The sequence below is a fragment of the Ptychodera flava genome, chromosome 7 (genome assembly GCF_041260155.1).
Source record: "Ptychodera flava strain L36383 chromosome 7, AS_Pfla_20210202, whole genome shotgun sequence".
NCBI classification, from domain to species: Eukaryota; Metazoa; Hemichordata; class Enteropneusta; family Ptychoderidae; genus Ptychodera; species Ptychodera flava.
The window spans coordinates 3,720,859-3,865,037 of record NC_091934.1 but is presented as its reverse complement, the minus strand read 5'-3'; the positions used below and the strand labels follow the sequence as shown (position 1 = coordinate 3,865,037).

The window sequence follows — 144,179 nt, the reverse complement described above, 5'->3', positions numbered from 1 at the left end:
AAGGTAGCTCGCTTGGGAAATAGGTCATCCCTACCCCTGTCCGCTTCGACCACAGTAATTCACACTGGTTTTGGTCACCTCGTACCAAGTCACTTCGACCCCGTCACACTTTTCACGTCATGTGGCATTTTACTGAATATTTAACGCAACTTTGCTAGAGAGAATTGATGGTGTTTCTGTGATAGAACTGTTTGCTTTGAATCAATAATTTGGCTGAATACGTTTGCACCATGGCCTAGTGCCTTCACGTCCATGGAGACGATTCAACATGTTCCACGACAAAGCCAAGACAAAAATTGAAAATAATCAATAAAATGGCTTCACAAACGATCACAACGATCATTTCTCCCTCTGCAGAGTTTCTGTATCCCAATCAAAACGCTGTACCTCGATCACAATAGTGACGCTATATAGCTTTGCAGTATTGATAACATAAAATGGCCACCACACGAATTGTCGATCGTATGAATACAAAAGCCTATCCAAGAATTTGTTTCACAAACAATCTCGCCTTTTAATCTGACACAGTAAGAACTAAAAAAATGCTTATAAAGGAGAACAAACATACTTTTATGGACAACGGCGACCACATTTCTTGCCCAAGCAAAATAAAAACACAGTAGAAGTACATGAAGTACGTCACGGTCTTGGACTCTGTGCACGAACTTGATTGGACACTTCAATACCTTTGACCCAATATTGATAAGCACTTCCTTATTTAGTGTTGGGTGAGTGATAATGCCATGAGGCTAGTAGTATATGGTGGAGAACGTACATAGTCATTTCTGGCGATCGAGCAGCAAGAGAAACGATCAATCACCATATTTTCTCTTGAATAGTGAGTTGAATGAGTCATAGCTCATTTTACAGCGCCCTCAAACAGTCGATCTCGTCAATAGATTATTTACATTTGTCATACGCGGCATTAGCGAAAGCTCTCTCATAGACAACCATGAAACAGAAAAATTAAAACTTTCATAACTTCATTAATGTCCAAGCCACGCCCACCAAAACCTTTTCAATTCTTGCCATTTAGTTTCTGAAGCTGTGAACAAAATTTGGTTGACATCCCTTCAGCAGTTCTTGATATATCAAGTATACAGACAGACACACATACACACACACAGACATCGGTAAACTATATGCTCACGTGTGTGAACACGTGAGCAAAAAAAATTAAAATCTTTTTCATTTCTGGCAAGGGGGTACTTGGAATTTACAAGAGGGTGCCACGCCCCTGTTACCTTATTCAGAAAGAACACTGACATTGAATCAGCATTTTTGGTGGAATCTAAAAATCAAATTTCTTGTACACAGATGTATTTTACCCTGCGATGTATTTTAACCTCCAAATTCCAAGTAACACCAGATGTGAACTGAATGTGTTCATGGGTTTTACAACAGTTTCATTAGTAGTAGTACACTTCATACACAGTGTTCGCGCTAGCGCTCGCCACACTCGCAAAATGTGAAAAAAACTCATTTGGCGAAAGTTTTTTGAAAGTCATTAGCCACGCTTGCGAATTGAATTTTTCGCCCAAAAAATTGTTTGGACACATCGTCGGATCAATCATTCAACTACGATCGCCTCTGCACTATTACTTCCGGGTGCTGGAATACTCTGTTCACCAGAATATTTTATAGGGGTGAGCAAATCACTACCCCGAACTCACGGGCTAGCAGTTTTTACCGCCGAGCAAGTAATTTTTGGTGCCTCTATTAGCCCGATGGACGAGCTTAATGTAGGAGACAGCTGAGGACAGTAGCAAAGTCGATCGGGAGCAAACGACATGTAGAAACGCATTGCCTGCAGCAAAATGAACAAAGAGATGGACATTTCCGAGCCTTTGTAACTGACATAAAATTCCTCACCCAAGTTCGATTTCAAAGAATGTATGCAATTCTGGCATAAGGAAGTGGAATTTCTAAGAAATTGCCAATTGAATTTAATCTCGGAACAAAGACAAACAATCCATATGATTAGACGTCAAGCTAATACGTAAGAATTCAACTGATGTGGGTCTCGTACATGTATGCGCTGTGATTCAAGGCCGTACGTTGCAGCACGCAAAAACACAGACCTTTCAACAATAAAAATAAACATTAAAGCAATGAAATTTGTTGTAGTCATGAGTAAAATTCTTCAAAAAAAAGGATCATTCATTTGGATTGTGCTGTGACAAATAAAATCTCTCTTGTCAAGAAAGAAAATAAACCTCCATCACGACGTTGAGATAACCGGACTGGCATAGCAGCTATGGCGGATATGACATCAAAAAAGGACTCTTCTATTAGGGAAGAGGGACCGAGGATTAAAAATACCGCAAATAAGTTTGGTTTTACTTGCAGTTTGTCACTTTAATTTCCACTCTCCATTACTTTGTTATCCTCTTATGCTTTCTTTCATCAGTAAAGTAATCTTATCAAATGTAATAGCTTTGTAAACGTTCATGATATTTGCTCATCCCTTTCAACAAATAGTCGGCTCATCATTACCATCCATGCTTTTTAATACAACACATTGTATCGGACACTGCGATCGCATGACATGCTATTTTGTGCGGGTTTTGTCGTTGTTGCTGTTGTTGTAATTTCATTTATTTCCGCAATTATTACATGGGTATCAAGTAGCAGAATGCTTCCAATGCATAGGGTTATTGTGTTCACAGAGAAATTCACATGGAGCTCCCGAGGTTGTAGGAAAGCACAAAAGTATAGTATAGTGATATCATGTATAAACGGTCATGCTCTACGCTAATAAAATAATTGTTCGTATCTTCAAAGACAAGGAGAAAAAAGTCTGTGGTATTTTGCTATAGTTTTTGGTACACAAGTTTCGTAAATTTAGGTAAAAAATCTTCATGTCAGACGCAATTTTTCCCTCACATTTTTCAGCTGGAGAGCAGGCAGTGAAACCACAAGTCACAGGCAGGCCAGTTGAAACAGGCTGTATGGGCAATTATTTTGTCTTCTAGCCCAGGGACTAGTGAGTTAGTGACTCAAAAATGATTTGCTCACTGTGTTTAGAAATAATCCAGTGACATTCAACATTGTTTACTTTGAATAACAGAGTCACATCAGTTGCACATCAATGTCTTTTGAGTAAAATATTTGTGTGGCTAATCAATTTTTGCTGTGGCTAATGTTTTTTTGCATGAATTAGCCACACCAGCAGACTGTGGCTAATTTGAAAAAAATCCCAGCACGAACACTGCATACAACAATAAAATATCTGTTATATCACTATATGTAGCAGGTTTATTCAACTTTTGCACAGTACTCTCAGAGTTAAATCACTGATTACAAAAAAATTATTTAACCCTTTGCACCCTGACCCCCTGGTACTCTATGATGTCATCGGACATTTATGTCCGAGCTGGGTTCAAAGGGTTATTATGCAAATATGCTGTTTATTAATGAGACACTGCTTAATGCTTCATGGGACAATTAGATATTTGTAGCATGTTTTGTAACATTCAATGCTGTAATTTTAGAGTAATATCATTAATTACAAAGTTTACTGTATATGCAAATGAACCCTTAATTAACTTGACACTGTTCAATGTGTCATAGCACAATTAGATATTTATAAGATCAATATCTGTAATAGGTATCACCAATTTGGTGTCGTAATTTCAGAGTTATATACCTAATTTTACAAAGTTCAATAAATATGTAAATGAACCCTTAAATAATGTCACACTACTAAATGCTTTACAAGAAAGTCTGATATCTGTTGCATCAGTATAGGCAGCAGATTTTATCAAATTTGGTGCAGTTGTTTCAGAGTTATATGACTAATTACAAACTTCATCAAATATGCAAATGAACCCTTATTAACTTCACACTCCTGAATGCTTAACATAACCCTTAGATATCTGTCAGATCAGTATCTGCAATAAATTTCATGAAATTTGGTGCAGTTATTTCGGATTTATATGACTAATTACGAAACTTCATAAAATATGCAAATGACCTATATGTTACCTTGACATTGCCCAATGCTTCTCAGTACAATGATATATATATATATATATATATATATATATATATATATATATATATATATATATATATATATATATATATATATATATATATATATATATATATATATATATATATATCAGATCAACATTTTTTGGATGTATCATCAAATTTGGCGCAGGCATTTCAGAATTATTTCACTAAATACTGAAGTTCATTAAATATGCAAATGAGCAGATAATCATAATGTTCTGAGATTGTCATCTGTGAAAAGTTTCATGAAATTGTGTGCAGTACATGTATTTCTTGATATATGTCGACACCTTCATTACTGGCTCCATGGGGACACCATTATATGAAATAAAGTAGCGTCAAAGTGACACTCTGCTCATATTTAGTTACACGTGGCAAGCCAGAGTGAGTGTATACACAATATTTAATAGCTTTTATGGACCTTGAGCTTGTGATATACATAGTCAAGTGCATTTGAAAAAGTTTTGATACACTGTCCATTGAAGTATGAAAAGGTTGGCAACTATTGCAACTATATTGATCACACACACTTGGTAATACCATACAACCTAGTATATCATAATTATTGATACAATCTGCCATACAAAAGTAAAGGTGTCCTCTTATAATACTGTATTGCATAAAATTAAAGGTCCTATGCATCACTTCCAAAGTTTTTATGTTTTCCCATCAAAATCTCAGCTGGGGGACCTGTCTATGGATTGCATATTGTGTCAGTTCGGAAAGATGTGCGTGAATGGCAAAATTTGACTCCGTTTACATGCCCTGTGATCAGGGGGCCACTTTGCACCTGAGCCAGACAGCAGTATTTGTATGAGTCATTCCACAGTAAAGTGCAACCACTTTGTGACAATAAGGTCAAAAATGAAATTTATTAATCTGAATCTAAAAGTTGATTGGGTGGACAGTACTACAGGTGTGTCATCTAAAAATATTTTTTTTAAGATAAATAATTTCTTTGTTTAAGAAGGAGGGCAAATTGTCGCGGCAACAGTAACGCGTGTAATATGGACAGACATGACATTGTATTGTATTTGATCACATGTACGCCATTATGATCCCTGTGCCAAGTTTGAAAGAAACCCATTAGTCTACAAGAACTAGAAACACACTTCAGAAGATATTTTAATCTTAAATATTATCAGAAGAGGAGGATATCTGATGCAATGTTATGGCAACTGGCAACGTATGTAACATGGACAGACACTGGATTGGCTTTATACACTATTTGTGTGTGTTCCAATCTGAATAAATGTATTTGATTGATTTATATTATGTATATGTCATGACGAAGTTAAATACCTCAGAATTATGAAGTGAATTGTTATAAATTGGCTCTGTGGATAACCATATAGACAACAGAGGGAAGACCCCTGTATTGTCTATGGGATAACGTATGTAACATTGGACAGACATCATCAGTTCTGTCCAATTTGTTCATAAACGATATGGGCATCTGAGGTGCATCAATAGTTGTAAAGAAAGCTTTCAGTAACTTTCTGATACAGAGAGAATCGTCACACTAAAAAACAAATTAACATTATTCTATCCAGTATTTAAACTACAATTACTTCCACGCGTGTAACACTGGTAACACGTGTAACAAAGAGGACAGACATCCTGCCATTCAGGTGCTCTCAGTAATGGTGGCCATTGGTTTATATTCAATTGCGCCATAAAACATGAAATTTAGAGCACCCTCAAATGACAACATTTCAGCAATGTATACCACAAGAATTTTTTTTAAATCTTGATTTTGGAAATGAGTTAACACGTGTAACATGTGGACAGACGCCTTCCAGAAATATTTTTAACTGCAAGAGAACCCAAGCTTCAATAAAGACAGAATAAAGAATGTTACATAGTGAAAGATTTCATTGTTAGTCAAATGTATGAGTGGTTTGTTGCAGCTTACAGCCTTCACTATATTTATTGTTCTCATATTATCAATTCACATAGAGTTGGACAGACATAGTTACACGCGTTAGCAATATTTTTGGGCATAATATTTGGCCCTTTCCCAAGTGTTTTTTTTCCAAGAATAAATTTAGTTCGTAATTGCTTATAATACATTACTACTTTGCATTTGAAATCAATTCAAATAGTATCAATATTGTAAATATCCCTTCCTAATGTAACAGGGGTACAAAATGTCACAAAATGGTGAGCAAATAGAGGCCATATTTACAAAGATAAAAATCTATAATTTTTGCTGAGCTGGACATAAAGCTTTAATATTATTTTTTATATATGCTCATATGTAGTACTTACTAAAAATAATATCATTCTGTGTGAATGCTGTTATCATTGAAAAAGCTAGAGCTCCAAAATTGGGAATGTCAAATGTTGCGCTTTACTGTGGAAAGACTCGTATATTTACCAACAGGTACAATTGACGTCATCTGTTCCGCGCAATCGACACAAAAGTGTACCATTGACATGAAAGTGTACTTAGCGGTCCTTGCATAAAGTACACCACAAAGAAAGTCAACTATATAAACAGTTCTCACAGACGCCCAGTGAACACTGGCAAGGAAGCCACACCGGCGGTCCAGCTGCAGGGACGTGTCAAGTTGCTCCAGTGAGGACAGTATTGACCAGAATTCAGAAAGTAATTTCGGGGGCAATTGGCTTGAAGGCGCATAGGTATACCAATTTGAACCCCAAGGCATCCAGGACGAGTGACTCCAAATCAGAGTCAGATTTTAACTCTGAAGGACAAAGTGCAAGTGGCCAAAGCAAAAGACCAGGACAGATTGGAAAGTACGATGAGGCCAAGTTTGAATTCTTTGTATTAAATAAGACAGTATCAGTCTGAATTTGAACTTTTCACGGTTTGTTTTATTTTATAAGAAGTAGAGGGATCCCATGCCTGAGTGTTTTGGTTCAATAAGTAAAACATACATTGCATGTTGTAGCTGCGGTACAGTACACTCAGCTAACTGTAGCTTTGTTGGACGTCGACCTTTGACAGAACTATCATTTTTTGGAGCACGAGACAGATGGTGCAACCGACCCATGTTCCTGTGTTTTTTCAGAGCGAACGAATCCTGCAAAAAGTGATGTGTTAGGGCTAGTGATGTGAAACAGCGTACGTAGTTACTAATGCGTCAGCAAGAGGATACATTTGCCTGCAAACCAGAGCCAATACTTCGGACGATGGAATAAATAAAAAATCCAAAGCTACGTCCATTGAATGGCACGGCCAAGGCGGTGAAGGACGTTGCCTGGCTTGAACTTGCAGAGCTGAAGCCCAGCTTAGTACGTCGGACACCAGTTTGTAATGGTATTTCCGAGTCGTTCATATCCGTTCCATCGGAGGAACAAGTCGAGCCGTCCCGTCAAAAATACGTTCTCATTTTCAGTAACGCACAACTGAATAAGTGACTTTCGTCTCGCACCATCGGCATATCTGCCAAGTCGTTTGCAAGAGGTAGCCTTCTAGATTAGCATTGCCGAGTTGGTCAAGTTCGGCAGCAATCTCTATAGTGCCAGGCAGCCAAGTACGTCCAACTCCGCCAGAAAACGTCACCATGCTATCCTGCCAAGTCCGCTAAAAAGCAGTAAAAAAAAACCAGCCCCCCTCGGGTGTGGGGGACTGGCGGACAGGTTTCTGCACCTTTCCCTGTCTATCGACTCCTTGCGAACCCATTTAGAGGGGAAAAGGCGTTCCTTGTCAGAAAACCTCTCCTCGGATGACCCCTAAACGCACAGGGGATAGCAAAACGTAGTGCCGTCGACTTGGCAGGAAAGGGGGTACCGTAAAACGGGCCCGATTTCCACCAGGTTGGGAGAATAACGGTCACCAGTGCTTAGATTCTGGCTACACCGAATTTCAAGCGGATTTTCACCAACTTGGCAGGAAAAGGGTTAATTAGGTCTGTGATAAACATACATGTACTTTGATACAGATGGCGCTCAATGGCCAAGAATGAGTTCCATGCTGATGAAACATAAAACCAATGTAGGCCACCATCCTAAAGGTCATTAAATGAGCCAACTAGGAATTAATCGACAGGATGTTGCAAAACATTTTTGCCTACAAACCTAACAGTAACAAATTATCACCGGTACCATATTTCATAAAGTTTGATGCAGTATTTACAACACTATGAGATCAACATCTGTATCAAGTTTCATCAAATTTGACGTTGTATTTGTGGACATATCACTCTCATAAGGAAAGTTCATTACATATACAATTACAAATTAATTAAAACAACACTGATAAATGTCTTTTTCACTGTTAAAGCAATGTGAGCTTAAACATCTGTAAAAAGTTTCATGAAATTTGATTCAGTATTTCTTGACAATCAGCCTAATTACGAAACTTCAATAATTGACATGATACTGCTACATGACGTGAAACAAACTGACGAGCATATGTATGAAATAGGTCAATGTCCTTGTACCAACTTTGAATGATAGTGGTGGACATATGTCTGAGTTATGGCTCTGTACATGAAAAAATCATAATAAAATGGCCGCACGGCAGCCATATTGGATTGTATCACAAAACAAATTGACGTGCATATCTATGACATTGATCAATGTCCTTGCACCAACTTTGAATAAAATCGGTTGAAACATGTCTGAGTTATAGCTCTGTACATATGAAAAAATCGTAATAAAATGGCCGCCTGGCAGCCATATTGGATCATATAAAAAATAGCGTCAATGATATGACACTGTGCTCCTCAGTGCATTTAGCGGGAGGGATGCAAGGAGAGGGGTTTGGGGAATGTTGCTGAGAAAGATGCAAAGAAAGGGTTGAAATGTGAAACTGTAATAAAACCTATTGTTTTTTTAGCAGTGAGCATCCAGCTTGGTAAACATGCCATCTTGTACATGAAGGCAAAAAACATAATTTTCACATGTCCACCAAACTTGGAATTTGCATAGATCAACATAGATCATCCAAATTGATTTATCTGCAAGATTTTGTATGTTCCTTGCTACAAAATTCTGACCCAATTGAATTATAACAGGAAAAAAATTCTGACCCAATTGAATTATAACAGGAAAATATAAGCACGCATGATTGGACAGTGTGGACTGTGTATTGCATGCACTACATCTGCCGTGATGGTGGATTGCCAGACGACCACACTGCATCAAAGAACTGTAGTTTAAAACGAAAATATAATTCTAAACAAACTTTCTTCGTGTCATTGATAGCCTTGATTTTCTTTGGATATTGAATGGACACATTTATTAAAGACGTCACTTTAGCTTGTCATTGATGGTGAAATGATTTTTTGCAGAAATTTGATCGGTCCAGCCAAGTACACATGCTTACTCATAACAGCTAGCTGGACTGCGATGATCACAACATTGTTTTGTGATATTCCGATACAAAATTAAAATAATTTTATTAATAGGCATTGACTATAAAGTTACAAATGTTTCCTTGGGTGTTGAAACATGTTAGCATAGTGTGTTACAAAACAACACACCAAACAGCAATGTTCATGTAAGAACAACCAGCTTGATTTCCATGGACTTTCCGGTCCGCCCATCACACTGGTATGTCTGTTTCCCCTCTAGCTACCGAAAATTCGTAGTAAAATTTCAAATTCAGTCTCAAAAGTTTGAGTAAATTTCAAAATTGACTGTATTAATTAAATGTCAGTTATCAACAAATTCCTTTTGTATGCCAATATAGCTCATCTCAGAACCGGACATACTTATATAAACACAAGATTTGGCAACACCCTGACAATTAAAAATAACAGAGTGTCTATTGACAGGCGCCTGTCAATAGACAGAATCCGGCTATTGACAGGCGCCTGTCAATAGACAAAAATTGGCTATTGACACGCGGGACTTTTTTCGCCATATTTCACCACATTTTAGCGAAATAAACTGTTCTTCTTCTATGTAAATGAAGAAGACATTGTTCTGCCATGTAGTAATTACAAAATAAGTTCTAATACGTCGGAAACAGCACTGATTTACATTTACAAATCATTCTATGTGAAGGAATTCTTCAATTGCAGATACTATGATAGAAGAGTTCAGCACTGCCAAGATATGAGTATAGCACACTGAATTTTGAACCAGAGTTATGAAAATGACTGAACTGTGTCACAATAAGTTTCTTTATTAAATCAATCGTTTCATTTTTTCTAAGATTGTAGAGACTAAAGGTTAAGGATATTAGTAACTTTAAACCAGGAAAAAATACCAATAAGTGGAAAGGATCAAAAGAAATCAACTTATTTATTTCTTTACATGTTACAAAACCAGAAAGTAACACATAATTCTTTAAGGCTAGTTTTACAAGCTTACTTGTCAATGTTTGATGATGAAAAGAAACAAAAAACCACGAATAAACCTCAAAAGCAACAAAATTCCAAGCATAGATTACACGATGGTTCAGAATGTTCATTTACAAAGTTCACTCAAAATGTACTTTGAAAACGATAGTATTTTGAGTGTCAAAATTTGACAGCTGAGGGATAGAAATACTGTTTTATTTCTTGTGGCAAAAGTTTGCCACCGGATATAAAATTAGGTGGCAATTATGAAAAATCTGGTGGCAGTTTAACACATCATGTGATCGGTATAATAAAACATTTTTTCATTGCCACATACTCATTCTAATTTATAAATTCTTGAAAATATGGTGAGTACACGTCACAAAAAGTCAACCCATACTGCAGGCCATGAAAAAAATTTTTTCAAACTTATTAACCGTGGGACACGTGAATTTCACTTTTACTTGCCCGAGAGGAAAAATTACTTGCCCTAAATTTCTAATAGCTGTACCAGTAATTTGTAACAGAGAGCAAGAGTTTGGCCATATGAAGTGAATTCAAAGAGGGAAAAAACAGATTCAAACATGAACTACATCTTGTTAAAATGAAGGACCATTACCAAATCTGAAATGTCGCAGAAGAAATGTGAGAATACTTAAGTCTTTTCTGTAGATTTGGTCATCCAGAAAACATCTTTGAATTTGGAATTTTTCCACAACCTAATCCAAATTAAAATCTTTGCATAAGAGTAATAAGATTGTGTGATTTACAATGTGCATGGCTGGCTGCTGCTCTTTATTATCAAGCTGAGATCACAGACAACTGCTCTGCTAGTGTTTATCTGCCAATGCATACACACATGTACTTCTTCAACCCTTTTACCTGTTTACATGTTTGCTCACAGAGCACAACTGTTTTATTTTGATAAATGTATTCGTCAAGAGAGCAGATTCAAGTTTCATTTTCGTTACTCTTCAGTGCAGATTTGTTTTCTGTAAGTGAGAGCCGATCCCTAACAACCAAGGTCACGTAATTTGAAACTGTCTGCATCTCACACACTACGTAGCTACAATATGTGGCCTCCCTGGGCCTGGGCGACTGAGCCCGTTTCGACTACGATGTAAACTTGTACTTTTCAACTGGGTGTTGATTTAATTACGTTGAACAGTAAGCATTGCCGAGATCCATAGCTTCGAATAAGTTTACATCCATTTTAACCAAACACATGGTGCAACAACACTATCCCGTGAAGCTGATCGATTGTCATACGAGTCATACACTTGCACAAGAGAATGGCAACCGCTGTCAAGAGCATACCACTTTACGGCACACATACAAAACAGTGAGTTCACTCCGTGTCGTCGGAGAGAACATGTCGCAAAACTCTATTTTTACGACTTTTTGTGTTTTACAACAGCAAGAACGATTATTTTGCGATGTCGGGCGGATTTTCAAGGGTTTTCAGAAAAAAACTTCTGAGAGTCGAAGGACTTACAATAATTGTAGGCGTGTACAGACCTAATGAAATACGTTTTCAAGCTTGAATTGTCCAGAGCTTAGTTGATTCAACCGCTGGTGCACTTGCCCGTCGGACGGGAAGCATATTGATTTTACTTGCCCGAACGCAAAGTTCACTAGCCACGATCGTCGGGCGATAGGAATTTTTGAGCCCTGTACTGGCTAATGAATTGCAATTATTTATTATTATTTAATGATGGCTGCAGTTTGGCTTTGTTTTAAAAATGTCACAACATGCTTTTATCTTGTGCCGTATGACTGCATATGCGGCTATCACATAGGGCAACAACATGTCAAGTGCAGAAAAGCTGCTGTCATCGATATGGAGATTAGCCAATCACAAGTTTGGATTCACGCTATGTTTTCATTCATGCCAAAATGTCGCAATTAGTTTGGTTTTTTTTTGCTAATGAGTTTTTCCGCCGTCAGACAACGCGTGTTCCTTCAGTGTTCCTTCATTCAAGCCGTAGGGTTGACACATGATGATCCAAAATTTAGTGGCAGAAAAATACCACCAGAAAAAAAATTTGGTGGCAGATTGAAAGTTTTTGGTGGCAAATGCCACCATTGCCACCGATTATTTCGAACACTGCAGCTGTAGGCCTACCGCGGCTACTTACTAAAAGTCTGTTGAAAAAGAGTACTAAATATCGTTGTTTGTCAGGTCAACAAGTGATTGAATCAGAAACATGTGTCATGAAACAGTAAAACAACAACTGATAAATAAGTAACTTTTCTCAAGAGTAACTTGAAACGCCTCGCCTGAAAGAAAATTTCATCCCGTTTCACGAAAACTGACTGCGTATTCGAGCGCCACAGCAATGAACGGTCGGGGAATCCCCGCGAAAAATCACTCACACGTATGTACTCGTCCAAAACATTGATTGTTCACTTTTTAGCTATATGATTCAACCTGCCAAAATATTTTTATTTTGTAGATAAATAATTGAATTTCTTACTTTTTTATTTCGTTTGTTAATGAAAAGTCATTTTAATATTTTAGATGCTTTAAAAATTTCAAAACCGCTAAAAAGCGACTATTTGGCCAAAATTCAAACGAAAAACAGGAAAACCAAGCTCGAATCATGGGCTATTTTTCAATGAATACTCTCAGTCTCTTTAAGCTTACGCATGTTACTCTCATCGATGCACGATTTTTGCATCGAAATTTTTCACTCATTTTCGTTGGTATGACTTTGAAACTCCAGGAAGCGATTGAGAAGAAAAGGTTACCTTGAATTATTGAGTTTTTTGCTGATAATTTGCCAAATTAAATGAGAAAAAACACTACGCAAATTTCCGCACGCCTTTCATGTTCGTGTGGTACAACATGTGATCATGGAGGTAGTAGGACACTGAGGTTTCTTGCACGGTTGCGCCGATGAAATGGGAAGCTGAAATTTTCGCTCGTAATTTTACAAACGAAATCGTAAATCCACTCAAAACTTCGTATTTTTTGACATATTTGAAACCCATGAGGAACGTAATTCATTCTCCCCTGCACAGTAAAAAGGAGATCGAAACGACATGCATGTCAGGACCAAACGCACGCATGATGTCCGTCAACATCCATCAATCTCGTAATTTACACTGACAGAACAAAAACAATATGATCGAGCATGGACGTTCTAACGTAAATGCATCATTGTCTATCGCATTTTCATGTAAGCCAATACACTCACACGTACGCTCTAAGTTCAATTATAATGTCAATTCAACACGATCTGGTATTTTCGCTGATAGTGAGTGTGCAACGTGAATGGTATGCCATATGGAGGTATGCTAATAGTCGTTAAATAACACTGATCACGTGGTGTGACAAAATAGTTTTACGGAAGTTGTTGACGGAAATAACGTCAATTTCGCCTCTCCCAACTCTATAAGCTTCCTCAGTTACGTAACTTCGTCGCTAAAAACAATTGGACGTGCATATGTATAACATAGGTCAATGTTCTTGTACCAACTTTGAATAGAATCGGTTGAAACATGTCTGAGTTATGGCTCTGTACATGAAAAAATCGTAATAAAATGGCCGCCTGGCAGCCATATTGGATCGCATCACAAAAAAAATCAATGTGCATATGTGTGACATATGAAGTAATCCTTGTACCAAGTTTGAATGAAATCGCTCCAGGCATCTCTGAGATATCTGCGTGAATGACGCACGCACGGACGCACGCACGCACACACGCACGGACATGACCAAACCTTTAAGTCCCCCCAGACGGTGTCCGTTGGGACGTTAAATAACACTGATCACGTGTCAATCTCTCCTGTCGTAACGAAGGGCGACAAGTTTGTAGTGTGGTGCAAAAGCTAGGAAAATACAACACAAATTTTATGTTTTCAAGAGTTACATGTGTTCGTCTCATCTTGAGGTAGGAAAACTAGCAATTTACATCCCGTTCGCACAGTGTCGGCGCTAACATGAACTTGACAATCATTTTTCACAAAGAACATGCATAAATTGCTGATCGCGAGACAGGAAGTAGACAACTTGAGTCGAGAACAAGTGAATGCTTGACGCGATCACGCGACAACAGCACACAGGTCTCGATCGGATAGACTTTTTTACACAAGTTTCGACGTCTTCGTCTTGACTGTGAACTCTGGTAACCAGATTGTAACCGTTTAGACAACAGTATACAGTTAATATGCCAGTTAAACATTCCAAAAATGGATTAAATCGCTAATTACCCCTTTGTGTTTGTTGTGTAAATACCACCCACTGCTGGCACTAAGCATTTGACAGTTCAGCGTATAATTTCTTTCTATTTTCACACAATCTGCAATCCTAAACATATTCTAAATTCCCAAAACTTACTCAAAATATTTTTATTTTCACAGTTGTTTGCCCAGTATACCCAGCCGTAAACAGATCACCAAGGAAGATTGGAGATTTGTACTAACACTTTTTTGAATAAAAAAACTAAAAAACGTGGTTTTGAGTAAAACAGCCGTATGCACACTGTTTTGGAAAAACTAACAAATTTTCTGAACTCTTCGGTGACAGAGCAGATAAAAAAAGTACCACATGTCGGGGGTGTGACCACTTTTTCTTTGTGAAAATTAGGATTGAAAATAAGTGACAATGAACCTGAGTCGCTACCTTAAACAAGTATTGCAGTATTACAGACAAAGGGGGAAACTTCCAAGCAAAATCTTATCAAGGAGCCTGTGGCATCACATATGTAATGGTACATCTGTTTTAAAGCCCAGGTCCAACCAAATTTTAAAGCATCAAACCAGGAATTTGTATAGAAGCCATTACTTGACTTACGCCAACAAACAATTCCATAAATACACAATATGACAATGAAAAGAAAAAGAAACCTTTCAAACCAAATTTCCAAGCATTTTTTCATACAAAATTGACATATTTACATCTACAGGTCGATGCTCCTGCTGGTGGACATATCGTCCCTGAGGGCATCATCTACCTGGTACTTGTACATGATAATGAATGACTGTATAAGAGATATATTCATACCGGCTGGGACGTCGCCCAGGTTAACAAGGTCCCGACCAGCTAAACATGACACAGTAGCTCAAAAACCGTGTGTCCCTTGGATTATACTTTGGAATGCTACTAACACCTCATACGTGCAATCAGAGGGCAATTTCTGTCACGGAAATGGAGAAAGCTACAAGACAATTAAACCATGCAAATTTCTACTGATTGACTGTTTAAAGTCATCTCCAGCTTGTGATTATACAGGTTCCATTACAAAGTGTGGTATTAAAAAGTGCAAACTTACAGTATGCTCATCACTACAGAACAGTTCAGTAGTAGTTTGACAGGGAAGACCTATTCTACCAAATGTCTGGAACCTCTGAATTGCACTTCCAAAGTAATCTATGGAATTGAGTGTTCTTTGTGTGGGCTCATTTATGTTGGTGAAACAGGAAACAGCTTACTAACTGGAATGAATCGACTTCGTAGTGGAGTGAATCGATCTTTGGACAATCAACTTTATAAGCATTTTCACCAAGACGATCACTGCACTTCGTCTATGCGTGTCCGTATTCTTGAAAACAAGTTATTGACAATGACATAGTCCCCACTTGTAATAGGAGTATTAGTCTTGATGGGGCAGGGAAATGTGGTCATTAAGAAGTATCACTGGAGTGTATATGTTAAGATCTATGAGCACATAGGTCTATGTAGTTGTTCCAAATAGAAACACACGAGGCATGTCTTAGTTATGGTTCTAAATCGGGAAAAAAGATCAGACATCTAGCTGTATTGGCCAGCCAAGAAATACACATGCGCATAATAAATGAGGTACAAGATGTGACGTCTTAAGGTCTAATATCATATCGAAATTGAAGGGTATAGAACTTGTGGTTACTGAGTTATGTATATATATGTATAATCAAGGTCAAAGGTCATCAAGGTCACGTGACATTTTGAAAAAAAAATTTGCATTGCTTATTAATCCCTATATGCCAAAAAATCAGACCTCTTGCTCTATTCGCCTGCCAAGAATTAGATATGTGCATAATTACTGAGGTAAAGCATGTGTTGTCATAAGGTCTCCCATCCTACTAAATGTAAAGTACATAGCACTTGTGGTTACTTATTTATTGACATAAATGTATATTTTAGGAAAAAAGGTCATCGAGGTCACATGACATTTTGTCAAAAAATTTCTATCCTATAGTTATCCTTACCAAAAATCAGACGTCCAGCTCTATTGGCTTGCTCAGAATTAGATATGCACATAATTAATGAGGTACAGTATGTGGCATCATAAGGTCTCCCATCATACCAAATATGAAGGGTGTAGGCACTTGTGGCTACTGAGTTATGGACAAATATGTAAATTTGAGGTCAAAGGTCATTGAGGTCATGTGACATTTTGTCAAAAAATTGTATTGCTAAGTTATCCCTATATACCAAAAATCAGACCTCTAGCTCTATTGGTTCGTTCAAAATTAGATATGTGCATAATTAATGAGGTACAATATGTGGCGTCATAAGGTGTCCCATCATACCATATATGAAGGGTGTAGGCACTTGTGGCTACTGAGTTATGGACAAATATGTAAATTTGAGGTCAAAGGTCATTGATGTCACATGACATTTTGCCGAAAAATTGTATTGCGAGGTTATCCCTACATACCAAAAATCAGACCTCTAGCTATATTTGCTCACTCAAAATTAGATATGTACATAATTAATGAGGTACAATATGTGGCGTCATAAGGTGTCCCAGAGTTATGGACAAATATGTATACTTGAGGTCAAAGGTCACTGAGGTCACATGACATTTTGTCAAAAAAATTGTATTGCTAAATTATCCCTATATACCAAAAATCAGACCTCTAGCTCTATTGGTTCGTTCAAAATTAGATATGTGCATAATTAATGAGGTACAATATATGGCGTCATAAGATGTCCTATCATACCATATATGAAGGGTGTAGCACTTGTGGTTACTGAGTTATGGACAAATATGTATATTTGAGGTCAAAGGTCACCAAGGTCACATGACATTTTGACAAAATATCTGAGATATCTGCGTGAACAGATGGACTCACGATTGACGAACGGACAGACATGACCCAATCTATAAGCCCCCTGGACTTCATCCGTGGGGACGAAAAACTGTCACTGCATCCTTTTTGCAATATAATATGATGAGAAACTAAATTTTTATTTTTCTTGGCCTTATACATGGGAGTCTATGGAGAACAGACTTATACATTGGAGTCTATGGAGAAATGGGATATGGAGGTGTAAACTAAAAAGTCCTCTAACACAGCCAAATTTGATCGCATTGTGAAACAAATCAACGTGCATCTGTAGGGGGTAGGGTACAGTCCTTGTGCAAAGTTTGAAAGAAATTGACCAGGACATGTCTGAGATATCTGCGTGAACGGACGGATGCACACACGCACCCACGCACGCACCCACGGACATAACCCAATCTATAAGTGCCCCCAAGACTTAATCCTTGGGGACTAAATATACCATCCAACCAACAGCCCCACACTTAGTTCACCATTCCGTAGAAAGAGATACTGGATTAGACAGTTAGGTACCGCAATGTCTTATGATTGCAATGACAACATCAAAGAGATAGGCAATCTCTCAAGTCCTGGTTGTTCAGAAGTTAATGTGATGGGCCTCTTTGAGTCTTCTGTCCACAGAAGACGTAGTCATGAACATAGGCATTACCATCGGCCTAAATTGAATACATCTACCTCCAACTGCCATGACAAATTTCATGAAATGCTTCTTTTATTACAGAAGCATTTAGCTCTCCATCACATTCGTATTTCATTATTTGCTCTTTCCATCAGGGACTTGAGATGGTTGCATGCCTATGCATTGGGAATGTCTTTGACAGATCGGAACAAACAACCGTACAGACTAGTCAGTATTATTGCTGATATTGCACTATACAGACTATACAAGCCTGTTCGTGCTGAACCTATGACTGATGATCATCGTCATTTCATACATCTTCCATTTACTAACAAAGGCATTGATGCCATTAATATCAGAAATATACTTCACAACAAAAAGGTTACATCAACTATACCTGTATACTTTAAAGACGCCCATTGGTTATAAATACCGGATTACATGAAAGGACGTTCATTATGCAAAGAGACGCTGTGCGAGTAGCTTGAACTGAGAGCTCCAGAGATTACGGTTTTTTGCGTGTTTTTTTATGAAAATTTATGAAATGGGAATGCTCTACAGCAGGGTAAATACCTGATCAATACATAACAACTCCATATTTTACAAACCGATAGTTTTCGGGACAATTTTAGTGAGTAATTGTGCTTGGCCAGTGAGAACGTCGACCTAGGGGATGCCGATAGGGATTTGAATACTACTGTCAATCAAACCTTGTGCAAAGTAAGACACGAGTTAGCTGGATGAGTACCTAATGTCGATTAGCATTTGCCTTATCTGCTAATGGTGACTAAAATAAATAAAATATGTGTCAAGATTTCCAGTGTCGAAAGACGTGCGCAGTTGTTTCTTCACAGTTCTACAACTTTTGTACTACCCGCCGCATTGCTGGGGATAAAAAACGATATCAGACGACATTCAAGTCGATTACATCATGGTAACCGTGAACACGGTCCCTCCACAAAACGTGCCGTGAAGAAGAAAATGTATTATCGGGTTCTCTCTTATTGGAAAGTTCGATGGCCCTGAAAAGGGCCGTTTGGTGTTTTGTGGCTTCTACCGCACACCCAACGATGGCAAATGTGCATGGTACGCCAGACAAATTTGGATATGACGATCGGACAACAAAAGTCACGCAAAATGGCATATCAATTTTCTTCTTGTGACGAATACGTCATCGGCATCAGCTGCTGTTTTCGGGCCAAAAAAGCTCATCACACCAAGCGTGTGTCCAACCTGATCAAGAATATCCCAATACTTCTGCCAGAGTATAAGTCGGACAGACGCGCTGTCATTGCCAATGCTAATTATGCTAAGCTCAGAATGACAAATCAAGAAGTGTTCAATTCCCCGGCACAGAGGTGTGAAGCGGTACGGTATCCGTGTATAGTTTCCGATGCGATGGAGTGTCGTTTGTACCTCCATGGACCATGAGTCTACTAATAAACCAGATATTTATTTGACCATGGAGCTAAAAAAGGATGATTTGACTTCCTCTGTTTCGTTCGGTCATTACTTCGAGCTTACGTATCCACGTACAAGTGCCATCGTATCGATAACCGACCCGATGCAGTTCCGCTGTATATCCATCAAAGTTCATTACGTTTGAGAAATTTACGAGTTTTCCTGTCTGAGTTTTCAAAATGCATCTGATTGTGTACTTTTTTGGCTCCATTGCAAACGAAGTCTCGCAAAACAAATTAGCAAATAATGTAATACACGATAATCTAGACTTGTTTTCTGACTTCCGACCACCATCGTTGCTTCATAAAAGTTATACGTTGGCTGACTGAGTACATCAGGATCACGGTTCAATCTTCAGAAAATACTCATTGTATTATTTCGACACCGATGTTTCCAAATTTAATAAAACATTAGTTCAAAGAATTTGAGAGATTCGAAGGAGATCGTGTTTTTTTGCATACCAGTATATTGACTTGTAATTTTGTGGGTCGAGCATAGACAGTAGAGGGGAAGACGGTCGAGGACACTGTCCGCATCCGGCACCAAGCGATACACTGCTGGAATTGGTGAAATCTGTAACTCGAACGCACCAAGTATGGTGAAAACACCTCATGCCAAAAAATTAATGTACGTACTCCGACGTGCTCATCGACGTTCGACATGAATTTATGTTTGTAAATCTACTAATATAGCGGAGTTTGAAGCAAAACAATGAAAACGATACTATGTTGACAGGGTGGAGTACCCACTAATGCGCGAACCTGGGATTGAGAACGGCGGCTTTAAGAACCAGTCTGTACCTATTCTGTCATATTGGTATACCAAGACAATCTCAAATAAAATATTCAATTACAATAAGGCATTGCGGGGTTTTTTTCAATAGTCATTTTAGGCATTATATCCATGTTGTCAATTTATTTCCTTGTCACAATAATAGTATTAATTCAGAAGGTTACAAATGATGCAAAGTAAGATGATGTAGCATGTTTACCCCTTTTCCTGCCAAGTCGGTGCAAATCCGCTTGAAATTCGGTGTAGCCAGAATCTAAGCACTGGTGACCGTTATTCTCCAAACCCGGTGGAAATCGGGCCCTTTTTGGGTACCCCCTTTCCTGCCAAGTCGACGGCACTACGTTTTGCTATCCCCTGTGCGTTTAGGGGTCATCCGAGGAGAGGTTTTCTGACAAGGAACGCCTTTTCCCCTCGAAATGGGTTCACAGGGAGTCGATAGACAGGGAAAGGTGCAGAAACCTGTCCGCCAGTCCCCCACACCCGAGGGGGGCTGGTTTTTTTTTACCGCTTTTTAGCGGACTTGGCAGGATAGCATGGTGACGTTTTCTGGCGGAGTTGGACGTACTTGGCTGCCTGGCACTATAGAGATTGCTGCCGAACTTGACCAACTCGGCAATGCTAATCTAGAAGATTACCTCTTGCAAACGACTTGGCAGATATGCCGATGGTGCGAGACGAAAGTCACTTATTCAGTTGTGCGTGACTGAAAATGAGAACGTATTTTTGACGGGATGGCTCGACTTGTTCCTCCGATGGAACGAATATGAACGACTCGGAAATACCATTACAAACTGGTGTCCGACGTACTAAGCTGGGCTTCAGCTCTGCAAGTTCAAGCCAGGCAACGTCCTTCACCGCCTTGGCCGTGCCATTCAATGGACGTAGCTTTGGATTTTTTATTTATTCCATCGTCCGAAGTATTGGCTCTGGTTTGCAGGCAAACGTATCCTCTTGCCGACGCATTGGTAACTACGTACGCTGTTTGCGTACAGAGAATTCAAAAGGTGACATAAGGTCAATATGCTACATGTACGGGGATACCGCCTGCATTTAGCAGGGACTGCTTTTGTTATGCAAACCAGCTAGCAGTACAATATGGCTGCCAGGCATGTGGACACGTCGATGGCTAGAACAATGGAAGCATATTGCGTTGCACCCGTGCATCGCAAAAGTGAACTGAAGACTTGGGTGTAGTGACTGGTTATCACTGGTTAGCTGCAGCCCAAGCCATGTCGGTACAAACCCGTACCTGACTGAGGACCACTCGATTAAGTCGGTAATGAACGGTAACACTCGTAAGCCAACTCCCAACTGAGCTGGCTAAACTACGTTGAGCTGTGCTTCAATGGCTCAGCCATGTCGTTAATACAATGGCAAAAACGTAGTTTTTGTGCTACACTACCAAGTCGTTTAAGGTACGTATTCAATTGACCCTACCCTGGGGAAACAGGACAGGTTTGACGGTGCTTCTGCACCCCTAGCACGACCCTCAGGGTCTCTGACTAACAGACGAGTGAGGTGATGTTTGTGCCTAGCAGACGTGCGTAATACTGAAGGAGTTTATTTCCGAAAAAATAAACATGAAACGGTAATAAAATGACGCACTCCCAGGGGCAAACAAAGCCGGTGACCTCAATTTTTTTCTGCAGCAACCCTTGAGCTCCTTCCCCTGTCTACGGGCATGTAGAAATTATCGAAGTCTAACACGTATAAGTACGGCTAAAACTACTCTGAAAATGGGCGATTTCTGCCAAAATACCTGGCAGGATAACATGCAGGAGAGCCAATCTTTTGCAGGCACATATTATGGGGCGGTTTTCTACTGACTTGGGAGAATAACGGACAAGGGCGCTCGGCAGGAAAAGGGTTACAGCTGTAACTCTTGAAATTTGTTGACCTAAAAATATCTTCCCATTCTGTCCTGGTTTTCTCTGAAAGCTACCCTCTGAAGGAAATTTAGATATTATTCCCTTTTGGAAAAGTAGTGTCGATGACAGTTTGTTCACATTTGGTTACATGTGGCGAGTAAGAGTGAGCCTATGCATGATATATAATAGCTTCTATGGACATTAGCATTTGATATTCTCAGTCAAGTGCATTTGAACGAATTTTGACGCGCCATCCATTGAAGTACAAAATGATTGGTAACTGTTGGAACTGACACACACACTTACACAACACCATGCAGCCTTGTACATAAGTACTATCTACCCTACCAAAGTAAAGACATTGTCTTGTAATATTTTACTGCATGAAATTAATGCAAACAATATGTAGTCTCTCTACTGTCTATGGTTGCACAATCTGAGACTAAAGTAACATGTAAAAATGGGCATTCTTTTTTTTGGCTGTCACTGTTTATGATGCTGCCACATCTACATGATAATGGTATGTTGCAAACTGCAACCAAGTTAAACAAGCATTATGGTGTCACAGTAAAAATGGAGAAACCCTTGAACACAAACCTACAGACCAAGGAGCCTGCACATGCCATATCAGATACGTATATTATGTGTTTTACAAGTCCTTTTAGATATATTTAAAGAACCAAACTGGGAATTTGTGTAGAAGCAATTGCCACAAATTCCTTCACATAAACACCAATGTTTACTTTTTTCAGTCTTTGACAGTGCTGATAGTGGGCAAAACATTGTTATTTTTTCCAATCAATGGTGCGTAATCATTGATCATGTTGAATGCCTCTTGATTTGGCTTCAAACTTTCAGAAAAGTTAAGCATATCATATTCTATTCATATGAAAATATGTGTCACCACTTTAAGAGGGCAGGGAACAAAGTTTGTGATATCAAAGCACATGAGTCACTACAGTATTTTTTTGATCGGCCCTTTCTTTTGATGGATATCAAAATGTAATCATTTTCAATCAGAATAAAAAAGATATGCATAATATATGTATGAACAATAACACATGGAATGCGGAGTGCATCCTATCATAACACTGACAGATTATTACAGATTGGTACCATATTTCATAAAGTTTGATGCAGTGCTTCTAGGCATTCACCCTAAAAACAGAAATTCATCATGTAAATGCAAATTAGCAATTAATTTAAACGATACTGCCAATTGTCATTGAATTGTATTTACAAGACTGTGAGATCAACATCTGTACCAAGTTTTATCAATTTTGATGCACTATTTGTGAACATATCACTCTAATTAGGAAAGTTCATTATATATATGCAATTACAAATTAATTAACATGACACCGATAAATGTCTTTATTCACTTTTAATTAAAGCAATGTGACCTAAACATCTGTACCAAGTTTCATGAAATTTGATGGAGTATTTCTTGACAAATCAGCCTAATTATGAAATTCAATGATTGACATGAAAATACTACATGTCGTGAAAGAAATTGATGTGCATATGTATGACCTAGGTCAATGTCCTTGTACCAACTTTTAATGATATATGTGGAAATATGTCTGAGTTATGGTTCTGTACATGGAAATAACGTAACAGAATGGCCACCTGGCAGCCATATCCATATTGCATTGGATTGTGAAACCAATTGACATGCATATCTATTGCATAATATGACAATACGTCAATGTCCTTGTACCAACTTTGAAAAAAATCGGTTGATACATGTCTGAATTATGGCTGCGGACAGGAAAAAATTGTAACATAATGGCCACCATGCAGCCATTGAATTTGACCTCACTGTAAAAAACTCGAAGTGCATATGTATGACATAAGTTGTCCTTGTACCATTTTCAATAAAATTGGTTGAAATGTGCCAGAGTTATGGCTCAGGACACAAAAAACAAAACAAATTGACAGCCACGCAGCCATATTGAATTGTATTGTGAAAAAATTCACATACATATGTATGACATAGTTCAATGTCTTTGTACCAACTTTGAAAAAAATCAGGCGAAACGTGCCTAAGTTATGGCTCTTGACATGAAAAAATTGTAACAAAATGGATGCCTGGCAGCCATATTGGCTCATATCATGACACAAATTCACATGCATATGTATGACATAGATCAATGTCCTTGCACTAACTTTGAAAAAAATCAGTTGAGATGTGCCAAAGTTATGGCTCAGGACATGAAAAAATTGTAACAAATTGGCCGCCAGCGGCCATATTGAATTGTATTGTTAAACAAATTGAAGTGCATATGTATGACAAAGATTGATATCCTGGTACCAATTTACAATAAATCGGTTGACATGTGCCTGAGATAGGGCTCCGTACATGAAAAAATCGTAACATATTGAATCCTATCGTTAAAGAAATTGACGTGCATATGTATGACAAAGGTTCATGTCCTTGTACCAACTTACAATAAAATCGGTTGAGATGTGCCTGAGATATGGCTTGGTACATTAAACAAATCATAACAAAATGGCCGCCACGCAGCCATTTTGGATCATATCACAAAACAAATTGATGTGCATATGTATGACACAAGGAGTAATCCTTGTACTAACTTTGAATGAAATAGTTCCAGGCATCTCTGAGATAACTGCATGAACACACACCCATGCACTCACGCACGCATGCACACAAAGACATGACAAAACCTTTAAGTCCCCCCGCACGGTATCCGTTGGGACTAAAAAGAACCTAGCAGTTGATACAGCTCTGCTGTATAATATAGAGAATAACTATTTGTGACACATGTGTTGATGAAGAAGGTGGAAATCTTTGATAGATCATTTTAAAGACATACTTTTCAATCCCAGGTTCTTGCATTAGTGGAGTTCTCCTCCAAGTCAAATGCTTGGCCAGTACGATGTTTGATTTCTATCACATTGATTACACAAACTGATCTCAACCTTTTGTCACATTTTGCTAATCCTGCAAACAAGTTTATGCAAGCTGTTGATTTACGGTCGGTTCAAATCGCCAACAGTCATTGATTCCCCACCACAAACGCTCCAATTTCCTAAAAACTTGTCTTCAAGTCGGGTTAGACTTTGAATATAACCACAGAGTTTGATCGGCAGCAACTTAGCGCTGATCGCTTGGCAGTCTGTCTGTGTTTTTGCGGCTGGGGAAAAATAAAAAGTTGCATTTTCTGGAGCATGTGCCTGCATGTCGCCTGTTTGGTGTCCACTTACACAATGAATGCCGCCATAACTTGGCGTCCTTTTAATAAGGGAGGTTCCACCTTAATGGCCTGACAAAATATGGTAAAACTAGCGGCAAAAATGTACAACTGAAGATTTCTTTATGCTTTAATTTGAACATATGAAGTTACGATCATCCCTAAGAACATGTCAACGAAAGCTTATAAACAAGTATTTTTGAAAATCAAATTCATTGACCAAAAATGGCAAAAATTGCGTCCCCCAAAAAAAATAATTATCGCAAATTTCATCATAATTTCAATATATCATACTAAAATAACCCCTTGGAACCTGTACACCAGATACCAAAGCTATCACATGAACAATATTTGAGAAAGAAATTTTATAACCAAGAATAGCAAAAGGTGCCCCAAAAAACAACAATGCACGTTGCATCATATTTTGAATATTTCACATACAGTTAATCTTTAGGAATCTGCATGCCAAATATCAGTGTTCTCAGAGGAGCAGAATTTGAGAAACACATTCATACCAAAAATTGTGAAATTTGTCCAAAAAATAAAAATAGCAGATATTACCATTATTTTATCACATCATGAATAGTATAACCCCCGAAACTTATACACCAAATATCAAACTATCAGGTGGGCAGTTTTTGAGAAACAAATTTTTGACCAAATATGGCAAAACTTGCCTCAAAAATACCAAATTGGAGAACTCATCATAATTTCAATATATCACATTTAGTTTATCTGTAGGAACCTGTATATCAAATATCAAAGTTATCAGAGGAGCCCTTATTGAGAAATACATTTTCTGACCAAAATTGCAAAAACTGCCCCAAAACACAAAATTGTAAATATCATCATAATTTGAATATATCACCTCATGCTCATCCCTATGAACCAGTGAACCAAATATCAAAGCTGTCAGATAAGCAGTTTTGGTGAAAAAAAAATTATTGACCAAAAATGATAAAAATTACCTTACTGGCAACAATTGACAGTTTGAATAATCTGAAATAACTCATCATTAGGGGCCTATATACAAAATATCAAAGCTATCTTACCTGTAGTTTTGAAGCAGATTTTAAAGACTTTGACCAAAAATGAAAAAAATTGCCTTAAAAGTACAAATACACAAATTTCACCATGAGTTTAACAAACTTAAGTAAGGTCACCCCCAAAGTGAACTGCATATCAAATTTCAAAGCAATTAGACTAGCAGTTTCAGAGGAGAAGTGACAGATGGTCGATGGATGGACGACAGGTGACAACGGAGAGTCAGTCTATTTGATAAGCTCCGCATCCCTGACAGCAGAGCTCAAAAGGAAGAAAATTCACCAAACATGTTGAATATGCAAAGTTCATAACTGAAAGAGATCATTCCCTATAACCACTGCAGTAGAGTACGAAAGTTTTCAATGGGAACTTTAGGTGAAAAAAGAAAATAATTTAAGTGGGTCAATTAACATCCTAATTATCTGTACAGTTTGAATCCTCAACTGATCTGTACAACCCCCATCCAGCAGCTCATGTTGTATCACAAATCATACAACTTTTAGTATTTATAGACCATCAAGGTTGAAATATTTTCATCCAGTTCATCCTTTCAGCAACAACCATTTCAACAGCCATTCAATTTAAATTTAAGCCGTGTTTTAAAAATTATCCTCAAAGATAAAAACACAGGCAAGCAGGCAAACCACAATATATGATAAACACAGGAAATAGAGAAGCAGAAGAGTGAAAGTAACTCACATTCAGGAATTTGTGAGCTGATATGCAGCATTCTCACCATGCCGCGATTCGTTTCCGCGACATTCTCACGTATATTTCTGTTTTGTCGCGGATTTCTTGGCCGCACGCGCCAATAGTGGCGCGCCTTTGAAATTATAAATTGTCGTGTACTTCCAGTACTTCTCACCATAGATGTAAATGATTGACGCGAGTAATTACACTTCCTGGTTGACAATGAGGCAATCTGGAAGCAATGCCCGTCAGAGGGCGTACTTAAACCACAGTCACTTGTGATTCGATAAACGATGGCCGATGTATGTTATGCATTACATATACCACACAGCCGCCGCTGTGTATTGAACCACAAGAGACTGTGGTATTCGGACGCACTGGACGTGTTCGCGTTGCATGCATACCGGTGTTTTCATGCACGGAATTCACGGAAGCTGGAGGCGTCATGGGCACGATCAATATTTTTATGATAATCCGAACTATGAAAACACAAGAATGTAGTATATCCTAGCTAAGGAATTACATGAACATTTTTCGAAAACAATCAACTCGAAGCCGGTCGCATTAGGCCTATACCGTGGGTTCCGCATGGCAACCAGGGTATGGACGGGCTCGACGTTATAGAGATTGTGCCGTTGAGATTCAGTCGATTTTTGTTCTCGAAAAACTACGCAACTTTGTCTGAGATAATTTTTAGGTCTTTGCTTTGTTTGAAATCATGTATAAACTTCGCAGGAGGTACGTGTTGTGCGATGTCATCAGGCATTTGCTCCGTTCCTCGCCCACGTGACATACGACTGGAAATGATTGACAACTTGCCCACTCACGCCGATATTATTCCAAATGTAGTTCAGAGGTTTAAACGTGGGATAGTTGAAGAAAAGTTCTCTGATTTTGAAAATATTATCAATTCTTGGCTTGCTCATGTGATAATTATTATATTCTAGGCGAACTCATATCGGTACGTGAGAACATGGATGTCTTTGTTTCAATGCTTCGATCAATTTGCAAAATTTGTAGCCTTGGCTGGCGACCGAAATTTAACGTCAAAATGTGATGATTGTTTGCAAACATCATAGGGATATGTTTCCTAATCTAAATAGATGCCATAGCACCGATTTGGCCTATTCCTTCTACTGACTGTGAAAGGGCATTTTCAGATTAAGTGTGCAAATCAACATAATTCATGACAGAAATCAACTTGGAGCTGAGCTGTGTGCATGCGATAGGGCAGCTTATATGGCACGGCTGATAACATAGCCTTCACATTCATCGGCCACATCTTTGCGAAAAGCAGATTTTGCCTGTTATGTCAGCAAATGGATAGAAGTCACCATGTTCCACTAAGATAAACTGTACAACTTACCATTTCATGGTACTTACGCGCGGTGCACGGCGCCAGGGTGATACCAAACAGAAGAACGCAAACTTGAATCGCACGTCGAACTTGCAGGTGGCTGCCATTTCCCAGTCGGAGTGACAGTTTTGACGTCATCCTATGCCCCCTGCCGAGTCAACCATACACAAGGTGATGTCAGCGTCCATGCGTCCATGTTCCTTGTCTAGTGTAGCTGTATCATTGAATCCCTCTGTATTGTTTCTTAGCGTTTGTTGGTAATAATATCATGCTACGATAACGACAAAGTATTATCCTAAACGTTTATATGTAATTGACCTAAGGGATGGACCATTTGATATCCTGGGTGGTCTGGAAGATTTTTGGGGGTATTATTTTTTTCCACATATTCCACTGAATGTTTTTTTTTCCTTGTGAATCCTGGCAATTTTTTTGCATTATTCCTTCAAAGATTTTTTTGATGCAGCGATGTTGCAAAATCAATCTGTTTGTCATACATCAATGGACTTGTACATAAGGGACTGGTCAGTTTCTTTGGCCCGAGGGGGTGATTGATTATTTTTTGCCGACGTCAAAAAGTGGCTGACCCCCTATTCCAACTTTCGAAAACAGGGTGACCCCCTTGTGCGCGACAAAGGTAAAACAAAAAGGGGAATATAAATCGTATAATTCAGTGTGTGTGTATATGCATGTATCTACAGAGTGTGTTCACTTATCTAGAATCAGTGAACAATTCAAAAAGCCAAATGTAACTGAAAATTAATTTCAAGAGGCTTTTGGAAAGACAGGAAGGGTGCACAGAATGAAAAAGTTACATCCCAAAAGGTTCTTGCTGATACTGTGATAGATTTTTTTTCTTCCACATTAGCTTGCCACTTTTTTTCATAAGTCATCTAGGCAGTTTTTTTCCCTTGTATCTGCTGAGAATTTTTTTTCGAAAATATTCCAGACCCCCCCCCCCGGATATCAAATGGTCCACCCCTAAACAAGAACAACAACCAGATAAGTAAGGTTTCTGTTGGTCACTTTTATTAGTTCATCTGTTAGCTCAGGCGGTAGATTGTCCGAACTATATCGGGCAACATTTCGGACAAGGGGTTCGAATCCCACCTTGGTCATTTTTTCAAGCCTCCATAAATTGCAGTGTTGAGACATAGACCCTCGAGGGCCTATGGTGGAGACAACGCGTATTCTGTGATTTGTTTTTTCTTTATTTCTCGAATCAAACTACGGTAACTCGTGCTGCAGGCCTCCTCTTTCGTGTTATTAAGTAAAGATTATGATTGCAAAGTTTACAATGTAGGGGCATAAATCCCGAAGCACAGCTTTTTCAAAATGCCCTATCCTACACTGCGTTGGACCATAGACCCTCGAGAAAGTTTTTTCTCGAGGGTCTGTGGTTGGACGATCGAATGCAGACTGGGAGCTCGATCATTACATATAATACGCTCGTGCGCTATTTAGTGCACATGAAGAACGTATAGGTCAGTAAAGTTATTTACTCAGAAATATCGTAATTATTTGATTGTTTCATGAAATATGGGCGCCATTCTCAAGAATCAAAACACACACTTAACGATTTAAACAAAAATGTGAAGTGCTGATGTTTTGAAAGTCCTATTCAAATTCAGTTTTTTTCCTGAAAAATACTAACTTCGAAAACCTGGTCGAACGCAAGGACGTGAAACAGCGAGCGCAGTGATTTCTTTTGAGAAGTTTTAAGAAAACCATTTATGTTGCTGGGAACAATGTTTTGGCTTGAACTTTACGTTACCCTCAGACGACCAAATCAGTTTTACATCTGAATGCGGTAAGGTGTAATAATTGTTTGCCAGTAGCTAAATGCTTACCCCAAGCCTGAGCGCCACGTGTGTGGAGGGTCAGAAGATCGGATATTGTTTTCACACTTTAAGTTAGTGAAATGCCGCTGATGACCGAAAGTAGTGAGGTAGGCCTAATATCATTGTCTGAGAAACACAGTTTACACACTTTAACCGGATGAGTAAAATTGCCTAAGTCTTCGGGCATATAAAAATCAAACCAGCGATTCGATTTAAAACGTCTAGTAGGTAGACCACAGGGAACTTAGTAATCTTGTTGTTGATGTTGTTGTTGTTGTTGTTGTTGATGGTGGTGATGATGATGATGATGACGATAATAAAAAATATTAAAAAACAATGTCTCATTCCTTGCTGTTGTTTGTCGATGTTGTAGATAATTGTAAAAGAAAACTGTAATCGTCACCAAAAAACGACGTAGGTCGCCCAACTTCACTCCCGTCCTTGGTTGTATAATAGGACGGGAGTGACGTTGGGCGACCTACGTCGTTTTTTGATCACGATTACAGTTTTCTTTTACAATTATCTACAACATCGACAAACAACAGCAAGGAATGAGACATTGTTTTTTAATATTTTTATTATCGTCATCATCATCATCACCACCATCAACAACATCAACAACAACAACAACAACAACAACAACAACAACAACAACAACAACAAGATTACTAAGTTCCCTGTGGGTAGACTGTCGCGTTGTCGCGGTGAAATGATCGCTAAATAGAAGCAGTAAGGCAAAGAAAAATAAAAAAAATTGTTTCTCATGTTTGACATATTTCAAAAATGATGCGGTGGCGTGTTTTGTTTTTCTCTCATTTTTTTATTCTTCAATCAAACAAGAACGCGCAAAAACATGAAAACAACATAGGAATGCACGGAGAGATAAATGCACAACAGTGCTGCTTCAGTATTTTTGTACACACGGTAGCAACATTTCTGCGGTTTGAATTTTAGGGTAGCAATGCAGTTTTGTTACCTTAATATCACAGTGATACGATTCTGAATGGAATTTTGGCGTCAGTTAAGCTTATTTTGTTTACAGTTCTGTTTTATACAACACTGTGTTATGCACTATCGCCGCGCATTTTTTGCATATTTTTTTTTTATTTTGACGCGGCGGGCCTAAATTGACGCGCGCGAGGATGAGAAACAAACTTTTTATTTGTCTTGGCCTAAGCATAACTTTTTGAATTCTGTCGCGTTTAGCGTGGATAAACGCGATTGCCGACAAATCGCTTGGCCAGTCAGTTACTACTGCGCACGCCCGAGAAAAGTAAAGCTGCCGATGGTCCAGCATATGCCGATAGTTGTTGTACAATATTACAAGATATCCTTCCTTGTGTTCACTTTCCTCTGATACATGCGTGACAGGGGGACGCCTCAGTGCATCTCATATGAGCGGGAAACACGGACGTAAGATAGCAGTCCTGAGTCAATAGATCTTCCACGGATCTTTCAACCAAATACTACAGACACTCTCATTCTTAAATACAAAAAAATCTTTGCACTACAAGTTAAAGTCTTCAAAGATAACACCGTTTATTTTCTTAAAAATGGATGTTACTAGATATGTTGTCCGTTCTTCCTTCTACCGTCTGCCTGCTGCCGACAAGGATGAACAAACAAATGTAGATCACCACAAATACGAAGAAGTATACAACCGATAGTGGATTTGGTTAGGTCGTAGCCTCACCGCAGCACACATAGCGGCACATTTTCTCTCCCATGGCAGCTTGACCTCGTTCTGGTCGTATATCGTTCGACTGAAGGATTATTTTGATGAAGGGGCTGGTGCGACATAGAAGGTATAAGTGGAATAGCAGTTTGTTACATTCTTTACAGGCAAGTATCTTAAAGTAGGTGCAGGTCACTGGTGGTGGCCTTGGGCTGTACTGGTTATTAAAGTATGTAAATACTTTATTTGTTTGTTTGTTTGTGTCTTCAAGAAAAAAATACTAAAAGTTTAAAAGGGGATTTGATCTTAGAAAAACCAAATTTTGAAATCTGAAACAAAAATACAAAAGTAAAAATAAAACGTTGATTTTGGAAAGAAAGATTTGCAATAAAACTCACAACTCGACCTGTAACTATTTCATCGCTGTTGGATGTTAGACTCCAAAAATATTCGTTTTACACGTGGAAAACAACAACTTAGGCACCAAACTCCCAAATGTTTGATCTCTGTACTGTTCCACATTTGAAATGGGAACTGCCAAAATGTGTAGAATATACTACCCGTGAGCATGGAAATTACTGTGGTCTTTACCATTGTAAAACTATTGATCCCTGCCAGACAATGCAAAGCCTTCATAATGGCATCTAATAAGCTCTATTTTTCAGTCTCATCTCCGGTCTTTAAAAACATAAATAATTAAGCATAATAATACAAAATCAAAATATCATCGATTGGAAAATAATCAGTTTTCGTTACTTTGCATTTGAGTAGAGCATTTTACAAAATTACTCATATACACGTTGCCTACTTTCCTGCCACTAACCGTGTCGCTGTCTGACGGCCACACCGCAAACACCTCTGAAGGGTGGTTTTAAAATATCACTGGTATGTTGAGGGTATTCAGGGAACTTTAAGGGGACTAGATACGAAACTGTCTCTGATTAATATGAAATATGCGTAGGGTTGTCTCTCAAATAAAAGTCACAAAAATATATTGCATGGGAAAGAAACGCATTTTTCTTGTGTATTTATTTGTAAGAATACAGACACAAACATACAGGTACTTTCTGACACCCATAGGCATCAACGCAGATCACATCAAACTGCTATAGTCTCTTTGTTCTGTATGCCAACAGAAACATTAATTAAAACTGAATTCAAGTCTGGACTAGAATTCCTTTGTAATCAATAATAATGGTTATAGTCTTTACATATATACAGAGTATTTTGCCAAACAGAATTTTTTGTTATTCCAGCACGCTGTGAGGAGTAGAACAAGAAACTGCATTTGATACACAGAACAAAACGTACTGAAAAATTGGCCAAAAGATACAGCTCTAATGTCCCTTTTGAACAGTTACATTAATGTTAAGTTTTTCCTTGACAAGTGAGGGAAGTTATCTTTCCAAACCTTTTTTATGTGATCGCTGTTATACTTTTGAAAGGCGCAAGCATATCTTGCGTCTTTCAAAGTGATCTTCCTTGTATGCTGACAAAGTGTGCGAACGACTTCAGTCCAAATTAAATGTCAGATTTATAATGCCTTCATTTCCTTGTTCTAATTCACATCCCAATATTCCTCGTGCTCAATAAACCTTACTACCATACAATGATCAACAGAACCGTACTTCCTATTTTTTCCTCGTCGCCCACACTTATCGACTAAAGTGACTTAACATTTAAAGCCTTATCGCTTCGCTAAAGAATATGCCTATTGTGATAGGATGGGGTGGTTGACCAGGTGTGTACTGTTTGCTTCATGTACATGCACTTGCCCTTAAAGCCCCAATAGCTGCGAATTCATGCATTATTTTCATGATTTTATTTTCAAACCAAAGTTGGTTCGTGTAAATGTGCAAACTGAAGGACTGTATAGAAGTATCACTGCTCGCTGATTTGGACCATGTGTACACGTTTTACTAGGTTAAATAATAAACGGGCGCCGCACTCGTAAAATGGCGCTCAACTAAAAAGTACAAAAAATGCAGTATTTCCAGCACATACACAACATGATCATCCAAGGAATAAGCATGATGCCATTTACTTGAATGCACCACGCACGATGGCCGACATTTTGTTGCCGTAATCTTTATTTTCTCTGTCACATGATTAATATTTTGAAAATGGCGGGAAATCTGAAATAATGTTAAACTTTGTGAATTTACACAACACTTTCCACACTCATGACAGTGTTATACACTTTTTCAGTCTTTAATGCGTCTTATTAAAAGAAAACACTAAGAAAACTGAGGATATTTTGAGATCAATTTATTACATATTCGCAGCTATTGGGACTTAAATCTTAGGCCGCGTTCAAAAAAAGTGGTGAGGGGGGCTGGAGGAATTCAGGGGGGATTCGAAAATTTTTGGGGTAGTCGAGGGGGGGACTTGAAAGTTTTGCTCTGCCTATAGGGGGGGGGACCTGAAATATTGTGACTCCCAACATTTTGATGTCGTCCAATGGTTCTAATGTTAGTAATAATTAAACAAAATCTAGAACCGTTTTGTCATATTTTATGTCTTTAATCTCGAAAAAGTCTAAAACTGTATGAATGCCATTAAATTTTCGTAGAACAAGTTTGCCTTGTAATGGGGCAGGAGCTACAACTGTTTATAATTTTTCAATATTTCTATGCAATGTATCAAACACAGTTTCTTGGTGTCTCTCTACAGCATGCTGAAAAACACGATATTCAGTTTGTCAACAAAGCCCGTTTGTCTAAATATTTGTGATAATTGAATGATGAAAATGCACGGTACACGTAGGCTGTGTTGGCAAGCTGAATACTGGATAGCTCAACATTCTGTAGGGAATAGAACAAGAACACAATTGTATAAACTGAACAAAAATATTGTCAAAATAAAAAGTTAATACAACTACTGCCCTGCTACTACATACTGGCAGTGACAGTGATACATGTAGCTCTGACTATGATGTAGTTTAAAAAGAGTTTCGGTCATAGGACACTCAATTGACAGTGAAACATACATCTACTTGTACACAAGATCCAGCTAGAGAGCAACACATAGAAGACTAGGGGACTAACAGTTACCATGGATTTTTGAATTCTGGCATATGAGAACAATAAAATATTAGAGAAAAAAGATGGGGTCACCATAATTGATCTTATACAAATATACGATGAAAAGTCAGTTTTTCTAAAATCACTTAAAATCAATATATAAAACCATTCATTTCAAGTTTATGCAGTGAATGAAATTTTCACATCTCATTGTACCAATAACACAAAAGTAAAACTTTGAATAGTAAAGACTCTAAGTTAAATGGAAAAATGTGTGACTAAATGGAATCTTTTATTTTTTATCAAATTTGTCATTATTACACCCAAAATTTCTGAGATTAAAACATTAATTTCATGGAATATTTTAACCTTCCAATCCAGTATTGTCAATTTTGTAAAACATTTTATAAGTGGCATCTAAGTTGTATATGTCTTGTACTTTTGAAAAAAAAATTTTGGTAGGTCACTGTGCTCATTTTTTCACAATTTGGTTAAACGTAGCTAGGAATACATAATTTTCATACTCTCTCATGATTGTCATTTTGTGTGCTTTTCAGCTGGTGCCATTGAACTGGCCAGAGTTGGATAAACTCAAGTGGGCTTAGACTGCGAAATCCAAAAAGTTCACTGATGCATTTAAAAATGAATCAATTTAAGAACTTGCCCTAGGTATATGGCTCTACAACCTGCTGATAAGAGATAGTGTTGAACATTTGCGTGCAGAACGACACATTACATGTTTTTTTTACTCTGCGTGCATTCCTAATAAATATGCGGCTATATGGTAATTTGGGGGGTGGGACTTGAAAATTTTTGAGGGTATTGAGGGGGGGGACTTGAAAATTTTTGAGGGTATTAAGGGGGGGGATCTGAAAAAAAATAAGATTTCAATCGCGATTCCTCCAGCCCCCCCCCCCTCACCATTTTTTTTGAACGCGGCCTAATATGCAGTAGTTTCTGTCTAAACGTTAGCGTCTTTCTTTCCAATGCCTTATACCCATCTGCAAATTGTACTTCCTTTACACAACAGAGACATACAGAGATACTGTATTGCATGCAAATCTTCATTTACTTAACATATATCTTGTAACACAAAAAACTGATTATTTCATTTCTCTCAAGATAAACATATTGAGCCTGTATTAGGTCATAACATGCATGTAGACAGGTCAGGTGACGCCAACGAATCAGTTCGTCGACCAAATGGATCTTCGTCGGCAGTTTTTTCTGCGGATGGGCAAGTTTAAAAACTAATCAGTAGGCGGGGAGAAAAAGTCAATATTGACAGAGGGCGGGAAAAAAATCAGAAACCTGAAAAATGCGGGGAGGGGAGACATTTTCTGGCAGTGGGTACCGGAACAATATTAATACCAGCTATCGAGTGGATAGGTGCACCGTTTTATTGCAAACAAAATCGTGAGCGATCCTCTCAAAGATTCTCTAAACCTATAATTAAACAAGAATCCGGAGTTATCTAAGAATCGCATAATTTCCTGAGTCGTGATCTGAGTCATATCCACGGTCTCCCGAAAATAATTGGCTGATACATACGGGCTGGCGCTGTGGATATCCCAACATGATTTAGTATATGTTCGAAAACCAGTTTCATTTTGTTTGTAGAGAGGAATGTAGCCCGCTTCGATGTTATCAAGGCCTTCGCTTCTTCGTCTGTCTTTTTTTCAAATATCTGGTATTAAACTAAGGTCGAGTCTGCATGGTTAGGTCTGTCCAAGCTGCACTGACTAGCTAAGGCTTGATAGTAATTTTTCAACGTCGAAACATTATCATAGTAACACGAATTTGCTTAGGGCATTGGCATTGTTGAAATCCAGGTTGACCTGGGTATGGGCACCTAACTGTGTGTACTTGTGTTCTTGGGTCTTTATCTTTGTAAATTTGAAATCAAACTAGGTGTTGTGGTGACGCATTCCATATTTCGGCTCATCAAGCCCCATTAAGAAAGTTTTGAATTGTTGGATTAAACGACCCTTCTGCATACCGTGTTTCGAACGATTGCCCAACACTTCCCTCATTCTGCAGTCGATGGCTGCCTTGTTCAGTGCGTTACTGCAAGGAGTGAGGGATTGTCGATGGCTGCAAAATTAAATGCGTTACTGCCAGGAGTGGCGGATCGTCATGGCGACGAGGGCGCCTTCTTATCACACGACCTGCAGATAAGCAACTATCAAATAGTAATGAAAAATGTTCTTGCTGTTCTGACAGGATTAAGGGGATCTTCAGACCACAGTACGCGTAGATGGAGTAACTGGCGACACGGGAATTAACGTTGCGCTCGAAACTTTATTTCCCCAGGTCAGCCTGATGGCTGCCTGGGGCAACTCTTAGCTCCGAGAGCCTGGAGATATGCTCACTCCAAGGCCCCCAAAGTCCGACTCTCAATTTTACAAAACTTTGTCGACAAGAAAACTTGCCAACGATAGTTTCACAATGATTAATACCTAGTATGTATGAGACATGTCACAACATCATTGTTTTAAATCCAAGCTGTGAAAATATGAAAAGCGATACTTAACAGCTACAGTTCTGATAAAAGTTCGACTACATTGTCTTTCTATTGTCCAACCTTGCGTGAGACATTTAATGCATAATCATAGGAATTCACGAGACATGCGGGTGCCTGGAATGGCGTTGCCATTGAATTTAAACAGAAGAGACTTGAAAATGTAAATTTGCCGCCAATTTTGAAGAATTACACCTCCGGTAAATCGTGGGAATTCAAGCCCAAGTGGCGAAATGTTGAAATTTGGCGAATTACTAGAATGAAGATTTACAGTAACCGGTGCAAATTATAGAAACATGACACAACCATGTTGTTTTTCCCACACATTCAACACATATATAGACCATCGCGATTATTGAATACCATCTACATGTCAGAAATTTGATAAACTTTATGTAATTATGATTGAAACTTTTAGGGTGTTAATTATCAACCTTTTTACTTATTGAAATGGGGTGCGCATATTACTGTAGAATATCTTTCAAGAGTTTTATATGGCGCGAAACCAGCACGAGATCGCGGCAAGACAAACGGCAGTTTTCAGTGGGTTCGAATTTTACGGCAGAGAATGCTCACAAGGATCTGTACATGGCTTATAACAACGCTAGGATTACGCATCGCTCACCTTCCTGAACCAGTTTCAAGATTCGTGCCTTTAGGTGCGATAACGGTGATACAATGTCTGTTGTCCAACATATCGGATGAGAGCATGCGTGAGGTTGAAAAGCGGATACACATAAATCCACCTGGTCGGAATTGATGATGAAAGAAACTTTAGCCCAGTACAGTCTGACTGATGGAAAGGAGATGTAAAATACTCGTCTGGCGTTCGATGACGTGGTCATCGCGATAGACTGGGGACCAATTAAATTCTGTTTCTACGATATCCCATGATTGATCTGACAGCTTCGTGTCGGTCATATCGAGTTGTGGGGAGGCTTTGTATGCTAAGTTTTGGCACGAGCTGACATAAGCTATTGTCAGCTGGATGTTATTTACCATACAGAAGTAAAATGTTTTCTTAAGTAATTCATCCAAACGTACAGATTTAGAGCCCGGGTAATAAGAGTTCCACGCATGTGTCATAACGTAAAGGAAAGAAGCTGGAACTGACGGCGAGTGTTGATGTATAACTGGAACTTATTTATTGAATACGGAACCGTGGCTAGGCCGAACGGCCCAGCCACATCAGTGAGTGACTCTGCCTGCGCCAATGTGGAAGATTATGACACATGCACGAGGGTTGACGAGATTGAGAAAACGTTGAGCCGAGAGTCAGCAACTTTTGGGTCAACGGTGCCCGGAAAAGAGCTTCAATTTCTTTATCAGCGACCAGACATTCCCTCCTTTCGTCATCCCAATACCAGCCAAGGAGACAACATTTTCCGATTTCGGTTGCAATACCACTCCAAATGTACATGAACAAACATAAGTATAATTTGCAGTATAGGCCTAGTAAGTGTTCCATCAAGCCCTTTAAAAGTTCCATCACTTTCGATTATTTCCAACCACTGAATGAGTTCGTGTCACAGAGGGCATTTAACTGGAATCAAGTTCTTTTGGGCGGAAGTTTGAGCACTGAAAGAGGCATTTGCCCATTATTTTTTGTAACTTTTTTGGGGTTTTTTTTGGTATCCGGGATGATAAAGGCCTATAAGAACGGGAATCTACAGTCATGCCAAGAAGAGCGAAGGATTTTACTGGCGAAAGTATACTTTTTTCTTTAGAACTATGAAATAGCCTACATCTATTGGCCTACATAAATTGAGTCAGATGTATACAGCCACTTCTACGAGTTTTAAACTGGTCCAGTTGTCGCTTTTGAGGAGGATTTTTGTGTAACGTTTAATGCCGGTCATCGATATATTGCAAAAATGCCACACAAAGCAAACGTGCGTAGCTAGTAATTGTACAGACTAATGTGTGATAAATAAATGCCGAAGACTTCCATCTAAACGGCAGAGTGTCGTACTCAGCCCACTGAAAACCAAAATATGTGCTGTCCCCCTTCCTGATAAGAACATGATCAGGCTCTTTTGTCTGATTTGAAATGATACTGGTGACGGTTTTTGTATCGTCACGGTGACACTTTGACCAACTTTCTGTCTCATTTAAGCGTGTTTTCCAAGATCCATAGGTTTAGGTAACTCATGTCAATGAACATCCGGGGCTTTTTGAGGTCTATCGTCATGGGCATAATCTAATATGGGGTCAGACCCGACAACCCTACAACAGATATCACTCAAGTTTTGATTCGTTCGGAAATGGTACAAGATATAAAGTCTATGAAATTCTGACAAGCAGGGTTATTAGGAAGCCGTCATTATTTACGGCCTGGGGTGGTCGGAGGAATTGCTTTAGAAACTCCAAAATTTCGAGTAACCCCCTGCCAACACAGGCGCTCCTTAGCTGGGTAGTCTGCTAAGTAGATCGATTTTCGGATCGATCTATCGATCCCGTAGTCGATATGCCCGCCACTGCAAACTAAGGTTGCAGTGGTGGGCATATCGACTACGGGATCGATAGATCGATCCAAAAATCGATCTACTTAGCAGACTACCCAGCTAAGGAGCGCCTGTGCCTGCCAACCATGACGTGTTTGAGTAACCCCCCTCTCTGCTACAGAAATTTTGAGTGACCCCCCCCCCAAAAAAAAAAATGGGAAAGTTAAATATCTATGCAGTAAAATGGATTGCTGCTGCGACAGGCCCTGTACGACCCTGATTAAACCCTGTGGTACAGGTCTGTGTCGGAAAGAGGTTCCGGGCCATTGCAGTGAAAGGGGCTGATGTATATGTATGTATCCAGTGCTCTGATGACATGCAGTGTTCTCCGTAGGATTTTTTTAAAAGAGGGCGAAGATGTGGTGCGAAAGCGGGCAGAGGTCAGGAGGGGGGTGTCCCCCCTGCTGCCGTTGGAGCTTTTGAAAAATAGAGATTAAATTGGTGTTATTTGGTGGCATTTGGGGAGTATTTTTTTTCAATTTTTTTTTGTATAAAAACTCAAAGGAACAGAAATCTGAGACAGTATTCCAAAACTTATATTCCAGTTCACTGATTTCAATGAAGATAACATTTTTTGAAAACGAAAAAATAGCGACAGACATACATTTATTCACATTTATTATTTATTATTATTTTCCTGCAATAAAAGATGGGTTTGTTGTCAAGGCATTCCACTGGTTTTAAACTTTATAGAATCAGAATTGGCTTGCTTTACACATTTCCCCCTATAGGTAACCTATACAATGTAGAATATAGAAAGCAGACGTTTCTCATAAATGATCAGGCAAGTATATCAAGCTTTAATCAGGAAATACTGAAAAAATGTACTCAGTACAAGCCTCTAACATAAGGCTTGCCACGTCGAATAGCTGATCGTTCTCGTCTGAAGATCACAATAACGTGAAATACTTATTAGTGTAATGAGATTTTAGTTTCTACTTGAAACCACCTGTATTATGATATACATACATACATACATACATACATACATACATACATACATACATACATACATACATACATGCATGCATGCATACATACATAATTTAAGGTATATTTTAAGCATACAGTCATTCTGTGTTTTGCTGAAATTGTTGACATGTCAGTTGAAACAGGAATTTCAAAGTTTCAAAGTTTGAATACAGTATTTTATTAAGCTGTAAATATATTTCACATTTTCTATGCATAACCAGATTTCCAGAACTGTTGTACAGAAATGGATATTAATCACTTATATCTACGACAGAGCATAAATCACTAAAAACGTCAGTTGGTAATTAGACTGTTGCCAGGTATCCAATTACATCTCCTGAGAAGCCATAGAGAGCTATTTTTTAATCTGATGTGCACAATGTCTGAGTGAGATGATCTTTCCTTTTAACATTGAAACCATAAAAGCACAGTTAATAATGAAAAAAGCTGCCTTTTGTAAACGATCATTTTACTCATAAAAATAAAACTTTTTGCTTGAAAACCAGTGACAGGAAGGAAATATTGCATCAATGAGAAAGAAAAATATCTTGTCATTTTTTTCTCCTAAAATTTGTTGTGAAATATTAGTGCACGCACATGTTGCCTTCCTGTACTGAATTCTCATAAAGATAAAAGAAAGGAATCAGGAATGTGTCATGCTTTTCACATGAACTGAAAATTTCATAATGATTAATACACTCAATTTTGCAAAACAGACTTTCAATTTGCAAACATCTAGATATCTCTGATAGATCGAATATATGCGGCCGATCGAAGGGCGCGTCGAAAACAGTGACTGAATGATATAATTTGGAGCTGTTGTGATGCTTCGCAAAACTAACTTCCGGTATGCAAACATCCAGATATCTCTGATATATTATACGCGTCCTAAGGGCACGCCGAGAAATGTATGTCTCATATATTAAAGTTAGGCGCCAAAGGGCGCGCCGAAAAGTGAAACTGAATGGCTGGTTCGATGTATTTGGGCAAGTATAAACTCGTGTTTTTATTTAAAAAAAAAAACCACTGAACCCCGCTCCCCCACCCCACCACCGGCTTTGAGGATTTCAAAAACATGGTGAACCCCATCACCAAAGTCAAAAACAGGGTGATCCCCTCCCCATGAATCCAGCCTCGGGCCGAAGAAACTAGCCAGTCCCTAAATTGCCGACTTTACAGACTTTACCGTGATGAGCGCTCTTTGCAAAAGAAACTTTCAAGTTGCAAAACACTGGCATCCAGTTACCTCTACTGTAAATAATCTCTTTTTACGTATAAGGTGGAGCGACCAAAGAAATGCAATTGAATGATACAATTCATGACTGGTATGATGCATTTGATTCAATAGGGGGTATTTAAAGATACAAATCACACTATTAGGCCTAAACCCCTACTGAGTATTTCCAATACACGGTGACCCAAATTTCAAAAAAAAACAAAACAGGGTGGTCACTCCTATAGAATCCAAAATGTAGAATGTAACACAGTCACTTGTGATCGGTCTATTCCGCTCGGCGTCTATGCCCCCATAGACGAGTGTACATATGCCTGAGAAAAAGACGTACACACGTCTATGGGGGCATAGACGCCGAGCGGAATAATATAGACCGATCACACGTGACTGTGATTGTAACATTTGCGAAGCCCTCTCTGAATCCTAAGACTTTTCGGGTGATCATCCATTTTTTTTTAGCATCTGATTCTTTGTGTGACCATTTCAATTCTTTTAACCCACCATCCTTACATGACGACAGCTCCCGCGTAGGACTTGCTGCAAGTGCAGTCGTGATCGTTCAGTGTCGTTCAGCTCGCCTATGCTGATCCTCGCGAGAGGGCGTCCCATTAGAACCGGGGGATACAGGTTAGGGACGAGACACCAAGTTCAAGCCATGAAACTTTTACGCCGGGCTTTTACGCTAGTCAACATGCGCCAAGCTTATAAATTTTGCTGAAAATTTGTGATATTTCATAATCTACGGAAAATTTTAGACTTTGTTCCAACGATATCATACATAAAACGCAAACAACCCAAATATGAACGATGTGTGGAGTTGCTTTCCCTTTACTAACTACGCCAAACGTTTCTAAAATTTCAATGAATGTGTGAAGCGCCCCCGGTGTTGACCCGACCTTCGTCGAAACCAAGTGCATATCAGGAAGTGAGTGTCGAGCTGTCCTTGTTCCGAAGTGGAAATATCGCGATTTCGATATCGAAGGTAAGTTTATTTCTTCCTTCATATTCACAAGTCTTCCATAAGACTTTCATGTTCACCAGAGGACCCTAGCCCTGTGTACAGGTCTGTGTGTTCCCGGCAGAACACGTCAAGGAGTGGCAGGGCTCGTTTTCGCAGCAAGGCTTATGGTTGATCATTTCAATCGTGCACAGTAGAGGTGATCTATTGTTCGATCAGCTGGTAGCTGTGCAGCATGCAGCGCAGTTCACATGCATGATAATAGGCCACTGCCCTTGCAATCACTTGTAAACGCAGTGATAATAGATAGCTACAACACATTGTAGCCTATGGGCTTTTGTTTGCCGTGTTGGCGATTCAGCCCCGACCGGTAGGGCTATTCCATAGAAAAGGTGGCAAGTTTGCACAGCACATCTGCTGAGCACAGAAACGGCCCGACTGGCAGCGAATCTTACCTCACAGAAATTTTACCAAAGACTTGCTTTCTGGTCATAAGCGATCCCAATGTTTTCAAATGGAACATGTTGAATTTAATAACCAATGCTCAGCCAAACATGTAGTTATTTCTTGAGTGCCGGCCAGTGACCCAATCTGATTTCAGATCCTTGCTGGAGCAATTAGCAAAACATGGTGCATGAAATGAGGAACATGCAAGCACACAGTTGCGTTGTACTGGTCTGGGTTTCCTCTGGTCAGCAGGTTATGTACTCAAAAATGAGAATGGTGTGCTAAAAAAATTCTCATTTTGAGAAAAATTTTCTGATGTAATAATTACCATAGATTTTTTTCCTCAATAATTAGGCCATCCCAATACACTCTAAATTTCACTGTATTTCTTGAATTGATCATAATTGATACAGTCAATTGAAACAAATAATACAAGTATGTTCATAAGTTTGAACTTGTGAAGTCAGATATCTTTATTTCCAGTGAAAATACTGAAATGTAAGACAGTGAAAGTAACAATACAGACCTGCATTTTTCAATATTTTGTACTGTGCAGCAATGTCCAGTCATATTCCGTAAATGACAATAAAATACCAGGTATTATGGCAAAAAATTAAGTTTGTTTCTCATCCTCGGTTGCTTACAAAAATGATGCTGTGACGTGCTTTTTAGCTACTATAGACTATAGTCTATAGAAGCTATTGGGATGGGTATCCGTCCGTCGTCAGTCTGTATATGTATGTATGTATGTATGTATGTATGTATGTATGTATGTATGTCCGTTTGTGAGGCGTCCGTCCACTCAAATATCTTGAGAACCGTAGTACTTACTGATTTGATATTTGTTGTGTAGATGAAAAATATGATTTTGAGAAACTTTTTTTTTTAATTTTTTGATATTGTTGAAAATAGGCAAACTAATGCCAAAAAAGGTGTTTTAGGTAAAAAATCTTCTTCTTCATAACCGCTGGTGTTATTTGGTATACAGGTCCCTAGGGATAACCTAACCTAGATTTGTTCAAATTGTGATGAAATATGCAAATTTGTATTTTTAAGGAATTTTTTTGTCATTTTTGGTCAAAATTTGACTTACATTGTATGTAATTCTTGTACTGTATAAACCCCATCAATTCACCCAGAAAAAAATAATTAATATGATTTAAATAATTAAATTAATTAGGAAATCATCGAAGCCAAAATAATTTTAGTGTGGAATTATCAGAACGTTCAACTTTTTTTGACAGTTCATAGTGAAATGCTTACCATCTTGGAGGATTAAAACATGTAAAGGCAACTTTCCTGAATCCCAACTTTGATATATTCTGAACCACCATTTATGTTATCTAAAAGAAATTGCTCATAATAGTTTGTCATGATAGGGTGGTCAAATAAATAGAGATAGAGAAAGTTCTAATTTCCATTTATGGTTGACTTGGTAAGGATAAAATAAGATTACTTTTTGAGGAAAAAAATAGAGTGGTCAATTAAAAGAGTGGTCAAAGTGATAGGGTTTTTATGGTAAAGCTGGGCTGTAAGATTCCTCATGTGCTATTTATAGCAATTATGCAATCTGTGTAAACAGTGCAATGAAAGTGTAACATGATTCCTTATAATGCTTTGATGACCTTGAACTTCTTAAGTTACAAACATTTGTCTCTTCAGTGTGCTTTCTCTGAGTAGGTACAGTCTCAACTTATTCAACAGAACTTACTTACAATGTTAATTTGAAAGTTAAAATGTGCTTGGTTAATAGGATGAAAATACAGATATAGATAACCAGCTGAAGATTCTTTATAACCTGACAGATATGCTGTTTTATTATGACGTAAATCTTGATTTAAGCAAGTCTTGTTTACTTTAATTAGAATGTAATGAACTCTCGTTTATTTGCTATTTATAAACTAATATAGTCTAATGAAATATGCAAATCTGTATTTTTACGGAATTTTTTTCCATGTTTGGTCAGGCCATCCTGAAATGAGCTATCAAAGATATCCACCTTCTTCATCAATACATGTGTCACAAAAGGTTATTCTCTACATAACACAGCAGAGCTCTGTCAACTGTTGAGTCGCTTTTTTTTTCAAAACCGCTGGTCAGACAGCTTTAATGTTTGGTTTACCTGTCCCTGGGATGACCTTAGTGAGATAATTTCATACAGTCAGGAAATACTTAATTTTGTATCCATGTCTGTAGTAGCTTCAGGGACTTTGGCCCTATGTTTATATCATATATTTAGGGGTTTTTGTGAGGTTTGATAGTTATGTACCGGTAAATTGGGTCATACACGTGACATATGTGGAATGCACCATAGTACAAAGTGCTGTGCTGGGTTGACGGATCATGGGGAAGCAAGACTGTCAATGATTGTACAAGAGAAGCATCAAAAAGACGATAATTCATATAAAATAAAAAGACACAAATGTAAACCAATCAATAATCATGGTTTGATTCCCTGGACAAAATAATGGGGACGTCAATATAGACAAGTTAGACCTAATATACTGTACATTACCAACACTCAATCCAACAACAAATAAAATGATTTTCAAAGTTAAATTAGACTCCCGAATATACACTCAGTGTGAGTTTATGGACGACCTCAGTTTTCAGACATTTAATGACATGCTGCAATGTTCGTTGTACTCACTTCGCTCTGTATTGATAGCGTATCACAAGTCATGCATCCGCATATTAAGTCAGGTGACGCTGCTGTCCGGTTGTGAGGTTATTTTTCTGTAGAAGCTATATCGGACTCTACAAACTTCGCGAAGTTAACACACCGTATGATACAAGATGTTGAAAGCAACACACAGAGACAGCCCATATCCGATATGTAAGCACCATACACATGCTAAATATAGAAACTATATCGAAATATAGTTGCGTCGTCCATGGATGTACATAACTAATTTATCACGAAATTTTTACAGTTTTCTAAACACATCAAAATTAAAATTCGGGGATTTGAAGTTTCAAAATATCAATATTTAGCCCCTATAATCACATTCCAAATACGATGTCCAATTACTGCGATAAGCAGTCCGATTACTATGCACTCAACATTGGGTCAAAAATTTGGCAACTTTGACCCCATAAATACCATATCCGTCCTGTTAACAGTTTTAGGATAAACACAATAAAGTTTTGAAAGGTGTGGTAATAAGATTTTGTACTGCTCGTCATTTATGAAACGGCTTTGAGCGAAATTCACTACCCTGTCTGAAAACTGTCACACTGAGTGCATCTAAAACCGCGTGCCGTCAATATTCAAATCATATTACTGAATGAGATTTGAGTTACGGAACTGGTATGACCATCTTTAAAATTATTTTCCAACTTCGATTTCATATGTAGGTAGCTCTCTATGACGTTCAAATCTGCTGCACAGGGACAACTTCATCTTGCTGAGCTCACGTAGTTCAAAACGGTAATCATGCTCTTTTTTGTGAAGTCTTCAGCACTTTTGCAGTTCGTGGCTCTTGGCAGCTGAACCTACACGATCTCTTTCTTTGTCTGATAATAATGCTAATACACCGGTAATGCCTTATTAAAGTTTCGGAGATTGGACCTCTTACCAGTTAGCTCATATTTGGTTTTGTATATAAATACCAAAAAGAGCTTATATCAGGGGTTTCATTAAGTTTTGAAGTAGGGGGCCAGAATGGAAAAGTACGCGGCTTGCAGCTGCCATGACCACAAAGAGGTCGTCGTTGGGGGAGAGTTCGGGAGGGGGGTGTTCCCCCTCCCGGCCGAAGGCCGGGAACCCTGAAAAATGAGCTAAAATTCACTTTTTACAGCTCGCAGTCACTTGAATTTCTAGTATTTTCAGGAGAATTGTCATTAGTGTTCCAGGGCAATTTGTGTTCATATCATAAAAGCCGTTTCCTGTGAGATTAGGCCTAAATATGATAATTCATAATTGAAAATGATAAAATGTGGTAATGTTGACGATATTTTGAACAAAGGAAACTGAAGTCTTTAGAGCCTCTATACTTTTAGGAGGTAAACTATGATAATTCACAATTATTAATGATATAAATTTGATATGTAGATGATATTATACTGTGTTACATCTGGATATGGCGATAGGGGATTCCCCCTCTGTTAAAATGTTGGCACCCCCAGTTTTTATTTGTTAAAGGGGACCACTCCCCCCGATGAAATGGTGCCAGTCACACCTTAGAGGTACAAGCAGAACACATGAACTGGTGAAATGCCCCCGAAATATTCTGGTAAAGAAAATCCCCCTTGTTGATGTCATCCTGGATGAAACACTCATATTTTAAGCACAGTAAATGAGAAACTTTTCATTAATGAATAATGTTATGCTTAAAATTAAGAACTATGATGTTTGGTATGGAAATCTGTAGATGAAGAACTTTTATACCACTGGGGAGGTAAAAAGGATAATTTATATAACAATAATGATAAAAAAATGACAATCATTACCATATTTCGCAAATAGAAACAAAGACCATCAAGGTGATTTGACTATATGGGTATGCAAAGTAAGAAGCTTGATATAGGATATGAAAATTTGTACGTTCAGAAACTCAGATTTGGATTTAAGCTGACGACCGTTTTTGAAGTGAATTTAGAGGTCTGATCGTATTGTAACCACTCTGGGCGACGTTCTTATTGGCGTGGATAGACCAAAGAGCAGTACATATCATACGCTTAGCTGGTTATATACCTTCACATTTAAGCCTGCCGCAGTGCAACGCACGTCGGCTTCCTAAAATTCGAACTGCAATCGGAAAGTTTTTTCGTGAGAAAAAAATCAGGTCATTGCCTTCGAAACAGTTTAAATCCACGTAATTATCCTTCTCTTGTTTCTTGGTCCACTTCAAAACAGAGGATCGTACAGCGAAGCCTGACCTTGCGATCGTTTCCGTCTTCATTTGTCTTCATTTTGAGTCGAGCTAACGACGGCCGACAGGTGAAGTATGCCCGTTTTCATTGGCGTATATAAAGGTCACCGCATATAGGAATCACCAATTCAGGTAGCCAATAGCATCGTCCGTTGCAATTCCGATTTTTATTGTGGCAGTATACCCAAGACCGTGCTCTATCGTAGTACAAGGCGATCGTAGTAGTCGCTCGTCTTCTAAATTTTGTTTCACATAAAAGCCGTTGAAAAGTTTGATTACACAGCTTGTGAAACCTGTGCGTATCATTTCAGAAGGTAAACAATATTTTAGCTATGAAAGAGTTCAAATTTCCGAAAAAGTAGCCGGCGAAATCGTGAGAGTAACCGGTCAATTTCGCCGGCTGCCGGCTCTTAATGAAACCCCTGTATATGATGAGTCAGTGGCGTCTGTATGTCTGTATATTTGTGGGTATGTATGTGCGGATGTACATGTATGTCCGTCACACACTAAGGCTCCCATACCGCCAGAGCTACTCAGTATTTAGTGTACAGGTAGATGCAGGGGTTGAGATAAGAATTTGTTCAAATGAACACATCAGTGTCAAAAATGTGCAAATGAGGTAAGAAAAAGTTAAATCCTGCAAATGTGCAGGAATAATGGCATGCCAGTAAGAAACAGGCCAACTCCACTGATCTTGAGTCATTTCCTGTCATTGTTTATGAACTGTTACATATGATCAGACCAGCTGCAACCATAGACAGTAGGGGGGGGGGGGGTGGGGGGGGAGACCGTCTATAGTCAAACTAAGAGGGGCTTGATTCTGCTATGCATGTTGCTAGAGTTGACCTCCAGTTCCTAAAGTTTCAGACCTTAAAATTACTTTTGTCATTCTTGTTTTTCTGGTTTAAATATTTCTTGTTGTTTTTCTGGTTGTACTGTGCAGAAATCATTGTCATAACATCAACATAGAATTTTCCTCCACTGAACAGATAGAAACAACATTTATTGTTGATCATGGTAACCCATACTGGTATATACCAATGCTGATCAAATTTTAGCGACACCGTATAATTGCGGTATTTTTAGCTCACATTTGGTATACCAATGTGAGGTAATCGTATAAGCTGAATCAGTTCATTTGCATCCGATTCGCATGTCTGTATGTATGTATGTATGTACTGTATGTATGTATGTATGTATGTATGTATGTGGACAGACATACATACAATGTATGTATGTCCGTCCACATCAAAAACACCTAAACCGCAGCACCTACTGTCTTAGTATTTAGTGTACCTAGGGGTGTAGGTGTGAATTTGTTCAAATTAACTTGTCAGTGTCAAAAATATGCAAATGAGGGGAAAAAAGGAAAAACCCTGCAAATTGCTAAAACTCTGTAACCGTTGGTTAGATAGGGTTGAAACTTGGTGTGCAGGTTCCTTTAGGTGTTCTAAATTAGGTGTTTAAAATTTGGGATGAAATTTGCATGTTTCTATTTTTGGGGTAATTTTTTCAGTTTTTAGTCAAAAAATGTTTTTCTCTGAAACCACTCATCTGATTGCTTTGAAAGTTGGTATACATGTTTCTCAGGATGACCTCAGTCAAGTGTATACAAATTGAATTGAAATTTTAATATTGGTAATTTTGGGGCAATTTTCCAAATTTTTGGTCAAAACTTTTTTATTGAAAAATTACTAATCTGATAGCTTTGGTATTTGGTAAACAGGTTCCTAAGGTTGATCAAAATCAGTTGAATGAATATCGTGAAGATATCTCAAATTTTGTATTTTTGCTGAATTTTTTGGTTACTTTTCTCATTTTAAGTAAAATTTCTTCTTCTCTGAAACCGCTAGCCCAATTGCTCTCAAATTTGGATTGGATGTTTGCAAGGGTGTTACCCTTCTAATTGTTGAAATTGCGACAAAATATTACTGTTTTGGAGCAATTTTTGTCATTTTTGTTTAAACAATCTTAAAAAATATTTACTTTTTAAAGCCCCTGAACAGACAGCTTTTACATTTGGTGTACAGATGTCCAGGGATGACGATAGTTAGATATGTGGAAATTGTCCTGAAATATACAAATTTGTATTTTTAAGACAATTTTGTTATTTTTGGTCAAGAAAACTTGTTCTCAAAATTACTTGTCTGATAGCTTTGTAATTTGCTACAAAAGTCCCGAGGGATGTTATTAGATAGATTTTCTGCTCAAAGTGTTGGGAAACCCCCAAATTTTTATATTTTAGGTAATTTTCTCAGTTAGTGACCTTAAATGACCTACACCAACCCAGGATATGTTGTGAGACAGTGTCAAAGGCTGTGAACATAATTTTGTCATATTTGGTACCAATTTATAGTAAAATTGGATCCAGACAATGCAGAGGTAAATTTTTTAATTGCAAACCAATTTTTGCAACTTTTGCATGTAAGACACACAAAAACTGATGAGAAATCTGGATCCAGGATAATTCCAGATGTCGTAATCACCCCCCATAGTGGAAGGCATTTTACTATCTGTAACTAATTTAAGTGCTGTTTACATTCAACAGTGATCTCCCCAGGATTTTCTGATAGAGTGGCGGCTAATTTGCATAACAATAGATGTAATTGTTATGGTAATGAGTTTCTATTGTTTACCAAAAATTATAGAGTGGCGGCCACCACTCTATAATAGCTCTGGGGAGAACACTGTTCAATGAAAGCTCTCATAGCATTAATTAAAACATCCCCAAGGTTGTAAATATATTTCCTGCCAGCTGGTCTTATGTAAACATGGTCTACCAAGGGGTGGAACATTTGATATTCAGGAGGGGGTAGGGTGTAGGAGATTGATGAGGTAGCATTACTTTTTACCAGATCCCTTGTACATGTTTTCCCCACTCTTTATTTTTTCCCCACTCTCCCATGTCTTCTTTTTATCAAGCCTTCTCTGGCTAATTTTTTTGTTGACATTTGCTTATGTATGTATCTGCTTGTCCCATTGCTATAGAAGTTGATATGCATGTTCCTCAAGATGACCTCCAGTGCCTAAGTTGCAGACCTTATTTGCTTTTGTCATTCTTGTTTTTCTGGTTTAAATATTTCTTGATTTTACCAATTCAAACTGAATTCTTCTTAAAGAACGAGCGACAGCGGAAACACAGCAGGTGTAACAAAAAAAAATCCGCAATACTAATTGCATCAAGTCATCAGTGTTTACATACATGTACATAATACCAATGCTATTGTTGAAAGCTACTAACATGACTCTCCGATAATAACTGTGTGTCATGCTAGTATATTGATGGCACAATACAGTGATCCAATTGGTCGAGATGTGAAAAACACCGTGGTATATTCGTGATATAACACAGTTAACACACATGAGCTTTCGACAATAGCAAAAATCCTTTTTTTTTGACATTCGGTGCCAGAATTTCAATATACAGGTACTGTTATGGTGTAATAGCAACAACTCAGTTTTGACCAGTTCACCTCATTCATATATATGCATTCATATTGCTCGTGCATATATGTGGGGAACTGGTCAAAATCTCGTGGTATACCATCGCTGGGTGTGCTTTATTGCTTTATTATATTGATCAACCTCTTAATAGCAGGCATTCAACTCACTTTGCATGGAATAAGTCTGTTTCAAAAACACATTTGTGGGTTACTGCTTAGGTAATGGCAACATTGTTCAGAATACAAAGAATTCACACACAGCTTTAAATTCTGTTCATCAGTGAATGTTACTGAAAGTCTGATATTAGTGATAATAGTCACGCCAGCGGCTTACTGACTACGCATGCACATATTCATAATATACTATGCGAGTAACCGGAGAGTACCCTACTTTCATGGGCGCCGCCATTTTTTTTTTGAGTACTCGTAAATAAACAAATATGAAACGTGCAAATTATTATTTTATAACATGCCATTTATAAAATATATCTCTTTTATTAGCCAGTCAGTGTTGTTATCCACCTTGTCGCTGGTACAAAAGATCGTTATTATCACGCATAAAAAATAGAAAAAGGGAGAAAACTGGTGCATATGAACAGGGGGGGGGCATACGCAAAGAATGCTGGGATTGAATTTTAGAAAAGCGCCCCTGTGTCAATAACTAGATTTAAAAATTGCCAGTTTTTAGACGGACCACTATAGTTTTCAGCTTGCAAGTGGATGGCGGGCAGTCAGGTTACCATTGCAATGATAATGATGGCATAATACGTCCCTTGTTCAACACAATAGGCTGTTATCATGGTAAAAATTGCCAATTTTTGTCCAACATTTTTACAGAATACAGAAAATCTATACCTGCACTGCTGCAGGGTTTGACGTCGTGTACGTACGGGAACTGCTCAGAGGGAAACTTGGCATAGTTGTCATACAAACGTATAGCAAGTAACAATTAATTCTATTTTTCAATACAAATAACATGCGCGACACCTAAGGCTGAGCCCTATATAATATTAACCCTTTTCCTGCCAAGTCGGTGAAAATCCGCTCGAAATTCGGTGTAGCCGGAATCTAAGCACTGGTGACCGTTATTCTACCAACCCGGTGGAAATCGGGCCCTTTTTGGGTACCCCCTTTCCTGCCAAGTCGACGGCACTACGTTTTGCTATCCCCTGTGCGTTTAGGGGTCATCCGAGGAGAGGTTTTCTGACAAGGAACGCCTTTTCCCCTCGAAATGGGTTCACAGGGAGTCGATAGACAGGGAAAGGTGCAGAAACCTGTCCGCCAGTCCCCCACACCCGAGGGGGGCTGGGTTTTTTTTACCACTTTTTAGCGGACTTGGCAGGATAGCATGGTGACGTTTTCTGGCGGAGTTGGACGTACTTAGCTGCTTGGCACTATAGAGATTGCTGCCGAACTTGACCAACTCGGCAATGCTAATCTAGAAGGCTACCTCTTGCAAACAACTTGGCAGATGGTGCCGATGGTGCGAGACGAAAGTCACTTATTCAGTTGTGCGTGACTGAAAATGAGAACGTATTTTTGACGAGACGGCTCGACTTGTTCCTCCGATGGAACGGATATGAACGACTCGGAAATACCATTACAAACTGGTGTCCGACGTACTAAGCTGGGCTTCAGCTCTGCAAGTTCAAGCCAGGCAACGTCCTTCACCGCCTTGGCCGTGCCATTCAATGGACGTAGCTTTGGATTTTTTATTTATTCCATCGTCCGAAGTATTGGCTCTGGTTTGCAGGCAAACGTATCCTCTTGCCGACGCATTAGTAACTATGTACGCTGTTTGCGTACAGAGAATTCAAAAGGGGACATAAGGTCAATGCTACGGGGATACTGCCTGCACTTAGCAGGGACTGCTTTTGTTATGCAAACCAGCTAGCAGTACAATATGGCTGCCAGGCATGTGGACACGTCGATGGCTAGAACAATGGAAGCATATTGCGTTGCACCCGTGCATCGCAAAAGTGAACTGAAGACTTGGGTGTAGTGACTGGTTATCACTGGTTAGCTGCAGCCCAAGCCATGTCGGTACAAACCCGTACCTGACTGAGGACCACTCGATTAAGTCGGTAATGAACGGTAACACTTGTAAACCAACTCCCAACTGAGCTGGCTTAACTACGTGGAGCTGTGCTTCAATGGCTCAGCCATGTCGTAAATACAACAGCAAAAACGTAGTTTTTGTGCTACACTACCAAGTCGTTGAAGGTACGTATTCAATTGACCCTACCCTGGGGAAACAGGACAGGTTTGCCAGTGCTGCTGCACCCCTAGCACGACCCTCAGGGTCTCAGACTAACAGACGAGTGAGGTGATGTTTGTGCCTAGTGCGTAATACTGAAGGAGTTTATTTCCGAAAAGATAAACATGAAATGGCAATAAAATGACGCACTCCCAGGGGCAAACAAAGCCGGTGACCTCAATTTTTTTCTGCAGTAACCCTTTAGCTCCTTCCCCTGTCTACGGGCATGTAGAAATTATCGAAGTCTAACATGTATAAGTACGGCTAAAACTACCCTGAAAATGGGCGATTTCTGCCAAAATGCCTGGCAGGATAGCGTGCAGGAGAGCCAATCTTTTGCAGGCACATATTATGGGGCGGTTTTCTACTGACTTGGCAGGATAACGGACAAGGACGCTCGGCAGGAAAAGGGTTAACGTTGTAGAGTAGAAATGTGTGACAACGCACTTGATCCACCATTGCCTAGAGTCTGACTCAGCTACCATAAGGCACAAGACCACAAATTTACTTCCGGGTTCATTACCCACAAAGAAAGTGGGGGGTAAAAAAGTGCCAATAAATGGCAATGGGGAGTGCCAGATATGGTGTGGTGCCATGAAAACATCAGGGAATTATGGTGTCGTGAATGTGAAATTATCCAGGTCATCTCAATGGCAGTGCATTGTGGTTCACTGTCTGTCATACATGGTGAATCACAATACAGTAAGTCTGTCAAAACAGACCTGGACTTTTCACATTGATGCCATAATTCCCTCTGTATCAGAGCAGGACACCTTTCATTGGAATCACGCCATATCAACAACAACGGACAGTTTTGCAAAGCCAAGAAGCAGTGCTTAGCAGAGGTAATTGTAGGACGCGCCATTGCGCAATTTGCGCAAAAAAATCTCGAATGGCCCTCATTTCTACCTTTGATGCGCCACTAAGGGCGCAACATTTTATGAATGGGTCGGTCGATCACGCAGAGTTCACTTAGTTCATACATATACGTAGCTCCCCGAAGGTCATTACCTCAGTCATAGTGTGCCATGTAAAACGATTCAGTTACCCTTCGACCTTTGCCCACTATGGCATATATGGTGGTGCATAGGAAGCTGGGTAGAAAGGACTGATGTAGGGGTAATGGTGTATTGAAGCCGTGCGCATGTGGTACGATCGATGAATGTAAACAATGGCTCCGGCCGCCGCGTTATCGTGAAAAGCTAGTCGCCGCTCAGATTTTTAACGCCAGTACTACGGTATATAATGGTTGCTGAACCCAGGATGATCGAGCAGTCCCTTAAATTGAAGCGTTTGCACCTCTATCGTCCATACCAGCGAAACGTTGAAGACTGCAAGGAAAGCATTCATGCTTGGCCGGCCAGATGATCGTTTTGAAGAGCAACACAGTTTAGGTCGGACATACCTCGTTTTCCACAGTAGCCAGGTCTATGCATAGAACAACACCGCTGTGTAAAACCCTTTGGTCAGAACCAATGATCGTAAATTTGCTAATACATACAAGTTATGTTTAAAAGTTGATGTATCAATCACTTTATGTAGGTCGTACGGGTTACACTCTCGTGTTGTATCAGTGTGATAATTGTCGTCGACCAGTGCAAATCGGGGGTCACTCGAAGAAAGCCTACTGGGTGCGCTAAGCTTTGATCATGATCGTTTCCACAGTCAAAATCACAGTCCATAGTAATTTGTACAGTTGTTAAAGTCCGACATCAATAATTCATCACATAAGTTACGTAAACAATTGAATCAAACCAAACGGTTAGTTTGCTGCTGCCATTGTTGGGCATGTTGCGTACGTACGGGGCACAACTTTGCTGAAGGCTTCGTTGGTTACAGGTGGCCCGATCTCTAGTATTCTCCTTTTCTTGACTTGATAGACTATAGTATTTTCAGCAGAAAATTCAAGGGTTTTATATGTGTGATCATGACGGCCCCCGATTTTCTAAAATGGCCCCCTTGGGACGGGAGTAGGGGCCCAGAGTGGCCCCTTGTTTTTATGTCCTAGAATGAACACTGGCTTAGGCCACAGAATTTATGCTTCATGCAGGCTGATACTGACACTTCTCAAAAGGTACTTTTTATTGTTTTGATTGTCATGGTCTTCCACAGTTTATCATATTGTTTGTTGATACACTTGGATCTTGTCAGGTCAGGTTTTTTCAGGTCTTGTCTGTCTTCAAGTTGCCTTGTCAGGTCAGGTCAGATCCGGTCAGGTCAGGTCAGGTCAATTTCATTCATAACTGACTGCATACACATCTGTGTTCTTCAGTTTAGCAATATGTTATTTTTATCTCTCCCTCAATTTCAGGGTAGAGACAGACACAGCATATTCAAGCATTTCAAATTACAGAAATTACAGCAAGTACTACAAAATTTCCTGAACTTTGAATCACTCCACTCTAAAAACCCGAGGAAAAATCTCAATAAGCCAAAGGTGTGAGGAAAAAATTCTCAGGAAAAGTGCAAGTCAACAGCCACAGTTTGATTCCCTAATTGCATTTCATAATGTTTGTAAAGTTTTCATGCATATATGTTTGCACTACACATACTAACCCTAACCTCCGAAATCTTGATTTCAATTGCCTCTGTTTAGGGAGGAGGTCATTTTCAAACAGGAGGTACCTCGCGCGGATTCCGGGGTATCCGCTCATACGTTTACCTCGGTGATTACCGCACCTCAGGTGCCGTGAATATTCATGACGAACTCATTACCGCAGGCTGGAGTTGGGCCATTCACACCTTTTTTTTAGTCCATTTTGCTCTAATGATCGAGGTATCTCCGCGGCATTAAAACGTCCGCGGTAAGTCCGCGGGAATTAAAAAGCTGGGAGGGGTGACGGCTGTGCTGCAGTTTACGAAAATCAACCTGATTTTTTTTCTTACTTTGCGCGATAGTTGGAGGGACGTGCTGGTTATTTTTAGCCGCAGACGTTCAACACTCGTCGAAGGGTCTCAAATTTCAAAACAAAAGATCAAAGGTCAAAGGGTTGAAAACTTGTAGCAATTTTACTGCCATCTATACATTTTCGCCAACAAATTACTATCGTAACTGATCATATATTACCCACCACATTTCACGGAAATGCTCAATAAAATGTTAAATAAAATTTTCAATAAAATATTAACTGAAGCAAAACAATGGATTGAAGCTCTGTATTCAAGATTTTACAGAACAAGGTAGGTATGCTCCAGGTTTTAAATGTTGAGCAAACAGAAAAATGTGTTTTACAAAAATAACCTTGAAATGTTTTCATTTTCTAATCGGAAATTAGTGTTTTTTACGTTGTTTGCATTGTAGTTTTCCAAGTATGATTGAGAAATTTAACATACCTGCTAGCGTGACTGACTGCCTTGAAATTTATTTACGAATCTGGTCGAGAGCAAGTCAAATAATTTACTGATTCTATGCATAAAATTTGACAAGCTCTGCAAAATGCCGCAGTGGCAAACTGATCAAAATCATGATCGCTCATGCTGTAATGCTGCCAGCTGACTGATGTCAACAGTAGACAAACATGTTTATTACGTATCCTTTGCCTATGACAAGTATTTAACGTCAGTTTTCAGGGTAATGCCATTATTAGGGCAAAATTCGAACGCTGACATGCTCCCGATTTCTACATTTGCGGAATTTCCGAAGGTTTCAAGCAATTTAAGGGCTTTTCTGTGTCCGATCTCCCTGAACTTGCATTTGATTTCATCATGTTGAATAACGCTTCACCGTCTATGTAGTGATTTATTTTCGATGTCTTTCTCCGTCTGCTCCTGGTCGTTTCTGAATCCTATGTGCGTTTTTTTTTTTAGATTCCCTCGCAAATACGCTCCGATACATATTTATTCTGTCTGAAATAGTGGGCCCGAACACGGCTTTCTAGACTATCTTACGACCAAAGGAAGTGTATTGTTTGCACGCTTCCTCTCGATCAGACATAAGGCAAGCTAAATATTCTGATAACAACGGAACGGGACTTGTTTTAGTTGATATATTACGACAAACGGTGACGAAATTTGAAGTATCAACGAAGGGTGCCGCACAACCATCGCAACATGCTGCCGACGCGTCTCACTGAACAACAATAACGCCCTGGCACTTGCTGCGAAACCGAGCCCTGCCACTCCTTGACATGTTCTTTTGGGAGTACCCGAGTGGCAAAGGCTACGGATTCGCAGCAACCCTGGCACGAACAGTTCAGACAATGCAATCGCGATATCGGTGAACCTGTTGCTATCAGCGTAGTACTAGTACCGCGATCAGCGAAAGTGTATACTGGGAATCGCTCTCGAGGTCAACCGGTAACCTTGCTTTCCCGACTACAGTCCGAATTATTCCGACGTTCACGTCGGGTATAGCTTACCGTAGGACTAACGATACGCCCACGAATAGCCGACCATTTCCGAATGAAGCCGACGTTTGTTTCGCTCAAACACGGAAGAGAAAGTCGACGTGTCTTTGGAAAATCGGAAAGAAAGAACCGAAAACTCTCATTCATCAGATCGTACGCTGTTTGACGGACCCACGCGTCCGCTAAAAAGGGAGAGTGGCGCACTGAGTGTGGAAGTCAATAAAGTTGCTTCAACACATTTGATAATATTTGACAAACTGTTAACGATGTTATAGGTGTGACCGGCGTTTATCCCGCTTTGAACAAAAAACAAATGAAAGTGTTACATTGCCAAACAATAAATACGCTGAAGAAGACAGGCCACCTGACAACGCCGGGGGGGGGGGGGGGAGGTAGTCGGCTGAACGCAAAGATGATAATCATTGTAGGGTTTCATTCATTTTTTTCTGAGGAATGATGCTGAAGCATTCACAGTATTTTGACTGTCATGAAGGCAGTATCCAAAGACTCGGGGCGTTTAAACAGAATGTAGGCTACAATTGATTAATTGAGTCTATTCAACGTATGTTGCTACTAAACACTGGCAATGCACTAATGCAGACTTCGTGCGTAGTATTGTAGACATCAGTGATACAAATTAGTGTTGCAGGGTTGACGAGTTCAACGCCCTCTCCGCAGTCAGTCTCACGTTCAACAGAGAAAAGTCGATTTCACATGTCCCCTGATGACGCAGTGCCTCGCGAGGGCCGTGTTTTGAACTAGAAAAAAAGACAGAGTTGAAACCGACCGCCACAACGAGCCAGCATCACCAGATGTTGAACCGGTTATAACGCGGCCCAAATTCCAGTTAAACTTACCGAATAAACGAGACAAGAACTTGTCTAATTTAAAAGCAAACTGCAAAAAGTGGGCAGGTTTTCGCGAAGCTCGACGGCAAAATCTATGAGGAAACATATCCACGGTTTAATAGTTCAGCCATGTATCTGATAAGTTAAAAAAATGACGTCGCTACCATAACAGTACAGCACTACAACATTTAATAATTACACTACCGTCAAATAACATCAACAGATAGTCAAAATAACCAATATTTGTCGCGATATTTTCGGATCTTATGACCAACCAGAGGAGATCTGGGGTTGTCCTGTCTTGACCTCGGAATTGCAGCGGAAATATTTCCAAAACCCGATGTCACCGTCACACGTAGTCAAAAACCGTCTGCTCGCATCTAGTCTCGTGCCAAATAAAATATGTCGCTAAGTTTCGATGAAGTTTAAGCTGCGAAATTGCCATTTTAACATTTGTTGTAGATCGCGGCTGATCCGGATATCGGTGGTTTTCTCTCTCTCTCTATGTTGCAAGTGCAACACATCGGCATCGTGAAGCAACACACAGAGCACCTACGGTTTATTTGACGGGATCACAGAAAACTGATTACATTATTACTTCGAGTGGCATCTAAATACAACCCCGTGAATCTTTGAATAACATCGGGATGTGTAGAAACATAACAGATCGAACGGGATCGGGATCGGGAACCTGAGTTGTCGGATCGAAGTAACGTACATTCAAAGTTCAAAGTTCGTGCATGTCGTTTTTTTTTATACCACGTCGCACGCTCCCGATTCTGAGAAATTTTCTTGGGACCATACTTCTATCACAACATGTTCCTCGCCACCCAAACAAGCTTCTGTGTTCAGTGTCAAATTTTTGAAAGGGAAAAGATAGCTCCGATCTCGGGGTTCAAATAAATAACCAATGTTTGTCTACCTTGTTTATAACATAGTAAGTTGGTAAGCTTATGCATTACTAAAACCATGACGTAAAGTTTCGCACTGGGGAAAATTTTTAACGTAAGCTGTAGAGTTTTATTATTGCTTCAGAACTTCAATATTGTTCAACAAATAGACCTTTAGCTGTAAGAAAGAAAACATACTTACATTACCAGCATTTTTACGTCAAGTTATACCATGGTCTCTTTCTGTTCAACATCACGTTTCTTTGTGATCAGTGATGTCAGTTTTATTTTAGAAATATGATCAACTGCCCGATGTTACAGTCGGGAAATAGTACAGTTTTAAAACTGCGAGCATCTTTCCAATCGGCGTACACATTATTGGTGGAACCGAAAATATTACATTAAAGACTTCCGCATGCTCTTGGATCACCATATCTGTACATGCAATGCTACATTGTTGCAGAAGTTTTTTGCACATTTTTGTGTGCGTGTTTGTTGCAGTTTTCTAGGTCACTTCGACAGACAGTACGCATTGAAAAGTCCCGAGCGCGATTTCTAATTTAAGAACGCGTTTTAGGAAGTGCCAGATGACCGTTTTAGGATCCCAGGAGGACATGCAATCTGATTCGTTCAACAATAGACACTAATGTCACTCAACCTAAATTGCGGTCGACCTCTTCAGACCCCGGTAAAAGCCATTACTGATATGACAAGTTGAACACTGTCAGATGACCGTGTGCGAGTCCTTGCTCCTTCGCTGGACTTGTCACACATCGGCGTTACTGTCGGCAAGATCAGAAGACTACGTCACAAGCTTAAATGACGTGCCAAACGGTGCGGTTTTCCGCGGGACAATTTATGCATGCGAACTCATTAAAAGGCGCTAACTGCTTTACCTCATGTCCCGGCAGGGTAAGAGGGACACCGCGGACTCCGCGCGAGGTACCGCTTGTTTGAAAATGACCTCCTCCCTTTTATACATAGACTGTGTATTTTATACCCCCTTAAAATATTCTTTTTCTTTTTGCATCGCCTTCAAGGTAGCAGAAGCTTGTCCACCCTTGGTAACAGGACATCTAATTCCCTCCAGCTTTTTGTGAGTGGAGTCCGAAAATTCATTATTGACACGATGTACTGCTGAAGCCACTGGTGCTGTTGCATTGCGAGAGAAATTCACATTCTTAGGTAAGGAACTACTGATGCCCCTATTCACAGCTTCACATTTTAGAGTATTTGTCCCAAATTTAAGTTTTTCAATGCTTTCTTTGCTTGATTTAATCCCGAGGACATCCCTTAAAAGCGCCTCTTCGTTTGAATTCATGTTCAGTTTTTCAAGTCCATAGGGAGACAAATGTACCTGAAAATCGCATCAGCTTTGCCGACAGTGGTATGATTTAGCTGAAATGTGTTGAGTTATTAGACCCATCTCGTATATATCAAAGGGGCTTAAATTTTGCAAATCACCAATAAGGACACTATTTTGACCTCAAGCTCAAAATTTTTGTGGACTGCATGAAATTTTGACAAGTGCACAAGCTAAGCCTGATCGTTTGCCTGTCAATTGGATTTGGGTCACTGAATGTTCTAAAGTTGGAAAATTTAGCCACAGTCCCTCCACACACTTGTTTGGAAACCCCTGGGTCCCTATTGTTACGATGCGCCTTATGGTTTGATAAGATGTCTTTGTTTGTAATTGTAGGGCTTCATTTCAGTTTGAATACAATCAACCCCCACAAGAAAATAAACACCATTTTGTGAAAGTTTCAGGCACAATTTAGACTTGGAGCACGCATTGGAATGCAGGCGAAATCAAAACAACAAAACTAAGTGACCAATCTCTCCAACACCTAATGGATTGTTCATTTTTTGAAATGGTTGACGCAGGCTTCACATATATCAGTTGCTCTTGGTAACAAATGTTCGATATAAAAATGCAACAAAAATGGGTATGAAATACAGATGCCAAACCATAATTCATACAATTCCTAATCTGGTACTTCACACATTAAAACAATACACGTTTCCAAACCGGTGTGTGGAGGAACTATGATTTAGCTCAATGCTACCATGGTTGCCTATTAGGAATGGTCTTGAGCACTAAGCACTAGCTTGTATGTTTGATGCTTAATCCTTTTCCTGCCAAGTCCATATTTCACCATCAGGTCAAGATGGTTAAAATTAATGTAACACAACATATTCCATATGGTGTATTTTAACATAATACTGTAAATTTGAAGGCTGTTGAAAACATAAATACTGTAAACTTGATTTTTTTTTGGACTAAAGATGCTATAACATACCAAGCCAAGCGGGCAAAAATATGTCATTTTTGGGCTCAATACCGCTTTTTACTGACTTGGCTGATGGGGAAGCAATAGTCTTAATACTGTCTGGCAGGAAAAGAGTTAAAAGAAATACTTTTGTCTCTCAAACCCAAGTAATTCTTGGATGACACCACTAATGCACTGTGATAATGCTGCAACTACTGTCCCAGTATGTTCACTCTCATTAAGCATTGTTCCTCAACACAGCCACTATATACAGCTTCTTATCACTGAAATATGCCAGCTTGCCAAGCTGGGGTGCATCAGCAAGGGCACACCAATGGTTTTCCCCTTCAGCAGATTAAATATCAATTATGTAATGTGACACATACTGTGACATGTTATCTAGTGTTTCCATTACTTCAGAGGAACACTACCTTTCCTTTTAGGCAAACTTTCAGATAGATTAAGAAGACACTTTTACTCTTTTTAGTCCCCACGGACACCGTCCGGGGGGGACTTATAGGTTTGGTCATGTCCGTGCGTGCGTCCGTCCGTGCGTGCGTGCGTCCGTCCGTGCGTCCGTCCGTCCGTCCGTCCGTTCACGCAGATATCTCTGAGATGCCTGGAGCGATTTCATTCAAACTTGATAGAAGGATTACTTCATATGGCATACAGATGCACGTCAATTTGTTTTGTGATACGATCCAATATGGCCGCCAGGCGGCCATTTTATTACGATTTTTTCATGTACAGAGCCATAACTCAGGCATGTTCCAACCGATTTTATTCAAAGTTGGTACAAGGACATTGACCAATGTCATACAGATGCACGTCAATTTGTTTTGTGATACAATCCAATATGGCCGCCAGGCGGCCATTTTATTACGATTTTTTCATGTACAGAGCCATTACTCAGGCATGTTTCGACGGATTTTATTCAGAGTTGGTACAAGGGCATTGACCAATGTCATAGATATGCACATCAATTTGTTTTGTGATACGATCCAATATGGCCGCCAGGCGGCCATTTTATTACGATTTTTTTCATGTACAGAGCCATTACTCAGGCATGTTTTGACCGATTTTATTCAGAGTTGGTACAAGGACATTGACCAATGTCGTAGATATGCACATCAATTTGTTTTGTGATACGATTCAATATGGCCGCCAGGTGGCCATTTTATTATGATTTTTTCATGTACAGCCATAACTCAGGCACGTTTCAACCGATTTTATTCAAAGTTGGTACAAGCTTATTGACAAATGTCATAGCTGTGCACGGCAATTTGTTTTGTGATACGATCCAATATGGCCGCTGTGCGGCCATTTTATTACGATTTTTCATGTACAGAGCCATAACTCAGGCATATCTCAACCGATTTTATTCAAAGTTGGTACAAGGACATTGACCTATGTCATACATATGCACGTCAATCTGTTTTGTGATACGATCCAATATGGCCGCCAGGCGGCCATTTTATTACGATTTTTTCATGTACAGAGCCATTTCTCAGGCATATCCGCATGTTTTGACCAATTTTATTCAAAGTTGGTACAAGGACATCGACCAATGTCATAGCTATGCACATCAATTTGTTTTGTGATGCGATCCAATATGGCCGCTGTGCGACCATTTTGTTACGATTTTTTTCATGTCCTGAACCATAACTCAGACATGTATCAAGCGAATTCATTCAAAAGTATTTTTATCACAGACCTAATGAAGAGGACTCTATCCTCTTTGAGGACCTGTAATCAAAGTACCGATTAACAAGTGGGGACTGTGTCATCAACGATGACTTGTTAAATGCAAAGGTTTCTTAGAAAGGTTTCTAGTACGTCCATAAAGATATCCTATAAGCTATAATGTTATTTTAAGATTTTTAGCTCCCATGTACATGTATGCCATATGTACACTTGTATATATATGCCAAGAGAAGCTATTCTTATAAGTTAGAATGGGGTATGTGTAAGTTTGTATGTACATGTCTATCTGTATTTCTGGCTGTCTGTCTTTCTATGTGTCTGTCTGTATGTATATATGTATGTATGTATGTATGTATGTATGTATGTATGTATGTATGTATTTTTATGATTATTATTATTATCATGTTCCTGAAAGATGTGATTTCTTCTACCAGGTTGATGATGATAAAAATGAAGTAAGACATCCATTATGCATGTTGAGGTCAGTTCGTATCAGGCCTATTCAGTTATGACCGTCTTTTATTTTCTTGAATCAACAGATATCAAAAGTAGCAAGTCCTCACTGTTGAAGATTAAGTAAAGATTGCAACTCAGGAAGACTACATCAACATGGCAACTCAGGAGCTACATCTTGATTTGCAGGATTCAGATTATCTGGGTACTCAAGCAAGTTGTCCTGACATCAAAAACTTTCATGTCCGTGTTTGTTCAGAGAACAATGACTGCATTAATCCCGGAGACTTGAGTGGCAGAAGCGGTCGAGACAAATATGGCGTTCCAAGAAATCAAACTGGAAATCTTTCCGTCAAAGTTAAGGAAGAGGAAGATGTAAGAAGTGATATTCCACAAGCTGGTGTTACTGGAAACTCTTCTATGACAAACAAAAGCAATAGTGAAGGCAACCTGAATGCAAAAAGTGATACAAATTCAGATTTTCAAACAAAATCAGAACTTGTTGGAGTAAATCTAGGACATGAGTCCATGATGAAAGTTTATGAGCACATTTCAAGATTTTCCCATCAAAAAGCTTCTGACTTTGAGTTTAAGATTGATGGAGGAGAAACATCAGAGAGTATTCCTCAGTGTGTGAATGATGGCTTTGGAATCCAAACTGGAAAATGCATGGATTTGCTCAATGTCAAGGTAAAGGAAGAGGCAGCTGTAACAAATAATAAGTGGAATGTTGTAGAATGTGCTCTGCACAATAAAACCCAAAAGGAAAGTAATCCATGTAAGTGTGTGAATGTTAAGACAGACTTCACTCTTATGGAAAGGGAGACGGGTGTAAGGCAAGATGTTCATGAATATCAGTCCATGATTGCAAATAGTCACAGCATCGCTTGTCGCAAAGCAGATGCCAGTGTTCCTAAAATGTTGATACGGGAAAATCCCCCTGAAGACCAGGGCAACACCAGAAATGATGTTCACAGTGACACTTGCAGTAGGCACTGGAAAGAAAATCCACAGATTTTTCCCATCGCTCTCAATCAAATTAGAATCAAGCTCCCAATAACAGAGGAGATTCAGCAGCAGCTTCACCAGAAATGTTTGCAGGAGCAGAGGGAAGGAAATCGGACGGTTGGAGGAGAGATGGAGCAGAAGAAAGGAAATCAGACGCATGGAGAAAAGATGGAAGAAGAGAATGAAATCAAATCACAGTCATACATGTATGGCTGCCAAAGGAAAAGTGATCCAAACAAAGTGCTTCACCAGGAAGAGCGCCCAACATACGCATGCAGACAGTGTGACAAGGTCTTCTTGACATATGGTGGACGTACCAGACATGAAGAACTCCATTTGGCCTTGACATTCAAATGTGACATGTGTAGTTCAACTTTTAAGAAGCAGAACTACTTGAGGGACCACATCATGAGAGTACATCGTCAAAAAGACCTTGAATGCGAAATATGTGGGAAAGTTTATGGATACAAGAAAGCCCTCAAGCTGCACTTGAGTACATGTACACTCAGAAAACAAGCGACTGAAGTTCATAGCTTTGAACAGGGCAAGACCTTTGGAGTCCACTTGCATCAGCTGAAAGACCATATAAAGAGAACCCATGATGTTGAAAGACTACAGAAATCCAATGTGTCCAGCGAGTCTCTTACAACCGGATCAGTGCCGGAACAGCATACGGAGAGTCATCAAGAACTAACTAGTCATGAGTGTGACGTTTGCCACAAGAGTTATAAATCCATGGACATTCTAAGGACACACAAATTGCTTCACAAGGAAGAGCGCCCAACATACCCATGCAGACAGTGTGACAAGGTCTTCTTGACATATGGTGGACGTACCAGACATGAAGAACTCCATTTGGCCTTGACATTCAAATGTGACATGTGTAGTTCAACTTTTAAGAAGCAGAACTACTTGAGGGACCACATCATGAGAGTACATCGTCAAAAAGACCTTGAATGCGAAATATGTGGGAAAGTTTATGGATACAAGAAAGCCCTCAAGCTGCACATGAGTACATGTATACTCAGAAAACAAGTGACTGAAGTTCATAGCTTTGAACAGGGCAAGACCTTTGGAGTCAACTTGCATCAGCTGAAAGACCGTATAAAGAGAACCCATGATGTTGAAAGACTACAGAAATCCAATGTGTCCAGCGAGTCTCTGCCAACCGGATCAGTGCCGGAACAGCATACGGAGAGTCATCAAGAACTAACTAGTTATGAGTGTGACGTTTGCCACAAGAGTTATAAATCCATGGACATTCTAAGGACACACAAATTGCTTCACCAGGAAGAGCGCCCAACATACGCATGCAGACAGTGTGACAAGGTCTTCTTGACATATGGTGGACGTACCAGACATAAAGAACTGCATTTGGCCTTGACATTCAAATGTGACATGTGTAGTTTAACTTTTAAGAAGCAGAAGTACTTGAGAAACCACATTGAGAGAATACATGTGCATCATCAAAAGGACCACCAATGCAAAATATGTGGGAAAGTTTTTGGATACCAGAAAACCCTCAAGCGGCACATGAATATACACACACAGCTACCAGTTAATGCCGTAAATGAACAGAGTGGCAAGGCATTCGAAGATCAAAAAAGTTTGCACAATCACATGCTTAGTCATTCAGATGAAAGGCCCTACCAATGTCGATATTGTGAAAAGACTTACAAAAGTGCTTATAATTGTGATAAGCATATGGCAACTGTTCACAACAATCCAAAGCCAAACTGTTGCAGATATTGTTTACAACGTTTCTCAAGCAAGAACTCACTTCTTCTTCATGTTGAAGCAGTTCATTCTGAAAGCCCCATTACTATTTGTGCCCACTGTGGAAGGTGTTTCACTACAGAAGTGGCTCTGAAGCACCATCAAGGATCCCAAATATGTCGTGACTCCATTCTCTGTGAGCAGTGTGGAAAGATTGTGTCAAAACAGTCTATTAAGAAACATCTCAAGTCTCACAAAAATTCAGATAAAAAAGATACAGACAACACGAATCAGACAGGTCTTTATGTTTGTGCCATTTGCAAGAAATCGTTGAAGAGCAAAATAGCTAGAAGGTATCACATGAGGGTACATTTATCTGAAGACATTAATGTGTAAAGAATCATGTTCTCCTCCAGATTGTGTTCAAATTGTGATCAAGTCAGCAATATAATTATATGCAAGAAATATTTTGTCAGTTTTATGAAATTCTTCAGTGAAATATCACTTGAAATTCTATCTTTCCTTTTGCACAGAAATTTAGTACATATCAACAGGTTTATTTGGAAATTTTCATGTAGCTGTGTTTTAGTTATGACGGAAGAATCGCAGTAGATCTTCTTGTAAAAACGTTCAAGTACTGTCAAATTGTTGTACTTTCCTGAAAGCATTCGTGTGAAGTTGTTTTTAAACTCTATCACATTGCCAACAGTTAGACTCAAAGATTGCAGGTCTTTCTCTTTGTTAGCAATAGAATGCTGTCAGTAAGTTAAGATTTCTTTCAGCCTTCTTGTAAATTTCTTGAAACCAATTAGGGTTTCATGATTGCATTCACAAAATATATGTACAGTAGAGAAACATCCAGCTCTTTGAAAACACTGGATGCATGTCCTACAGTCATGACTTCAAAATGTGTATATTTGTGTCATAATTGTTTGATATGAAGTGTAATGGTTATGAACAATTTAAGGTAGTATGCTCCTCAAAAGTAAAAGTCTTAAACTTTCCTCAAGGAATCTTTCAACCATTGTCTTGCAAAATGAAAAAGTATAAATCGGGGGTCACCGTTCAAGTTGTGTTGCTAGAGAAATGAATTACCCAAGATATGCTGATATATGAAATTCAAAATGGCCGCCATCTCTTAAGCTTATGGAGAAAAATAAAATTTTTGATTTACTAAAAACTAAGACTCTGAAAGTTTTTCTTCGTCCAAGGACTTGAAATGAGCGCCCTCAAGTGGTAGATCAGAAAAGAACTGAAAAAGTTTGAAAGTCCAAATATCTGTCCCTAAGGCACAAGTTGAGCAGAATGTAGCATATACTATTAATGGTGTATCTTCAATTCAGTTGCCATTGTATGTATAGAAGATGACATGACAGATCATTGTCAGGTCTAGTACTCAGTGTGATTAACCTGTGAAATAAAACTAAGCATTTTTAACCAAGACCCTAACCCTCCCAAAGTCAGATTTATGGTAATACGGTCTGTATGACTGGGTTTCTTTGGTTGTGAGCCATGTGCATTCCCCAATGCCACATATATAATAGATACCAGTCATAATCTGTGTTACATTTTATTCAGGTAGTATGTGCCTCAAAAGTGAAAAACTTAAACTTTTAGTTATACTTTCCTGAATGAAACTTACAACCATTCTCTTATAAAATCAAAAATAAAATCAGGGGTCACCGTGCAAAGTTTGAAACTAGGGAATTAATTTACTGAACATTTTGCAAGATTTGAAATTCAAAACGGCAGCCATTCCTGTGTAAACTCTATAGGGGAGAGATTAAATTGTGGATTTTCGAAAAACCAAGACACTGGAAGTTTTCCTTTCTCTAATCGCTTTTAAAATGAGCCCCCACGAGTGATAGATCAGAAAAGAATTGTAGAAATTAGCGACTCTCTGTCCCCAAGGTGCATTTTAGAGTACAAGGCTGTTGGTTGAAGTAACCTTGGTTAGTGTATAAATACATCCCAAATGTTGTAGGATATGACTATCTAACAATTTGAAGTTTGTGATAATTTTGACTATTTCACAGCAATGGTTTGTCTCAAACCCATTGTTATTGATTGTGATGGAGTTACTGTTCACAGAGAATGGGTGTGAACAGTTTGACAAGGCATTGTGGGTATTGGCATGAAGCATGCAGTTTTTGTCAGTCCACAGTCACCTTGTGTTTATTGAATAGATCACTACACTTAAGATCTGATGCAAGCATGCTTCAGTGCAGGACACGACATAATGTGCTCACTGAGCAAAGGGGGGGGGGGGGGGGGGATGGACAAGACCATTACATGTTGGGGTGGTTTTGCAAAGGATGCTCAGCAATTTTTTTATGATCCGTGATTCAACATATTGTCATTGCCGTTGTCAGCAAATATCACTTTTAACAGATAATAGTTATAAATATCTTTTCTAAAATCAACACGGCTGCAAAAAAGGTTTTATACCATGTTTCGCAGATGTTATTTATTTTGTACCTCCCAAGCATCTTCCAATAGTGAATGACATGACATGCCCTTCATGTCACCGTACTTTCTAGTTGAAGGCATACTCAGTGATACATTTTGTAATGCAATGTTGCAGAAATTGGATATCAAGAATATCACCAGTTTTCACTAAGATTTGAAAACGTAGTTCAGTATCACGAAAGAGTGTATTCATACAAGCAAGTTACCTAGGTATGGTGTTCTTTGACTGATGCCTCATTTCTGTATAAAGTGTGCCGACCACTGAAGTGCTGCTTCTTGAGTAACTCTGAAGTGATTTTGGTGTGTGTCCACTCTGTACATCTCCAATACACTCCAGTTTCACTTTGTTTGAATTCTTCTGTATATGCTGTCAACAGTGGCATAGAACGAGGAAGGGGACAATTGTGTTCTGAAAGTCTCTCTCGTGCACCCATGTTGTTAATGCCGCACAGGAAAATTGGGAATACATAGTTTAGGAAATATGATATTAATACCCTGCATAATAGGAAATATTAATATTATCGACAAAACTGTTTCCGAACTGCATCAGGGTCAAGCTTCTTTTCTGCTGAACAATACTTCATAAAATCCCTGAACGTGAATCAATTACATTTACTGCACCTCGTCCGTGTACATGTATGTAAAAAGGTACTTTAAGAACACAATGGTTTGCTTCCTTGTTCTACTGCTGGCGGCGCTGTGGAATCCCTAGCTGAGCGCCGAGCTCCCCAACCCCCTTTTCCACTGTTCATTCAGATTCCATTCATGAATATCTTTTCATGAAATCAAAAAAGATGTCAAGTAAGTTTTATCATTGTTAACAGAAAGAGGTGTGGTCTTGAACTTAAAGTCGCAGTGAAGAATGCAGAGTGTGGATTTCTTTGGTGATTTAAAGTCAAGATGTCGATATTTGATGTCTTTTTCCTTTTTTTATTGAAATTCGCCAAATAGCTACTAATTTACTCTCTGTTCTTCTCAATCATAACATGTAACCATTAACCAGCCTGAGTGTTGGCACATCTGTCTTATGTAACTTACATAACTAAATTGAAAGCGAATTCAAAATTTAAAAAACTCCGAAACAAGAGTTTCTGAAAACTGAAATATTTGTCAGGGGTCAGAGAAATTTTTCATTCACACTGCTGCTTTTCTGCTGGTCATATTGAGTGTACATTTGAACCTCAAATTGCCCATCCTGCTGCACTTTCTTATATAATTACATATGTTGTATGAGATGATTTTTTTGATATTATTATTTTGTAAGTCTGGTTTTTTTGTTTCTTTTGATTAACTTAATTCCTTATTTGTTTTTTTGCAATACTTCCCTTCAGAGGGAAGTTGTGTGTTTTTCAATAAAGATAAAGATATACCGAACTGATTGAGGTCTAGATAGAATGTGCCTCAGGGATGAATATTCGGACTCAAAGTTTTACAATTCTTTCCTGATCTACCACATTGTTTGGGTCCATTTTAAAGCTCTTGCAGGGCTCGAAATTAGGGTAGTCCTGCGTCCACAGACTACCAACTTTTCCCTGAGACTACCAAAGTCCATGAAATGGTAGCCCAAATGGACTACCAAAGCCTGGGACACGAAATTCAGTAAGTACATGGCGTGCCATGTCCGGTCTTTCACTTTTTGACGAGCTAAATGCAATCAAAGCCAGCTCGACACTAGCTCTACGTAGCAAAGTTGTGTGTAACCAGCGTTATACGGCCTCCCACTACCTCTCCACTGTGGTGGGAGGCCACGGAGCGTAATTCATGCCAAAATTAGCACCCCACTTTTCGATACCACTCATTTACTTTTCAATACCACTTAATCAGATTTTGACACTACTCAACCAATTTTCGAAACTACCCATCCACTTTTTAATATCACTCATTCTTTTTTCAATACCGCTTAATCAGATTTTGACACTACTCAACCAGATTTTGAAACTACCCATCCACTTTTCGATAACACTTAATTAGTTTTAGACGCTACCAACTCAGTTTTTGATACCAGTTAATCAGATTGCAACACTACATACCAGTTTTCCACATTACCCACTCTGTTTTCGATACCACTCAATCAGATTTTGACACTACTCAGATTTTGACACTCCCCACTCACTTTTCGATACCACTTAACCAGTTTTCAACACTACCCACTCAGTTTTTGATACCGCTCAATCAGATTTGACACCCATGCGAGATGTCCAATCCCGAGGCCCAATCTCACCCCAATACGTATTTTTCCAGTGTTTCGTCTAACATCTGCACCACATTTCATTACGGAATTTTTGTTTTGGGCTGGCCAGTTGATCTCAGAGAATTCCAGCGTTAACACCAGCCAATTCGCAAGACGCTATATTGGAATGTTGTGTGCTTGTGCACCAGAAGGATTACATTGTCCAAGTGTTAACAGAGTTATTAAAGTCTGAACAATAAGAAAATAATACCTAGCATGCTTTTATTATAGTGCATGGTACGAGTCAGTGTAATACACAATTATATTTAGCCTAGTATGAAAATCAACATATTAGATTACCATTTAACAAAAAATTTAGGAAAAAAATCCAAAAGTAATGATAGTGGAGCTTTAATAGTTGTGAAAGGTATTGTGTTAAGATTTGATCCGCCAAGTTTGGTAAATATGACACCTTTCAAAGCAAAAGGAAGAAAGTTAAAAATTTATGTAACAAAAATTTCGATATTGTCATTTTGTATTTGATACAAATGTTAAAATTTCTTTGCCAACATCATAAAATCATAGGGCCAAAGTCCCTGAAGCTACTATAGACGTGGATACAAAATTAAGTATTTCCTGACTGTATGAAATTATCTCACTAAGGTCATCCTAGGGACCTGTAAACCAAATATTAAAGCTGTCTGACCAGTGGTTTTGAAAAAACAAGCGACCCAACAGTTGACAGAGCTCTGCTGTGTTATGTAGAGAATAACTTTTTGTGACACATGTATTGATGAAGAAGGTGGATATCTTTGATAGCTCATTTCAGGATGGCCTGACCAAAAATGGCAGAATTTGCTGCAAAAGTACAGAATTGATGATTTCGTCACAATTTCAATATATTACATTAAGATAAAGCCTAGGAACCTGTATACCAAATATCAAAGCTATCAGATGAGCAACTTTTGAGAAGCAAATCATTTTGACCAAAAATGGCAAAAACTGACCCAAAAATACAAAAAATTGAAGATTTCATCAAATTTCAATATATCACACTAAGACAACCCCTAGGAACCTGTATACTAAATATCAAAGGCATCAGGCAAGTAGTTTTTGAGAAACACATTTTTTGACCAAAAATGGCAAAAATTGCACCAAAAATACAAAATTGCAGATTTCATCATATATTCAATATATCATATTTAGTTCATCTGTAAGAACCTGTATACCAAATATCAAAGCTGTCAGACAAGTGGTTTTGATGAAATAAAATTTTGACCAAAAATGACAAAAAAATTCCTTAAAAATACAGATTTGCATATTTCATCACAATTTGAAGAAATCTAAAAGTTGGGTTATCCATAGGGACCTGAACACCAAATAACAAAGCTGTCTGACCAGCAGTTATGGAGAAGAAGTATTGTTTTAAGTGCATAAAATTAAAAATTAAAACAATCAAGGATAAAAATCACTCCAAAACTGCACTTTTGATATTTTCACATAGTTTTCACACATTATGAGAATACTCTAAGAAACCCAAAAACTAAATTTCAAAGTAACAGGATCAGTGTATTGTGTTATCATTTTTTTAAACCAAAAATGAGAAAAATTGCCTTAAAATACAACATTAGTATTTTCGACATGATATTGGTTAGTTACAATAAAGATAACTCTAATGCCCTAAAAATTAAATTTCTAAGCATTTGGACTTGTACTTCCGGAAAAACAAATTTTTGACCAAAATTGACAAAAATTGCCCAAAAAAGAAAATTGAGCTTGTTTTGTCATAATTTCAACAGATTACAAAGGTAACACCCTTGCAAAAATCAAACCCAAATTTGAAAGCAGTTGGGCAAGCGGTTTCAGAGAAAAAGATTTTTTTTACAAAAACTGAGGAAAATCACCAAAAAATTCAGCAAAAAGAAAAAATTTAAGATATCTCCACTATACATAGTACTGTATGAAGTCCACCTGAGGTATTTGCATACTAATTTTCAAAGCAATCTGAACAGCGGTTCTTGAATTATTGATTTTTGACCATTTTAACATTTTAAAGCTCATTTGCATAATTTAGAATAAGAATATGAATAATATGTTATCTTTATTTGCGCTAAAGGCCACCGGCTCTTTGTGCCACACAAAATACCACACAAATAATACTGTCAAAGGTCAACACTTAGAAAAAAAAACAAATCCGACAAGCAAAAATTGTTACAATATCTTTGTTTTCACTACGTTTCTCGAATGCATAAAACAAAAATCTGCATAAATTTCTGATAATATCAGAATTTTTACTTTGTAATAATTGTATAAATTTATCTATATTTGGTAAAATGTAATAGCAATGAGGTATGTATTTTATCATGAGTTCTGTGTACATAGGACGAACCAGCAGGAAATAAAATTCGTTTTCAATTGACACTTTATCACAAATACAAACTCTATGTTCTTTGGCGAGACCCTCGTGTCGCCCTCTTTCAATAGTCAATGAATGTGACGATATACCGTACAAAAGGATGTAAATACATTTTTAAAGACTGGTTTCATGGAAATGTGAAAATAATTTTCTAAAACAAGCGAATTCTTAAATAATGTATAAGTAGTTAATCTGTTGTACTTTATCTGATCATGTTAATTCTGAACATCAATATCTCTGCAACATTGTCTAAACTGAGATAAAAATACTTCATTTCCTACTCCCTGGCTGAGCCAACTTTCTGCAAACCCATATGAAAAAAGAATACATTTTAAACTTGTTGCCCAGAATCTTTTATTTTGTTCTGCCATTTTAAACTGCTCTTGGTAGGCATGAAATACATATCTATTACGATTCATTTGTAAAATATGAAACCAATACTTAACCATTTTGAATAATCTCATTGATCTCAGCGTTGGTCTTCCAAGTTCACCTCTCTCTCTGCAGCATTTATCATACATTTCTTTTGTCTAATTAGCTGTTTACAAAATTTAACATGTACTTTCTCAATATTGTAACCTTCTATATGCCCCGAAATCTCGCTTCCATAGTGTAAAATAGGGAGCATCTTCAACTTCATTTGAACAAAATCCCATCTACAGCTCTGGATGCATCTACACACCAAATACCAAGCTTAAATGTGCAGCAGTTCTCAAGTTTTTGCAGTGGATGGACATACATACATACATACATACATACATACATACATACATACATACATACATATGACAGATGCCAACTTATGCTCTAAGCTAACATCGGTATGCATACCAAATGTCAGCCAAACACATATACTATTTCTAAGTTTTAAAATTCTTAGTTTGGCCTATTTAGTCTACTGCCCTTGTGTGATTTTTTGTATGCTGCATTAATATCCAGACTCTAAAAAGTATATAGAAGAACTTGAAAGTCTCTGCTCTGTATATATCATTCCATCAAACTTCTGATGATAAAAGGTTTCGTTTCAGGCACAATGATTTGCGTGTTTTATGTTGTAACAGTAATAAAAATAGAGCCCTACGGCACGCAAGACTGCAAGCACACTACAGTACTCAAGGTTTTTGCACTTTGACTTTTTGGTGTATTCTGCTGTCCCCACACAAGCTAGATGCTTGTAAGGGGTTTGTAGCTGAATATACTGCAAGCCCTCATGCAAATACCCTGGGTAAGGCAAGCTTGCACTGTCTTGCCATTGGGTTCTATCACATACGGTACCTAACTGCTAACCTAGCTAATGTGGATAGACCTGCTGTTGATAACACTTGATGACACCTTCAATATTGTTTTCCGATTTACAGAATAGCTGCTTGACAATTCAAAGCATCTGGAAATTGACTTGCTGACATCAATTGCATCAAATGACAAGCCCTCATATTTTGTAATGATTTGAGAGACTGTGTAATATAACAATACCAATCACTGCATGAAATTTTGTAACAAACACAAAATCTTTTTTGAATTAAACTGGAGAAATATTTCACAGTGACATCTCTCACATACACAAATAAACAAACAAAAATACAAAGACAGATAGAAACCAAAATGAAATCAGTCTTGGGTAGCTATCAAAGTGTGCACTAGGAAGCCAAATATTGAATATTGAATTGAAAACATTCAGTATGTGCTCTAAATAATTGCTCGTTAATGCTAAAATTGAAAGTACTCCTAACTACTGGTTGTTCATGGTTAATGTATGGGCAGCTATCTCTGAGGTAGTCCCTGATGACACATCCTGGATACCCACATGACATCAAATGCCATTTATGAGAAGTTTTGAAATCAGAGAATACAGCAAATGCACGGTCAGTTCAAAATGTTGTAACATAGGGATAACATTGACTGACCTTTCAATGATAACAACAAAGTAATTTAACACAGAGCAATGGAATGTGAAGAAAATGCCACATCAATGTCTGAAGTGTTCAATAAATTTGAAATGCAGTCATACATTTCCTACTATTCACTGTAAATGCTGAGACCAGTCATTTTGTAAATTATGACTGCTACTTTATTGTTCAGACTTTCTCATTGGCTATAAAAGGAGAAGAATTTAGAAATTGGCAGATGCTGCAATCTTTATCATGCAGGCTTTCGTTTACTTTATTGATGGCAACAGACATATCACAACCTTGACAAATTGTTGATGAATTATATTGACCACATTTTTACATTATTATTATATATATATATATATATATATATATATATATATATAAATGTGATATATATATACATTTTTACATTATTATATATAATCCCATGGTATTTTTCTCTGTTTGACGTCATCGTATACGAGTGTTTTTCCTGGAGCCGTACAACTTCGAGCGGTACCATTGCAGGAAAAAAGTTCCGGTGGATGACGTACAACAGCAGTAATACGGATTTCTTATCTGTGCTAGTGTACGTCACACAGGTGGAGATACGGGCCAGTTCATGTGATAACAGTAATAACTACACTGTTTCCTTGCATACTTTGCAGTCACTTCCAGTATTAATGTTTCCTACACTTCCAGTATATTTTGTTACTTATCTTATATTGGAATATTGTATTCTGCAGACTGTGACTTGCTTTGTCTCTGAAATATCAATATGAAAGCTTAATTACATCAAATACAAATAAAGATAATCTGAACAGGCACTGTGTCAAATGTTTCCATTTCAGAAGAACTCCATATTTGAGAAAAAGGAGATTCAAATGGTCAAATGAGTAGGAAAGAGGTTGATACCTGTAAATCTTGTGTAGATTATGTTTATTCAACTTTCATTTTCTCAAATCTTTCTTTGAATAAAATCATCATTTTATACAATATAGAGGTTTAAGAGAAAAGTATTCTGTTTCGCTAGTCAGTTTTTTGCTTCACTATAAAGTATTTGGTTTCTCAATTTTTCTGCAGCACATGTGTTAGTTTTTGGAAAAAGTAAAGTTCTCTGTCTCAAGCTAAGAGATGACAATAGAGAATTAGGGAGCAAATGATGGCGGTGGGTTATTATTACCCAGTAAAGTGATCATTCAATATAGAGGTTAATACATACATACAGTATCTTTAAATATTGGTTCAGATCAGAATTGCTTGGCTTCACTGAAACATACTGTTTTCTTTTATTAACCCTTTGAGCGCTGCAATTTTCTCCCACCAATTTAGGGCAAAAGTTAGGGCAAAATTTTACTAATTTTTATGAATTGTTCTTTAACTTTTGGACATTTTTGGACCAAATGAACATCACAGTTCATTGGCTACAGTTTTTTTTCTCAAATTTTGCCAAAAATCTGAGAAAATTGACTGGCATTTACTTTATAAAGGAGACAAAAGTAGACTCTTGCAGTCAAAGAGTTAAAGATTTCTCCATGGTACATAGAACACCTCATAGTATGAAACAGCTTTGAATTTGTTTGATTTTTAACTCACCTCTGTGGATTCAGAATGATCACCATCATGTCTTCGTCTATCAGGATCCTTGAGCCGACCTAGTCCTTTTCCGTCTTTGGATTCATTTGGTCTGACCCTTGACCTCTTAGCTTTCTTCCTCTTGATTTCATGATGGTCATTTTCAACATAATTTATTTCGTATTTGACAGTTTTTTCTTCATCTCTTTGCTGTCTCTTTGCCATGTTTTCTGTCCAAGTTTTATTGATTTGCTGACAGAGTTCCTGGAATGGATCAAGGAAAGTATTTATACATCTTGTCAGGAATTGGTTTATCATTCCGAAGATACAATTTTTGACTCTATATTGAGGGAATAGAGGGCATCATATTGACTATTATAATTTATATGGGCAACGGCAAGAGGAAAGCCAAAACATGATGAGAGAAGCCAAGCGTGTTGCTTTTGCTTTCCTTTTGCACAAGCCCTTAAAAAGAACATTGATGGTCAGCGTGTAGCTCTTTATTCCTGTTATAACATCAGCAAACATTAGAAAATCCAAAATGATCAAGATATCATGTAGCATGCAATATGAAAGGGGAATGAGCTTGATCACCACCATACTAACTGTGCACCTGTGATAGCTGTCCTACAAGTCCAATGCTAGAGACATAGAAAAGACATCACGGGACCAGCCAGGGCACAGCCCTGAGTCATGACAACGTCAAGCCCTTGTTCATTGCAAATGAAACTGAATGGCTGAAAATGACAAATGCAAGCTCTGAAAAGATAATGGTACAGAACATCCATCTCAGATGAGCCAGAGACAGAGACACACCTACTCAGGTGAGAAATTCTATCTTTGCCCATAGGAGTGTAGGAGACCATCCATCACATATGAAGGATGAAATACTGTCAAATCATGAATTCTCTCAAACAGCAATTTTAGTCAATACTTTTCCTATAAGAGACATTCATAGGTTAATTGACACAGGCATGGCTTTTTCAACTAATGTCTGACTTTCATACTAGAGAGCATAACATGCCAAATTAAGATAATTTCTTGTCATGTACTCTTTAAGAAACAAAGGGTTCAAAGCATTAAAGGAAAATCACTATACGGGACAGTACAGTCTCAGAAATTACAAATGCTTACCTGGTACTTCTGATTTGCTGCTTTCATTTCTTTTTGTGAAGCTCTATACTGCAAGGTATCAGTAAATTATACAAAGATTAATGATAAAAGATTAGTCAATCAATATTGGGAAAGTGTCATTAACACAAAACAGCTAGTACTAACTAATACTTGTCTATAACATATAACATTCCAGTGTTTCAACTTGCTTATCCCCATTACATGCTTTTTTGCATTACTAATTGACAATTGCATATTTTGTTTCAATTTTCACCTGAAAGATTACCCTTGACATACTTGCTTCAATTACTGATATACACATGATTTAAGGGGGCGCTGCACCCACACAGCGTATTTTGCTCAAAAATCTTTTTTTTTGCAAATATTATTCAATTTTATTAATTTGTTACTTCGAACATTAAAATATTGGATAGGTTCACCTTATAGCTTGTAAAGCAGTCGAAAGTTGCGTGATAAAGAAGTGTCAATTACGTAAATGTATGCAAAGCACCTGATTTCCTGGCTTATATTTCCTCCCAAGTTTGAAATTCCAAAGAATTTAACCCAAATCTGGCTTGGTCAAATTTTCTAAAATTTTCACATTATGTTCTTTAAATGCTATTTAACAAAGAGACTATTTTGTCTGGAAATAAAGTTCTTACATTTTGAATAACAGGCATTTTGATTTGCTAATCAATGACACACAACATCTCACATGAATGTGTGCATTTCTATCTACACAAACTGGTGATAGTCTAATGACCTTGAGACATATTTCATCTCAGGGCATTGGTGGACAGCATACTAGTAATAGAAATGACAATGTTAACCAAATCCTTCATCTCATGGTAAAGTACACTGCCAGATGGTATATAGTTATGTATATTATGGAGTTTTCTGGTGATCAGTATATGCTCACAAAACCTGAATCTAGAACAATATTGATCAACCATCACACATGCATCATTTTGTACATAAAGCATAAGAGTCAGAACAAGACAATGCAGTTACTTGACTTTCGAGCAGGACACCATGAATGTTAAAATACACTAAAATGCACATAATACGAACGAATCAACTCGTTCAGCATCAATAAGTATCTTCATTGAAAGTTTAGCATCATCTGCTCAAAACCTAGTCAGTTTTGGAAAAGTGTAAAAATAAATTTTGCGTATAGTTTATCATTTTACTGTTTTTAATTTCAAGTTTAAAGGTTCATTCAACTTATCTTTTCCCCTCAAAGCAAACTTAACTATTTAATGCGGCATACAGGTCATTGTATATGCAGGCGCTTAGTTGGATGTAATGAGAGATACCATAGCAGGAGAACATGGACGACTGTTGTGAATGATAGTAGCAATGTGATGAAATGCAAAAATACCTTTAATGCTATTGTGATACCAAATGACAAGTGAGCCACTGCAACCAGACATGCTAGGCAGGTAATGCAGATCATATCAAACAATTTTGCATCTTTGACATCTGTATAAACTGATGCTGTAGCATTCTGGACAACCATTATGCACTGAAATGTCATGCAGAAGAGGATGTATTTGTCCTGTAATGAAAATAGTCACATTGTTTTCATTACTTTGATTTGAAGGAGAAAATGATGAGTCTGTTCAAATAAATTTTATAAAACAACAACTGTAATTCACACCAAAGTTTTCATGACAAGACAACAGAAGCAGCAAGCAAATAATTTTTGCTTTTTTTAACAGAACAGTAAATTCCTATTTTTATTAAAACTGAAATTTAACACTAAGCTGCTGCTAGAAAATACTTTTGGATAGAAACAAATCATGTTGCTTCAAATAACTGTTTTCTCTGTGTGGAGAAACAATTTGAACACAATGACTGATTAAATTTTAAGGAAAAGCTGTGATGGTAAAATGACTGTGGCAGAGTCGGAAGCATTTCTATACATACACATTTTAAAATGAAGCATTGACTCGACAAACAGCTCTTTCATTGTGCATGCAAGAATATTTACAATGCTTTTGTTTTTGCTTTTCAGTTGCAATATTGATGATATTGTTTTTTTTACTGTCGAATCTAATAATTTTTTCTAGAATTATTAATAACTTTTTATCTGTTTTTTATTCTATTTATGTCTCGATGTTTACTTTTATTAGTACTTTGTGCCCTGTGGGCACAAGGTACTAATGTGATGGCGCGGCCCAATACGGCCAACATAGTGGGCCGTATGCTGTGGACGCAGGTATCTCAGAAACGCTTCAGTAACTTTTTCTGAAATTTGGTCTGGTGGTCACTTGGGCATGTATCTCAAACGGTCTTTTTTCTTTTTTTGATTGAATCATTTTAAAGTCACTTTTTTAGCTTTTTTCTGAAAACCACTATTTTCACTTTTTCCTCAAAACCACTGATTTGATTATTGTGATGTTTGGCATGGGTGTTCGTATAGTTGAAATACCGTCAGAAATGTTCAAAATTTGGTGTTACATGCCTTACATTATTTTTAAACAATATTTTTATCCATTTTATTTTATATTTACTTGATTTTGCCTCACTTTCGCTAAAGCTATCGTCTGCGCATGCGCACAACTGTAGGACAAAATCTGAGTTGACGAATCGAAACGGACGCCATCTTGTTTCTCGGTTTGGGCACATTTTTTACATTGTGAATGTTTCACTGTGTTTTTCAACATGTTCTATAGTTATGGAGTTGACAGTGATGCACTTTTGCAGCTGTCATGTATTTTTTGGTACGAAAGGCGCCTTTGATCGACTGAAGAATGATGGCCTCCGTAGGCGATAAACACCGGTACTGGCAGGCATATCATGCAGTTCTACCATGGAGGTACTACCTCCATGGTTCTACTGAGGAAGTAATCCACTGGCCCTTATAGGTCAGGGGCTCACTTAAGGGAGAACCACTTGATTTCTGGGGGGTATGGAGGATTTCGAGGAAAAAAAATTGTCACCAGGTGAAATAAAAGAAAAAAATAAGCCTGTAATGGCATGAGAAAAAAATATTCTCATAACAGACAGAAATAAAAAAGGAATTGTCACAATGCTGTTGAAATGAGCAAAATTTTGGAAACTTCATTCCACTGCGGGACGAACGTATGCCTGAATGTTTCGTATTCCGCGAAGCATATATTCTACCTGAGAGCGCTTTCGGCCGGTTGCTAGTGACGACAGCGAACATTGTATCAATTTATTTTCAATAGAATATCGATCGAAATCTGCTGGCGTACGGGCTCATGTGTCGAGGTCAAATCATTAATATGTCCACATAACCCGTATATATTGACTTAGATAGCATAAAATCAACGTATCCGTTGGTTTCTTGTACTTAGATTGAATCGTCGACACTTTTTTACAGTTTTGGCGATGCGTGTACATTTTGGCGCTCTTTGCAAGTTTGGCGCCATTGTGAGCTGGGAATGACCTGCGAGTGAGCACGACAACAATGTATCAATTTCCGATAAAAGGATATCGATCGATAACGTTCACTGCACGATTACAGTGGGGAGTCTGCGCCCGTTCGCCTCCGTTCTGTGTTATTTTTCAAATTTACTGGAATTTTCATCGTTGATTTTCGCCAAAATTGGTATAAATTACACAACATGACATGCATTTGGTCTGTAGATCTTACGAGAGGCATACTGATAAAAATGCGTCAATTTAAGGCCCGTGTTCTGCATATGTACACGCCGTCAGCTCGCCAAATCATTGACGGCAACAGTATATTTCAGTGATCGGAATAAATAAAATTCAAATAAAACAATTTTCATGAAGAAATTCAAAAATCTAAAACGATAGGAATTTTGTATATTAATCAAAGGATCACCATGTCAATTTTCATCATTATTCGTTCAAAATTGAGGAATTTGAACCGACGAGAAGTGTGCAATCTGTTCGGTATATTACACGCCATTGTTTTCTACGGGAAATCAAGCTTATTCGCCGCGTCGTAAAATGAAAAATATATCTGAAAAAACCCATTGGTTTAACTTTTTCATTTCGCTGTAATTTCTTACGATATTTGAAATAGCACATCTCATGAAGGTTAACTAAAACTCTATCGTTTTACTTTTTTGAGTTTCCCTCTTATTTTTATGAAATGACGAGTTAACGATCGTTTGGCTGTTGACTGTGTTTTCACCTATTTTTGCATGTGAATAATTATCGCATATGTATTTTCATAATTCCTTCATGAAATTATTGCCAAATATCATAATGGAAAGGTCAACATATGAGGAAATTGAATCTGCAACTCTTCCATCAATATTAAGCTGTGCAGCGTGGAAATTTGGCGAAATTTAATACATAGCGTCAAAGGCGGATTTGACTCACTGTACGCGTACACGACGCGTGTGCGGCGAAAAAGTGACACGCTAATATGAAACAAAATGGGGGGCCTTTGGCCCCGCAGTGTTCTCATGTATTCTTTGCTGGCATGCTGCCAAAGGCACGCAAATGTTTTTACCACAAGTAATTCTTATGTGTTTTTTTTCCAGCACTTATGATATAAGCATTCACTACTGTACACCTCGGTGCACTTGATGTTTTCCTTCCCTTTTCTGACCCAAGAAATCATGTTTCAGGATTTCTGCTGCAATATCTCAGTGGTATAGGCAATATCTAGATGGGACTATTTGACTTCTCTAAATCGTGAAAATTTAAAACACAAGATAGGAGTCAATAAACTAGTGTTAAAACCAATACATTATTCTCTCAATATAAATATGTTAGAAAGATTACAAGTTGACAATGAAAATTGAGGAACAACAAATATAATGAAATACAATGTGTGAGCCTTGTTTCTCTGACCACAAAAGATAACATCTCCCTGAGAACTTAAAAGGAATTGACTGTTTTAAAGAAAAGCAGGTATAGTACTGATCACAGTTGATTTGCCAAAAAAGTGTTCTATAATTTAAAGTTGTATATATAATAGACTTTCCATTTTGTTTGTCATTTGTTGGAATGTAAAATGAATAAATAAAAACATCCTGTGATATGTGAAACACTGGCTTAAATTTGAAAAATTGCACTGCTACTCCATTTGAAAAAAAAAATTGATGCAGGTCTGACTGTAGAAATAAAAAAATGCTGTCTCTCTTACAAAAAAAAGTTCCCATACCCACTTCCTGCATACCCCCCCCCCCCCGAAATCAAATGGGTCTCCCCTTAATATGCGCATGCGCACATAACAAGTTAGCGTTGTTTTTCAAGGCCTGCCATCATGTTTCTCGGTCAGTTGCGGATTTTGACGTTTTAAAGGTTTTAGCGTATATTTGATTGCTGTCATGTATTTTTTGGCACGAACGCTCCTTCGATAGACTGAAGAATGATGGCTCCGTACTCCCCAGTACCGGCGAATCCATTGCTTTTAATAGCGAGGCAATCCCACCGGCGGCCCGTACTAATAGCTGGGTGAGAGCGAGGGAATGCTCTGTCCTTCTACCTCCGGCCTCCATGTCATAACAAACTAGCGTCTTTTTATGTTGATATACTGTCCTTTCGACACAGCGATAACTTTTAGTTTTCTGTTGCTTATTTTGGGTAATTTCGACAGTTGTGCATTGATTTTGACATCATCTTTTACTTAATAACCGTCGATGTCGGCAACTCTAGCCCTGCGTACGATGCTGTGTGTTAGGAACGCACACAGGGAATGCATTGCGCACACTGCGTACGTACGCAGGGCTAGCGAGAGAGTTGCCGACATCGACGGTTATTTACGAAAAGTGAATAAAAGACTGGCATTTTTGGAAGCGATCGAGTAGCTGAGGTGGGCAGGATACGACTTGGGCCCAAGAACGCTGAATTTCGGCAGTAATTTGGCTTTTTACGTCAAGTCCCAAAGTGGATTTGAAGTCACCGACCCTACGTACGGGTCTTTGCAGGGCTGTGGTGAGCAGGGCGCGGGCGAATAGCTGTAGCGGAACACACAGCATCGTACGCAGGGCTAAATCCGACATGGTTAATTTGGCATGATCATCAGATCATACATGATCCGAGATTGCACTTTAGCAAGGTCACGATAACTAATGTTGTTTGTTTTCACTGTCGTTTAATACCTGTATTTCCACTAAAAGACCATTAGAATTTCCTCCTGGCTACTTTGAAATCGTGCACTGGCATGCATGTAGTTGTCAACATCACTATGCTTTAATGTACAGTAGACTCTCATACTATGAATATATCGACTGTCACTGCATCTGTGCAAATCACTCCATATCATATCAAAAAATGTAGTATTGCGACGTTTGAGCTGCCAGAAGCCAGAATTTACAGTTTACGAGAAAGTTATCTTACATGTAAAACTCAGTTCTACTATGAACAAAATGCAAGCTATGTTGTATAACTATCGTGAATAGCATAATATTTTGTACCTATCACCGTGTCAGAAAATCAGAAGGAAACAACCAGTCAGACAAACTGTGGTCAGGATGATACTGTCCGATTTTAATATTGGCTCTCGCACACACCAGATACTCATGACTGTAAAACAACATTTCCATATAATTGTATATTCAGTTTTTATATTTAGTTTGCTTTTCACCATATTGTATGTCCTTCCCTGCACTACATAATTCAAAATTAAATATTGTTTTTGGCCTATACATACTTGAGGGTAAGCTTATTTAGTCTCATACATTAAAGATGCACTGTTGACCTACAGAGTCCAAACTTTTTATCATTGTATTGTAGATAGGTGTACACTCCAAATACTAAGTACAAGTGTGGTGAGTGTAACAAGCAAATGTTTTTTAGTCAATGGTTCATATCAAGGTTGTTGATACTTAGAATCCACACTTGAACTTATGCTGGACCGGTAACCAACCAGTTCAAATAACTTTCATTTATGTCAAAACAATTTGACTTTTTGCCAAATTTCACATTTATGGCAATTAATAAACAGTAAGGAGGTACAAAGGACGTCGGTGCCCCCGGGCCCCATGTTTACTTTATCTGATTTCTTGGATTTTAACTTTTTGTAACCATTTTAATTCACAGATGACAGTGTTTTGCCACTCAGCCAAGCACTAGGTTACCATCCTGGCAAGTAAGACAAAACTGGTGGTAGGGGACCGTACAACAGGATGAAATGGACCCTTATGCAATGAGATAGCAGACAAAAAATTGCCATTGTTCGTTACCTATGCAGTGACTGTAATTCTGTGATCTTTGAAATGAAAGCAGCATTTAGACTCTCAATGTTGTTTGATTTTTTGAACACTTACACAAGAGATACTATAAAAACTTGAAGCAGAGTCTTCTATTAGGAAATCTGTTCAGCCATTGCAACCCTTGAGGACGCGTCTGAAAAGCATCTATTTTCTGATCTCATAATCTCAATCAGGTAATGGTGAAAGACAGGTGAAGTCTGTTCAGGCCCCCTATCTGATTATTGTTATGCAAATTATCTGTGGTCTTGATTTGTCAACATAAATTATTTTTCCTATACATGTACCCTACTTTTTCAGGACTTTGTGCTCTCTGTATTTGTTGCCTTCTTTTGTTTTTCATTGTGACTGAATAAATTTGAAAACTTTGCAGATATCTGATTTAAAACTATTCAATGATACCACAACAAGAACTATTCAATGATACCACACCAAGAATTAAAGGGACATTATCGCTATCTTTTGACCCTTTTTACACCAATATTGTTGCAAACAAGCAGTTGCTGATGTTGTTCGATTTATTGAAAGATGTCTAAAATGGTCGACCATAAACAACTTCCATTCAAATTTGCCTACACTGTGTAGAAAAACCTCAGGTCAGGGGTTAACAGTAGCCCACCTAAAACCTGTGACCCCAGGTTTTTCTACACAGTGTAGGCAAGATGGGATGGAAGTTGTCTATGGTCTACCATTTTTTAGACATCTTTCAATAAGTCGAACAACATCAGCACTTGTTCGTTTGCAACAATATTGGTGAAAAAAGAGTCAAAGATAGCAATAATGTCCCTTTAATACCTGACCATATTGAGATATTATATGAACACCAAGATGCACATACCAGAATGGTTAGGTAGGATATCGTTGGTAAACTCTGTGACACGACAAATTTGAATGCAACTGATGTCAACAGCAAAGTGAGGTAACGCTGAGTCTATCTGCAGGTTCAAATGGATCCACCGAAAATGATGCAAACGTCATACACATGATAAGGAACTGTATAGGAAAGCATATTAAGTTATGTTATTTCTTTAAATTTTTACAAAATAATTCTCATTGAACAAACAATAATATATAACATAGCCAAATATGGGACTATGTGCCCGAGGGTAGGTGACCATTTGCCCGACGTAAGGAGGGCAAATTGTCTCCTGCCCCGAGGGTACATAGTCCCTTGTTTGGGCTATAATGTTTTTATTACATGCCTCTCTTACACAGTTTTCACTCAAAATATTTAGATTTATTGGCAAATGATAATCCAATGCTTTATTTCCATCTTAGACGAAAATCCGTTAACAATGGAACGATTTTCATCATTGAATTGCGCAATGATATATTTAGACTACTGTTATGCTGTTCGTCAATTTTTTCCTGCAAAATTTTCCAAAACCGGACTTCCTGTGCACAACATGAAATTTCGATATTTTTGCATAAAAAAGTTGTCAAGTTGAAAATATTTCCGGTTCACTTTCAGTCCAATGATGACTATGCGGCCCGTGACATCATCAACGAGTTACCATTGAATCCTATGGAGCGCGCGACGTTTGATATACGAGGCATGTAATAAAAATGTATATGACCATGTGTTGTCCTTCCAAAGAGGGACACTGGAGATAATATGAAAAATGTAAATGACCATGTGTTGTCCTTCCAAAGAGGGACACTGAGATAATATGTGAAATGTAGATGACCATGTGTTGTCCTTCCAAAGAGGGACACTGAGATAATATGTGAAATGTAGATGACCATGTGTTGTCCTTCCAAAGAGGGACACTGAGATAATATGTGAAATGTAGATGACCATGTGTAGTCCTTCCGAAGAGGGACACTGAGATAATATGTGAAATGTAGATGACCATGTGTTGTCCTTCCGAAGAGGGACACTGAGATAATATGTAAATGTAGATGACCATGTGTTGTCCTTCCAAAGAGGGACACTGAGATAATATGTGAAATGTAGATGACATTGTGTGTCCTTCCGAAGAGGGACACTGAGATAATATGAAAAATGTAAATGACCATGTGTTGTCCTTCCAAGAGGGACACTGAGATAATATGTGAAATGTAAATGACCATGTGTTGTCCTTCCGAAGAGGGACACTGAGATAATATGAAAAATGTAAATGACCATGTGCTGTCCTTCCAAAGAGGGACACTGAGATAATATGTGAAATGTAGATGACCATGTGTTGTCCTTCCGAGAGGGACACTGAGATAATATGTGAAATGTAGATGACCTGTGTAGTCCTCCGAAGAGGGACACTGAGATAATATATGAAATGTATATGACCATGCATAATCCTTCCTAAGATGGACACTGAGATAATATGTGAAATGTAGATGACATTGTGTTGTCCTTCCGAAGATGGACAGTGAGATAATATGTGAAATGCATAGTCCTTCCACGGAGGGACAGCGAGATATGTGAGATGTGGAAATGTGTTCCATGAAAGGAATGACCGATACAAACCAAATTTCATAAGAACTTTTACTTATTATTATTTATTTAAGCTTATTATTTAAGCTTTTACTTATTTCTATACTGTTCAGTTATCTCAGTTCCATGCCTACACTTAAATACACTTTTATAAACCAAACATTTCTCTAGACTGAACAATTCTTCCAATAGCCAGTGGTGTTTGGTATTGTCATGTTTTACTGTTTCCTCTTGAAGATGCAGTTTGAACACATAATTGTTATAAAAGTAACAGTTTGGTAGGTCTTAAGATTGAAATTTACTGAATCGTCATTCTGAGTAAATCTTAGCAAAGAAGAGCAAACACAAATTAACCCTTTGAGTGCCAAAGTCAATTTTTGCCACCTTTATAAAATACAACCCAGTCGATTTTTTTCATATTTTTGCCAAAATTTTTATATAGAAACTGTAGCCTATGAAATGTGATGTCCATTTTGTCCAAATTTAGCAAAAAAGTTACAGATAGTTTATATATATCGCAAATGTAACACAGTTCTCACCATGTCTTGACCAACCAGATCGCTGTATTTGTGCCATCAATATACTGGTATGATATAATTTGGAATGAATATGAGGGTGCTCTTGCCATATCCCCATCCCTATAGTCTTTGATAAAATATATTTATATATATTTAAAGCTCTGTAAGCTGTATCTTTTGGCTATCTTTTAGAACTTTTGTTTTGTGGTTTCCCTACACTTTCTGCATTGAATCCCTAAATTGTAATTTACTGCGAAGTATTTATCATATCAACACAACCTATATGAGTATAATCTACATTGTAATTGTTGAAAATTGTATTCAAGTCCGGACTAGAATTCATTTGTAAACAATAAACAATGATCACTTGATCACTACACTCATACAAGCTCTGTCGACAAAAGAATATTCAAAATTTAAACATGACAAATGGATTAGGGTCAGAAAGGGTAGTTGATGTACAGAAGCAGAATACTGAAAAACTTACCACAAGTTACAGCTTATGTCCCTTTAATATATAGAATGCTGTCCACGCCTGATTCTCTGTAATCAGGTCAATAATTACCATTGATAACAACTGGCTTGGACCATACCATGTGGTGAAATGGTTATGGATTACCTGGTAATCTTTCCAATTGGATATGGATGACATAGCATGACAAATAATGACAGTAGATGATCATTTGGTTATTCACATCAAACTCAGTGGTACACACAGACATACATACCTTTGTATGGTCATATTGGCACCACAAAGGGTATCTATAGGTCCAAATAATTTAAATGATAAAATAATGTAAATTTATTGCTCTTAAAAAAGTAAAGGGACAAAGTCGCGCATTTTTTCATGAATTTTGTTTGACACGAGATACTACTGATATTATTTGACATGTTGAACGATACTGAATGAATGGATGACCATGCATATATTCAATCCCAATTTTAGACAAATTAAATGAAACCATGGCGAAATGAATTAATGGTCATGACCATTAATTCATTTTCGCGATGGTTTCATGTATCGTGTCTAAAACCGGGGTCAAATATGTGCATGGTCACCCATTCAATCAGTATCTTTCAACATGTCAAACAATATAAGTAGTATCTCGTATCAAACAAAATAAATGAAAAAATGGGTGATTTTGTCCCTTTAAAATGAAATTCTAGTTACCATGATCAAAGCAACATTCCAAAGATAGAAACCAACTCTCCTCTGTACATATGCTGTGATATGATACATGGGATATTTGCGGTGGGAGCCAGTCAATTCTCTATCTTCATCATCTACTGCTTGGCTTATTACATGCTTGTGCAGGTCCCACTCTTGTGCCCCTGTAATCAATTGCATTACAATGTCATCCACATTGTGACAGTTCATGATAATTCAGTTTCTCTACAGCGGACAAAAGAACTCCATTGTGCCAGTGATTTTGTAAAAATTTTCGTAAATGACTTGGAACTTGGAACCAAGATGACAATCCTTGGAACCATGATAGCAATCCCCTGTCCAATCACACGTGAATACATTGAAATGTACATATATCAATCAATTTGGAAACTTCAAACAGTAATTAGACAACTTTATTATCCTGAAAGTGATCTTTCAGTGCTTTGAGTTCCAATATAGGAAAAAAACTGCAAGACTGTCCGGAGGCGAGAAAGTCACAGACGCGTTATCGCAATTGGTGAGAATCTCTTGTCATTCTCACTGCTTTCGGTGAGAATTTTTGAATTCTCACCGGTGAGCAGTGAGAAATACACTCCTTGGTGAGATAATAGATTCTCACCGGAAATTCTCACCAAGCACTGTGAGAATGGTAATTTTACAGTGAGAATGAACCAGACTCACCATTCATTGGTGAGAATCAGCCAGATTTGTTGTTCACTGATGTGAATCAATCTGGGTAATTCTCTATCAACAAAAGAATATTCGAAATTTCAGCATGACAAATGGATTAGGGTCAGACAGGGTAGAGGTTGGTCGCCACGGACAAGTAACTTTTGGCTTATTGACCTGAAAATTAAGTCAGTGTTCACTGAAAATTCTAAAACTGGACCCGTTGACACAAAGCTTGCTCATGACTTTCACTGCATGCGGTCTTGCCACGATTGCCACTCACGGTCAATCAACAACAAAACATTGAGGAGTACGTTTTAGTAGAAGTCCCATTTTTTGTGGTGATTTTCACCACTGGACTTTATTTTTACATTATTCTAAACGCTCATACAAAGCACAAAAACCGCTGTGTGTTTCTTTTTTTACCATATTGACATATTGTGAGACACCGTAACCTTACAGTCAATGCAATGAACTTTGGTGAACGTACGCTCCGCCAGCTGAACAGTTTTTTCATATGCAATCAGCATACCATATTTAACCGGTGGTATTGTTTGAACTGCATTTTATTGAAAGCAATCATATGATTCTTTTCATCAACTCTTCATGCAATTTTATGAAAAATCTTATGGAAATGTTCACAATGACATATAATATGATTATTTTTTGTTGTTTAAGTCTGTGTTCCCTCACTAGAAAATCGCTCACGTGAATTTGATTTCTAGGTAATTATTTTTTTCACTTGTCCCGTCGGGCAAGTGGCATCGGAGGTTCACTTCATTAGGGAAAGTCTGCATTAACTTGCATGGTACCTGAAACCCGAGTCCTTGCCTGACCAACTCGGGTGACAAACAGAAGACTTTTAATCCCCAAAGGTGTTAATGTCTCATTGTTACGTGTATCTTATCCAGTTGGTGCCATTGTAGTGCTATTGTAGGAAAGGCAGGTCTGTGAAATTGATCCTCTGATAACTAAATAGGGAAGTAGGGTATTCCTAAGTTAATGGAGCTTTCCCTTAATATGCCCGAACGCGACTTTCACTTGCCCCAGGTAATCGGGCAACCCTTAGTGTCTTTCCTTGATATAGGAGTAATAACATCAGTGATAAGATACACATAAATCTATGTGTCTATTTATTTCCCCGGCTTGAACAGTAATATGAACCGTCAATGACGCTGTACCTTCTCTAATGTGTGGCCAGGTCAGGTAATTGGTTGTTGGCATGGAGTTGTTGGTAAATAGTTGATGATGTAGGGGCATAGGTGGGATATGGACCCAAAGAACCCAAAAGATGATTAAATACATCAATCAAAAAAATTCTAAGCTGCAGTATAAACTGCCTAAAGATAGTTCAATGTGGAAAAAAGTTAAACAATTCAGAAATAACAGTCCAAAATAGTAATGACGCACTTCCTTACTGACCTGAGTGCATGTGAAATACACAACCTGGCATCTGTAAATTAAATGTATACCAAGTGATCATTTCAAGTCACTTTTAACTGTTTTCAATGGATTTTCCAAAGAGTCCTGTGGAAATGATGAAAAACGCTTATCTGGTCTTGTGTTTGTATAACCTCATGGCTGATAAAAATAGTATTGAAAAAAAATTGAAAGTGAAGAAATTACTGTTTTTAATAGGCACATGAAATACATGACCGTGTAAAGAATATATGCTAAAGTGTTTAAGAGTAAATTTCTTTTCAAAAAATAATTTAATTTGTGACCAAAGGATTTTTATTCTTTGAGTTTACAAATTCAAACATTGCAATTTGTTCAATCATCTTGTGCAGTGCAAAATTTATAAAATGACTGAAAAACAAAAAGAATTACAGTCTTGGTGATGTTAAATTATGGGTTGACATCACGATAACTTAATCTGTTTGAAGTACTAATATACTATAATTTAAAAAAGAAAAGTTCATGCAGAAACGGTAAAATATATTGTCAGCAATGTAGTGTTAATTTTGCCTTTACATCAAATATGCCTTTGCTGGATACCAAATATATAGGGTGAAATATCAGCCATGTTCAGCAAAATCCACACAACAGCATTGATCCTTTTCTAATTTGATTTGATTTGCTTATGTTATCCTTGTATGACAGTCAGTACAATATGGAACTTGAACACAACACAGTGAATAAGTATGCTGTAAATGAAATGGTGTGGCTGCATCCACATGCAGCAATAGGAGTGCCTTTGTCTCTCACCCCTCACAACCTGTCCCATCTCTGAAAAAATAGTTTGGTCTTATATTTATAATGTCAATAATTTCTGTATTTGTTAAAATGTGCACATCTCAAAAACTTTGATCATAAACATTTTCATTGTTTTTTATAGCTGACCAATCAGTTAACCTGTTTATTTTGAATATTTGCGCATTTTTCCTCAGTATTTGACATTTTCTGAATACCTTCTTATTCAGTTTGTCATTTTCTAAAAGTTTAAATGCTCCATTGTGTGGTCAAGCTTTCCACAAGCATCAAATGTGGTACTTCATATAGGAGGGTCTGCCTCTAGAGGGCGGGCATCATGAACAGTGTTTGTTGGTTAATTCCTCCACGTAAACTTCTGATTGTACTGTAAACATTGAACATGGCCGACGTCCGATTTTCCTGTCTAAAACTTTCACTCATTTTCGTTCATATGACTCTGAAACTCCAGGAAACGATTGGAAAGAAAGGGTTATCTTGAAATATTGAGGTACTCGCCGATATTTTGCAAAATTAAATGAGAAAAAATGCAAGGAAAATGCCGACAGGCTTACACAGTGACAGTTTTCAGACTAGGAGGCATATGATCATCTCTGCAGATTATGCAACAGACCCAGATCACGTGAGGCCATGAGGGGATATCCACGCAACTCAGTACCAAACACTAGCGCTCACAGAGTGAGCAAACACAAAGTGAGTACCCCTAACGTCAGCTCAGTAGTCTGTAATAGATTGTAGTCAACTAAAAAACCTTGGAGAAAGGCTTAACACTGTGGCTATGCCGCTAAGTCCCTTTTGATTTTGTCATAGCTCAAAATCGTTCTCCCACACCTCAACCTGAGCCATGAACACCCCCACCAGTTTATGATATGACCCATCACAATGGCATGACGTCAACGGATCTTGACAGACGGAAGTCTTGACAGACGGAAGTTCTTGACAGCAGCATATTGGTTTTCAACTCTAATACCTTCTCTGTCTATAAATAGACACGAGAAGGTAATAAAATGTTTGGCACAGTAATATGAACAAACAGCAGATGAAAGCCCCATACTAAAAGAGAAACTCTAAAAGGTCCAAGCTACTGTTACCAGTGGATTTCTCATAGTGTAAACTTACCTGTAAATGTATCTATTCGGATGCTATCTTTAATGCTCATATTTTTCTTGAATTGTACATCAGTATCAGGCCAGTCTGACATAATTCTGATGGTTAGGTCCTGCAATTTAATAACCATGTAGTAAATCATAGCCCAATCCTCAGTCTCTCACTCTGATAAGCATATTGTGCCTTAAAGGATCAATAGCTGTAACATTTGGATAATATTTTCATTATATATGTCAAAGAAAACAAGTTTATATTTTTAGTCTTCTGCCAAAAGTCTGTTGAATATTTCCTCAACCTTGCTGATGCAATGTGATGTCTACATTGTGCTATGTTACTGCTGACAATGAATTCATGTCTGGACAACAATTCAATTGTCAATGATAACATATTGGGTAGAACAAGTACATACACACAAAAGTTGTGTTGACAAATTGAACTCTTTGAACACTAGGTTGTTTGGTATGATTTGAGAATAGAACATGAAACTGTATTTCATAAATACAACAAATATTATGGAATGAAGCCACTGAATTACTTATCAAATCCTTCAAGACAAACTTTACTGAGTCAGCATTTTTATTCTACCTACAGTCCCTCTATTCACCAGTCTAGAAACACCTATTGTAAAAGGTGACAATCACCTAGACCGCAAAGCCAATCCGAAACACAAGACGTGGTCACGTGATACTAGTGCGTCGCTAATAATGTGTTTTACCTCTGTGTCAAGACGTTTGTACTGTATGCTTTTCTTGAATCTTCACTGTTTTAGGCACTATAAAGTGTTCTCTAAATAGATCTACCCAAGACACCACGACCCAAATACGTTTGAAAATTGTAAGAAATCCTCCTCTGTTTCTGGCAATTCAAAGTCAAATTCAAAAGCAAATGGGAGGGGAGTTATTGCTATTCTGATTACTTCTTGACTTCAGCAGTTTTGTGATTAAAGATTACATTGTGCATAATTTTACCATCACTGGGTTGGTTGGATACTCTATGCAACCCAAAACAAGACATTAAAAGTTTCTTTGGCATGACATATTGCAAAAAAGAACACTTTTTGATAAAAACAAAGCAACCTAAATATTCTTAAACCCACACTTAATGCAAGTATGGCCACAATTTAAAGTGAGATTAAATAATTGACGAAGCTTTGCAACTTTTGATTTGTACATGTTCCTTCTTGACTAAAAATGAGGGATAATCTTTGAAAAATAATAACGAGCAAAGTGTTTTCATTATATCACTGTTTGAACAAATGTGAACGTAGTTATCAAAGAAAGAACTGTCAAAGCAAATTTGATACCTATTGGGGAAACTACTGGCAAAAAGCACTTTCAAAACCATTTGACAAACACTTGATGAAAGCAATTCTTTGCCAAATATGACAATTCCCCTCATAAGGAATTTTCATAATGCTTTAAACAAATTTTAAAAGGATCATCATCCATTTGAAAAGTTTTGTACGTAAGTCGTTTCTGAGCGGCAGACATGGGAATTAGACAGACATTTAACAATGCAGTTCTTACTAGACTGATAATTCATTGCATCAACAGTTGATGATCCCTATCATACCAATGGGATAACAATTTTACCATTCTGATTCCAAACCAAAAACACTATGGAAATTTGATCACCTTGCTCAACTCATTCCATGGAGACTTGATATGACCATGAAATATCAACTGAATCACAATTTGAATACCAGGCCATTGATAAATGCCCTGCATTGACAGTTGATTGCCTTGATACATCCACAGTACTTACTATTATACTATCAGATTAAAGTATCTTGATAAATTATCACCAATTACCCTGATAAATTCAGTGGCAATGGATCTTGTAGTTATTAGATTAATTTAACATGATATTGACAATAGTTTACCTGACAGTCAAAGGGGAAATCATAGAGTTCCATGGGTTCTTTAAAAGTTGCCTTCAGTCGAAAATTCATGGCAGCATAGGGAATACCATCATCACTGTCTTTGTCTTCATACAAGTGATGTTTAGTTTCCATTTTATCAACAGAAATTGCATTGGTAAACACCAACCTGGGGTGCCATTGTTCTTCCCAAATAACTTCCTGGAAGAAACACATAAATTAAATGATTACTGAAAAATATCACCGTAGATATGGTAATGTCCATATTCTTCGTTGCTTTACCAATCATGCCTTTAAGTGCAAGCTAAACTGAAGCACCACAGACTTCAGAAAGCTCTCATTGACACAAGAAAGAATTACACCGTTGTAAGTTCTGGCATGCACTGAGAAATTTCCTAAAAATTCCTAAATAGACTCAGAGAGAAATACCATCAGTTATACACAGATGGCAAACTTGTCAGTGGAAATACAAAATCAGATTTTCTTTGTATATTTCATTAACTGTGCAATAATATTACATGTAGACATGCATTCTCTGCCTAAACATGAAATTAATTACAGATTGTTTTGATTCAAACTTTCAAATCGAACTTTTGATGGATATTGTTTCTAAATGTTCAACATAAAACTTGTGAGCAACTAAAACAGGCAAAATTCTGACAGTAAAAGTAACAAAACAACAAATACTAAATCACAATGCATGAGACCTAAAACAGTTTAATAAGTAGACAAAATTTGCTACATCCTGTCGTATTTTGTTTTTATTTTTCACTAGTGAAATAAGTAATTTGTTTGAAGTTATTTTCAAATGACATTTTTTTTTTATACAACATCATTCACAGATTCCCACAAATTGAATAACCTTGGTTTCTTCATTTTTCATCGACAGCACTTCTTCAGTGGAGGCAGACAAGCTCTGTTTTCTGAATGTAAACTTTAAATTGTAGTACCAATTATCACATGACACTTACAGACACTTAACTGACTACCTGAATTTGATGTGGTTTTACATGACTGCATAAAAGCATGGCATTGTTTTTCAGAAAAGTGTTGTTTCAAATCATGAAAAGATAAAGTATGTCACATCAATAATTTGTTCTCTTACCTCACGATTTTTGCCAATCAAGGTAGGTTCTTTCCAAATTGCACTTAGCCATATTTCTGTCGTAAATTCCTGCTTTACTGTGTCTATATCACCAACACTTATTATATTACATCGAATAAGTACTGTCACCTGATAATGCAATGATATAAACATAACATTAAAAAAAATAGCGCCAATGGCACTTGATCACAACTGGCACATTGTGAAACTACTCTATCTCTGGGTACACCTGTACATGAAATACTGAATTGGTAGGTGCTGCGGGTTTGGAGTTTGTCAGTAAATGCACACAGAAAACAAAGTCCCGAAGTAGCGAATTCCAGCCATTTTCAAACCACACTGTTTGTCAGTGGGGTAAGCAATATTCGCAAAAATCACATTTCCAGGCTAATAGACTATGTTTTACGAAATCACACGTCCTTATTACAAAATAAAAAGATCTTTGTCTTTAAATCAATGCGCCAGTAAACAGGTCAAGCAGCTAGTTATGTCATCAAGTCTGTAATGTTAAGGGTCATAACAAATGTGAGAAATCTAAAACATTAAATATGTTGTTTTTTATCAATTTTATTACCAAAAGCGCATGAAAATCTCTGATACTTTGAATCAGCCATCCTGCACATTTGTAACATTCATCAAAACCTCATTTCTGTTCCACAACTCATTAAATAGTCCACAATGCAGGATTTGTGTACATTCCAAACTACATATATGAAAGACCCCTAAAATCAATTAGTTAAAGGGGGGTTAGAAATTTCCCAAACTATCTAACCGCTGCTCCGTTTGGCTCCATTTTTCGGAATCGGAACCTTGGAATTAGTCTGAATATCTCTACCAAATATCAATGCAGTCTGTTCAGCGGATTTTGACTTTTTGTCGTTTATGGAAAATGGACACTGTCCACCACTGGTTGAAGCTAACCCTATATCACAACTTCCAGATGTGATAATGACCTATGGTCATTATGTTAAAAATACCGCCAATGGCGCTTGGACATAATGACCGCCTAGTATTATCGGCATTTATCAACAACCACACTCACTGTGAATTAGACAGACCACGAAGTCAATGAGCAACATATAGCTGAAAGACTATTTTTCACATTGTGATTTTAAGCTCATTTTTATGAGAAAAGAGACATGTATATGTATATGGAGAAAAAGCAGAAGACATATTTGTAAATTGTTTGTTAAGTGACAATCATATATGCATCTCTTGAAATTTTGTGGTTATAAGGTATAACAGTAGTGTAAGTATAATGAGGTTAGAGTAAGTTAGTAAAGCTAAGTTGACAGTAATTAAGATTACAAAATTATACACTAAGCTGAGGAAATCTGAATGAAATAAATGTTGAAAAGTAGCAAAGTCATGGTCATCTTTTGTCTAATACCTTGTGTAAGTTCATGAACTTTACATAAATCTTGCTGTAGATTTGTTGCTAATGGGCAATAACTGTGTTTCAGATCATTTCAGAGCAATCCATCCATGACAGGTTTAAATTGTAATATACTTCTATTTAAAGGAGAGAAACTTCTCAAATAATTTTTTTCCCTGTTATTTGCTGTGAGAACACATGGACAGATGCTCAGGACTCTATGCTGGTGCTACCTTGATAACTAACCTACAACTTGTAACGTCATTGTCTAACCTGTTCACCCCCAATTTCCTGTAGACAGGTCCACACTCTCCATTGATAACAATGGGTTTGGGCCATACCATTGTAGTGAAAGACTGTAACATGTGAGGTTGTGGATACTTAATCTCTGGAATGTCAAGTCTGTATATTGACTCAAGAATGTTTACTTAACAAATGCCTAGGGTCATCTCAAAAGTGAGGATCTAAACTATGAAATATGTCTTTTTTAATGCTTTTGATGCCCAAAAGACCATAGAAATCTCTTATACTTGGAATCAGCCATCCTGCATATTTCTAACATTCATCAAAACCTCATTTCTGTTCAACAACTCATAAAACAGTCCACAATGCAGGATTGGTGTACATTCCAAAACTACATATATGAAAGATCCCTAAAATCAATTAGATAAAAAGGGGGGTTAGAATTTCCCAAAACTATCTAACCGGCACTCCGTTTGGCTCCATTTTTCGGAATTGGAACCTTGGAACCAGTGTATGTATCGGTATCAAATATCAACGCAGTCTGTTCAGCAGTTTTTGACTTTTTGTCGTTTACGGAAATGGACGACATCAAACACCGGTTGAAAAACCACCTCTATATCACAACTTCCAGTTGTGATAATTAGTTGTACAGCAAATGTTGTAAGTAAGAATAACAGATCTATCTATTCCTGGATAGAATCTTAACCAGTATATTCAAATACACTATATTTTATTTATTTATTTTACTTCCTCACTGGCATACATAGACAAGACAGAACAGAGAGATTCAAAACAAGTCATCGGTGATGACACAGTCCCCACTTGTTAATGGGTACTTTTATTAATGACAAGTCCTCGGAGAGAAAAGAGTCCTCTTCATTGATTAGGTCACAGTGATTCAAAATACTGCAATACAGATGGAGCTCAATGGCCAAGAATGAGTTCCATGGTGGTAAAAACATAAAACCAATGTAGGCCGCCATCCTAATTACACTTGAAAAGGTCATTAAATGAGTCAATTAGTAATTAATCAACAGGATGTTGCTAAAGACGTTTTTTGCATCCTATCATAACACTGATAGATTATCACCAGTACCATATTCCATTAAGTTTGATGCAGTACTTCCAGACATTCACCCTAAAACCAAAAATTCACAATATAAATGCAAATTAGCAGTAATTTAAATGATACTACTAAGTGTCATTGAATTATATTTACAATGCTATGAGATCAACATCTGTACCAAGTTTCAACAAATTTGATGCAGTATTTGTGGACATATCACTCTAATTAGGAAAATTCATTACATATACAAAAATACCGTCGATGACACTGTAGCTTCTCTAAATTGGTTGTTGGCATATAGTTGATTATGTAGCGCCATGAGGTGGATATGGACCCAAAGACACAAAAGATGATTAAATATATAAATCACAAAAAATTCTAAGTTACAGTATAAACTGCCTAAAGATAGTTCATTGTGGAAAGAAGTTAAATAATTCAGAAATAAGAAATAACAATCCTGAAATTGAAATAGTAATGACGCACTTCCTCTGAAAGAGTAATGAGGCACTTCCCTGCTGACCTGAGTGTATGTGAAATGCACAACCTTGCGTTTTGTAAATTAAATTTATACCAAGTTAACATTTTAAGTCATTATAAACTATTTTTAATGCAATGATGAAAATGATGAAAAATGCTTATTTGGGGTTTGAGTTCGTAACGTACCTGACAGCTAATAATTGTCATAGTGTAGAAAAAAAATTGAAAGTGATGAAATTACTGTTTTAATAGGCATATTTTCCTTGAAATACATGACCCTGTAAAGAATATATGCTGGAAGTGTTGAAAAGTAATTTCTTTTAAGAACTCTGTGATAAAGGATTTTTATTCTTTGAGTTTAACATATTCAAACATTGCAGTTTATTCAATGTTGTGCAGTGCAAAATTTATAAAATGACTGAAAAATACAAATTTTGGAAGAATTACAGTCTTTGTGATGTAAAATACCTATGAAATGTGCAACGCCAAGTGTTATGGCAAACCCCTCTTTCACAACTGAAAATATTTTAGACACGGGTCGACAATATTCACAAAAAAGTTATGTGAATGGTGCAGGGAAATATGCTATTAAAGCAAGATAGAGATCAACACAGTATGGCATACATAGCCCTGGATGCATGTGAAGGTTGCTAGAAAATATAATTTTTACTGCTTGCGCATTGGCGGCTGATTGGCTACTGATAGGAAAAAATATTATGGTATAGCATTGCCAATTTTAGAAATGACCCGGACTGCTGATGCACACTGACACATACTGTATATATTAACTTGATGCACACTGTACACATACTAAATACAAAGCTGTTGTAAACTCAGAAGAGGAAAATACCAAATAGCACTCTCATAAGGTGACAGATATCCTTTATATGATTGATATCGACATAAGATCATGTAAATACTAATTTTGCTTTAGTGCATCAAATTGTCTGGAAATTAACAAGCTGATTATTCAATATGTGTTTAAAGTGTGCATTTCACAGGCTAAATCAAATGTCTCTGCTTGAAATCACTCAAAGCTGTCCTTTGCTATCCCCGGATCTGAGAAGAGTGCGTGATCATCGTGGCCATGGTAACGACGCTATCCTGTTGGTACATGTGCGAGATCATAAGCGGACGATCATATCTGATTGGTCTGTGGCAGATAGTAGGAGGCTGGCTTGGGGTAGGATATTAGACAGGGACAATTTCAAGATGTTTTGTATTTACTGGAAACCAACTGCTGTTAGGTTATAAAATCTATTTGCGCTGCGCGCTGCGGGTGTTGGACAGTCAGTAGGTAAGTCAGCATGCCAATGTCATGATCACAACATACAAACACAGAGACATGACAGTATACATGTACTTGCCGAATAATACCTTTTGGTTGTCCGCTCGCTTCGTGTGCCATACATCACTGTCCGTTTGCTTCGAATTTGCTTCGATTTCTTTCAAACTGTGCTCAATCCGTTGTAAACTATGTAAAGCAATCTCTAAAACCTCCTTCGTATCCATCATGTCATGATTTCAACATACTCTCTTTCGCGGATAGCGGAAATGGCGATGAACGCACTGAATAATCACGAATCCCGGGCGCTATGTATTATGGGATTAGGGCAAAGGTCAAGTGGGTATCAACCGACTCAGGCTTACGTAACTACGGTAAACAATACACAGGCCGGCAACAATAAGCTTAATACGGAAGTTATAATAATAATAATAATAATAATCTTTATTACCCTTAATCATATTAATATTACAATTCAGTAATGAATGTACATCTGAGTTGTGCTGAAGGGTATTAACGGAAACGGAAAATAGCAGATGCTAGTCTAGTCCGTTCCCAAAGCCATTTGATGTTAAAGCAAGAAAAAGAAGAAGAAACAAGAAAACTAAAGTATATCGAGGGTAGTGTAACACGAAAGTAGCTGGATTGCAAAGAAACCTAATTCTAACAAAGTAACTAAGTGAATAAAAGAACAACTAGGGCCTACATAAATAAATAGATACATTACGAGTAAATAGAAATACGTAAAAAAGAAAACCATAAAAAACGTATATATATATATATGTATATATATATATATATATATATATATATATATATATATATATATATATATATATATATATATATATATATATTTATATATAAATATGATATACATATATGTAAAGTTGAATATAACTCTTCGTCACTTAAAACACTAATCGTGTAAGAGTAGACTTGAAAGTGCTGAGTGTTATCGTGCGAAACAGGTGCGTATCGATTATTTCTTCAGACTTTAATACTCTCTATAATTTACTGACAACGATATTTACTTGTATCATTGTCAGCTATTTAGGAGAATTATTCATTAAAACTGAAAAAAAAACTACTGTTTTATCACAGGGTCCGGCGAGCAATATTCGTCTAGAAATTATGAATATGATCAATAAATGTCTTGTATTAAACTTTTTTTTCATTATACAAGCCTTACCTGTGTCTAGTGTGTGCCTATTACTTTACCCTAGCTATCTCTGTATAGTATTTCAAAGAAAACAGTCTATATCTGTTAATTGCCCTCCCTAATCCCCTTCATTAATTTGTTCTGCCGATCGCCAACGCGAGGGCTTATCGCCCTGACCAAATAACTCGTTAGCAGCTCATAAGGTAGTAGTCTACTACCTTATGAGCTGCTAACGAGTTATTTGGTCAGGGCGATAAGCCCCCGCGTTGGCGATCGGCAGAACAAATTAATGAAGGGGATTAGGGAGGGCAATTAACAGATATAGACTGTTTTCTTTGAAATACTATACAGAGATAGCTAGGGTAAAGTAATAGGCACACACTAGACACAGGTAAGGCTTGTATAATGAAAAAAAAAAGTTTAATACAAGACATTTATTGATCATATTCATAATTTCTAGACGAATATTGCTCGCCGGACCCTGTGGTTTTACAGGGTTCCTCAACGTCCAATGCGTCGCCGGAGCGGAGCCCGGGCGCTTGGTAGGCGTACGTTATCGTAGCTTACGTTCGATGTTATTCGCACTTTGATTTGTACAACATGGAACCGAATCACAAAATAAATCACTTTTAGATGTTTGTCGTTTCATAAATTGAGAAAACAAGTGGGATTTTGGCGATATTCTCAAATATTTCCTTGAACGATTCACGTATCCGTCTGGATTTCCCGCCGTAACAAGTTACGGGTATCGACAGCAAGTTTTGGCGGTAAAACAAACACAAAACTACCGATGATCGAAATTTGGGTCTCGGTCTTTACTTATAAATTCGTTAATATAAACATGTACCATATATTAGTTATTTGTTTAACCTACAGCCCCTAATTGTGATTGATGGACTATAATTTATTGTATGGTTTGTCGGTTTATAAAACTACATAAATTCGTAATTCAATGTGCTGTCAAGAACTTATTTCGTTTTAAAATAATAAGCTTAAGCTTATGAGCTAGCCTAAAATAGGCCTACGCACCGTATGTTTTTAAATATTAGTGAATTTTGTTTAAGTCTATCGTTGATTGCATGATTGGAAATATTCAGGACTAGATTGGCGAGCTCAACAGGCAGAATAATCATATGTAGGTTTTTAATCCACTTCCTTTCAAATCTGTTGTAGATTACAAACATGGCAGAGATACTTCGTTATCGGACCATCAGTATGTGGAGAGTATCGGCACTGAAAGACTACCTCCGCAAACGAAATATGAAAACGTCAGGCCGGAAGGATGAGTTAGTGGCCCGAGTTTTTTGCCGCCATGGAACAAACACACGAGAGTCACCGACGGTTTCGGAAATGTCGGCTGAGAGGCATCAGTTTCTGGTGTCTCTCTTGACGACCCCAGAAGGGAACATTTTACCAGACCCTATGTCACTTCGAGATGGTTGGGTTGGTGAAGACCGTGGTATGGAAATGTGGCCTTCCATCTTCCTAAAGCGATATTATATGTACATCATAGCGAACCACCCTGGCAACGACGTACCTCTACAGCAACGTCTCTTGAATGAGTACAAGGAAGGGAAAGCATGGCTGTATACCGGTGGCTGGTTGAAAGAAATATTTTATCACGCAGTATCCAAGCATTCAGAATATTGCTTTTTGAAAGCAAACTGCTGTCACACCATGAAGATTGGTGATGTTCCTCACACAGTTTGGATATGCGTAGTAAAGAAAACTGGTGATATAAAAAGTGCCTATTGCTCTTGTACTGCCGGGTAAATATTTATCCACTCGTTCACTCACTCACTCACATTCCATTATACACGCACTCATTGTATTAGTGTCATCCACCTCAAACAATTATAAAGTTGTCTCTAAGCATCAACAAATCGTCTCTAACATGTTATGGAAACGTTTCGTTCTGGTTCATACCTTCCATCCTATCTAATATATTAAACTACAATTTTGCTATTATTCTAGTAATTTACCAACAATCCGTTTATTTCTTGTTACATTTCGCAGACTCGGATGTTCATGCATTCATATAACAGGGATGTTTTTCGTGTTGAAGCGGCAGTCAGAACAGGCCAGAAAAATGTAGCATGTACGTCTAAACTGTGCCAATGGAATGCCCCAGCCAAGAAAACGCACATTGAACCATTGCGTGTGAAAGACATGGACTTCAGAGTCTCTAAATTCAGCAAAGGTATTTTCATTAACATTCTATTGTTATTTTGTATGTATGGATTCAGTAGATTGTAAGGCCAAGTTGTGTTCTGGCGCTCCGTGCCTAGGACATCACGACCCTGTTTTGGGGGGCGCAGGTATACGTAGCTCCGCACACGACTGGGATTTGCAGTCTATGGATTCAGTACTTTCAGCCAGATATGTGTCGACCGTATTCCTCCCGGTACTCAATGTAATGATGCATGTTTCTGAGGATTATGTTGTTATTTTTCAAACATATTCAAGTCATCCGGAGTATTATAGATGTCATCAACACCAAGTAGGGATGGTGACGATATTGTTTTACGATTGTACATATTACTCTCAAATTTTACGATGTAACAAATCTCACGTAAAAAAAGTTAACGGAACAACGCAAGAATTCTGTTTATGGATTTCCTCCATAAGAGAATAAAACTTTCTCGAAGATATTTATTATAGAAGTGTTTTGTTTTACAGTTGCTTCAAGACCCCTTGTTGACAGGAGTCGAAAACAGTTTCGGCCTGACGGATATATGCCGGAAGAAAATGAAGATGTCAGACATCCAACCTGCTTGATATCTTGCAGACATCAGTCCCCAACGGATGTTATAGAGCCATGAGGGAAAATAAATTCCAAGTAGGAGGTGGAGCAGAACTGTCGAACTCTGTTGTAATTGATGCGATCTCCGGAGAAACAAAATCGATTTTGTTAGATGATCCAAAAGCTATCGAGGAAAATGAAATTTTAAAGCTTGCAAAGTTATCCGATACTACAAATGAATTTCTTTCAAAACTTAAGAATGTAAATTATAGTGATTATGATATTCATATGTTGGAAAGCAAAACTGTTGGTCAGCATTGTAATAGTTTATGGCGTAATCAACGTATTGGAAGGCTGGTACCTTGTTTGCTCATGAAGTAATGCCTGATGCACATAAAAGTATAGTGTAGGCACATAAAACAATTTTCTTTAGTTATAAAATAATTATGTAACCTACTAATATACTACTATCTGTAAAATTAAGTCAGCTGAGGCTTTCCATACACTGGCCTTTAAGTGCTTCACTGTAAATATCACTGCATGCCTTGTTGAACAGACTATCATCGCTTGATATGGAGGAAATGCGCTTCCCAACTGTAACGGGAATGTGTTTAATTATGGAGGGGGGATGGTTGGATTTCTTATTGACATATACCGTGTTGTCGTTAGGTTTTCTGTAGGGATAGTATTGGTCGTTGCTCAGTTTAGAGTTATGTCAAGGAAATTCACGATACTTCAGTTTACATCGATGGTTACTTTCAGGCCGAGGTCATTGAACGTCTTTGATAAGTCCTTTTTTCATTCTGTCTGCTTTTATGCCAGTGGCGTTCTACACCCAGGCCGTCATCTCTATATAGAGCACATTGTTTTTATCGAAGGATGAAGCAAGTATGTTGAGAATATAAAGCCCCACCAGTTCACAACCTCACTCCGTCATAACTTCCCATTGTAACGTCATACAAATTGGTGCTATCACGTTTCATCCATGGTACAGAGTCATCAAATAGGAGTGATTTCCTTGAATGCATAATGATATCAACATCCCTATCTGAAATGGTGGTGTATTGCGTTGCAAATTCAAGCGATTTTTGTAGTAGGGTACTACTCTAGTAAGGATTCTGAGATAGATGGATAGAAATTCACAATGTCGAATGTCACGAATTTGAATTGCATCTTGTCTTCTATGTTTTCAAACCAGCGGATGACTGATGTTGATTTTCTCCATTGGTTTACAGCTGTGATTGATCTGATGGTATTATTTATTCTGTCAAGGATTTGTTTACTTACTCTACCCATCTCACTCTTCGTGGGGTTGATGAGTCTGCATGTTGGGTTGTTCATGAAGTTATCTTTGTGGTCTTTCAGCGTTATAAATGCCTGTTTCATAGCCAGCGTGTCCATTCTATCATCAATATGTAGGTCATGTGCAATCTGTTGTGCTTCCATGTTGATGTTCTTATATATGTATTTGCGGTATATTTTAAATTTTCCGTCATTCTCTGTTTAATGAAATTGTTGTCATGTTAAGATACGAAATTAAAAGTGTCAATTCTAAAGTTTGAATACAGTATGTTGAAGAAGTGTACGTGAATGTATTCCGCACTTTTTATGCATAACCAGATGTCCTGAACTATTATAAGAGAAATGTGATTGTAAAATATTAGTGCAAGCTGCTTTCTAATACTGAATTGTCATGGAGAAAACAGAAAAGTATCAGGAACTTATGCTCTTCATATGAACTGCGGCTTTAACGATTGGTACACTTTTCAAAACAGACTTTCAATTTACAGACATTACTGAGCCTGAAGGGCGCGCCGAAAAAATATTAACATCCAGATATCTCTGATATATATGTCTGATATATGAAAGTTATGTGGCTAAAGGGCATGCTGAAAAATATGTTTGATATTTTGAAGTAGCGCGCCCGAAGGGAGCGCCAAAATATTCAACATACAGATATCTCTGATATACATATATATATCTGATATATCAAACTTTTGCGCTTTGAGGGGGCTCTGAAAATGTCTTATTACTATTATTAAAGTTACGCGCCCGAAGGGCGCGCCAAAAAATGCAACTGAATGATGAAATTTATGGTTGGCATGATTAGCCCGTGGTGATTTCCCTATCACCAAAGTAAAAAAGGGTGACCCCCCATGAATTCACCGTCCCACCCCACGCCGAAGAAACTGACTAGTCGCTAACTAGGTACGGTATCAGGGCTCTCTTGAAATTGTATGTCTGTCTGTGTCTGAGGTTATCTATAGACAGTAGAGGGGCTTCCCCATTCTACTTTCTATGGTATATCCGTGACTTGACCCAAGGATCTAAACTGACCAGTTTATAAGAAGTTGTCACTCGTACAGTAGAGAGCTACTGGCATTGTAAGTGATTTTCCATTCTCTCACACAATACAAAAAAAATTCAAGACGAAATTTGATGACCTCCAGAAAATTTGTTATTTTCCCTAAGTTGCATCATGACTGAAGTTGGTTGGCGTAGCAAACTGAATTTTCAACGTTTGAATTGAGTATATAATATTCATTATTATCAGATTTCAAATCTACATAGGTAATTTTGAGGTTCAATACCGTACATGCTGAATACTTAGAGTGCGCAGCGTACTAATCATAAGCTCATCTGAGTGAATCATTTAACTGGGACATATATCGGCAGCATTTAATTTGTTCGGGTCAGGACAGCCATGTCTCTATCATGATTGGTGGATGTTGCTTTACAATTTTACGAGTCATTAGCATATTGAGTGAATTATCGAGCCAAAGCCAACCGTTTAATGTCAATGAGCAGCATTGTAATTGAATATGTGCTAAACTTCTGTTGAGGACATTAGAAATCACCTTTATAGCATTGGAGTATCTCATGTCACTGACGTCATTAAATTAACATATAGCATACCAGGCCAGTCTTCTTTTTGTGTGCGGGGGGGGGGGGGGGGGCTCCATAGATGATGAAAATGTTGTTTTCAATGACAACAACTGGCCTAAAGGCACTCTTTGAATAATATTGAAATAATGATTGTCTTGTGGACAAGTAAAAAACAACGTTTTTGGTTTAGTATATGGAAATCCTGTGGTAGACATCGTACTGGCCAAATTTATTTATGTTACAAAGCAGAGAAAAAGACATACAGACATCCATAGAATGGAGCAGTGAACAGCAAGATGAATGGGGTTTCTCATTTTCTCAACTCACTGTATACTTGTCATAATTTAAGGAAATTTTAGATTTTAATAATAAATTTTAGATGCCAGTATTGATATTAAGAAGTTCAACACTTCACTAGTAAGTTTAGTATGCCCAGCTGCACTAGTGAAGTTGTGGCTAAGTGTACAGTGGCGCTGCCTTTAATAAACGTCAATTTTCCGACTTTGCTATGTCTGAATCTATGCTCGTTGCGTGTATTAAGAAGCTTAGATCCGGCTGTGCACCCAGGGCAGACGGTAAAATGTCTGAACATTTGAAATTTTCCATTAACTCTAAGGTTATTTATGATATAAGTATAATGTATTCTACTTATTTTTAATTTGGTATTGTTCCTTTGAAATTAAAAGTTTTACTTATACCAAAACATTACAGACCTTTGACTTTGCCTGTATATTTTCGAAAATCCTTTAACTTTATATTCTGGATGTTTCCGGTCAACATGAATTTAATGATTTACAGTTTGGTTTTGTTAAGGGTAGAGGAACTGCAACAGCAGCAGCCTTAGCAAATGCTGTGATTTCATACTGGAACAAACGAGGAGCGACAGTTTATACTTGCTCTCTAGATGCAGAGGGAGGCTTTGATGCTGTACCTCATGATGTCTTGTTTTGCAAAGCAATGGATATACTTCCTAAACATTTCATGATGATTTTAGTGTACTGGTACAGGCATATAAGTGTAAAAATTAAGTAGGTTTCTAGATTGAGTATGCCAGTTGTGGTGTCTATCAAGGAGGATTATCAACCCCTTTTCTTTTTGAATTGTCGTCATGTGCCTTTAAATGTATTTTGTTATGCTGACGAATTAATGTCAGCCAGTCTATCTGTCTTCAAATATGATCGAGATCGCAAACAGATACATAACAAATCATGGCTTTTTCAATCCTAAAAAGACAAACTGTTGTATTCTATCTACCTATCTATCTATATATCTAGCAAATTTTGTATAGCGGCAAATATCCAAAGATAAACAATGATTACTGGCGCTAAACGTTACAATAAAAATGCTCTCTGGAGGATGTAAGTTTTTAAGCCTCTTTTGAAAATTTTGACATAAGCTTAGGACCATAGCTGCTGTAGAGAATGAGCGGCAACCATAGGTAGTCAGATTCCATCCACTAGGTGTGTGCAGAAGATATTTATTAGATGAGCGAAGAACACGTGATGAGGCACAAGGTGTTATTAAATTCCTGAGATATTGTTGAGCTTGTCCATTCAGAGCTTTTTAGGTAATCAGTTAATTTAAGTTTGTATACAATGCGATGATGTACTGGAAGCCAGTGAAGTTGCAAAAGTATTGGGGTAATGTAGTCCGATTTCTTGGTCTTTGTAACAATTCTAGCTGCTGTGTTTTGAGCAAATTGTAATCGCTGTAATTATGTATCAGGCAAGCCATATGGTAGGGCATTATAGTCGTCAAGCTTTGTAGATATAACTTGGTGGATGAGGGTTGCACAGGAATCTCTGGACAATTACTTACTGACATGACCAATTTTACGGAGGAGGAAGTGAATAGCACTGCAGGTGGCACCAATATGTTGTTTGAATGTATGGTTTTCATCAAATATTACACCAATGTTCCTCGCAAATGAAGTGGTTTCAATAACACTGGAACAGATGTTGATGTCAGTGAAAGGCGCTGACGAATGGTCAAATTTAGATCGAATCGAATCAAAATGACCTCCTTTTAGAATCGTTTAACTTCAGCTTGTTTTGTGTCATCCAGCTCATAATATCATTGACAGTTTCTTCAAAGGAAGATACGGCAGATGTGGTATTGGATTTCTTGAATGACATGTACAGCTGATTGTCATCAGCGAATTGATGGAACTTGAGTTTATGATAATGGATGAGCTGTCCGAGTGGTTATATATATACATAAGAAACAAGAGACGTCCGAGAACATAGCTCTGAGGTACCTCATATCGCATATCGTTGAAAATGATCAAAAGATACTTGAGAGATTATTTTAACATCACAATAGTCATCAGATGAGCTTTGAGCAACTAGGCTTGAGCGGATGTATGTGATCTTTTTAGTGAAAAAAGTAACCGTAACGGTTATTTAATTCCAATGCAGATGTGTGGGACGGAAGCAAATTATTATTTGGTGACGATGAAATTGATGATACAATTTTGAAGAGAGACTTCTGGTCATGTGCATTCTTTTCGATGAAAACTGTGTAATAATTTACTTTTAACACGAGTGGACCTAATTTGGAATAATTGGATTTCCATATTTTTCAAATTTCTCAAAAGTGTTAGGTGCCATAAAGTTGAATGTTGCAATATCGCAAATTACTCATAAAAACAAGTGTGTAATATAAAAAGAAAGTGAGATGAGATATATTTGTAGATTACTTCACCACCCTATTATCCCAAATTAGTTCCCATCGTGGTTTTTTTTTTTTTTTTTTTTTGCGTTTCAAATGAGGGCATTAGTATTTTTGCAGGAATCACGGTAAATTTGTCGATGAATTTCGAGTTTGGACTTACGCCACTGTTTCTCAGCAGAGAAGTGCATTTTATTTATTTCTGTGTAGTGTTGTGAAGTCTTTTCTCATGTAGTCTAATCTAGTCTAGTCTCGTCTAGTCAAGTCTAGTCTAGAGCAGTGTTGTGTAGCGCAATTCGGTGTAGTGTAGTGCAGCATGATGCAGTACGGCATCGAGTTTTGTATTTTCGTGTAGTGTAGTGTAGTGTAGTGAAGTCTAGTCTAGTCTAGTCTAAGCTTAAAGTAGTCTGTAATGATACCACTGTCATCGCCAAGGATTCCGTTAACTATTTGGGTGCAGATTTGGATCAGAAATTATTGGGAGAGAGTATGGCCAAAGAGATAATTCAGAAGGCAAACGTCAGTTTAAAATTCTTTTTTCGTAAACGTCGACTGTTGTACAGGAATACACGTAAGCCACTCTACAACAGCCTCAGTCTTTTTGATTATGTCTCTGCTCGCTGGTATCAAGTTTTGAAGGTTGTTAGCAAACATGGACTACAAACTACACAAAATAAAATAATAACATTTGTTCTAGATATGCACCCAAGGGAACATATTGGGCCAGCTCACTTTGAAAAACTAGGATGGCTGTGCGTGGAGCAAAGGGTGGCATATCTGAAACTGAATCTGATGCATAAAATAAAAGGGGGTCAAGCTTCATCATATCAAGTATTGTCACTAGACAAAATGTACACAATTACAATGCAAAGCTTGGTAATAATTTTGTTTTTATCCCAGAAGGAGCTAATTTTTTTCAAACAAGTTTTCTCTTTTCAGCTTTGCAGTTACGGAACAGTCTTGCATGTAACATAAGAAATGTAGATTCTAGTTACAATTATAAACAAAAGGTAAAACGGCATTTCGAAGATTCCTTCGTGAATCGTCTCAGAGGAGATTTCATTTAAATTTTGGTAGTGTGACTTTTCAGAGTGTTTTAGTCCTTTTCACTGATCTTCTGGAAGTGATTTTATTGTTTGTTGTGCAATTGTTTATATTGTAATTGTTTTTCTTTTTGTCTGTTGGTCTTTTGTGAATTTGGACTACGGTGGAAATAAGTCTTTAGACTTTTCATGCACGATTTGGGTGTTTTATGCTGGTTATTTTAATTATCATATTGTGTAAAATAATTAAATGAAACTAGATAGTCCAGCATTTTGCTGTGCAGAGCAGTGTAGAGTAGCATAGCGCAGTGTAGTACGATCTTGTACACTGTAATACAGTGTTGTGTAGAGCAGTGCAGCGTTGTGAAGAATCACGTAGAGTAGTCTAGTCTAGTCTAGTCCAGTCTAGTCTAGTCTATAGTCTACTCCACTCTACTCTACTCTACTCTACTCTGCTTTGCTCTACTTTACTCTTGTAGTATTATCTTTCCAAGAAATGCAATGCCCTGTTTCCAGCTCATAGGCCTACATAGTAACTGGTAAGACAAACCTGTTAGCAAACTTGTTTTAATAGCGGCAGACACTCTGAATTGATTCTCGATATACTTAGTGAAGAACGTGAGCAAACCAGATTCGACGGCTCTCTCAAATCCACAGCCAATTGATATTGACATCAGAGGCACATTACTGAAGAGGCGTCGAAGTGCTGATGGAAACTCTGTAACAAGAAATGTAACTCACAAGAAAAATATCACTTTGATATTTTCCCTCATATTTCAATAAAAACTTATGAATATTACATTATGTATATCGTATCATTATATTTATTCCAACCCCTATGTAGGTCACCATATTCAATTACAACAATACGTTTTATTTTTTCATAAGCGTGACCACCCAATATTACGGTGGGTGGTGATTTAATCTATACTTCTTCCGTGTCACTTTAAAGGGGAAAAGTCGGCCATTTTTCATGAATTTTGTTTGATACAAGACACTATTTATATCGTTTGACACGTTGAAAGATACTGAATGAATGGGTGATCATGCATGTATTCCATCTCGATTTTAGACACTATAAATGAAACCATGGCGAGAAAGAATAAATGGCCATGACCATTTATTCTTTCTCGCCATGGTTTCATGTATGGTGTCTAAAACCATGGTCGAATATATGCATGATCACCCATTCATTCAGTATCTTTCAACGTGTCAAACAATATAAATAGTGTCTTGTATCAAACAAAATATATGAAAAATGACCGACTTTGTCCCTTAAAGAATGGTTTATCAGTAATTTTGAAATGTCTTCATCATTTGTAACCCATCAAACAAGCGCTTAGTCTTCATCTTATTCCTAAAGTATATTGAAATACAGAGTGTTACCTTTGCCGTCACAAGGACTTTGTGCAACACGTAGATATTTTCGACAAACGAATTGAAGTGTGGACTTCAATATTGTTAACATCAATAGCATTAGATCCCATTATCATGAAATAAGTTGATGTCAAAACCACAGTGTGCAAATGGCTGCATAACACCTTGCATATACTAAACAGACGCGTACCTTCGCACCTTAAGACTTTACTCTGCCTTTACCTTTGATGCGTCTTATGGCCTCTCGTTCAACATTGGTATTGCCATGACTGTAACTTGCCGATACAGACGGCGAGGTCACATTGGCATCTTCTTCCCGCTATGGAGAAAATCTCTTTAGAAGGAGCATAACAGGAATGCCGACTACGGCCATGAGGGCGCCGTTAACAAGGTACCCCAGCCACCAAGCTCCGACCCATCGTGTGTCGCTGGGGTCTATATCGATACTGGACATATTGACACGATCGAAGTCAACGTAGAGGCCGATGAATAATGATGAAAGTAGGAATCCAATAACAAGTCCCAGAAAAACCGTTGTAAAGTAAATACCTGATCAGAAATAAGGGAAAGGGCATTTAAATTCACAGGCTTACATATATACGTATCAAGTTTGGTGAAACCATTTGTAGTGATTTGTTGGGTGGAAATTGGACATGTAAAATTTTATTTCGTGCCGGCACTTGGAGACCGACCCAAAACACATGTAATACTTATCTGCATTTATTATGAATTGCTTCTCTGTTAGACTAAGATTGCATTCCTTAGACGCAATGGAGTTTACCCCAATGAGTCCAAGAAATGCACATCCATCAATCCAACATCCATCCATCCATCCATCCCTATTTATTTCCAAAAAATAAATATACAATGTACAGGTGTAGTATTACAGTATAACACTGGCTAAACACAGTACACATCCCTTGAAAAATGTTGAAATGGCCTTACGTGAACGTGAACAGCGAAGTCAATTCATGGAAACAGAAAATGTACACATTTTAATTTATGCATCTTAATCTCAAGATTTTGTTGGAATCCATAAATGGCACTTAGACTGCAAATTAGGAATGACTTTGGCGTCATTTCTCCAGTTTTCATGAGATTGGTTATGACTTTCTGATGAACGTTACCGAGGCTACCCACAATTAGTACGACGATCTCAGAACGCAATCCTAAGCTATTGATTTCAAGCGTTACAGGCACTGTGGTTACAGGATATCAAACTTTGACTGATATCATCTGATATAATTCTTATAAGTGCACCCGTTTAAAACATGCGAAACAGTTTCAGCCGGGTGATTACTTGAAATTTTAAATGATTTAGTGTGACTAGCTGGATAGTAAGTAGATAACAGGCTTTCACACTGTAGAAGTTGCAATCGACCTCTAGCTACGAATAATCTGAGTTTTTCATCAATTCTGTGGTCATTGAGATATGTACCGTAACCGACATTGAATGGTGAACATTTCCAGCTCTGACCACTCTCCCCTGTGAAGATTTTGCACTGATTTCAGCTTCGTACTCATGTTGTTTGTACATTGTGTAAAACTTCTCTGTCGAGTCAAAAGTTAGCGATATATCTTGATTGATTTCCATTACAAAAATGGATTTATTATCATTTCTAGAAAAATAAATGCACTCGTGTGTTTGTACATTTCGTATTGTATGATCCGCTCTGATTTTGGCCAAGTAACTTTTGGCAGCTTGGCAATGCAGCCACGGTCCTGCAAAATTTGGAAGAATCATCGGTGGTCTGAACCTTATGCAATCTTAATGACTGCCTTGCTGCCTGCAGGCGTACATTAGGTTCATCGTTGTTCCATACTGATAGACAAAATAATGGACGTTTAGCAACGGTTGCTCGCGGTTCGATACACGACAGCTGCCTAGCTTTTCTAATGCACACCACAGCAGCCGTCGAACCACAAGCGACTGTGCGTTTAGCATAGCATATACATACAGACATACTAGCATTTGGTCCATAGCTGTGGTGTTTTCAGACGGGACGTTTAACACCTCCACCACAGCTATGGGAACTTTTATAGACAAACGTCCAAATCCGCCCGAAAGCACCCTTACACCCAAATTACAAATTGCCAACACCAATCGACAGCTTGGTTATAAAGGGACTCACCACGATCAGAAATCTTCTCAAAATTCACCAAAATATCACCTTTTTTCAAGCTTTACCCGACAGGACTATACAGAGACAGCCATTTTTCTAGCGTAAAGCTGTTGGTCCTATAGGCTCAGTGCACCACGTCACTACAGTCATGTTTTAAGCTGGAAAACAAAACGGCGGTCTCCACGTAGTCATATCGGGTAAAGCTTGAAAAGGGTGATATTTTGGTGAATTTTAAGCAGATTTTAGGTCATGGAGAGTCCCTAATAACCAAACTGTCGTTGTCTATGGAAGTTCCTATTGCGCTGTGGCGCAAAAGACACACACATACATACATACCACGGTTACGTGACTCTTTAACATAGATACAACACTATTGGAACTAATTTGGGATAATTGGATCTTCATATTTTTCAAACTTGTCCAAGTTGTTAGGTGCCATATAGCTGAATGCTGCGATAATACAAATTACTCATAAAAACAAGTGTGTAACTTCAAAAGAAAAGCTGATGAGGTTACATTTGCAGATAAAATTGATATTACTTCACCATCCAATTATCCCAAATTAGATACATACATACATACATACGTTGCTGCTTTGTTGGTGTGATGCATTTAGATATTGTAAATTCGTATATGAGAGACACTGTGAACAAGAGCACATGCGCAGACGACGAGTTTACAGGAGTTGATAATGTGAATTGTAAACTCTTAAGAATTGCCTCTCCTATAATCACAGATACTATCACTCGTTTGTTCAATGTCAGTCTTAAGAATTTGATATCTTTTCCAATGTTTTCAAGTGTGCTAGAGTAGTTCCCATCTACAAAGGTTCTGGTGATGATTTTGATATGTCAAATTATCGACAGATTTCCATGAGCTCTCTTGTGTATAATGCGCTGTTTGATTAGTTTTCTGCCTCTTAAATCTACTTCTTGATACTCAGTCTGGCTTTCGTAAGAATTATTCATGTCAAACAGCTTTAATCCGTTTGCCAGATGAAATATTGCACAATGTAGAGAATGGTTATTCGAACAATGTACTTTTTCTTGATCTTACAAAGGTGTTTGACCTTATTGATCATGATATTCTGTTAGCAAAGTTATCAGTGTTTGGATTATCAGATAAAGTAATGAACTAGTTTAGATCTTAACTGTCAAATCGTTATCCAATTGTTGAATATTTGGGTAACATTTCAGCCAAACGTCATGTAATTGCAGGAGTCCCACAATGTTCTATTTTGGGACCTTTATTATTTATGCTTTTTATTTATGATCTTTCGTTATTTGTCGACTCTTCTTCCTTGCACATATCATATACGCCGACGATCAAACACTGCTTACAAGGGGTAAATGTTTTGGTGAGATTAATGTAGCCATAGGTAGTGATATTCGTCCGATCTAAAATTGGATGACGGCGAATCGTATGCGCATAAATATTAGTAAAACAAAGTGTCTTTTACTTAAAACCCCTTACAGGTTGAGTCTCATGAATGGGACTGATAACCAGTTGTCGTTACATATTTCTGACATTTTGATTCCCCAAGTTCAATCTGGAAAAATTTTAGTGGTGACCCTAGATGAAACTTTGTCTTGGGAAGTACTTATCAAAACTTTGTGTATGAAATTAAGTATGCGTATAGGTCTTGACGTAGATTACGATCATATATCTACTATGAGTATAGTATGGTATTATATTTTGGACTGTTCCAGAGCGCTCTTGACTATTGTTGCATAGTATGGGGTAATGCAACAGAAAAAAATATTGATAAAGTTTTCATTCTCCAGAAACGAGTATTACGTGAACTTTTTGAACTTCCCTTCGATTTTCCACCACAAGATTTATTTTCATATGTTAACCTTATGTCAATTAGACAGCGTATGGTTTACTTTATTTTACTGCAATTTTAATGTTGAAATGTATGAATGGACTTTGTCGACAATATTTATCAGCTTATTTACTCTCAAGTGCAATGTTCATGACCATAATACACGGTCTGCGTATTGCCAGGACTGTTATGTACCAAGGTGTATTTCAAAAGCTGGTAAACGTAAGTTTCACTTCCGAGGATCTCAAGTATGGAATGCCTTACCTACAGATATCAAACAAAGTACTAGTCTTTATACCTTCAAATGTAACTAACTCATTGAATGCTAAAGTTCATTTTAAAAAGAAAACTAATGTTAATTGATGTTAGGCAGGTGTAGATTTGTCAATCTGTGACAGATATAGGCGCAGAAAAAGATGATATATGCTACTTTTGTCTGTATTTAAAGCATATTTTGACTTAGATGACTCGGCAAAAAATCACAGACTTGACATGTACGGAATATTCTTGGCTATTTATCGGGCACACCTGTCGCCTCCTGTCGGCTTGCAGCCATCCCAATCCACGCACTTTGCCTACGGAATATTTTCGGCTGTTTATCGGGCACACCTGTCGCCTGTTGCTGACTGACAGCCATCTAAATCCACGAACTTTCCGTACGGAATATTGTCGGGTGTTTACCCGGCATATTTGTCGCCTGCTGCTGACTGGTAGCCATCCCCATCCACGCACTTTGTGTACGGAGTATTTTTGGCTCTTTATCGGTGCGCTGGTATCTTAATTCCCAAGGCCCGACTTTCAAGTCCACTCCACTGTTAACGGACGGCATTGCAAAACCTTTAGGATTCACGATCTCACATATATCACAGTCCCTCTGTATAGAGGGACTGTGCATATATCAAACTTACACCTCGTTCTTTAAATACTTGTTTCCATGGTTCAAGAGCAGTACGAGACTTTCTGAAACTTCCACCATCGAGGCAGTCAACTTCTGCCTGCGGCCGCACATTAAAACCCCGGTAGTATAATACCACACTTACACATCTCTAGGGTAATCAGCCCGTTAATTTTTGCTGACTCATTGAATGCTATAGTTCATTTTTAAAAGAAAACTAATGTTAATTGATGTTAGGCAGGTGTAGATTTGTCAATCTGAGACAGATATAGGCGCAGAAAAAAATGATATATTTTTGTCTGTATTTAAAGCATATTTTGACTTAGATGACTCGGCAAAAAATCAGAGACTTGACATGTACAGAATATTGTTGGCTATTTATCGGGCACACCTGTCGCCTCCTGTCGGCATGCAGCCATCCCAATCCACGCACTTTGCCTACGGAATATTTTCGGCTGTTTATCGGGCACACCTGTCGCCTGTTGCTGACTGACAGCCATCCCAATCCACGAACTTTCCGTACGGAATATTGTCGGGTGTTTACCGGGCATATTTGTCGCCTCCTGCTGGCTGGCAGCAATCCGAATCCACGCACTTTGCCTACAGAATGTTCTCGGGAGTTACCGGGCATATTTGTCGCCAGCTGCCGGCTGGCAGCCATCCCAATCCACGCACTTTGCGTACGGAATGTTCTCGGCTGTTTACCAGGCACACTTGTAGCTTGCTGCCGGCTGGCAGCCATCCCAATCCACGCACTTTGCCTACGGAATATTGTTGGCTGTTTATCGAGCACACCTGTCGCCTGCTGCCGGCTTGCAGCCATCCATAAACACATACTTTGCCACGGATGTTCTCGGCTGTTTACCTGGCATATTTGTCGCCTGCTGCCGGCTTGCAGCCATCCATAAACACATACTTTGCCAACGGATGTTCTCGGCTGTTTACCGGGCATAATTTGTCGTCTGCTGCCGGCTGGCAGCCATCCCTATCCACGCACTTTGCGTACCGAATGTTCTCAGCTGTTTACCTGGCATATTTGTCGCCTGCCGCCGGCTTGCAGCCATCCATAAACACATACTTTTCCAACGGATGTTCTCGGCTGTTTACCGGGCATATTTGTCGCCTCCTGCCGGCTTACAGCCATCCCCATACACTGTCATCTCTGTGGTTATCAGCCCGTTAATTTTTGCTGACTCATTGAATGTTAAAGTTCGTTTGAAAAAGAAAACTAATGTAAATTGATGTTAGGCAGGTGTAGATTTGTCAATCTGTGGCGCAGATAAAAATAATATAATTGGATGACTCGGCAAAAAATCAGAGACTTGACATGTACGGAATATTGTATGCTGTTTATCGGGAATACCTGTCGCCTCCTGTCGGCTTACAGCCATCCATAACTACATACTTTGCCTACGGATGTTCTCGGCTGTTTATCGGGCATATTGTCGCATGCTGCCGTGGCAGCCATCCCAATCCACGCACTTTGCGTACGGAATATTCTCGGGTGTTTACCGGGCATATTTGTCGCCTCCTGCTGGCTGGCAGCAATCCGAATCCACGCACTTTGCCTACAGAATGTTCTCGGGAGTTTACCGGGCATATTTGTCGCCTGCTGCCGACTGGCAGCCATCCCAATCCGCGCACATTACGTACGGAATTTTCCTGGCTGTTTACCGCGCACACCTGTTGCCTGCTGCCGGCTTGCAGCCATCCATAACAACGCACTTTGCCTATGTTGTTTCGGCTGTTTATCGGGCACACCTGTCGCCTGCTGCCGGCTGGCAATCATCCCAATCCACGATCTTTCCATACGGAATATTCTCGGCTGTTTATCGGGCATATTTGTCACCTGCTGCTGGCTGGCAGTCATCCCAATTCATGCACTTTGCTTACGTAATGTTCTTGGCTGTTTATCGGGCACACCTTTTTCCTGATGCCGGCTGGCAGTCACCCGAATCCACGCACTTTGCGTACCAAATGTTCTCGGCTGTATATCAGGCACACCTGTCGCCTCCTGCCGGCTTGCAGCTATCCATAACAACGCACTTTGCCTACGGATGTTTTCGGCTCTTTATCGGGCACACCTGTCGCCTCCAGCCGGCTGGCAGTCATCCCAATCCACGCACTTTGGGTACGGAATATTCTCGGCTGTTTATCGGGCATATTTGTCACCTGCTGCTGGCTGGCAGTCATCCCAATCGACGCACTTTGCCTACAGAATGTTTTCGGGAGTTTACCGGGCATATATTGTCGCCTGCTAGCTGCTGCTGACAGCAATCCATAACAACGTACTTTGCCTACGGAATATTTTCGGCTGTTTATCGCGCACATCTGTCGCCTGTTGCCGGCTGGTAGTCATCCCAATCCACTCACTTGGGTACAGAATATTCTCGGCTGTTTATCGGGCATATTTGTCACCTGCTGCCGGCTGGCAGTCATCCCAATCGACGCACTTTGCCAACAGAATGTTCTCGGGTGTTTACCGGGCATTTTTGTCTGTCGCCTGCTGCCGGCTGGCAGCCATCCCAATCCATGCACTTTGCGTACGGAATGTTCTCGGCTGTTTATCGGGCACACTGTCGCCTACTGCTGACTGACAGCCATCCCAATACGCACTTCCGCCTACGGAATATTTTTGGCTGTTTATCGGGCAAACCTGTCGCCTGCTGCTGACTGGCAGCCATCATAATACACACACTTGCGTACGGAGTATTTTTGGCTCTTCATCGGTGCGCTGGTATCTTAATTCCCAAGGCCCGACTTTCAAGTCCACTCCACTGTTAACGGACGGCATTGCAAAACCTTTAGGATTCACGATCTCACATATATCACAGTCCCTCTGTATAGAGGGACTGTGCATATATCAAACTTACACCTCGTTCTTTAATACTTGTTTCCATGGTTCAAGAGCAGTACGAGACTTTCTGAAACTTCCACCATCGAGGCTGTCAACTTCTGCCTGCGGCCGCACATTAAAACCCCGGTAGTATAATACCACACTTACACATCTCTAGGGTAATCAGCCCGTTAATTTTTGCTGACTCATTGAATGCTAAAGTTCATTTTAAAAAGAAAACTAATGTTAATTGATGTTAGGCAGGTGTAGAATGTTTTCGGGAGATTACCGGGCATATATTGTCGCCTGCTAGCTGCTGCTGACAGCAATCCATAACAACGTACTTTGCCTACGGAATATTCTCGGCTGTTTATCGGGCATATTTGTCACCTGCTGCTGCGGCTGGTAGTCATCCCAATCCACACAATTTGCGCACGGGATATTCTCGGCTGTTTATCGGGCATATTTGTCACCTGCTGCCGGCTGGCAGTCATCCCAATCCACGCACTTTGCCTACGGAATATTCTCGGCTGTTTATCGGGCATATTTGTCCCCTGCTGTTGGCTGGCAGTCATCCCAATCGACGCACTTTGCCTACAGAATATTCTCGGGTGTTTACCGGGCATTTTTGTCTGTCGCCTGCTGCCGACTGACAGCCATCCCAATCCACGAACTTTCCGTACGGAATATTGTCGGGTGTTTACCGGGCATATTTGTTGCCTCCTGCTGGCTGGCAGCAATCCGAATCCACGCACTTTGCCTACAGAATGTTCTCGGGAGTTACCGGGCATATTTGTCGTCAGCTGACGGCTGGCATGCAGCCATCCCAATCCACGCACTTTGCGTACGGAATGTTCTCGGCTGTTCACCAGGCACACTTGTAGCTTGCTGCCGGCTGGCAGCCATCCCAATCCACGCACTTTGCCTACGGAATATTGTTGGCTGTTTATTGAGCACACCTGTCGCCTGCTGCCGGCTTGCAGCCATCCATAAACACATACTTTGCCAACAGATGTTCTCGGCTGTTTACCGGGCATATTTGTCGCCTGCTGCCGGCTTGCAGCCATCCATAAACACATACTTTGCCAACAGATGTTTTATTTTGGCGTACATTCTTAGTTTACTATTTTCATCAGTGATCAAACTTTTCCAAAAGACTTCATAATTGTTTGTTATTAAAGTTGTTTTCATTAATCCAGTTATAACTTTTTGGCGTTTAAGTGATGGAGCTTTATCAAGGAAAAAGTTCATTCCATTTTCTTTAATTGAAGCACTTAAACCAGGTTTTATTGTTATTGTTGTTTACCATTTGCTCCAGGAAAGCTTCTTAGCAAGATTATTATGTGGGAGTTGTACAATATGAGGCCAGTATTTAACAATCTTCAGTTTGACCTCAAGTAGAAGTGGAAATGTCCTAGTTCACCCCTCACAGAGGAATTATGAGCTTGTCTCCTTACGCTGTAAAATGTTCTTACAAAATTTGAGGTGATTTTATGTGAAACTCAAAAGGGTTTTCGGGGAAACCATGGCAGTGAATACCATTTGTTGTTATCAAGATTTGACGGTATGATGCAGCATACTGTGGAAAACAATTAGATTAGGGGTGGACCATTTGATATCCTGGGGGGGCTTGGAAGATTGGTGGAGAGCCATTATTTTTTTTCCCACGTGCTTCACCATGAATTATTTTTTTTCTACAGGGCATATGCTGGCAACTTTTTTTTTCACTTTCCTTCTTTGAGATATATTTTTTTTTTACCAAATTTCGGTGCAATGTTTGTTTGCTTGGTTTTTCACACCCAGTAACAAGATGCTGTTCTATCGCACACAGACTATATTCAAGAAACTAAATGAAGTTATGTAAATACATGTACATTTTTGATTCACTTTACAAAAACATATTTGTAAAATCATGTACATTTATGGCATTTACTTGTTATTGTTGTCCTTACATTGAAAGTAGCCGGGTAATTTAAGAAAGTAGACGGGTGGACTGCGAGGGAGCGAAGCAACTGAGTGGCGAGTGAGCGTAGCGAACGAGGGGGGGAGAGCGCGAGAGGGGGGTGTCCCCCTTTCGCAAGGCGAAAAATGAAATTTTGGAGTGGAAATGGTTTTCTCTGGTGGCATCTGAGGTGACATTTACTGACTGAAACAGTACTTTTGTTGTGTGTCTTAGACGTGGCTCACATACAACAAAACAAACAAACATGATTTTGTTTTGTTTGTATTATTTATGACACACTTATGGTTTTATTTGCAGTGAAGATGTAACATTTAATCTTAAATCACCTGCTGTCTGCTCATTTCATTGCCCATTTCCCATTCTTCATTACCACATAGTAGTTTCCCCAAAACCATCAAACTCGTTCAATTCTAATCAAAACACATTCGCTTTTGTTAAGAAAAACATTGGTAAGATAATTCACTATAACAGTGTTCGCATTTACGAATAAAACATGCGTATATAGAAAACTCATAACAATGAAAAAATGTGTAGAGAGTCGATCCAATGCGTAATAATATTACGCATTGGATTGAGTCTCTACGCATTTTTTCATTGTTATGAGTTTTCTATGCGCAAACGATAATAGTAAAATGTTTGCAGGCTGTCTCTCTTCTTGTGGTATTTTGACAAAATCCTTACATTCAGATTTACACATTTTTTGAAAACACTGGTGAGCAATTTCAATTTCAGCATACTTCCTCTAATCAGAAGGTCATGTATACTGTACAATTGTTCATATTCAGTTATTGTTCCTCAAGCTTGAAACGGTTTATGCTTTATAAAACTCTAGAGCTACTGCTTGATTTTTATTGATGCTGCAGTGTGCATCGAACAATTGCCAAGATTTCTTTTTTTCGAGTCGCAATGATCCATAATTTGTTTTCCATCAGCCACCTAAAGCCAGATTTTTTTTTTCGAGCAACTCCACCTGGCATCTTTTTTTTTCCCCAAATCTTCCAAGCCCCCCCCAGGATATCAAATGGTCCACCCCTTATGTTGTGAACGAGGATACTTCTACAAGGACACACGAGGGAAAAGTTGAGAAGCTAACTATGGTTGACTGACAATTTTTCTGTTCAAATAACATTAAAAATCTGAAAGAAGAAAAGGAAGGGCGGTGACTGAAGTGTTATGAATAATTTATTGAGTTGCATAAAACAGTATTTTCAAAATCTTTTTTGGAGTAAAATGTCGAGAAATTTTCAGACCGTGACGCTCACGTTGTCTTTAGAGATTGAAGGTGACAAACACACTACTCACATTAAAAGTTAGGTATCTGTCGTCTCTTCATGTTAATGCCTGCGGATTTCCTTCGGTGGACGCTTTCAAAGTGTACTTTATAATTATTGCATAGTCAAGCAGGGCATATTATCTTGGTACTCTCCAATAACGGGCATTCAAAGTCCAAAGATATATTCAGGTTTATTTTGAAAAGTCACGGGGGACAAACAAATTAAATCAACTGACTCGTGGAAAAACAACATACAGACAGTATAAAACCAGAAACAGAAAACAACCAAATAAAAATAAAAATATAGCAAACCAACACACAACTGAATACGAAATATGTGATAAAGAAGTCTATGTAACTAATTAGATTGTTAAGGAATTGTCCTTCTCTCTCTCTCTTATCCCTGTCTGTTTCTTCACTTTTTTGTTTATTATTTACCTATTTCTTTCTTTTCAGTCTCTGAATTCCTTTTCTTTCGTTCAGAAGTCTGTTTTGTTGACTTGTTTACTATTCAGTTTGAGTCCCCTGTGTAACACTTAAGAGTACTATTTCTTTCCAGTGAATAATTAGCATTAATCTACTTTTCCGATGTCCTCTGGACACAGACTGTGCAAGTTTCAGCCCTTTTCCTGGATATTTGATGTTGTCTACACTATATGTCAACATCTAGGCCATTAAAGGCCCATGAGCTGCAACTCTGCGAAATTTAAGTGGGGTGCACCATATTGCATTTGTTAAGATTCAAACGTGTACATGGAACATTTATGCTATTCATCATGTAGTTGTATGGAGGCGGCCATATTTGGGTGTGGCACGCTATTATTATTTGTCTTACTTAAACCTCCCCATGCAGTTCCACTCAGTGGATAATTATACATGAGTAAACATCTTTGATAAGAACATTTCTATGAACTAATTTTAGTCTAAATAAAAAATCATGAAAATAATGCCAAAGTTGCAGCTCATAGGCCATTAAAGGGACAGTATCTGTAACTTTTCATTTGCTCTCAATTTTTATTTAAAATGCAATTTCTTGTTTCTTGTAACCTGTATTACTTTTATTGTGTACCAGTGAATTCTGGTCTAGAATTCAAATCTAAACAAGCACAGTGCATTTTACACTAAGACAATGTATTGACAAGCTACGTAGTAGGTATTTCAACACGCTCTTGGAAATACAAGTTGCAATTGGCATCAAAAGTGGTAACGAAAAATGAAAAGTTACAGTCTGAGGTCCTATAAAATTTATTGTCTATTGAGTATGAATATTTGGGCATGACCTGTGACACTTAGTTAGTGGCTATGAGATTTACATATTGGCTGTATAGCATACAATAGAGATTTATAAAACTAAAGTTTGTGAGCAGCACCTCCCATTAGTAATATTAACCTGCTCAATCTCTATCGATATGGTGAGCTATAATGAGCTTTTAATCAATCTTGAATCGCATTATGAGAACTGCCCATTAACAGCGACAGCATTTAATTATCTACTTAATTATGTTGCAACTTACTTGCTGATCATAATATTCATTGACAAACTGTTGGTTTTGTATGTTTGCAGATTGTGTATGTTTTAAAAGAGCTTTAATGGAATATCAGATCATTTACATGTCATGAGGAAAAAACTTATCAAGGGAGAGTCCTTTTTGCACTTATCCCACAATGCATTGCTGTGGCCCTATAAAATTCTTTATACACATTTGAAATAATTTATGATTTTCCTTTGTTGTTTGGTATGGTTTGCAGATTTTGTATGTAAAGAACTTTTAATTAAATGTCAAATCATTTACACGAAATGAGGCTGAAAACTCATCAAGTGACAGATTTTTTTTTCAGTTATCCCACAATGCATTGTCTGTAAAACACTTACACACACTTGAAACAATTAATGATTTCTTTTGTTGTATACATATTGTATCACACTGTCCAGTAATATGGTTCATAATGCAAAAAATAGTTTGGTGCCTTGAGTTTTGATCAATGATGAATGTACATGTATCATCCAGGGTAGCATCAGCCATAAATGCCATAAGTTGCCTACCCTGTGATATAAAGCATTATTGAACTGGAGAGAGATATTGATAGCTTGTTAAAGAAATCTCACAGCACATGTCTTATTTGATGTAATAGTGCCTTTATTGACTCAAAACACTGAGCAATGATCACTTTTGAATATATATATAAATATAATACACTTTTTTGACTGGGAACAACTTTAAGGTAAATACTTTACATAAAACGCAACACAAATACAGAAAAGCTTTAACTTGGAAATTGTATAATACTGTCAATTCAGGCTGCTTTGGTGGGTCTGCTTGTGAAAACATTCTACCCCATAGCTGAATGGTTGAATCTAGTTTCCAAACAAGTGGTTTCCCTGTGTGGTTTTTCCATTCTCCATGTAGGTGGGGTGTGAGTGTTTGCACAGAGGTGCAACTTGTGTTCATTTGCAAAATAAACATTTCAGTTTTCTTGGTGTTCAGCAAGGAACACGGCGTGAAATAATATGAAATTACACCGGCCTGTTCAGGTTGGCAAGATGCCTGCACAGGTTCAACATCAAAAGTTTTGTTCCTCATTCTTCTTTGAAGTAAAACGAAGAAGCAAAGACATCATTAAAATGCGAAACTTGGAATAAAGAGGCATTTACAAAGTGTTAATCTACTAAAAGAACAAAACCACCGTCTTGTATGCCTACAGAGATGCACAATAATGGCCCATATCAATAGATAATGTTAGCTATACTAGAATGGATTGGAATGAAAAACTACTGGCCAGACTTTCAAAAATTCTTTGCTTTTTGATTTTCATGAACGGTAATGTATAAACTGAAAATAACAACTTGTGGTACAAGATCTACGTGAATTTTTCAAATTTTACATAGCACTCAGTAACTGATACAAAACTCTAGAAAACTAAATATCTATGTGTATATCATCCCCATGTCCTGTGTATCACATCTATCACTGAAAAGTACTAAAATTCCTTCTGTGTATTTGGAAAATTGTACTTAATCCCCTAGTACCTGAAAATGGAAGTCAACTGTACTTCTAATCATGTCGTTAAAGGTATACAGTCACCGGTAATCTAAAATGCCCATATATGGTCAAAGGGGCATTCCTTGGTATTCAAAATGCCAATGTGAGGGCACTGTTTTTAAAAAGCGGCCACCGGCTTAAAATCTGTGATTGGTTAGATTTCCTCTTTCCATGGTATCTGTGACAAAATTGTAACAGATGACAGTATACCTTTAACCTTTAAATGTAGCTATCCATGACAATGCATAGAAATGCATTCTCAGTTTCTGTCAGGATACCATGGTCAATGAAAGATAATTTCTGTAAATTCTGTCACATGACTGTTATCTTTATTCAGATACTATTTTTCCTACAGAAATTGACCATTGCACTATCAAAATTAAAGTAACTTTCACAAATTTTGTCAATCTTTTTACCCATGGCTGAAGATACATGTAGATTTACTGGACTTGGTGCAAGATTTTGATTTACTCTGATCTGCATGGCATAGTAGTTTTCTTACAGTCTTTGAAGACTGACAGTTTGGTGACTGCAGTGAAACCAATATAGAGACAGCAATCACAGTGATGGAGGGTCTGTGCTATAATGCATATACTAACAACTGAAACACCGCATCAAGATCAAACAATATATCTCTTCATGGTTTAATTTCCATTTTATATCCCTGTCTGACACAAGATCACCTTTCTTTTGGTTTGTTGTTCAGAATAGAACTCTCTTGCAGCGTCTTTCCAAAATCTGTTGATTCATCGCATTAACTACATCGCTGTCTCGCAATTTTGGCACTGCGGTCTTACCAACTGTGCTATCAGATATATCTTTCAATACAAATCATGATACATTTGCCTTAATCTGATCAGAGTCAGTAATAGTATCCATGGAAACTAGTGCATCAGGTTTATCTACCTGTGGTTACCCATAGCTTATGATAAAATCAAGCTGCCTATATTTTCAGTTGGTCATAAAAGATGTCTTATTTTCTATATCATAAGAATACTTAACCAAAGTATACATCTACTAATACAAGAACCAACAGTAAATCTTTTTTATCCAAAAAATATGGAACATGTAATATTTACAATTCTTTATGATCAAGTCTTTTAAGGCAACTGTGATTTTCATAACAAATGTTTTTGTATTTTCAAAACATACAGGTTTTTCAACTTGTTGAAAATTTGTTACAATCTAATCTACGCTAAGGATGAATACTGTATACTACAAATATGTCTCTATGGAATTTATGGAATCTAGTAAAAGGCAGGATTATAAGATTTGTTATTGTACACCGAGATACAGGGTCATAGGTCACATATAAATTTGTTTTCTTTCCAAAATGATCAATTTCTCCATATGTAAGATAACTTATCTTCCTAAAATGTTCACAGGTGCATTATTAATTTGCTATATCAATTTAAGGTCACAGTTTTCTTTCATCTCTTACAGGACAAGTGACCACTAAACTGTAAGAAATTGTCACAGAGATATTTTTACTTGCCAATATGCTACTCTCATCTATTTTGAACAAAATTGAAATATGGAGACATAATTAAAAGTTGTATGCAACTGACTGTGCTAAGATTAGAAGTGTTGGTATCTTACCTATTACTGTTAGTATCAGTATTCTCCTCAGAGAAACTGTTTTCCTTTTAAACTGAGGAAAGCTCCCTCTGCCCCCTCCAAAATGTATGAACTTTGATGCCTGATGCCCAATGCTCTCTCTCTTTTACATACTCTCCCTACTAACCTATCTATGTTACATGCATCTACTTCGTCCATTTGAAAACCACTGAAATGATGAAATCATATTTACTCCCACTGGAATGAGAAAAAACTGCTAGCACGCCTCCATCAAGAAATCACTTGTGAACAGTACATCTCTTTTTCCACACAGCTTATTTTCCAGCCGTTTAGTTTTCCATCAATTTTTCCCAAGACAATATGAAAATACTGCATTGATATAGACTGATTTACATGTAGTCCACCATGAAAAGCATGATGAACACACTGAACTAATCTATGCAATGGTACTCTGTGGTACTCTATGATACAGAGATTAGTAATTGTAATTGTAATTGTAAAAATGTTCTACAACACGTATTCTTTAGTGCATATGAATTATCATTCTCTTTCTACTGTCTTGTCTTTCTGATCGTCTTCCTCAACATCATGTTTTAAAAATCAAATGCATACCAACATTCTCTTGCCAAAATTTCAGAAAACCTAGATTGCTGAGTACATAAATGCAGTTAGCTATGACACTGAGAATACTTTATATAACTACATTAATGATTTCTTTGATGCATACGCTACGTGTGAATTATATGGGCATGTCTTGTTCCCTGCAATGAAACCTGTATTGGAGATACCGGTAGATGGTGACACTCTCAAAACACAACTGTATTAAAATTGCATAATGTCATTTTCTTTCACAGATAATCTTGTACTTGTTTCAATCAAATCATTCTTAATATCCTTGTAAATTCAGACTCATAATAAAATGCAAGGTGTAATATTGTGGCAAAATGACCAAACTGGTTAGCATGCAGTCAATGACTGATCTAAACAATGAAGTCTTCCTATTTCAGACCATAATTGGTAGTGCCAATGTTCAGACATTTATGATTTGTCTTAAGTACAACTGTGTTAAACTTGTGCCTCTCACGCTATGAGGTGTTTTAAGCCAAATGGCAGGCTTCTGTCACAGTGTATCAACTAAAACTGTTTAATAAGCAATATATGTTGAAATGTGAGCTAAACAGAGAAAGAGTGACAATACTATGTTTACTACTTTATCTGGTGTTCATTCTAACTCTGAAAAAAGCAAAATTGGGATTCTCTATGTCAAACATTCTTCACTTTAGAGCGCCCTCACGAGACTGGAGGCAGCAGTCGCTTTTCACGTTTACAGTAGACTCTTTTATCACGCTACAGACTGTGCTAAAATAATACCATTGTCAGCTTTAGCAGAGTGCTTAATCCTTTCCCCTACAAACTGAAATCTCCAGCATATTTCATCATCCTAGACAACAGCTAAGATAGGAGTATGCCCACTAAGTGATACTCAGCCCATTGGACATCTATATCAGCATCAGTAGTAATGCACTTTTGCTGTTTTTGGATATAATGCTCACACTCACCAGGTGACAAAGCACTGCCATTAAAGTTTTACTCAAATGCTGTGTTCACCAAGCTTGTTTCCCTGTGATAAATGACAGTGATTTTTTGCTGTGCCTAAATCCTTTTAAAAGTTACGACACCAAACATATAAATTTGTAAATTGGATATGTGTGTCATTTCACTACCAATACAAGATGATACTGAGTAATAACACCTATCTCTTTGTTTGAAATTTATGAGGCAATTTGTTTTTACAATAAGAATAAAGAAAAACGCTGAAGGCTACTGGCTGTAAGAGAAACAGCTATGTAATTAAATATGCATTGGTTTTACACAAAGGCTATTAGCCAGGGTTTAGATTTGTGAATTGTGGAAAAAGAAAGTAATTCAAAAAACTATTGTTTTGACTGAAATTGAACTAAATAGTGAATTCATAATACAGAAGAAATTTCTCAGTCATTGTTACTTCACATGTGAAACCTTCATGTCATTGGTTTCATTTATACAGTCCTGAACCAACCTCGCTGTTGTTCTTATCAGTATCTTGTTTTTTACCTGCGGACATGCCATAGCTATCGACTACTACCTTGATATTTCTTTGAAATCTACAAAATCTAGGTACTTTAAACACATTTGGAGACAGGACAGTAGACAGTTTGGCTTCATTTCAACCACTACTGCTGATTCTAAATTGACATTTTAGTTCCACTTCACTGGCAACCAGTCTCTACTGTAAGCCTAACAAAGTCCTCAATTTCAAAATAAATGAGTTTGACTCCCTGCACAGAATACAAATATCAAGTGAACTGCAGTACCTCTACTACCTAGCGATAATATTCATCTCACATATTTCCAACTATATGATTGCATTTCTGTCGTGATTCTAAAAAAATGACATAGAAAGAAATTATATCTCATATCAATGGGCATTTATGAATAAATTACAAATCAAGCATTTGACACACAAAAATACTGAGCAGCAGTATAATGCTGTTGAAAGCATACCAGTTCAGAAATATTCAACTTGCAAGAAATAAGGCAAAAATAAGGCATTGTAAATTTTTTATGGTGTTAAACAGTAGCATTAAGTGACCAGATTCATGATCAAAGTTATCAATGTTACAATAGGACATCATGGCTCATTTCTATGTTAACATCAATAATCATGGTGGCAAAATAAATTAATCATTTCAATAAATTGGTTTCAAAGCAAATGGAAATAAACTCATATAAATAAATCAAACGAAAGCTATTTCATAAAATGTTTTGATAACATGGAATGAAAATAGTAGAGTTTAATTTAAGGTAGAACGCACCTCGGGGACAGACATTCGGACTCTCAAACTTTTACAATCTCACTCCTGATATACTACATGTGGGGGTTCATTTTAAAGCTCTCGGTGAAAGAAAACTTTTCACCGGCTTAGTTTTTCGAAATTCTAAAATTTTTATTTTTTCTCCATAGAGTTAACACAGGGATGGCGGCCATTTTGAATTTCTAATATCGGTAAATGGGTAATTTGTTTCTCTAGTACCAACATTTGCACGGTGACCCCCTATTTTTATCCTTGATTTTGAAAGAGAATGATTGAAAGATTCCTTGAGGAACGTTAGAGCAAAAGTTTAAGTCTTTCACTTTCGAGGTGCAAACTACCTTAAAGATGACAATGCTAGGTTACCAAGATATTCTCTATGATTCATCTACTTTATAATTTCTGACTTTGCTAAATTTGAATTTACACACTTTCTATTACTATTGATATTTTTCACCAGGAAATTTGTCTTTTGAAACATGTTTTCATCATAGGTACTTTGAGTCACTTCCAGCGCAACATACAGTGGTGTAGTTGCCAGGCAACAGTTACTAGGTGTATCAGATGCATGGTAACGAACCTGACACTGACGTGTGTTCCTTTTTGACAGCAACTAATGATACGACTTCAACAATGATAAAATATAATGCAATAGCTGAATGGCTTTTTCTGTCTACTCTCAGTGAGTGATGCTAAATAAATTGCTACCTGATACTGATATGTATCACTGATTTTAAATTATAGATTATGTGATTGATATGTGAAACTTTTGGACTGTTATAGCCATGTGCTCATCTGTTTTCATGATAGCAAGCAGAAACTGCACAGACTCTGTGGAAGCAATGATAGGTAAAGATTTGAAAATTATTGTTTGACGACACAGCCAGGCATGCATGCGTAGGTATATGCTTGGCAGTAGTGTAATATCTGTGATGCAACTTGCATCAGTAACACACTGAAATAGATAGTTTGTATCTCATAGTCACTGATACTATTATAACGTAATCACCTTTCACATGATACACTGTGTTCTGATTCTGCACTGAAACTCACCAAAATCTCCATCAGAATTCATTGTTTGCAGTAAATATTATGGTGCTGGTATAATCTGTCCATATATATATATGTTGTGTATGTTTTCAACAAAAATCTCTGAACTTGCACCCAAAAATTTTGTTGGAAGTTTATTGCAAAAAGAATTACAAACACAAGGACTGTATGTAAGCAGCTGAAAGCACTGCGTATTAAGACTCTTTGTTGCCTAATGGCACTTTTTTCATGCTTGTGAATTTCAACAACTGTTGGGCAATAACCCAGCGATTTCCGTCCCTCTTCCTTTTTAATAATTCAAAACAGGATGAACTGCTGTTTGATTTCAACAATTACAAGAATGAGAAAAAAGGTTTTCTACAGCAGCTTTAGGTTGTGTATCATTACTCTGCCACAGTAACGCTTTGTCTCTGTCTTGAAATTCTTCTTTGTGGATAATAATGATAGTCTACATCATTCAAACACTTGCTATGACACTGTATTTGCAAATATGTTCCAAAATTGATAGATGTTGATGAAAACCTAAGAGTTAGTAATGCACTGTGAATTTAAATTTTGCAGAAATATCTGATTCAGATCACGTACAGGTGATCAGAAAATGAAGCATCACCCAAGCTAACATTTAGGCCTATTAGATTGGGTTTCTGCAGAATTCCAGTCTCCAGTTAAGAGATTCAGTACCTGTGATGTGGTATTCAGACGACTGGACAAAACTGCCCTGTAATCACAGTAACTGGAGATGATTGTTCACAGCATTGAAGGAGAAAGAGACCGACAGATCAAAAGAGATGGCTACTCATGCACTCGGCTGAATTCGACTCATTTTACTGCGACAAAAGACAAATATTTGAGGATCTTTCCAACTGAATGGGATCTCTACATCTCAATCTGCTGAGACATGAGTTGCCATGCCTTTGTGACGTATAATCTGAACCAGTAACTACTCTAAATGTACACTTAGTTCCATCTCATATATTCTGTACTTATGTTGGTATTAATGATAAATATGACCCAAATGTCAGCCACAGTTTGCTCTGTAGCCAGTTTGTCTCCACATGAAAAATAATTCATCCACACTTGTGTTATTTCACATTTTATGGATTATTTCTTCCAGTGTGCGTCAAATTTGAATAAATGACTTAATTTGCATAAACAAATGCTGTTGCTTTGCAAGTAGAATACAGACGGTGAATTTTGCGTTGCAAGATGCTAGAATCTGAATAATGGGAAAAACAAACTTCAAACATGATAGATTAATACCCTGTGATCCCCATTACCTTCAAATAGGATAATCCAGAAACTCAATACAATTTAGATTATTTCACTGTACCATGGATTACAGGGTTCAAAAAGACGAAATTGTATAAACATTTTCCCAGAATGCAAATCTGCCCTATTTTGAAAGGCACAGATCTTAATTCCTCACAAAGCACAGATTTGGTTGTAATTTTGTACAATTTCAATGTGACAGTGTGAGTCTCTGATCGGAATCCAGTCTTTGACTCAAAAGCCTACACTTTTAACTCACTGTATCCCTACATTCCAATTTACCAAACAATTTTCACAGACTTGCTCAGTGTAGAAAAACGTCTATTGAAAAAATATGCACAATTACTATCACAGCAATTTCATCTCCACATTAAATAAAATCATGTTTCACAGATGAAAGAAACGCTAGACATCAAAACCTGAATGTTTTTAATCTGGGCACAGTTCACCTTGCGGATTTCATCACATGAATTTTTATCAAAAGAAACAATCTCTACAGTCTGATCTTATAATTGCTTGCACGTATGCTGCAGCTGCACTACACTGCTGAATGAACACACAGATTTTTATTTCACACTCTTTTGGATGGTCAGCGACAGATACAATGTAGATCTACTCTATTCACATAGAATGTACCATGGTAAATGTATCTTTGTAGGCTACAGCTGTTAATCTTTTTCAAATGCATCCATGAGTTTAAGTCTTATCATAGGAATACTAAGATGGTTGGATTTCAGCGTCTCAATAAATGGAAAAACCGGATGCATCCATGAGTTTAAGTCTTATCATAGGAATACTAAGATAGTTGGTGTTCAGCGTCTCAAATAAATGGAAAAGCGGCTTTAAATTTTAAAATGGATGTTTTTGTTTGCAGCCGTTCCTGCATTTCAACAGATTCTTAGAATACTGTGAGCCAAGAAGATGGCTTGATGTTTACACGTCTGTTAAGACTTTATCACTATAAGGAACACCTTTTCATGGAATTCTGAATCGACTCCACATCCCTAGAGAGAATGATTCCTTTATTTGAACTACACAGATAGAGTTGCCTGCGGGAATTTTTGGATTGCCGTAGATGTACATCGATGCAAAACAGAACATCCATGAGTCAACAGAACTGGCCACAGATGAATATGAAGTCAGTTTCCACAAAAGAAAATCAATTCTGTACAAGACATTACCAATCTTGCATGCCTTAATTTGACCTAGAGGAGATATACGCAAGGAGTAAAGTTCAAGATGTTTGATGCTGATAAAATGTATTAGTTTCTGACGATGGAAATTGAATTTTGACACTGACTGAACACAGTCACGTTTCCATGCAGATTCCACTTCTGATGATTATTTCAAGGTAAATGTCACACAGTCAAATACTCTTATGTATTTGTAAGTATCTGAGATGATTTTCAAACACAAATATGTTGCTGAGTTTTCATCTTCAAACATAAACAAGAGCAATGGGCATCCATACACAGATCAAAGAAGGTATGACTGTTGCTGTAAATGATGTTAGAACACTCAATCTGCAATGAGAGTGGTTGAAGTCAGCATATGATGGAAAGATGTCCTTGTGAAAAGCTCCTGACCTTTTAAAGCTGTCAACTTGTCAACCTGTATAGAATTTACTCCTCATGGCGCCTTACAGCAAACCCTGAGAAATTGCAATAAAACACGGCAAACACAGGTCTTTCTGTAAACCGCTTTCCACATTGCACTATGTCAGAACAAAGTGGAGTACTTGTCATCCCTTGTACAATATTTGATCAGATATGTCACTAAATTTGACCGCGGCCAGCCTTGCTTGCTTGATAAACATGGGAAACCAAGGAAATGAGATATCTAGACAATAATTGCATCAAGGTACATCTCTACTCCTACATGTATTTTAACATCTGTCAATACAGTTACCACTAATAGGCAATTTCTCCTTGCCATGAAAATTTCCTTTCTTGCCAAACATGTTGTACTGGTAGGTCTCAAAGCATGTCAATGGCTTGTACCTGTTCAATGTAAACTTGATTTCTGATTCTGAGTAAACTTGTTTTTTATCTGTTTTTAGTACAGCATTAGACTCAATGGAACGATTAGACTTTTCACTACACCTGGGTTTCCAATCTTCTTACATGTTCTATCAATATCAGCCAAGGTGACGCAGGGTGAGTGATTTTTGAATGCTTCCTAATGAACTCATTATAACTTGACATCTGTAAGCTTGATGATCTCACTTGAGACTACAGAATGCAGTTTTCACTCACAGTGGAAAAAATTCACAAAGTTCTGTGATATTTAGTACAATTTTGATAGCATCAAATTCACACAGCTACATTTTGAATTTCACGATGAAATTATTTTGATTGTGAAAACATCTTTCAAAAGTATAATTTTTGTCTTTTTTTCTCCACAAGTACATGTATGCTTGTGAGCAATGAGGCTGTTGTAGAGGGAATAGCAGCGATGTGACAGATTTACAGCTGTGATTTACGAAGGCTAGTAAATCTGAAGTAGGTAACTAGCTTGGTCTGAAACATGTAAATCATGCATACTGTAGGGAGCTTTCCATTTTCCAAGGTACCTGACAATCATTAACCTGTTCAGCTGAGTTCAGCTCAACTAACTATCATTGCTTCCAGGGCATTCATGAATATCCACCACCATCTGTCCATCAATATCCCAACGATGGAACAGCACCGATTATATCCTGTCAGTAATAATCTTTGTTACTATGGAAACCTGGTCGTCAAGGAAATTAGGAGTCATGTGATGTTTTCATAATGGAAAAAGGTAATTGCCTCCTGGTGTGAAGCAGTGACCCAAATGTCTGGTAAAGCCAAGTACGGCAGGAGATGATGCTATGACTGCTGAGCTGGGAAGAAATCAATAAAGTATTACAGCACCTGCAGTGTTGTATCAGCCATTCAGTCACACTACTTCCATCAAGGCTATATGCAAAGATGATATACACAGATCTCAGTAAATTTTGATGAGATTGTGTCTAGCTTACAGTGTATGCCATGTGCTTGCTGTAGACTAACACCTTGCCAAAACCCTTGATTCTGTTGCAGAGCCTTCAGAGAATTGTGTTTATGCTGTTGTCTGTGATGTAAAACGACAAATCTCACCTCCAACTTGGTATTCAGGGAGAAATAAAAAGGCAACATAATTAATCGATTCATCTAGGCTGTTTTCATTTCAGCTTGACTAAGACACCAATCATAGGAAATAAATGGGAATTAATCTCTACTTCAAACACTGTGATGTGAATTCATTGAAGGAATTAGTCAGGGGACTTCCTTTTCTTTGAAGACTGAACAAAAAGCATTTGAAAATTCTAGACCACAATTGTGCAGCATTGAATAGATATTTGTCCATCTGTCACTTAAATAAATTAATTACCTATCAAAATTCTATTTTTCGATCCCTACTTTCCTATTTCACTGCGCTTACAGCAACCCACCTTCACTTTTGATTAAAAGTGAGAATATTAATTTCTATTCATGAACTTTTCAAATTACCCATCAGTTGGAGATTTTCAAGGGAACGTTTCCAAGATATCAAATACTAGCTGGTGAAGAGAATGAACTGTAGGTAATTATTGCTGTCTCCAGTCTCACAGCCATTCAAGTAATCCTCAGTAAATTGCTGCATAAACCAAAACACATCCCTGTACATCAGTGGGTAATTAGCTTTCAAGCCAGGGCTTACACTAGCCAAATCACTATCTTTTGATATTATTCTGGGATAATTTTTACGTCAAACATTAATCAATACTCTACCTAAGGAAACAAAAAAATACGGTGGTTCAAACTCATCAGTGTCATAAAAAATTCCAAACTACCCCTTTGGCTGAGAGAGAGAAAGAGAGAGAGCAGAACATTTGAACAAAAACACAAGGACTGCTAAAGTGTGCTGCCCAGCAGAGTGATGTCCACAAGATATTATCCTTTGGATAATTCATGAAACCTATCATTTTCTAAAGGACTGTGTATGAGTAATCGCTAACAATTTATCTAGCACTTTATATCATCAATAATATCTCAGCCAATAGTAATGCTGCATATTTCTACTGCTTCAGTCTTAAGACATTTCTCAATTTTAGAATATCATCCTTCTCTGTGATCTTACTCTGGATCATATAAACCTACATTCCAATGTTTCATCACAAACAGGAAGAATTCAATCACAGTTGATAGTGATTTTATCTTGCACTGACTACATGAGTGAATTTACGTTCACCAACAATGAGATGTCTATCAGACTTATAGAGCAAAGCAAATGAATTTAACATCTCCATCACAGCAGTCTGAGCATAAATTATTGTTCCAATGTTTGACTTCATTGTAAGATAGAGCATCACCACATCAATCAAAGGTACCGGTATGTATGTAGAGCTCAGACTCTATTGTAAACATCACACTGTCTTGGAAAATAAAAGTACGTCATCATCTTTTCTTCTAGTCTGAGTACAATCAAGCAATATTTAAATAATAGATGGAAACTATAAGTTGTTCTTTCGTTACAATATCCTGTTACCAATGGCTTTGTTCATATCAATAAAAACCAAGTATAGCTACCAGATAGGAAGCTTGTCTGATTTTTACTTTCCTTGATAGAAGTACTTTGCATGGTTCATAGAGTTTTGTTACCTGCAGTAAATGTCCTATGTCTCAATGCATACATGTACCTTTGATTGGCTATTAACCTCCCCTGTTCTCTCGTTAACCAACACATTCCCTTCAATTGCACATTTAAATTACACAATTTTTACTAAACTTTTACTGAACGAATGTGTCTGCTCAACATTACTTTTTAATTTAGTTTGTCACAAATCTGACTCAAAATAAACTCCCCTCCCCCCAAAAAAATATCTTCAATATTGAAATCATGCTTTCTTTTTTAACACCTGCAAAACTGTAATAAAAAAGAGGCTTTGTCCAATGAAAATCTAAAGTAAGTTATATTTACAAGCTTATCATCACATGACTGTCTGGTGTTAATCAGATTCTGACATGGCTAGCTAACCTAAACTCATCATTAGCTACGAAAATATTGATAATTAAGTGTACTACTGATAATTTTCTTTTACGAAATAAAAGTTTCACAGAAATGCTAGTTGAACACTTTCTCCTGTCGTCCTGTTTAAAGATCCAAGCTATTGAAAATGATGGGACTCTTCTATGACTTGTTGGTAAGGGGGATAGAAAAACAGACTGATGCAAAGATCATTGAAGATCTGGTTTTTTATAACCTGACTGTCTACCTCTGTGTTTCTTGCTTTGTATATGCTGTCTGTATTGTACTTCAGAATTCAACATCAAATCACAGCAGGCACAGTAGAATTTTCCACTAGGAGTCATCACCATAGCAAGGTCTTTTGGTCTAGGAGAAGGTTTCTTGGCCATTGGTGGTGACAAGCCTAGCGCTTGCATGCTGGGATACATTCTATGTTGATTAGGATGGCCGTTTTGAGGAAGGAGGCCAATCCTAGCATGTGTTCCATTACCAAGTCCTGAAATGGTACAGAAATGGAAGTTGGTCAAAATACATTACATTCTTCAAAGGAAATTAAAAAACCTCGGAAACTGATGACTAACCAACACTAACATGACATATTAATTCAAAATTTAGTACGGAGGATTGATCTGATTGCAACAACAGGAATAGAGAAATGCACAGCGATTCATAATCATAAGACTTTGTCTGGCAATCTAGATATATCACTCATTCACAAATGCAACAAAAAGTATAGACACTTTCACTGAATTTTTCCTCAAATTTTTATGGTATTAATTCATACAGTGTACAAAATCTTCATCAGTTTATTTCACCCTGGCTACAGTGACTACACTTCCCATTTTGATTGAAGCTGGATGTGCTTGATGCTTGGATTAACTTTTTGCAAAATTAATGCTAACATTTTCAAGTAATGATCAATATTTAAATTAGTTTCCTGGTAAATTTATTCCTACACTGGATCACAGCCTATTCAATGTTTTAACAGCATGGGGAATACCTCACTTAAGAGAAACCCTCCCTGCAACATAATACCTGAATTATTAATTTTTCACATTAAAAAGCTATTATACAGTAAGTGGGACAGTTCAATATTTTAAAAGGAACACCAATCTAGCTCCTCTATTAAAAACTTCTTTCATTTTTCATAAAAATTGAGACTTCACTAATATCAAAGTCATGCATTTTCTAGAAAACTTGTCTCATACCGGTATATCTATAATGGTGTAGTCCAGGACATGTAGCATATCATGACTTAAAAAACGTCACAACTGTACTGGTATGGAGTAATATGATCTTGCCTTTCTACTCAGAGATCTATAATTGTCTCAGGTTGCATCGTGTAAGGTGGGTTGTATATCAGAGGAAATCAATTAGTTTATATTAGATTTTCTGAGTTACTGAAAACTGATACCAACTACTCTCCGGCTTTGTTGACATTAATGTAGCAAAATTACCTCCTGACCAATCAGAATCTGAGTCAAGGATGAAATAGGTTTCTCAGTATCATGTTTTACCTGGGTTAGGGAGTAATGTGTTTGCACCATTCCTTGCAGCCCATCTGCCTTGTAATGTTTTCTGTGCTCTTTGTTCATGTAACACTTTCTGTTGATGTTTGTAACTCTTGACATGGCTTTCAAGTTGTGCCTCTGAATTCAGTGTCAAATTACACACAAAACATATCAGCTTCTTTGTGGCCCTGTAAACAAAACAACACAAAGACAGATAAATATCAAGTGTTAACAATCACATACCATTGACCATTTAAAGATATTGAACACAACTTCGTAATTTTTCTATGGATTATGTGTTATCTTTTTAAAATATGTACGTAAATGTTTTGTTCATTTTCATGAATGCTGATATTTTTATTTATACAATGTTTTCCACGTTTGTGTACCGGTAGTAGTCTTCACTCTCAACTGTTCTATGGTTCACAAAATATTAACCAAGGTTGAATTGAGAGTTCTAGTGTGCTAGTACAAATATACAAGTATTTTTTGACACTCAGATCAATGATAAATTCCATTTGATTTATATACCTTCAATGTCCATCAACTTATTATCAATATAGATGTTAATTTTTGAAATTTCATAATTTACAATTCAGGTAGAATGTGCCTCAGGGACAGATATTCAGACTCTCAAACTTTTATATTATCCTTTAGCCTAACACTTGTGGAGGTTCATTTTGAAGCTTATGGGGTAAATACAATTTTCACCAGCTTAATAGTTTTGTGAACGTTTTCTTTCATCCATTATGGGCCAGGCGAGATACATTTAATATTGCTTAAATTTGGGTAATTCATTTTTTCTACCGGTAGTAACAAAGTTTGCATGGTGACTCTAGATTTTCACACATGATTTTCAAAGAAATGGTTGAAAATTTGCTTGAGGAAAGTTTGAGCAAAAGTGAAGGTCTTTCATTTTTAGGGTGTGAGCTACTTCAATACAGGTAATTGTTCTTAATATAGGTAACTATACAAATTTGAGCCTTAATATACAAGTCGCTAGTTGTTCCAAATTTGAAGCAATATGATTGTTCCAAATTTGAGTTTCTCTTATTTTTGGAGATACAATGGGCACTGAATGAGATTCAAGTAGATAGAAATGAGTAAAAGCCAATACCATCCTACATTGGCACTTCCTTATTGTTGTCAATATGGTTGGTTGACCTCTACACAGAGAAAATGAAATGACAGGGATATGGTACATGTGTCAACAGTCATTGGTGTACCGTATGTTTTAGGCTTTTAACCACTTAAATTTCGTTGAATTTCTATTTCTTTCCCATTGAAAATTGGACCTCCATGGATTGAAACATGACTAGAAGATTGAAATCTGGACCAACACAAGACAAATGAAATTGCAGAGTTGCAGTTTGATGGACAAACACACAACCTACGCTGTACTGCCGATGAGAATATTTCTGCAGTGGCTAAGTGATAAAAATGAGTAACAAGTAACTTTAATGATGTCTGACCTCACATGACATCATCAAAACTGATTACAATTCTTTGAATTATTTAATCACATGGAACATATATTGTATTGCTGTTTGCTAGGAAAGTAAAATCTCAAAAATTTTATGTGAAATTTTTATAAAGGCAATAAAAATTGCAAATGGTTACACAATAAACCATAAATTTGAAATGAAATGCCAAAATTTTACGATGGACAAGCATTTTAGTTCCCTCAACAATTTTGTACATTTGAATGATCTTTCTTCTACTACAGATACAGCATCTGTAACTACAATTTTAGTTTTCATCAATTATCATGAAAAAAATGAATTATTGATTTTAATTAATTATTGGGATATTTGACTCCCATGATATACATAAAATGCTGTAAGCCATCTTTTATCCCACGAGACATATCATGTTTTAAGAATAAGCAGTAAAGTACTGGATTATCAATTTTAAGATATTTGTCAATTTGCAACAATGCCTTCTCAATGCATGGTGTATTGACGTAGTAAAAGTAACTTCTGTGAGAATATAGAGTTTATTATAACCTTCACTGTAATCAATTTACATTTTAACTTTACAGAGACTTCTCCCCTGACTTTATTTATCACAGATACTCTGATGTAATGATCAGACAATCCAAATACATCAACCCAAGCAAAACATCAATTAGTCACAGCCATGGATGTCACTAATTAGACATTGTAAAGTTTAAATTTTACAAGCAATCAATGTGTTATCTGAGAGATAAGTCATTGTGTCCCTGCAGGTCAATTAACAAAATTTGCTATCTTCTCAGTGGTGTCTTTTCTCTCCTATTTTATACCAACCATCAAACTTTAATGACTCTTGTTTTTTCTCCATGACAGAGCAATTCAGCCTTGATTTGACACTTGGGAAATTACTTTAAAGTAATTTTCACTTGCCTTATTCAATAGAAGACAGCTAGAATATTGACAAGTACTCTCAGAAGATCAAAAATTCCACGACTCTTGGGTATAAACGGACATTTCAATCATTGTAAAATATAACTGGGCCATAAGGTCATCCAAAATGAGAGCAGAATATCAATGAGAGTGACTGATATATATGTATCTTCTTTCACTCAAAGTCTACCTTTATTAGATTGAAAAAAAAAATAATCTAGCAAAAATTTTGAGCTAAAAATATGGTTGATCTCTAGCAGTGCAGGAACAGGTAGAGACAAGAGTGATTGATATGCACACACCAGATGCATTTGTATGATGTACACAGATAATCTAAAAACAGACATGGGACAAGGCCAATGTCTTGACTGATTGTTTTCATTTATATATATACGATAAATTGGAAAACCAAATTTAGCTGGCTTTCCTTTGTGCACACACATTTAAACAATGGTAAAGATAAAAGTTATCAAAGATACAGTCGTTTCACTCAGAAACAAATTTTGCTGGTAATACGATAGACAGTGTATATGCCATCACAGATGTGTGTCTGCTGAAATGAAATGACCCCGAGATTGCTTTATTAATATTCATATTTTAATGGCTTGACTTGTGTAGTGTATTTATCATCAGATGGCCTGCAATACATGCATGGCTTGGCTATGCATGACCCATCATAGTGTTCTCATCAATAATGTCCAGAAGTTAAACACAGTATAAAATGCATATTTTATGGAATGTAAGTTTTTTGACAACACACCTCATCAGCTGAGTGCATACACAACTTATGAGGAGAAACTTCATTTCAGCTGACCTACAGAAAATGTCTTTACTTTGGAGAATACTCCATGATTTTGTGTAACACTTAACCATTAAGCTTATCCTTCACTTCTTTTAGATGGTACCGGTATTTGACAACCAAGGAACACTCCTAATTTCTATATATGACTTGGTACCGGTAGGCTTGCTGTAAAGTCTTGCTGTAAAGTATTCACTGATTCAGATTGA

At 37.8% G+C, this 144,179-nt stretch overlaps 3 protein-coding genes across 6 annotated transcripts in view; 1 reads left to right on the top strand and 2 right to left on the bottom strand.

Annotated features, from left to right (window-relative positions):
• Positions 1-43,042: 43,042 nt before the first annotated feature.
• On the top strand, positions 43,043-68,274 carry LOC139136592 (zinc finger protein 493-like). The gene is made up of 3 exons (XM_070704354.1): positions 43,043-43,134; positions 61,256-61,400; positions 64,729-68,274. The coding sequence occupies exon 3, from the start codon at positions 64,799-64,801 to the stop codon at positions 67,760-67,762; it is 2,964 nt and encodes a 987-aa protein (XP_070560455.1). The 5' UTR covers positions 43,043-43,134; positions 61,256-61,400; positions 64,729-64,798; the 3' UTR covers positions 67,763-68,274.
• An 8,444-nt stretch (positions 68,275-76,718) lies between these two features.
• LOC139136591 (uncharacterized) lies at positions 76,719-101,979 on the bottom strand. 4 transcript variants are annotated; one of them, XM_070704350.1, is made up of 8 exons: positions 101,773-101,979; positions 97,235-97,363; positions 96,133-96,330; positions 94,263-94,362; positions 90,267-90,427; positions 79,002-79,049; positions 77,889-78,131; positions 76,719-77,057 (listed from the first exon to the last, which is right to left on the bottom strand). In XM_070704350.1, exons 1-8 carry the CDS (start codon positions 101,908-101,910, stop codon positions 77,013-77,015), a joined length of 1,062 nt encoding a protein of 353 aa, XP_070560451.1. In that variant the 5' UTR covers positions 101,911-101,979; the 3' UTR covers positions 76,719-77,012. The 4 variants fall into 4 exon arrangements, with proteins under 4 accessions (XP_070560451.1, XP_070560452.1, XP_070560453.1 ...); XM_070704351.1 differs by having other exon boundaries at positions 101,763-101,976; XM_070704352.1 differs by lacking the exon at positions 97,235-97,363.
• A 25,835-nt stretch (positions 101,980-127,814) lies between these two features.
• LOC139136590 (zinc finger matrin-type protein 3-like) overlaps positions 127,815-144,179 on the bottom strand; it is a 55,934-nt gene continuing 39,569 nt past the window's right edge. The window contains exons 3-4 of the mRNA XM_070704348.1: positions 140,794-140,975; positions 127,815-139,772 (exon numbers count right to left, since the gene is read on the bottom strand). Coding sequence (XP_070560449.1) covers positions 139,486-139,772; positions 140,794-140,975 — 469 coding nt within the window. The 3' untranslated portion in view covers positions 127,815-139,485. The remainder of the gene's footprint in view (positions 139,773-140,793; positions 140,976-144,179) is intronic.

What these genes read in the sequence shown, in the direction of transcription:
- LOC139136592 (XM_070704354.1), top strand. Translation starts at nt 64,799, where the DNA reads ATGGCAACTCAGGAGCTACATCTTGATTTGCAGGATTCAGATTATCTG.
- LOC139136591 (XM_070704350.1), bottom strand. Translation starts at nt 101,910, where the DNA reads ATGATGGATACGAAGGAGGTTTTAGAGATTGCTTTACATAGTTTACAA. An exon ending in GGAATGTTGCTTTGATCATG is followed by an intron (nt 79,050 to 90,266) that starts GTAACTAGAATT and finishes GATACCTTGCAG; the next exon opens with TATAGAGCTTCACAAAAAGA. An exon ending in ATCATTCTGAATCCACAGAG is followed by an intron (nt 77,058 to 77,888) that starts GTGAGTTAAAAA and finishes TTGATATTTCAG; the next exon opens with AGACAAAGCAAGTCACAGTC.